We start from the raw sequence: 144,179 nt of genomic DNA, 5'->3' as shown, positions 1-144,179 counted from the left end.
CCTGCCATCCACTTATATTTCTAAGAGGTATGTTCTTGGAAGTGCCCATTACATTGCAAAATGTTTTTAACCTGCTAGGGTTCACTAACCATACCTTTTCATGTTCTGTCTCCTAGAAGATCTTGACAAAAATTCCATACATTTAATTATTAAACAAGAAATCCAGGACAAAATTTTCTTAGTAGTTTTATTACTCTCCAAGTAGTCACAAAAAAAGTCGGTCAACAAAAGCAAAGTGTAGTCTTCCAGCCCTTCAATAACCAGCAAGAGCCTATTTTTGTCCAAAATGTTATTGCTTGCAAAATTACAAGTTTATCTTCAACCAAATATCAAATTTATTTATGGGGTTTTGTTGTTGTTGTTGCTGTTGTCATTTTGCTTTGGGGGTTTTTTGCAACCAAAGTTTTTCAGACATCTTTTGTTCTTTGCTAAATGAGCAAAAAACACAAGCTAAAACAATTCCAGTATGACTTTATGACTTTGTCCTCCCCATTTCAGTGACCTCTTTAGAGGACATTCTGATTTCCATTTTCCATGTGCCTGTTAGCTTGACAGCCTGCAGATATACATATACAATTGTAGATACACATATATGATATATTTCCCCTCTATTTTAAAGACATGGTTTCATTTTCCACTCCTTTTATTGACAGACTTGTCATTGATTCCAGTGTTCATAAAAGCAATGATGACAGATAGATGTCTGTAACTGAACAACCCACAGTGCAGTTCACTTGTTCTAGCAGGTATTTCTTTTTTGCTTTTTCCTTCTGACTTTGTCTCCTTTTCTCTGGACCAAGTGTATTTAGGGATTTATGGATTATTTTCACTGAACAATGTAAAAGATACAGAATTTTTCTGGGCAGCAAAATTTCCTACTGTTTTTTTCTTCCTTAATGCAGAGGTTCATATTTCTTTGATAAAATTTTAAAAGTTCGATTCTAACTGATCTCAAATTGTGTTTATTTAGTATTCTGTTTTGCAAGAAAGAATAAGACTTCTAACTAGCTCTCTCATCAGCCTATGTAACACACTAGTTGTTCCACAAGAAACAGTTCTTTATTTTCTGTGGATCATTTCATGATGCTCTCAAAAATATTTACTTTCAGCTTTTAAAATGGGTTCTATGAAAAACAAACTTGCAAAAGCTACCAGTGAGAGAAAGCTGGTTGTGGGAAAAGGAAGAGCAATCACAACATTAGAGGTGGGGAGATTCTTTATGGCAAAACTAGAGCTCTCTGAAACAAAATGCAAGTTGGCAGCTTGTGAGGTAGTTAGCAGAACTGAGGTTTTAAGCAGAACTTGGAGAGAAGTTCAGGTGCTTTTCCAGGGATTTGAGTCAAATATGTCATCTGGAGTGGTCTCACCTGTCAGCACAGACAGTTCAGGGAAATACCAAGACCTGTCTCTGTCCCTGTTTTTCAAAGTAGAGCAAACTGAGTTTAACACATAAAACTTGCAGTTCCCTCCACTCCTCTGCCCCTTTCCTTTCCCCTGTTTTATTTGTCTAGCAGTTGCCAGCAGGGATCAGACACTAGGAACAGTTCAGTCAGCACCTTTTTCTGGGGCACAAGCACCAGACCAGAATTTACTGGCTTTATTCACTGCAGGGATGATCACTACATCCAAGAAAGAGCCGCTCCTGCAGGGTCGTGATGCTTTGCCACCAGTCCGCTCAGCCAGCTCTGACTGCAGGTTTTGAGCTTTGTTTCATGCCCCTCGGGCTGAGAAAAGCCTTCGCCTTCTGGAACGCTAACCATCCTTGTGGGATTGAATGCCTCTGTTTCATCAGACAATAAATTAGAGAGCTGGCATTGGGCTGGAAGTGACCGTTCCACCTAGCTCGGGGTGGGGATAAAGAGACGTGGTTGGGCTCTGATTTAAAAGCCCGGCCAAGAGTCATATTTATCAAGTGGATCTCTATCCATCTTCTGGGTGGAAAACAGTAGCTGAAGCACTTCCCACTTTACACAGCCGGGGGGGTTGGGAAGGGGCTTAGTGAGGACGGAGGCGTGGGGGCTGCTTTGTGGGGCAGCCTGCAGTGACACGGCAACCCAGACATATGGTGTCATTACTCAGCCGACACAAATTTGACACTTGGTGAATTTATTATATTTTGGTTTGCTCCTGGTGCCTGAAAGGCTTTGCAACTGTCTCTTCATAGGGCCTGTCACAGATGTTGATGTATTTTCCTCCTCCACAGCCAGGTTTTACTGTGGAAACTGATACAACTTCACGATAGAATTTCTGGATGAATTATTCACGCATTGCATGCTTTCTGCACATAGGGGGTTGGAAGAAATCCATCCTATTCAATAAATGGCCTCTTTAATCCTCTTTAACAGAGAATTTTCCCTGACTTTAAACCATTTCTATTATCACCTTTGTGATCCTAATGTTTTGGATAACGTATTTATAGTTAATAGCTTTGTTAAATTTTTCACTATATTTCACCTTAACATGCAATTAAATTCTCCAGACACAGTGATGAAACTGATACATTGAAGAGACAATAAACCATATGGCCCAGATTCTCATCATCTTAACTTTTGGTAGCTCTTTTTTTCTTTTTTTGTTTTTAATCCGACGGATCATTCCATGTCCAGTGATTTATAGGCTAATTCCTGAAATATCTCAATATTTGTTGTTGTAGACAGAATCGGCTGCTGCTAATGCTGGTACCATCTGTGGAGATGATTTTTTAATTGAAAAGAATTTTCAGTCTTGAGAATAGAGAGTTGGATGAACTCATCACTGCCCCCTGAGAGATGATTAATGAAATGAAAACATATCGTACCACTTTAATACCTGGAGAAGTAATAAGGATGCATCAAGTGACAATATAGACCATGGTGCGTGGGGGTAAATTGCTTTAACATAACAGGCAAAGTCCATCCAGGAATTAAAAACTGCATTTGCTGTTTTAAAAACTATTGAGGTATTAATGCTTTGTACCAAAACTACTGATTACATTTTCTTCCTGACTTCTAACTCCAGAAGCAGAGTTCAGATTCACATTCTCTTGCTCTTGACCCCACATGCTATAATTCATAGTCCCAAAATAATCCTGTTTAGTTTAGTATTAAATAGCTACTTGCCTATAGCAAAGTCTTGAAATCAAATGGCTGTATGGATATTAATCTTATCCCAAACTGGTGATATTACTTTTGAAAGATGGAACCAAGAAAAACTATGTAAATTGATATTCACTATCTAAAATATAAGAGTTCTAGTTTTGTCTTAGTATAAAGCTTACACTCCCTTGACAAGAGTTGGTAATTTAAAGCCTACTACATTTTTCCTCAGATTACTGTGCTTTGTATATTGTTAATACAGCCTGCATTGCTGACTTGCCAGTTGTTAAATTGGAATTTATATTCATATTTTGGAAAATTGCCTTTCTCCACAAAGTTCCATAAATTAAGATCTCAGCCCTGAACTCTCATGGCAGTATTCAAATATGGAAAATATTGAAACTACCTGGCCTCCACCCCAATGTTTTGTAGAAGGATGACTAATAAGCATTTAAGGTATTATAAATATGAATTTCCCAGAGTGTTTCAATTTACATAATAACTTTAAATGAAATGCAGAAACTACATTATTTTTTATGGCTTTAGTAAAAAAATAATACATTTTCTTTCTTTTTCCCCAAACAATTGCATATTATTCATAAGAGTCCTGTATTTAAATAGAAAAATTGGCAAAATCCTGTCATTGCTACATCATGGTTCCATGAAATAAGAAGCAGTACAGCAAAATATCTTTTGGTAATTTGAAAAATATTTTTTTCAATAGCTTGTAGCTTTCTTTTCAGTTTACAAAGAGCAGGAGATTTTCTTCTAAAAATGGATTAACCTGAGCTGGACAGACACCATCATTGTTTCCTAATCTGAACCCTAAGCTCTAGTTTCTCCTGGTCTAATCAAGTTAGTAAAGGAAAACAAATTGCAACATTCCAGAAAATATATGCTGGTTTAAATGATAAATATCTCACTGGTAAATCAGACAATGGAGCAAATATGGAATTTGAGTACTTATTTAACTTTGCTTTTTTAACATTAATACACATAATACAATTCACTGAACTACCAATTATTTGGGTGTAATTTGGGTGCATTTCTGCAGCTAGGAAATCAGAATGTGGGGCATTAAGTTCACGCTCTCCCAAACAGGTAGTGACCTTATTACACTGCGTCTGTAAATGGGACAAGTATACATTCTGAGTGTTGCTTTTCTGCTCTTTTAGTCCTTGAATGCATTCATCAGCTACAGGAAGCTCATAAGTTGAGGAAAGAAAGGAGCCATCTAATATTTTGATGTAAGAGACAGCAGTAGAAGACCTTACTCAGATGGGTTACAATCATAAAGTTGTAGGACACAGTTATACCTTGGACAAAAATAAATTTAAAAACCTCCATGCTTATAATATTTCATTTTAGTGTTGTGAAGAATTGCATAGGTATACCTTTCCTTTACTCCCTTTGGTTGATGCCTCTTACACTTGCCACTTGCCATGCACACACTACTCTGGTGGGAAAAAAAAATAACAACAAAAAAGAAAACTAATAGTAACCAGCCAGTTGCTCCATTATGTTTGCTCTTGGCCCAAAAAGAGTTCACAACTACTAAGCCAAAAAAAGTTATACAAGTTTGGGAGTGTTTGATTTATTTTTCCCTCCCCCAAAGGCACTGGCCCAGTTGACACTGCAATAGTAAAGACAAGATGTGCCACTGGATTTGTAATACCTTGCTATGATTCTAAGTCCCAAAGTTAGTATTTTCTGCAGTGGTCAATGGTCCCTTTTCACTTGGTGCCGATTCCTTTGCAGCTATGTGTCACTGTGCTGGCACAAGCACGTTTGAAAGTTAGCTCTGCTGAGTTTCTGCTGCTCAGGAAATGCTGTCGAGGTGCAAAGGCTGTGAGCAATTTCAGTACAGGGCTGGTGGAACAACAGCCAGGAGCTGCTGTTAAAAAGACAGCTCCACTGATCTACTGACATACATCTTTGCTTTATCTGACAAAAAAAGCTCTCCATCTCCTTTTTCCAGGCTTGTCTGCATATGTGCTGCGGGTACAAAGAGCAATGAACCAGAGGGCCAGTGCCAGACCCTATGCCTTGCAAGTCTCTTCAAGCCTTCTAACCTTTCCCCTCCTTGAAGTCCCTACTGAAAACTCATCTCTCACTCAGGCACGTATTAAGTTACAGGCAGCTAATAGCCAGGCAGGCTGGGAGCAATCTAGGAACGAGGTGCATCCAGGCTGTTTAGCTGGAAGATCACAACAGCAATACTGAGCATCAGTTACCCCTTCAATGCACACCCCAAACACGTGTGAAGGCTTTTAAGGCTCTGAGCTGAGCCTCTGTCATGCAGTCATGCCTCCAGATAAGAGCAAGACCAGCCCTCAGGAGCTGCAGTATTTGTGATACTAGTGTAAGATCCCATTCCCTCCCACTGGGGCTTTTCCTGCTCCAGTTTGCCCTACAACCCTGTTGCTACAAACTGAACCCAAGAATGACACTTCCCTGTAGCTTCTACGACAGTGCTGCCAAACCTCTCAAAAAGCCCTGTACCAACACAGAATAACAATCAGGTGAACATCTAATAAAGGAGAGCTAATTGCAAGCTCCGAACAACGGAATTTTCTCTTTTATTTTCCCATTTGCATGATTCATAGCACTTAATCTTTTTCAGTGTTTTGATGAATTACCTGCAGTCCACAGCCTTTGGAAGTGAAAGTAGTTCAGCTTCCAATGCCATCACTGTGGTAATACATAAAGACTCAAACAAGGAAGAAAGGAATAGTGGGAGCGAGACAGAGAGATAATCCTTTTGTCCACCATAAATGTTGAAAGATAATTTATATTATCTACAACAATGTTTTGTTAGATATGAAGTTTTGCTAGTAATAAATATTTCAGTCTTCCATGAAGACCACCTTTAAAAGCCTGTGGGCTTAATGGTCTGCAATCTGATTCTACCACAATTTTTTGGGCTTCTAATGGCAACTATTGCAACTACTGCAGTAAATATAATTTGGTGAACCTAAAAAAAGAAATGCAGGTGACAGGTCTTAAAAACCTCATATAGATTGCCAAGCATTCTGCTGGAAAGCATGGCTCTAAATTTATTTCATTTCCCTGTTCTCTAAAGGAGTGCAGCAAGGGGAAAAGAGGGAAGAAACTGGAAATTATTCTGGGGAATTACTCTATTTTACTGAGTTGTTGTTATGTGCTTTACTTTAACAAGCCAGCTTGAAACTTATAGGTGGCCCAAAAATGGATGATGTGATACAATGGGAAACTGTTCAAATTCAACACAGCTGAAGAATAGCCTGTTATTTGGCAGGTATTTTGGCACTTACAAATACTTTTCCCCCTGCCTTTTTCTTATGCAATATTTAATCTCATTGTAACCTTTTTCCCACTTCATTCTGCTTGTCATTGCCACCTTGCCAATTGTGTTTTTGCAGAATGTATTTTAAGTAGCATTTTTATATTTGGAACTTTGAAAGTAATTTTTTTTTAATGTGTATGAGAGTAAGCAGACTTTAAAATGTTCCAATCACCTTGGAGAATTTACATTATTTTTATGGCTAGTATATATGTGCAAGAGCAAATGGACAGAATAACAAATATATCAGGTAATAAATATCACCACGTTTGCTATTCAGAGTAGTAGATAATATAAATTTGTTAACTTTTTTTAAAATATGATAATATTAAATAATTTGGAAGGCAAACTTTAAAGTGCATTCATTTTAAAGAGAAAGGAAGAAAAGAGAAAACTTGCAGGAAGGGTAATCACTAACATTTCCTTCATAGCAAGAGCAGTCTCAAATATTGAAAATAAACTGACCTGGTTCTGTTAGTATTTAGTGTGTACTTTGTGTTCCCCATTATCCAACGACAGATGTGTGGTACAATAAGCTTCAGCTATATGAGCAGAAAATTTGAACCTAAAATATTGTCAGGAACTTACTTCTCACACCTCATTTATTCTTGTAGCTTCTTTCAACCTTTGGTGTTTGGGGTGAGGTTTTTTGCTTGCATTATGGGTTTTTTCTAGGTTTTTGGTTTTGTTTTGTTTTTTTTCTTTTGGCAAAATGGGGGCAATTAAAAGAAATTAAGTATTTCACCATCTCTATTTTGAAATTCATGCTTCTGTCATCTTCAGTCTATTGTTTCTACATTGGTGCCTAGCCATTCACGTGTTCTGCTTTCATTGGTTTCTTTCTGACTAAAACCAGAATGAAATTAAAGAAATTTGGGGGACCTTTAAACCTTTAAAGGCTCTCTAAACAGCTCTTTGGATGTCTTACTAACTTCTGACCCCAGAGGAAATAAGCTGAAATAAACAGGATTATTAACATAGGTTTTGATGTTTTTTCCTAAATCCATACTACCAAAGACCTCTTTGTTGGCCCACTACTCTACTGTTGGTCTATAGCTCTGTGGAATGGAAATGGTAGGATTTGTGGAGAAAAGAGCTGTTCAATTTCACTAGTTATGGTTTTTATGCGTAGCCAGTGAATTCTGCCTCGCCTACTCACAGCATTTTTAAATGGCTTAACTCAGAGGTTTCTAGACTTTTGAGCTACATGAAAGTCAAACTCTCTTTTCTGGTGTTTGGATATCAGCACACTGAGTTAATGGCTGTTGGGGCAGTCTCTTATTTTCCATACTCAATCTTGTGATCAGCAGTGAATAAGCCAAGGAGTGACGCTTTTCACAAATCTGCTGGAGAGGCAGATATTGCCCTGGGTGTTAGCAGAGTCTGAGGTGATTCAGGAAGCAGCTAGAGGTCTCTGAAAAGCTTTGGCAGAGTTTTTAATGAGATTTCTTTGGGAATTCAGCAGTTTCCATGAAGGCCAGGTCTGTTTAAAAATAACAGCTATTTACCTTAAGGGTTCTCACAACATGAGCCAGGTTTTTGGGTCTCTGACTTTGAGCATGCTTACATACAGCAACATTTTTGCTTTTAAATGGAAAAATATACAAGCACAGAGTAAAGCATGTCTATTTTTGATTGCATGATGCACTTCAAAGTGCAAGTCCAGGATGTATTTTAGGAAGAGGAGTCTGTTCTGTAGCAACCACAGTGCCCAGTGAGATCTTTCCAGTAGCATTGGAGAGACAACAGTGGGTATGACAGAACATAAAGAAAGGGGGAAATTTTACTTGTTTTATGTAGGAAATTACAACTTTTGATTCTCAGAGCAGCCTTATGTTTTCTTCTCTGAAGAAAGTAATTTTATCTGTTATATAGTTTGTGTGATGCTTCATTTTCAGTCAATCCTTTAATCTCACAGATGGGAAAACTTGTGGAAAATTCTGCTTCTAAAACACAGGAACTTTGCTTTATGTATAAAATACTGTAAAAGAAGTTTAGCAAAAAGCTTTTGTGCATGAATACTACTGTATACCCTAGAAGCGGGCAGAAAGTCAAACCCGTAGATCTGAGCACTCTCAAATTTAGAAAGTTTGGCTCTGAGCAGAGATTTTTCTTGTGCTCAGAACATGTTTACCTAAGCATGATCAGCATGAAAATTATTTTATCCCAATAAAAGTTGGTAAAAGGAGACTCCATGCAAAACAAGTAACCACAGTGTGAAGTTGGAAATAAATTAAATACAACTTTTTGAGTTGTGAGGAGTTATCTTCTCCATCCCAGCACCTGTAACAGTTAAAATTTAGATCTTCCATACATGAAAAAATCACACCAGTTGAGCTGAAGTTATTATCATTAAAAGATATTTTTAGCTTTAGCTCTCAAGGTGCAACACTCACAAATTGTTGTCCAACTGTGTCCCAGTCTGTGCTAGTCCCACCATATGAGGGATAAACACATTAGAAGTTTGGGTAGGTCAGTGATGAATAATATCTGTATTATTAGAAGGGAAGCATGGTAAAAATTGCTACGCTTATCTTCAGTATTGTCATCTCCAGCTGTGCTATAGACAGCTCCTGGAGAAGGATGTTTGGTCATTCCATCAATTCTTTTGGTCAACTTTGTGGTGTTGGCTTTGCAGTTAAAGTTATTTTCTAATCTAAATGATTCAGTTATTCTATCAGCAGAAGAAGCTACACCGATACATTTATTTTTGCTCAATACAAACTAACTTTGTATATCTTGGTCACACAAAAGAACAAGGTCAGTGACAGTGCAGCCTTTTGTAGATTATTTTAAAAGTAGTTCAATGATTAGGTTGTCTGTGCACTTTGAAATTTTGCTGGCCATTTGATTAGGGATATGGTCTGCTCTGGTGATGTGTTCCTCAGGTAGAGCTGTAGCTCTATACTTGCATTTATCTCAGTGTCTGCACTCAAACGCACTAGTATGGATATTAGCAAGACATTCCTAACAGAGCCAAAACCTAAGACACTGAACGCAGCACCTTAAGCCATCATTCTCTCTTTTGTCCCAGCCCTGGCCCCACATGCACTGGTGCAGAGGGAAGGTTGCTGGGGAAGCTGTGCACCTGTGTCCTCTGCTTGCTGTTCAGTGAAATCATTGCTTTGCAGAAAAAATGTGTGCATGTGCTCAGCCAATTGCCCAGCGGTGTCTGTGGCTGTACCTGGCCAAGTCAGAAAGAATCTGCTGAGAAGCATGAATCCATGTGAATCTTTATTTCCATATTTATTTGACCACTGTCCTAATCCTACTGGGAGATCAAATTTGCTGCAAACTGTCTTTATGCTACATTCAAACTATGTAAATTGATGTTTAGACTGACAAGCAAAGGGGAGACTGATGGACACACCATGGACAGCCAGATGGGACAGACTTGGGAGTGTCAGGCAGATACAACATTCCTGTTTTGTGGCTGCTGCTGTCCACAGAGTGGTGAAATAAACCATCTGCAGTGCTCCACCAGGATCTTTCCATACTGCAGGTACAGAGTAAGAGCTCCATTTACAAATGCTGACTTAACACATCATAAAAATACACCTCTAAGATGCACATTGCCCTTCAGTCTCCAGACCAAGGGGAGCTGAGGAGGAGGCTTGCAACTGGTCAAGTACTGAATGTTTCCCAGCTAAAACCCACTTTGAAATATATAATTTCAAATATATCATTTTAAAACATTAAAAAATAAGCAGTGTATTTCTAACTGTACCATAAAAAAGAAAATTGTTCAAGTAGGTCCAAAGATAGAGTGAGACTTTTTACAGGGGCAGGTAGCGATAAGACGAGGGTCAATGGCTTCAAACTGAAAGAGAATAGGTCTAGAGGAGGTATGAGGAAGTATTTCTTTGTTGTGAGGTTGATGAAGCACCCAAACAGATTGTTGAGAGAAGCTGTTGATTTCCCATCCCTGGAAGTGTTCAAGGCCATGCTGGATGGGGCTTAGAGAAACCAGGTCTAGTGAGAGTTGTCCCTGCTTATGGCAGAGGGGTTAGAACTTGATCTTTAAGGTCCTGACCAAAATCATTTGATGATGATGATGATTCTGTAAAGAAATGGCCAAGGAAAGAAATGCAATAAGCAACCAGAGGAAATGGTATCAAATCATTCCTTGAGCAGTGTCTCATTACTTAGTTGAGATACAAAAACCCATCACCAATAAATGACTTTTTTCTTTGCAGTATTTTGAGGACCTGTAATTGAAAGTACCTATTTTGCAGAAAATCAAAAATGGGTAATACAAGATTTTGACATTTATTTCAATATGTAACAAAACTGGAATGAGCTCCCTTATATTATAAAAGAATAGAAACCACTCTGGGTACTCAAAAAAACACTTAGTCACAGTTTTCAACTAAATGAATAGTTCTCACTATTTAAACTATCCTTACTTAAAGTAAGGATACTCTAAATGCATAAACAATCAATTATTAATGAGTGAAAACTGATAATCAGATTAATCAAATTCTTCCTCATTCAAAATCAGTTAAGCTAGTGTTTTAATTTGCCATTCAGTTACCAATTTTTTTTTCTTGTCCTATGTCCATTTTTACAGTGTCCTGTTCCTATATCAGGTGGTTATTTGAAACACACAACTTCTATTTAAAAGACACTGTGTCTTGTAAACCTTTCTGGTTTTGAAGATTCTCTCAGAGATTTACTCAAAGCATATCTCTGAGAAAACAAGAGTAAATAGACGAAAGAATCATCACTTATTTATTTATAAAACTCTTGGGATTTTGCATCATACATATTCAACTTTTGCCATGTAATCAATTAGAGTCTGAAGGAAGCCAGGATTTTCCAGCACTTTGGAGTTAATAACTTTCTTACAAATACTTCTAAAACAGAAATAGCCAGTCTAAAATAGCAACAACTAACCTAGTCTTGTTTGGGTAATTGTAACATTTTGCAGTGGATCTTGGAGAATCCTGTGCTGGGTTCAGAGGACTTCAAGTTACCAGAGAAATATACTGCCCAAAGACCTTATATGCTCCTAGGAGTTAAAGCTGGTGATAGAAGGTGGGCTCAGGTTCAGATATAATATATGTAGAGTCAAGCCAGGAGGGCAAGTGAGACCAGGCAGAGTGCTAATTACATGCTGTTTTTTGGATTTGGTATGATAGATACATAGCTGGAGGGGAGTTCTGTTTCCAAATGACATTTCTGTGTTGTTAACATATTACATGTGCTGAAAGAAGGCTGCCCAAGACTCTTGACACAGGGAGGAAGCAAAAGAAAAAGATGACATACACATGATGCTCTACAAGAGCAATGCAGCAGACACGATACCAATGAGATATATTTGAGATATACAGCAAACAGCAAATCAGACTTCTGAAAATATAGAGAGAATTTTTGATATCATGACAGTAGGTGAATGCAAAAGCCTCTTTAACTTATTAAGTGTAACAGTTCTTCAATGTGAACATGGAAAGAGAAATGTGAATTTTCTTTTGACCTTCTGTGAATAAGAAAACAATTAGAATAACGTACCCTCCAACTCAGCTGACAAGAATATAGGCATCCTTGGACATTGCAGTGAAGACTAAAGAAACTGTGTGTAGTTGGGTATTTGCTCCTGCAAGGTGGTGAGGGAGCAACTGCTGCAAAGGGCCAGGCAGATGCTCCCAGCTGAATTGATTTTAGCAATGGTTTCCATCAGCTGACATGAGCGCTGACCCCGTGCTGTGTGTTTGCTTATGGCTGCTCCAGCTGCTGGATGCAAGGGTAACTGCAGAACTGGAAACAAAATTCAAGGCCCAAGTCAGCACTGCCACTGAAAACTGCACTTTGAGAGGGCTTTGGTAATACCTTTTGTATTTATTAGACATACTAGCTTGGGCTCAGTACCATGACTCATCTCTAACAACATTATGCTTCTCCAGTAAAATACACCTCAGTACTTGGGGTTTGGTGGTCTAAAGCAAGAAAGAAGATGTGAGATGACTCTGAAATATACCACAACACACTAAAAGTCACTGCATTGTGTATAGATCCATTGATAGGTCATTCTTTCAAAAGTCACAGTGGAAATACAAGTCTTCTAATAAACAAATCACAGTGAATGCTCATATCATCCCTTGAACACAGCATACAATATTAAACAGATATATAGTACTAGACACTCCTGTTTCTCCATGGGGCAACTTCTATATGTTCTTAAATGTTAGGAGAACATGAATTTTAATGGCTGCTTTATTTAATAATCTATGTCACATGTGAATTGTGCAAAGAACCACCTAAGTCACAGTCCTGTTCCCTCTGCTAATGGAAGTGATTAGTGCTCTAGTGACATAAAAGAACTTTTGTCCATTTCCTTCAACAGAGCATTTGGCCTCAAATCCACTTTTCATCTACTGTTATCAGTTAGCACAAAATTATGAGTTAGCTCTTACAAATAATGGCATGTAACACTTGTCCTCTCTTCTCTCTTCTCTCCTTTCTTCTTTTTCCTGACTTTATCCTTCTCTCTTTTGTGCCTTTATTCCTTTCCTTTCCTTTCCTTTCCTTTCCTTTCCTTTCCTTTCCTTTCCTTTCCTTTCCTTTCCTTTCCTTTCCTTTCCTTTCCTTTCCTTTCCTTTCCTTTCCTTTCCTTTCCTTTCCTTTCCTTTCCTTTCCTTTCCTTTCCTTTCCTTTCCTTTCCTTTCCTTTCCTTTCCTTTCCTTTCCTTTCCTTTCCTTTCCTTTCCTTTCCTTTCCTTTCCTTTCCTTTCCTTTCCTTTCCTTTCCTTTCCTTTCCTTTCCTTTCCTTTCCTTTCCTTTCCTTTCCTTTCCTTTCCTTTCCTTTCCTTTCCTTTCCTGTCCTGTCCTGTCCTGTCCTGTCCTGTCCTGTCCTGTCCTGTCCTGTCCTGTCCTGTCCTGTCTTCTTCTTGGTACAGATTTTCTACATATATCACAGCAAGAAAACACCAATAATAAATCTTTCTTTTCTTTTGAAAAGCTGCTCATGTTATTATGGTATGTATTATTGCTAGGGGAAACAGTCGCTATAGATAATTTAAAGCTTTAATGATTGAAATATACAACTTGCATAGTATCTCTTTAAGGAATACTGTTCAAGACCTATGTTTATGAGTAATTGGATCTGGTTGCAGTTCACAAATCTCTGATATCAGACCTCAATTAAAATGCCATTTGTTTAGTGAAGTGTTGAAGTCCATGACTGAGTGAACAAGATGGTCCCAAGTTTATTTCCAGTCCAGCTGTGGTACATCAGTTGGTCAGCTCCATAAGGAACAATTTCCCATTGCATGGGTATCAACACCTCTAGGAAGTTTCACACAGACATATGTATGTAATGCTAAAAATAATCTTTAGCTAGGTTTCTTTTAAATTTCTCAGATTGGTATTGTCTGCTAGCAGAGTAGAAGTACCTGAGATAACAGAAAAATTTCTTATGCTCTCTGACAAGTGATTTTTGCATCGACTGTTACAGGAATGAAGCAAATATAACTGTATTTCTTGCATCTGAGCAGCACCCAAAGACAGAATTTGTAATCTTCTCCAAATACCATGCTATTTCTACACTACAGCTTGTACACATTTTTGCAGTAAAAAGGTTTGCTGTACGTGTAAGCTCCTCTGTCTGCCTTGTTAAAGTAAAAAGTCTCCTAATAAAAACACAAAGATCTGTATATTTAATATAGTAAACAGATGGTAGTCTCCCATGGCAAAGCATTTTTATTCAGCAGTTTTCAAATATGACTTTTACAGAAAGTTCCTGTCTACAAAGGTTTGGGTTTGGGTTTGGGGGATGTACATTTGTAGATTAAATAGTTACCCAAAAAGCTTTACAAGCCATTGGTTCCCATTAGAAACTTAATGCTTACTCATTTTCATGGGTTGTTGCCACTTTAGCATAACAATGGAATATGTGTTAACATCTTCTTTTATTTTAAATTCTCTTTTTTTAAATGCATTTTAAGATGCACTTTCAGATTCCTGAGCTGTGAAGTGTTTTTTTCCTACTTTTCAACATTATGTGCAAATGAGCATCTACTTCCTTCTTTTCCTCTACCCAGACTACAAAAAAACTACTTACAATCATGTGTGTCTGTTCAATGTACTCCATGAAACTGGCAGCATGATTTCTCCACTCAGAAAAGAGAGGAATTATTTTCTACTCCTGTAGTTCAATTGCCATTCTATGTGTTTTGGGTTCTGTGTGTAATCCAGATGTAACAAAATCAAAGAATTAACAACAGTAATGAGGACCTACTGCCTCTGGCTCAGTATGCTGCAATGCTCAGCAGGCTGCAACGTTTCCCCATTATTAGGTCTTTTCCACTAAATATCTTAAGCAACAACTTTGGCTTTTCGTGTACTAGATATGCAACTCTGCAGTCTCACTTCTTAATTCCTGTGCTAGCAGAGCTATTCCAGGGATGTCTACACTTCGGGTCAACAGCCATGCAGCTCTGTACTTCAGGGACCTGCCAGAACCTGAGACCTGCTCCTGCGAAATGAGCAATTCTCCCGGAAAAAGGAGGTTGGGAAATTTCACACATCATCTGAAATTAATACCACAACTCATTCTTATGAATAGTCCTCAAATTAGAAAGTAGATTGCATAATTTCTGAATTGTGAAAAGAACTGCTGAGTTCTGCCATTAGGCTCGGGTGAGAAAGGCTGCTTACACACTCCTTGATGAAAACTAGATGGAAAGACTTGAAAAATGGATCAGCTTTTTTGAGTAACAGCTGTTGATTTCTCTGCTAGCCTCTTGCCTCCATCTTCAAATGTGTTGTTCAAAACACCCTGAACCAAAGGCAGGACTAGTGAAAGGCTGTTCATGTGGGTAAACAAACAGTGTCTGGAGGAAGTGAATACCATTTATTGAAACTTCTCTAGACCATTTTTCTAGCAGCTAACTGAGAATTCCTTCTTCAGTTTTGTTCTCCAGGACTGGAGGATACAGGCAATTATTGAAATTGCCTGACAAATAAAAAGTATGAAAAATAGGTCTGGAGGCATTTTTCAAAAAGTCAAGCTGACCAACCAAGCCCTGCTTAAAAACCAAAATGATTGAGTGATTACTTTTTCTCTATTTTCATAAAGTAAAAAAAAAAAAAAAAATTCTAACTAAGAGTGACCAACTTCAGAACCATTACCACTGCAGTTCTATTTGGGTAACTTGGGAACATCCTATATTTTCATTCCTCTCCTTTCTGTTTAAATAATAATGACGCTAGTCATGGTACACAGTCACTGTTTTAATCAAGAACTGTGCATTTTAAATATTTGTGTTCATTGTAGCCAAGAAGTCTGCAGAGTCAATGTTTTGACCAATTAAGCTTTAATCAGGACAGAATGTTTCAATGTTAAAATATACAAATTGCATCTGATCCACTGGCATATGCTACCTTTCTTGTTATAGCACTGTCCTTCTTCTTAATCTGAATGGCTCAGCTATGGGCTTTCATTTCTAAGTAATGACATGAGCCTCCCATTGCCAACAGAGCTGTTTCAAGAGCAGAGTGAATGCTGCCTTTATAGTTCATCAGCTGTGTACTAGCACATGTAGCAGGCAGTATCGTGCTTCTTTATTCATTTACTTGCCATCTCTCCTCTTTACTCTGTATTTGAAATTTTCTGTCACTTATGTTCTGTAATGGAAGACACATGAGTATTGTTTTGGTACTCCAGAGAGAAGCTGGGTTGTCATAGCCCGAGGCACATTGAAAGGACGCAGGAATTATTGGATGTTCTATTTGTCACAGACTGAAAGGCATAATTCTTCAAAACCATCCACCCACTTCATCCTCAGAAACCTAAATTCACTGTACCTCTCCTGCCCCTTTACTTATGAAAGGGGTTTTCAGGAAAGGTCAGAGGTAATTGATTAAGGCTAGCAGAGAATCCCAATGAAGACCAGCCATCTCAGACACCATTTGTTTCTCAAAACGATGAATCCTTGCTAATCGCCCCACTTGTGCAAATTTCAAGCCCTGTACCAAAGCCATAACCAGAGTCATGAACTCCATGTTCACCTTGCCCGCTGCAGCAGTTGTAGAGCCACTGGCCCTCATTTCAGTTCTGTTTCTTGGCATTTCTGCTACCCAGTTTTCTGCTACTGTGTATTTCAGCTTACTTTCTCCTCTGCTTTCATAACATTCGTATTCCTCAGTCAGATCCTATTTTATCCTTTTAGATCAAGTTGATAATTTCCCTTGACTTAGAGAAATTCTGCTTATCTCTCCTGTATTTGTGAGTATTCTAAGTTTGGTAGTGTCCTGAAATGTCCTTTAAAATGACCCTTGCTTTTCTTTTTTTGTCAATACAATACTGTACTACCCCTGATCCTCAGATCATTCTGTTAGAGAACTTCCCTTTATGTGATGTTTTGCATTTAGGGTATTCCTAATGTACAGTATAATATAAACAATCTTAAATCTACTTGATAGATTTCCTTTTTAAGCTAATTTGAGTTAATTTTGAGCTATATTATCCAACTGAAAAAAAGGTCCCTTTTAAAACAGCAGAACTCTTCACATGAGCAAGCACTTAATGAAAGTAAGTAAAATTTCCACAGTCTATCAGTCAGAGGTGGCTGGATGTTGGTTTTTTTGGTTTTTTTTTTTTTCTCTTTTGCATTTCATTCATTGAATAAATAATATATATATTGTTGCCAAAAATTCTAACTAACTTACTTCTTTGATTTTAAAAATTTAAATTGAGGTTCTATTTTTTCCTACTTTTTCCTACCCTTCTGGCATCCATCCACAACTACAGAGAAAGTTCCAAAGTGGAAAAAGGATTACTTATCTGACCCTTAAGCTTCACAATTGTTTGAATAAGCTTTTTATGGGAGAAATCAAAATTTTTCTTGGGATTCACCTTTGATTTCTGTGTAGGCAGGTTAGAAGTCTCTGTTCTCCTGTATTACCCTGCTCTGAATAGATAACAGAGTCATGTATTGTTACTTTTAAGAAGGGAGAAAAGTAATTTGTTACTTTCACTGAAAAATTGAGACACAGTTCATAAGCCTAAAATGAAAGTATAGAACACCCTGCTATAAATCATATTTTGTGCATTTAAAGCTATGTGATGAAATGGACCAGAGGGAAACACAGAACAAAGCTTTGATCACTTTGATCAAGCACAGACCACCTATTGGGCTCCTGGGTGCCACTGTGCATCATGCACATTTTCAAATTTTTGTCATAATAGCTACCAGTCATTGTAGCTGAGCTGAAATAGTGGATGGTGATTAAACATGTGATTGAATCCAGACGTTTTAATCATACCCCTTCTATCTATTTTTGCAAAGCAGGCAGCCTGCTTTCCCAGCAGTCCTCATGAATAGCCCAGGGATGATAATTTGCATGCTAACTGAATTCATGTACCACACTGATTGTATGGAACATCTGTTGTTGATTGTTTTGGTCCTCTGCTTTTCAAACTAATATATGAAAATGCAGAAAGTAAAAAGCAAATTATCATGCCAAGGGCAGAGAGCAATTTGTTCCTTCTATTTCGTTGGAACTTTATGCTGTAGCTATTGATAAATATCACTACACTCCTGCTGTCCCCCTGGACTTGCACTAAAATAATGTGCTTTAAGTTGCTGCAATTTTCCAGATGCTTTTTTTTCCTTCTCAACCTAATTTTGGCATAACTTTGGCATAACCACATTTGATGTAGTTAGAGAAAACCCTTCCCCCATTGTGTTTCCCAGGCCACATACTCACCACTATGGATCTAGAACTGACATTTCTGTTCTTCTCTAGACAGATGTAAAGGAAGAAGGCTCCCCAGAAGCTTTACTTGTCCCCGAAGTCTCACTTTGCTCAAAAAGGAAACTATTAATCTTGTCAGGAATGAGACTTTTCTATCTTCATGGAAGAAAATTGAGACACTTCATAATATTGTCTGAGGAAGCTGCTCCAGCATGGAGAAGATTGCTGCCAGGATAGTTTAAAATGAGAGTCTCAATACAGAGAAATAAATCTTTACTTCTAGATCCATGATACAAGAGGTTTCAAAATAGTAAAGTAAATGGTATGTGAGTGGGAAAACTACCAAGGAGCTACACAGCTTCAATGGTAAATTTATTTTCACCCTGTATGCACTTATGCTACTGTTTGGAGGGAGGCTATTAAAATTGCCAGCAAGGTTAGCTACTTTTTCCCAGTATTTTTGCCTAATATTTAAGATGTAGGGTGCTTTTTTCACCACAGGAAGAAGAGACAGTATGTCTGTGCATGATGCAGTTTAGTATGTGAGCTATCTGAATGTTTAAGTTTTCAGTCTGCACAGAAAGAAGATAAATGGCTTGAAATAACCATTGAGAAAATATTCCATTAATCCATCAGCAGCTGTTGATTCAGAGCGCAACTGGCTACAAAGACTAGCTGCATATTCAAGATTGCTATAGGAACAGCTATGGATTACATCACTCCAACTCTCTTAAAGTCTGGCTGCACTGGATCTCACCTTCTGTACTCTGTGTGTGTGAATATTGCATTTGCCTTTGCAAATTTCCTACATGCAGGTTGATCCTGAGAAATACATCTGTGTCTAATTCCCCTGGTGATTCATTCTCATGATTATTGTATGGCATCTTGGCTTTCATTTTTCTCTTTCTGCTCATTTGTCCTTCAGAAAGGTTTGTTGTGAAAGAGAAATTGTTATTGTAGCATATATGAAGGTGCAGGGTCTTTGTGGGAAAGCAGGGTCGGGCGTCTGCAGGATCTTTCACGCTAAATCTCCAGGCATCAGCGCACACAAAGAAGAGAAAAAAACAAACAGGAAAAAGATCTAGTAAAAAAGTGCAGCTGGGCTGAAGGCAATTCAAGCAACAGTGACCTGCATGCACTACCTCGGTCATGCCTTCACTTGCCAAAATGAGTTGATAGGCATCTTAACACTAATGAGAAATTCGGACAAAAAACTCTACTGCTCCGGAGATTGTTATACTTGATATACTTCACTAACTTTGGCATGGACTGAAAATTAATTTTCCATGGACTTTAGTGTTAACTAAAATGGTTACAAGAGTGAATATGAAGACAGAGTAAGAAAAAACATTTAAGTGCCATTTCTAATTAATTGAAATTTGTGTATTGCTATCCTGACAATTCTTTTTAGTATTGAACTGAAGGAAAAAATATATTTTAAATTATTTTTTTCTTTCAAGTCTTTTTTTTCCTCTGATCCAAATTATTAATTAAAAATTGAGAGTTTCATTTTTCTCATCTTAAAAAAAATACCCTATAGTTTCAGTTAATTCCATTGTTCAGATCTGTTTAAAGATGTCAGCATGACTTCCAGGTTTCTTGCAGACTTTCAGGAAAAGTAGGACTGGGTCTAAACTACTCATGTGAACAATACTGGAGGAAAAAAGATTTCTGACAAAATCTTCAGGCCTCCTTTTCATCACAAAAAAGGGAATAAAATCAACCTCTGTCTACACTCACATTTAATTAACTTTTATTCTAAAACTGATAAAATGAGTGCATATAAATGATAGGGAAATGAAGATGATAAAGTTTATGCTCAGGAAGGAAAAATATATTCATTAAAATTCAAATAACAGATGCAGTCTCTTAGCACTCAATATAAAATTCAAAATATGGCAGGAGGCAAGAGAGAACTGCCAAGAAAACTGCTTCCTCATATTCTCTCTTTTCTTGGACTTTTTTCTCTTGATAGAGAAGAACAGCCAGACTTATGGGTTGGCAAACGTTAATCTTTTCAGTTTTTCATTCTTCTCCTGAACTAACTCTAAAATAATATGCACAGTGGTAGATCCCACAATCTTCAGCTTTTGTTGGGATTGTCCCACAAATCAAGGCCTCTGCTTTCCAGGCAGTACCACAAGATGTAGGACTTCTGCAACTTAAATGTCTACTCTCTATAATCAGAACTGACTGGTGGTTGTTTGCCATGGTTAGCACCAGCTTGTTCATACTGTAGAGACAGAGCCACAGCAAGAGCTGGAATCCCTGTTAATTTTCCATTAAGTTAGTTTGACAAATCAAATACATTATACTGTAAATATGCAAACAAAAGAACTTGATTCATGTGCTCCTGTGGTTGTTGGATAACTTAGTAAGGATAGCAAAAATATCTGCACTTCTATAGTCACAAACTGTGCCTGCAGGGCCAAAACCTTTTTGTCTTCAGCCTGGATCAAAAAAATGCCCCTCAGCAACACCCCATCTTTTTATTCTGCTGGTGGTGTGGAATGTCAGTGGTGGAATGTCAGTGTCAGACACTGATGATGGGTGTGTTTGTTGACCAGTGGTGCTTCAGAGCTCCAAAGAGGATTTTGCACCCAGAAAACAAACTTGACAGGACAGGTGAGCTGACTATACAAAGCTCAGAAATTCCCACTTTAACCCAGATATGTAAGACTCCCCTTTTTCAAATCATTTCTGTTCCAGAATCACCATTGATGATACTCAAGATGAGTGGTTCCAGTGCTTGAGAAAAATATTTGCCCATATTTCTGCTTTGTCTATTCATTAAAAAAAAAAAAAAAAAAAAAAAAGTAAAAAATCTACTGGGTATTACTGGGAGGTTTAAGCTACCTAACACTGAGCTTCTAAATGTAAGATTAGCTGCCCATAGAGTGAATGGAGAGAAGACACTGGAAACATTTCCCCAGTGAAAGACTTAGCCAAACAGGATACTAATTTAGATTTACCAGTTAAATTCTTCCATTTAGGCAAAGGCAAAATAATCCTGGACATAAATAAGGATTGCCATTCTGTCTACACGGGCTACATGTGAGCTCCTTTTTCTTGTGGGGGGTTTCCTACCAGTATGTAAGACTTTGGACAACCCAATCATCCATGTAAAGGTGATGTGAAAGATGGTGAGAAGGGATGATTTCTGTTGGGAATCTAGCATATCTAGAATGCTAGAAATGGAGTGCTCTTGCAGAATTTTCTAGTTATGCAGATGACAGCAGCTACAGTGTTAGTCACATCTGATCAAATGTTCCTAGCAAAGATGAGGTACAAAATTCAATGATAGATTTTATCAGCTGTTTTGATCATTGATCGGGAAACTTCAAGAGTCAGTATGCCTGAATTCACCAAACCAGTCTGATTTGTGTTTGATTATAATGTGCTGAAGCCCATGGGGTTATGTGGGTTAACCCTGCGGTGCAATTCAACCCCAGCTGTCTCTTGGGTTCAGGGAGAGAACTGAAAGGATAAAAGTTCAAAAACTTGTGGGTTCCAATAAAGACAGTTAAATTGGCAAAGCAAAACCTGTGTGTGCAAACAAAGCAAAACAAGGAATTTGTTATTTCCCATCAGCAAACAAGCATTTAGTAATTTCAAAGAAAGCAGGGCTCCATCATTTTGTTTACTTGGGAAGATCATAACTGAGTTTTCCCCTCTTCCTCATCTTTTCCCATCTTTTATTGCTGAGCACAACCTCATATGGTGTGGGATATGCCTGTGGTCAGTGGGATCAGCTGTGTCCCAGCTGTGTCCCCTCCCGACTTCCTGCACACCCCCAGCATACTCAACAGCAGGGCTGTGTGAGGACCAGGAAAGGTTCTGATTCTGTAGAAGAATGATTTTTTTAGCAATTGCTGAAACATATCTGCATAATCAATTTTACATAATCAAAATTTACTGTATCCTAGCCAAGACCAGTACATGGTGTGATGGTCAGCACAGACTGGCTGAGCATCTCTGGAGCCTCTTGTAGCCACCCCCACAAAATTTCTATTTGAGATTTGTCCTTCTGCCAAGACACCTTCCACTATAGACTCACCTTAATTCCTGCAGTTTTCTACTGCAGACTCTGAGCTTTTATGTTGGATATGAACCATTAGATATTATTAGCACTAAACTACCTGCTGGACATTTCTGCTGAAGATAAACATGTGGATCATGGCCTTTTCTATGTGGATCAAGAACTTCAGCTGATACAGAATAGGTCCTGAATACACTGAAGGCAGATATGGCCTAATGTCAAGTTATATGACTATTAGACTCTTCAAGTATTTCTCACTTCTTACACCTTTTTAGACTGACTTGGTACTGTGATAGTATAGCCCATGTATAGCTGAGCATGTGCACAGCAAACTCCTGTTCTCACACTGTATCCTGTTTTGTGGCTATTTGCTTCCCACCTACTCTCCAAGGGAGCATGGAATACCCCAAGACAAAAAACATTTCTCTGGAGACCATGCAGTGTTTATAGAAACAATTCTAGATCTTAAGAAGAGGAAGTAATTAAAGTTTGGATGCTTTGATAGCAGAACTGCTATGTCAAGATTTTCAGACACCATCACTACAGCTGAAAAGGGAAAAAGCTATGGAAACCATACACTAACTGATTATCTCAATCAATACCCTCAACCATTCACTCTTCTCTCATGTGTGTTGTCAATGAGTGATCCCCTCTCAGTTATGTGGTAACTGCATTTTTGATCTATGTTTTCTTTTTAGCCATGATTCTTCCTATTTTTTATCTTGTTTGTGAGCAAGCAATGGACTAGTCTAGTCTTGTGATAATTAATGACTGAACCCTGAACTGAAATGGTTTGCATGTGCTGTGTTGCGTCAGGACCTTTTTAACATGTCAATCTTCACTCTGCTCTCACTTCTTAAATGGCAATAAATAGTATTCAAAAAATAGAAAAAAGTAGAAGAGAAAATTACCAGAGAAAATAATCCTTATTGCCAAAAAGAGGGACTATTTTATAATCTCCTGCTCTGACACAGAGATTCCCTCTTTTCAAAAACAAGCAAAACATATTAGTGAAACTTTCTTTCCATCTCAGTGATGTTGAGTAGCTAAAGTTCTAGCTGTTTTTCAAAATCCATACTGTAGGAAGAGACTCCTTAATGAATAATGGAGGCCAGGTAACATTATTTAAAATACTTGTAATCTGGTGTTTTCCAAGGAAGAATGCAGTTTTATACAAACCAGTGAAACAGCCACTGCTTAGATATACAGTAATATGTCTTGGTCTAGGACTTGAGTTTTGGTGGTGCTGTGAGACTAAGCACACAACAGCATGGCTTGTACACTAAGCAGAAGGAAGACACATTAATTACTGAACATTTTGTAAGGGGCGTGCTTAAAAGCAGCTCCAGTGTAGCTCATCATCTGGTGCAAGGCTTAGATTTTAGGACATCTGTGCTTTGCTTTCTCTTGTAAGTCCTTTTCCACAGAAGCAGCACGTAACACTCCATGTGAACAAAGAAAAGTCAGCTGATTAACATCTGTTGGTTTGATTAAAGTCATATAGACTGAAAAATTTCAGGTTCCAGTAAGACAAGCTTGCTCTTGTAACAAAGCCAGGCATTGTGTAACAAGCTGCCTTTACTATACCTGCTCATATGATTTAGAATCATGTTTCACACCTGAAAAGGGGAAGCCAGGCTGCCTGAACTGGTTGTGTAAATTCCCTTTTCTGTTCAACCACTAAAAGATATTAGTAAGCATGCCAGCTACTGTCCTTACTACGCAATACTGCAATAGAAGTTTTAGACTTGGGTTTATTTTGGGCAAGTTAGGTTTAGGCAATGTGTACACTGGGATTTCCTTGTTGGTGTTCAAGCTGCTCATAATGTGATCTAATTGTGCTGGTAAGTACATGACAAATGACTGCAGTTACCTTAGAACAAATTTTGTATCAAAGTAGATATTAAAATGCAGATGTTGGAGAATGCAGAGTTCTATTTATAGATATCCTCTGCACACTTCAAACAGATTCCCATGTTGTCAGGAAGGGATTTAGAAATTTAAAGGAGCAAAATAATGTTCTTGTCAGCAAGACTCTTGTGTGTGATAGATGCTTTTTCTCCTGACACCAAACCTACACCTACCAGTTAGGTTAAATTTTGTCACTGGTGATCTTGTAACACCACAGCTCAGGTTTAGAACAAAGAGAGCTTCAGACATGGTCAAGTGTTTTAGCTGAGAAGTATAAGATGTCTAAACTCATGGCACATGAGTGGAAGGACCACAGCTTACTCCATGAACTATTTCTGTCACCAGAAGAAACATTTTACTGGAAGGTTATTAGTAATCTGTGAGTGAAAATTTAGGCTGGCTGATGCATGTGCCTCAGAAGTCACCATACCTTGTGTAGGTGTCTACAGGATGCAGTGAGCAAAATAAGCTATCCATGGTGCTCTGTTAGCACACTGCCAAAATTATCTGCATGTGGGACATACTAGGAGAACAAAATAGCCACATCAATTTTGAATCAGCATTAGATCATGTCTGCCTTCAGTTCAGTGTAAGGATATATGCTATATCATCTTCAGTGTTTCAGTACAGCCCCAGTGCTACAGCCACATTTCAAACATCTGCACATACTCAGCCTCTGCTGTGCACTACATGGCTATTAAAGTAAACAGCACCATCTTAATGCTCTGGTGGGAGTGCAGGTGTTGGGAACAATTGCCCAATGAGAAACAGTCTCTTCCAGTTGCAATACAGAGAAGCAAACATCACTGGTAAATAAGAAATTCAAGACCTACCATCTTCTATCCAATTGATCAAGAAATGTAAAGGCTGAAATGAATATGCTAAATCCCTGACACAAATTCAGAGATTTTACTGGTCCTTCTCTTTGCACTAAAACAGTCAAACATATACAAGCAAGATACGTCTTGCTGAGCAAAGCACAGTGTCAACAATGCAATGGTTGACTGTTTTTTTAACTAAAAAAAATATTTATAAGATTAGTAATTTTTTTTCAAAAGAGTACAGGAGGGAACTGGGCTGACACCTGACCAAAGTGAGTGACAGGATGCCATTTTCACTGTGAAGATACAAACTTATTTTAGCTGCATCCCCTAGCTGAAAATAACCCTCTTAAAATTTGCTGAATGTGCTAGCACAGAATGTCATGTGGCTTGTAGCCAGGAGGACTCTGCAGGTAAGCATCATAGTACAAACTAACAAATATGGTTCCAACTTAATTTTCTGATGCATCTTAAGGATACTTAAAGTCCTGTGCCTTTCCTTTAATAACTCTCAGTGTACTTAAGGTGAAATTGTCACTGCAGCTCCATTTACTGAAGTCACTGGGTGATGGTGGCAAGAAATAACATCAGCTGATTAATGTGCTTCTCAGACAACTTGAAATCTTTCAAAAAATTCACCACTCCCTGTGAAGCACATTATCATCACCAGGCTAATTATACTCAAAGCTGATATTCTAAAGGAGTTCAGGGATTTCCTTTTATATAAGAAAGTGAGATGATTAAATGCCCTTGCAGTGTCTATTTCTTTCAACAAGTAGATTTTTGCAGAACTGTTACAGTCTGAAATGTCCCAGATGGTGCTTTCCAGTTGCACTGGAGCATGTATTTTCTGGTAATTGCACAGCTTACCTAATTCCCTTGATCCTGAAGTCTATTCTCTTGTAACAAACTTTTTTAAAGGGAAGCATCTGTTTTATGCAAAACCACACCATTTTGAAGGGATTGGGATGTGGAGTACATAAGAAGCATGATTTTGAAGACTTGGAGTGACTGTAGGGACCCATCTGGAAATTATAAATAAAATGTAAAACATGAAAAAATTGCAAGTAAATGGTAAAACTTCAAAAATTGAAAGTAAAAGGTAAGTCTGATAGACACTGAAAGCCAAGATTAGCCTAGGACATACAAAAATGATTTGTAAACCAGGCCTCTGTGTACTGTGGCCTTTTGTCTCCCTCAAGTTACACATAACTTTGTCTACAAATCTTTGTTGATTTTTATCCTTTTTATCACAGTAAATTTCAATGTGCCATAGCAATTTATTTAATATTTCACTAAGGATTCTGCCTAGTGCACCAATATGAACAATTACTGCATATGGTTAAATGCTTAATCAGCTATATGGAGTGAAAATAAGACTTAAAGGTACACCTGTGATAACACATTGATAAAAGCAATCACTAATAGCAGAAGCATTTTGTTCAGTACCTGAACACAAAATATTTGGAAAAGGGAGAAAGTTAGGCCCTGTGAGTAAATTTAAAAGACCTTTTTTCCAGAAAATATTGCAGGAGCTACTGAGGATTATGCAGGGGAAAAGGAGTTTGCAGTTCCCTGGGAATGGGGCAGCAGCTCTGAGGAATTATCCTAAGCAATGAACTTCACAGATAACTTCATAAAAAAAATTCCTTTCCTGTAAGAACAGCCTGGTGCACTGACAAAACCCTCAGTGATTCCTGATCTCTTTCAAGAGTGCATGGTAGTTTTTAAAGCTTTTAAAGCTCTGGGATTTTTTTTGTACTAGAGGCTTTGGATTTGTTGTTGAGCATGATGGGACTGTGTGTGGGAGAGAAGGGATTTATGCCAGAGACATTTAGACAGCAGGGTGAGTGTGAGCCAGATATGTCTGCAATGAACAGCTATTTCTGGCTGCTCAGGACAAGGACACCTGGGCTTCAGCATGAACAAAAAACAGAAATTAATAAAGTTGAAGGGATGAAAACCCTCTAAAATATTGCAAACGAACTGATATATCCTATTTGTACTCTACAGTGACTCATAAATAACACAAGATCACACTGGTAGCTGACATTAGAACAAGCTATAAGTTAATGAACTGACATTTCAATTTTTAGTTTTGAAAAAAAAATTGAGTGGCAAATAGCCACGGCAACATTTTGTCCATACGTTTTATTACATTCCTCTGAGTAAGGTAGAGGGGACGCATAAAGTCTTATTTAAAAATATATATGCATTGTCTAGCAATAAATTATTTAATTAATACTTTGATTTCAATACTGATGTATTGATACTCACCAAGTACTGGTGAGTATTTTCACTGTTAGTGAAATGACTAACTTCAGTGGAAAAGACGGCACCACCACTAAAGCAAAATGTCACATGCTTATCTTTATCTAGTTGATGCTCTAATTATTTTTTTTTTAATTAAAAAAGAGCTATCAAGCAAACTACAATAGGAAATCAAAGCCTAGTTTTCCTGCAACCACACAAATGCCATATTGTGCATTTCCCTTAGCAGAACCAAACTGGACAAGGCTGCTTTTGTCCATCCGTCAAGATACTCTGTGACAACAGACTTGCAGATCAGTTTAAGAATCAGGTCACAGTTCTGTGTTTCTTTTGTGTCATTTACCCTGTGTTCTCCACCATCACAAATGAGGTATTAAGGAGTTACATGGTCTTCATCACATAACCCATAACACAGAAAAGTTTCTCCCAAAACTGCCCTGAGGACCCCAAGCCAAATGTTGGATCCAGGACACAACAAATACCTTCCTTCATCCTCAAAAAGACTCAGGTTCATTGTACAAGAAGCCCATATGTGTGAGCACAGAGAAACAGCAAGCCAGTGCCACACTGGAATTGTGTGATTTCTGCAATTCCTATCAGTCCATGATGGGCACTTTTGACCTGACATACTTTGTGTGGCCCATGACTTTGTCCACCTGCCTGGTAGCCCAGAGCACAGTGTCACCACATCTACACAGTAGCCACATTTCCAGTGTCTGCAGAAATTGTAAGTGGACATCTCAGTCCATCCCTCTGTAACTCCATAGAAATAAAGATGAAGCTGGCAACAAGCTGACCTACGGTTGGACTCTGTGCATGAGGCTGATTATAGAGAATGATGTTCTCATGTCTTAAAAGTGTGCCAAAACCTGCAACAAGGTGGGCAGCCTTCGGCACATAATTGACTGGTGTGTGGATAAATAACAGTCCTAGCTTCTGGATTTCACATGTTAGGGAAGATCTGGCTGCTTTCACAGTACACAGACATGCATCCAAATTCCCTTACCACCGCTGAGGGAGGCCCTTTTTCTGATTTCATCTGGTTTTGAATACCTCAAGTGCAAAGACATTGTTCCTTGTGTAAACATCCATTAGCTCTAATGCGTGCCTGGACCTGCCCCAGCTTCCTGAATCACCAGCTCAGAAAGCATGAAAAAGGAAAACATGACAAATGCCACTGCAAAGTGAACTGAGTCCATCACCAAAACTGTGTAACACAGAAATAGAGGGGTCTCAAAATAGTGTCTTTACTCTAAGGTGGGTTCAATTTTACGTCTAGGCCATCCCCAGCAAGACTTTCATAGGTATAGCTAATCTTTTCCTATCTCCCTGATGAATCTTTACTAATTAACTTAATGTCTTCTGTGGATTTTACTTTATAAAGTTCTTTTGCTGTTGCCAATTTGGACTAATTGGTCTGCACCTTTTTTGAAAGGAGGTATGACAATAGGGAAGTGTTGATCCAGATAAAGCCTAATAAACACAAATAATTCTAGCCAGAATGTTTTTGACTAAAATTCAGAATCATGTTAAAGCTCTTAGGCTCTACTTTTTTCACTTGTTTATTGATACCTTATTTGTTTAACTTGTTTGTTGCTACTTCAACCAATTGTCCTGTACATTGAAAAGGTCTTTTTTTTCTTTCCTTTGATTTCTGACTTCTCAACAGTTCAAAGGTATTTTAAATGCTGATCCTTTTTTCTAGCCTACAAGTAACCCTTTCACAGACTTTTGCTATTTGCATATTTTGTACACATGTTCTCCTGCCTCTAATCAGCCAAGTCAATACTGAAAATGTTGAGTGATACTGGCTGAAGTCATCCTTCCAGGATCCTACTTACATGCATAACTGAAAATTGGAAATAACTACTGTTTGAGTACAGGTTTCCAAGCAATTCTGCATCTACTGATCTTGACCTAACTCTGACCTAGGAAAGTCAAAACACTCTTTTCCCATTCTTTATGGATACAGCACATGGAGCATGCATTTTAAAAAAACTTTCCTAGAGGCAAAATATGTCACTATTATTGTTTCCTGCCGATCCATCACACTACTTATTCAGAAAGTAAGAAAATTAGATTTGGAACTAGCTTTGGCTCAAGCTGCTTTTGGCAATCCATTCTGACTGTTTCTCATCATGATATTACTTATTATATTTTTATTAATGTTTCTCATTCCTTTATTGCTTACAATTTTGTTTTGTGTAAGAGAGTGTTTCTGTATCTTCCTGGAGCCATAAGGTTAAGCTTGACTGATTCATAATTCTTCAGAATGTTACACATAAAGACCCCATTTAGTCCAGTGGAATCTTTCTGCTGAACAACACGGATAGGCACAGCCAGTGAAATTATTCCTGTGATTTTTGTTATGTTAGTGAGTTAGGTAAAAGCAGTCCAATATACAATGGCAATCCATGCTGATGTTCAAACAGGCATACACTTCAGGACACAGAAGAAAATAGGGATTTCTACCCCAAGATTGATAACCTCTCTCATATTTGGAGTTCTCAATTCCATATTCTAGGTGTAGCAGATTTTCTCACACCCTTTACCTGCAAAAGGTAAACTTGCCCAGCTATGTAAAATATCCTTTTACTTTCCCATCTATAATCATGCTTTTCTCTTTGAAATTTTTATTGTAGTTGCACATGCACAGAGTTGTGGACAGCTTCTGCACATCTGTCCCCACGATACATCATACTTCTTAAGTGATTTATACAAAGCATCTACAGACTAATAAGGAAAACAAGACTAACATCTGAAACTATAATCCCACATCTTCAAATATCCTAGAATTTAACATCACCCATCTCCTCTCTCCCTCTGTTTTTCCAAATATATCTGTGGAAACAGTCTTGAAGGAACTGTATGACAATATCTAGATTATGAGGAACCACCTGGAAAAAAGAATCTTTCCAATTATGTATTTCATTTTGTGCTTTGTCTCTCAAGGCAACAATTTTCAGAAAGAATTTTATGGCAGATTAGAAGGCACAGTTCTATGGATTCCTCATTCATACCAGCACTAAATTTGGCATCTTTATCACCAGAAAAGCTGTGTATACCCCAACACATCATGAATTAAAGGAGAAATGAGGAAGAAGCTCAATGTCCAGGATACTTTAGAAAGAAGAAAAGCAGAAACATGAAGACATGGTTACATAAGAGTCCCAAGCTAATAAACCAAAAATAAGCCAGCAGCCAGAATTTTTTTTTCAACCAGATATAAAATGCATAAGGAAATCTATTTTCTTCAGTGAACTGCACATCTGAATTGGACTGCAGACTTGCCAACTGGACAAACTTTCCACAGAACTTATTTAGAGAGGGGCAAGATCCTGAGTCTTGGATTTTCCTCTGTGTGTGCTGTTTCTTCTATGGCAATTCTCCTGAAATAATTAGGAGCTGCAGCAGAAAGTGTGAATGATACTTGTACAGAAGCCATGTGTCATCCATTTTAAACTTAGCTGACAAGAGTCCTGAGAGGCAGGAGAGAAATTTAAAATCATTAAAATAGTTTCTAGAACCATGAGCTCATATTTACAATATTAGGAAAGGGGATTTTTCTCCTTGAAAGCAGGCTGAATTTCTTAATATAAAAAGATTCATTACTACCTAGACTGAGAAAATTGCTGAAGGGAACATAAGGATACAACCAAGAGAAATCCCAGGGACCAGGGGCACACTGAAAAGGTAAGTGCTGTGAGTGAGAGACACTAGGAGGTTCTGTAAGGAAATATGGTGCTAAATCAAATGGGAACAGAATATTTGGATCATAACAAGGAAGGATGTGAAGAGAAGCAGCAGAGACTAAAGGAAAATTGATAGGTTATGAGAGTTGTGTATCTCATCTCAGAGGCCCAGGGTACAAAAATGAAGTCTTCTATTGAATGGGAAGAGCACATTTTTATATATGCACCAAAGTCTGAATTTTTCAGACTCAGAAACACAAAATCAATAATTAATAAGACCATGTAGGAAAGCTCAAAGTCAGAAAAACATCTGAATGTTTTTAATAATTTTCATATATTGGCTTGGGAATAACATCCTTGTTTTTTTTTTAACAATTGACATTAAAAACTATAGTGCATTGTAAAACAGAGATAACTAATGCTGTAAAGTGTTTTCAACAACCTGACTCAAGTAGAGGTCATGTTAAAAATGTAAACTTTTAATCAAGAGATCAATCTGTAGGGATATGGAGAATTAACTATGTTTTTTTCTTGATTACTACATTCTGGCAAAGGCCCTTCAGCAGAAGGAATGTAAATGAACAGGACAAGTAGATTAATTACAGTGTATGACTTCCAGACACATTATTATTTAATCTTTGCACTTTTCAGTTGGCTTTCATCATCAGTCAACAAAAAAATTTCTTCATCATCATCTGTTTGCTATTTACAAATCTAACTCAGTTATCATCTCAGACTGCAGAATTCCAGGTCTCTCTGTACTCCTTACTTTTCTGCCAACAATCTTTATGGAACATAGGAAAAAACTGGAAATCCTTCCTGGTGAGCAGGGCATGGCTGTAATATTTTCTCTTTCTACACACAACTGAACCCCACACTATGCCTACTGAGTCTTGCATGATGACATCGTCAGGGATGATGGCTCTTCTTATGCTGAGTTTCAGCATGTTATTCATTGCTCTGATGGCTCCAGATTGCCTGTGTAAGAGAGGCATTGTATCCATAGGGAAGCCACTGAAAATGGATTAGAAAAATATATTTTCAAATTTACTATTTATCCTAAGGAGAAAAAAGTATTTGTGCCTAGAATGGATTTGCAGTCTTCCACTGGACAGAGACTGCAAGACACATTTTGTTGTCCCAGACAGCACCAAAGAAGAGTAAGGCAGGCATCAGCTTTCCTTTTCCCTCTCTCCTCTACATGGAATTCTTTAGAAATGTTGCTTCAATGTCATTTCAGCACCTGTGATGAGACCATCTCTTCCATGGAGAGTAGGAAAAGTATGTTGAGCACAAGCAGGAACTACAAGACAATGTACTTCATTGAAATAGCTAAAATTCCTTGAAACAATAGATGTACAGACTTTTTGATTTCCTTGTGTATCACATTCAAGCACTGAAGTTCATGAGTGTAGAACAAGACAATGTAGATCTATACTGTTAATTTAGTCCCTAATTTATTTGTTTGAATGCCATATGCTTCTATCCTGTGTTTTCTAATGAGCTTACCTTAACAGGAGCAAACCATGTTGATTTCTATACAGCAGATTTTTGCCTTTAATCGTTGGAAGAAGTTATTACAGAGATCTGATACACCATGGGAAATTTTGTTCCTGACTTATCATACTGTCATGGGGTGGCTTTACCTTTAAGGTGGTTTTGGGAGCTAAGGAAGTTGAAGCTGCTGGTGGCTGATGGGAGTCTTTTCTCCTGACCAATTATCAGTCATTTCTAAGAACTGACAGCAGTTTTGACCATTGAAAAGTGAAATTAACCTGTGAACACCTCCTTAAGATGTAAAGTCAGAGGACTCTTGTCCTCTTTGGTTTCTGGTTTCTGACAAGGTGACAAGGTAACAAGGCTCTGTCTTGGCCTCCTCCCTCCACCCTCTCCAGGCCGGACAAGGCTGCAGAGGGCAGGGGGTGGGGAGAAGCAGAGCCGGCCAGCTTGGCTTAGTTTGTAGTTTCTGCTGCTGGACTGAAACCTGACACCATGAACTCTTGCAGTTTTTCTAAGGCTTTAATTCTTTTACTACCTGGATAAAACGTACAGATTACTCCTTTTTCCCAGAGAAACGGAGAGAAAGACAATCAACATGAAGAAGACATCATAAAACCACCAAAACCAGTGAGGAAAAGAGTTAAGTTTTAAATGGGGAAGAGAGAATAAGGAGATGCTTTATAAGCTGAAATACCTTTCTGTTAAGGCTATGGAGATGGACAATAGTAGTTTAAAAAGACTCCTTTAATTCATGACAGAGTACATTGGCAGGAATAGTGTTCAAAGTGTGGATTTTGAGCAAAAGAAAGAGTAATTGTGATACAGTGAGGTGCTGGAACAGAGTTGAGCAAAGATTTGAGGCCTTGAGGGCAGTGAGAAAACTGTTTTCCAGAGGAGCTCACAGAGACAGATGAAGAAGACTTTTGCCTTTGAATAACTCATCCTTAAAATGACATCCCTATACTCATGGCCCATACACACCTCAGAGTGATGTGAAATGGGAGGAGTGAACTCTGATGACAAGATATAGAAAACTATAACAGAAATAGTTTTCTTGTGAGAAACTCCATAGATTAGCAGAAGGAGACTTCTGTTTCTCTACAAAGACTGATGAAAAGACTGTAGCAGGAATTTTTGGGACTGTTTTAACCACCAAAGTTCTAAGGTTTTTCTGTCTCTATGTTGTCAAGTGTACAAAAGAATGGTCAAGTAGGGGGATAAAAGAGTATTCTGGAAGTTTATTCTGGTGTTTTTTTTATTCTTCTAGTTTTGTTAATAAACTTCTTTATTCCTTTTAAGTTTTAAGCCTGTTTTGCTCTTGTTCTAATCCATATCTCACAGCAAGAAATAAGTAATTTTTTAGTTACTGCTTTAAAACCATGACACATGCAAATAAAAGTGTTCTCAAGAATGCAATATTTTCTTCAGTGACTCCATATCATCTATTTTAGCTATTTTTAAATTACCTGTATAAAACAGAAAATAGGTAATTTCTCATTTATATTTTTCTATGCAAGAGCACAACATATCAAGAGAAATTAATTATTATTCACTGCATAAGCTGCAAATGAATGGAAAGTAAACTAAAAAAATAACTTAATCATCTCAGCCTAACATGGTTCTTTTTGGTGAACAGGACAATGAAGAAAAAAGACTTCAACTTTACTTATACTTCTTCTAAAGCCCCTCAAAAACTTCTGAGGAAATGCTTAGTGCTTAAGTCCTACTGCTGTCATATTCAGCATCTCACAGGATATACTTAATATGTCAAAAAACTGGACTCAAAATACTAAAAATGGAACTAAATATGAAATTTTGTTGACTATGTAACACTTTTTTTTGAGAGATACAGAGAAAGCCGTAAGAGGAAATTGTGGGATATTTTCCTTCTCAGTTCAACCACCTCTATGACTGAGTACCCCAGGGAGCATTTTTAGCTCACCATATGCAGATTTCTGTATATATTCAGCTAAAGTATCTGTTTCTATGAAGTGACTAGGAGGGGGTTTTTCCCTGAATTGTTCAGTCCTTCCATGTGTGACTCTCAGCACACTCATGCAGTTTGGAAATGCACTCTGCTGTAAATAGCAAATGAATATTCTTTGTGCTTTTCTTACAAGCTGAACCTGGGGAGAAAAGAATGAAAAACACAAAGTTCAGTGAAACTGAAATAGGGAGGGGGAAAAAAAAAGCCCAACGGCTTTATCCAAGAGTAATGTAAAAAAAGAGAGTAGAGAGTTTTGTGAGCTTGCTGTTGAAAAGTCTGTCAAGAGCAGATGAAGCTAAGTAGGTCAAGTACAGGTCAGAAACTGTTCAGCTTGCACTGCTTTTAAGTTTTATAGAAGGCAGCTCTCATTTGTCAGAAAGTCAATGGGACAAAAATATCCTCTGTAAGTAGCTTAGGATCAGTCAGTCTTCTTTCAGTATACAGATAGTCTCACAAACAAAAGCAAAGACAAAATTCTCTGCTATTGTGAAAGAGGATGGTGTAAGTAAAACAGAGGTATGGAATGAAAATGTCCTGTTATATGATCTGGAAAACCAGTCATTTTTGTCTTGTACCTAATACACCCATGCAATGAAAAGTTCCTGAGTTCAGTTAAAAACCTCAGGTGCAAGCGAGCCAGTTCCTTCAGGTCACTTCAGCCAAGACACACAAGCAATGCCCCACTCTCCTCTCTGAAACGCAGACTGTCTCGCCTGTGAACCAGAGAAACTCCAGTTTCTCTCAAAAGTCTTCTGTCTGAGCTTGTAGACCAAGCTGGGGAAGTTAACTAACACTTTGACATCAGTAAACTTTGAAGACTCTAAAACAAGACTTAAAATTATTTTTTGCCTCTCACTTGATCCCTATGAAAAAACATTTCTGTTAATCTCTTGGAAGGAATCCTTCATATGAGAGACAATGAAAAACCAAAGCCCAAAGGGAAAGTATGAACAAAAATAATAGGATTTAAAATTTTAGACAAAATGGGTTCAGTCATTTTGTGTAAGCACCACATACAACCAGCACTTTTTATGGATTCAGAGATGAATGTGGGTTTTTAACACCAATAGCATATACAGGCATATGCTCAAGTACTATTCTAAGGCAATTGGCTTCTCTTGTACAGGCTCATGTAGATATAAATTGGGGCACATGCAACTGATAATTAAGTGTCTTTAGTAACTCTGGAGAGATTGACTGCCCAGAAGCTTCCTGAGGCTTTGAATGTGATATCTGGGATTTGCGGAAGCTGTGAGCTGGGGAACTGTGGTTGAAATCCTTCTGGTTGAAATCTCTCTCAACTCTTCTTCTACTACATGTGCCTTGCACCTTAGTGATTTTAGACTTTTAACATGATTCATTAGTACCCTTGTCCTTTTTTCCTGCCCCTTTTAATTTAGAATGTATGAAGAAGCATGCACATGCTCTCACACAAGGAAGTCACAGGACATGTTCAGGTTCCCAGGCCCTGCGTGGGGTGAGTTGCTTTGCTTTCTGTAGCACGTGCAACAGAAGTGTCACCCAGAGAGGCACTGAGGAATACATCAGTGCGATGTGCAGAATGGAGATATTAAGGAACATTTTGTGTAGGAGAAGCCATGTCCTGCCAAAAAAAGTTTGGCCAGCCTGCTGGCTATTGTGGCAATGGAAAGGCAGCTGCAGGTCCACTGGAATCTATGGAATTACAACTGCATTGTTAATTTTAATGAGATTACTCTCAGAATGAAAGTTGCAGAGCTTTGGTGACCTTTACTGAGAGCACTGCTTAAGTTAGTATGTCTACAGCATGCCAACAAAGCTTAAATATGGGTGCTGCACTGTCAGACATACCAACCTTAAGTCCTTTGAGTATTTACAGAGCACTTACTTTATAAACACAGTGTTCTTACAGGCACTTGAGGCTGTGAAGTGTCAACAAATATTTATACTGCTGTGGAAAGAGGTTCTTCACACAAGTGTAAGGGGAAGCTTTGGAGTGCAAAGTAAATTAAAAACCAACTGTGTGTGTGTTGTGTTGCTTCTGTGCTCTACACTCTCTTTGCTTTGGCTCCAATCCAGACTGAAATCCCAACACTCTCCACAAAGGTGGGAAAAAGCTGTCTATAGGACTTAGTCTCTTACCTCCCAGACTAGAGCTGCATATAAAATGGTAACGAAGTCATATAAATAAACAACTCTGCTCTTTGGAGCAAAGAATTATGAAGAATGGCTCCTTGCCACCTGGGTGGAAATCCCATTAGCTGCAACAATTCATGGGATATGGTGAAAATGGTAATTTCACACAGTGCTTGTTTTTGATCCATAATTGTCTACCAAAACACAGGACAAAGGAGGGTTGCACTTAGCGTGCAAAACAAAGAAAGGGAAGCATGATCCAAAAACACTCAAACACTGAATAGCTCATCTCCCAGGAAATGAGCTAAAACTAAAACAAAACAATAAAGCAAACCAGCATCCTCACCTCAAGAAAATTAGAATCAAAATCAAAAAAAGTGGAGGCTGGTGGTTTCAAACACTGTCATGGTGCTCTGTAGACTGGACAACATGCAAAGAATGGACAGAACACACTGGCTAAACATGCTCTCTGTGCTGCAATCCCCATGAAAGGGTGAACCCTGACAATGTCATGTCGTGATCTTTTGAGAGCTGTGTTTTTCCCTGCAGTGCACAGCCCACTAAGACAAATAAAACAACAGAAATATAATCCCCATGAGTCTCTGAGGCAATATAGGCAAATAAATAAGTCTTGTTTTTCAGAAATTCCATTTTTCAACCCCAAGAAATAAAAATTTCTGCAGAAAGGAGAGGTTTTTTTAATGAAAAATCACATTTCATCCACAATGCAACTTTTTGTTGACAGAGTTAATATGAAAAATCCCTTTAGCTGATGAATTTCAGGCCCATTTTCTTGAGAGGCCAGATCCAGTCTTGGTATAAATCATCACAGTCCCATTGACCTCATCACTGCATTTACAGCAGCTCTGGCCTCACACTGATTATAACTGAAAAGACACAAACATTAGTTTTAATTGTCTGTGATATAAGAGAAATCTCTGCTGCTGAAGCACAGCTTTTTAGCATACTTCATTTCATAGGAGTTAAAAAAAGAGTGAAAGGACTAAAATGCCAACTTAAGATGAGTATTTCTTAATTTTATCAACAAATTTCTGAAATCTCAGTGTTACTTCTTCAGGTGCATTCAAGGGAGGAGAAAATGAAAGAGCAAATTAAAAGGAAATACTAAAACCACCTCAGAAAGTGCAGCCTGGGGCTGTAATTCTGCTTTCAAGAAGAGACATTAAAAAGAAACCTCAGAAAAGCCTTGAAATAGCAGGTAAAAGAGTATAAAACTCATTCATGCTGTGTTTGATGTGGTGTCCTGATGTGGATCTTGGAATCGGTTTTATCAGCTGCAATTGAATTGAGATGAAGGAGATGGTCCACACGCCCTCCCCATCTCAGGCTGGAGACATCAGCACAGGGCAGCCCACAGTCAGTGGCTGACCTGCTATCGACAGGGGAGAAGCTTGGTTGAGAGCCTCTGGCTTGTGCAATTTTGCAGCTCTCTTAGAGTGCCCGTAAACATATGTATCTTTGGAAAACCATCATGTGTTTTCAACTTCCTGAAGAATTCTTGTAAAATATAACTGAACCACATTACCCTTTGTCCTGTGCTTTTATTCCACTAATGGACAAATTGGGAGGAGGCTGAGAACAAATGTGCTATTAATTACCCAGATGGCTTTTTAATAGAACCTTGGATGATTGCGCAGCCACTAAACATTGTCCAGAAATTTCTTAATAACGCTGGCGAACGAAGCATTCCTTGGGAGAGAATAAAGATGCCATTGACCGGGAGGCTAAGTTATGTCAGGTTAGTTTAGGAGATAGCAGACAAAGGGTGTGTATTGTATGGAAGGAATGACAGGCTGTATCCTAGCTGTCCGGCTCCTCCAGCAATGACAGATTTTCTAATTCACTGCAGATTCTCATAAAAGTGGGTGGTCAGTTCTGGTGAACCAAACAGTGGACCTATTGATAGTGGGTGGGAGAGATGTAATTTTGAATTAACCTGGGTTGATTTAATACAGCAGAGAGTCTTAGTATCAGCATAAAATTAGGATTAATACATTAAATGTTAGGTCAGAATGTTAAATCCCATTGTTGAAAGACCTACATGCAGTCAGCCAAGGCTCAATACGAAGATTTCAGTCAATCAGGGCTACAGGCTGGAGCATGCCACGCTTCTATGACAGGAACGATGCATGTAGAAATCAGAAAACAAAGACACTTTCCTGTTCTCTGCAAACAGTAACTTTAAAAATTCATATTTTTAATATATCTATGTCCATATTCTTTTTCCCTTCACCTGACATCATAATGGATAAGAAAATAACTGGCTCAGGCTTGTCCCAACATTCAGGGAATGATCTCATATAAAAAAAGAGCAGTTCATTGTGTTGTCTGTCCACTTCTGCATTCACTTTCACAGAAGATCTTTGATACACCAAAATCTGTACAGAAAATTATTCTATCCAGTATCATTATAGTTCCTCAGGCAATAGGATTTAAACAGGAGGATGAGAAGGGATCTAGCTTGGAGTTTTTCCTGCCAGTAACATATTAAACAATCAAACAAACAAACAGCACTAAACAAACAAAACCAACTACAAAACCCCAACATAAAAGCTGGGTAAATTATGATAACTGCAATGAAGAGCATGTACCATTAAACAAACCAGAGTTGGTACTGGCAAAAAAAAATACAATAAGTGAATTATCTGGAATTGAGAATAAAACCAGTAAGATCACACATAAGAAAAGCACTATGTAAAAACAGATAATCTGAGCATTTAGTAATGGTTGCTTTTTTTGTTTCAAAAATTAGGATTAGTGGGAACTCCATCCATGGGTATTTTGCAGACATGATAAGAAGTTAGATAAATTTATTTTAACAGCACTCCCACTCTTTCAGACCAGCTGACAATCCCTAAATTTCAGAGACCACCAAGGGAAGGTTAGAGACCAACAAATGCAGATCCAGCATGCTGAAGTCATTCCACTGTTGCAAAAGATTTTATTCTCTGAGTTAGTCAAGGTCCTGCAATTTCTTTCCCACCTGAACATCTGACAGCTTGGGCTGCCTCTGCCTTGACTACACTATCCTCTGCTTAGCCTTATTAATTCTGCTGTCTCCTGTGCTTATGTTTATGGGCAATGATTGCATCATTTCATTCTAAGGAAAAAAATTTCTTATTCACATAATTTCATTGTGGCAAACTGGCAGTGAAAAAGGTTACTAATCTAGAGAGGGACAATGGCAGGGTTTTATAAGGCCATTCTATGTACAAATCATTAGTGGTTAAAATAATTGGTCCATAGCTAGGGTCAAAATTGTGGTTTAATTTTCACATATTTTAGCCTTTATAAATGCTTTTCCCAGTATTTAAATTTATTTGTCATTAAGTCTTTTTGCCTCATTGAGGTATTTACACTTTCAGCACCATACAATTCATACAACCCACTTGTCAGGCAGGTTTAATAGTGTAAGTTAAGGTGTCACTTGTAAAAATAGATTTGTGGGTTTTTTCTTTCTTCCTTCCTCCTTTTTGTTTTTTTATCATGTAGTGAGCCCATCTAGTATAGCCTTCACAGGTCAGAAGAAAATCCTCTACATTTTGTGACCATAGCAGAAAAGCTATTATTTCTTTTGCATTTAAGAAGCTCATGTATCCCCACATGCTTGCTGTATTTTCAAAGGTTTGTAACCTTCTCTCTCAGATTTTAGCCGTGCCACTGCAGAGCAACTGTCTGAAACAAACAAAAAAAAACAAAAACAAAAACAAAAACAAACAAAAAAAACACCTAGCCCATTGAAACTACAGACAGTTTTACTTCCAATGGTCCTTGTTTCTCTAGAGTACATCATGTGCAGGGTATGCTTTTACTTAAGGAAGGTTCATTGAATAAAAATATTTAATGCACTTTTCTTTGTTATGCTTTTGCTCATCCTAGCTCTTATGCTATTACAAAAATATTGCAACACACCTTTACTTTCCATTAAGTTGCAGGCTTTTTGCATCTGTTCCACTCACCACAAAAACTGATTTGATGTCAAAATACACTGTGCTATCCTTGTCCAATAGGAACAGCATTATCCTGTACATCTGCAATAGGCTGTGTTACACTCATCTCTAGGCATGGAATAGCACCTTCTCCAAAGGAGACACTTCTTAGAACTGTTCGATGAAGAATCACAGACTTAATGAGAAATGGGTCTCTAAGGAATGTGCTTATGCAGGTTCCCAGGTGAGTTCTCAAAGTCAGTAAATCTCCATTTGGTTTTTGGGAAAATGACATAGTTCAGCAATTTTACACAGATTAGACATCTAAGTTAGAATGACTGTAATACTGAGGAGCTGGGCAGGGAAATCAAGTGCATCATGGCTAATTCCAGTCAAATTCCATATTTTTAGGCAAGCTGTAGGATCACCCTTTAAGTTTTGGAAATAGATCCAATGTATTATGAGCTGACCCACCAGTGGGGATTTCACAGGAGTTTATAGTTCCAGTAAAGCCAGATGCCAAAGCTGTGCCTGTCAAATATTTTACCTGACAGTCACAGAGGTGATCCCATGGGCATCTGCACTGCCCTACCTGAGATGATGTGTCTAGGCCAGAACTGTGGCAGAGTCTCCACTCTGCTGGATTTTATAGGTTTAACTCTGATTCCTCACAATATTTTACCATCAGTATTTCCATTTAATTGCAGTGTACCATTGGGATAAATGGAGAACGATCAGTCCACACTGCACTGTCAGTGCACTTATTAGAGAAACAGGAAGCTCTTTGGTTTCCAACCTCTCTAAAGACTGCAACAATCTATCAAATAGTGAATGCTTCCTTCAGTATCTATAGCATTAGAGACTATTTAAGATTTAGGCACTTTTACAGATTTTTTTGCCTTTAGTCTCTTAGTGAGCATCAAATAAACCCTATGAAAATTTCCTCCATGAGAAAAAAAGAAAATATAGGCAAGAAAACAAGAATTGATAAGTATTAAATAGTTTCCAGATACATATATATATTGTTCAGTCCTTAAGTGTTAGCTTTGAGTATAGCTAGCTCTCAAAAAGGGTACTAGCACAGAAATGGCAACTTAAGTGCAATCAAGGAAAATACCTGCAGAGTGTGAGTTTGTCTTGCAAAGACAACATTGCTACTAATATACAAAACAAAATGTGGTATGAATGAGGTCAAGACAGAAGTTGCCTTAGCTCTAAATATCCTGGCAGTATAACAAGCTAAGCTTGCTGTCTGCCAAGAAATACCTGGCCAATACAGTGTAATATCCTTTCTTGTTTTCTTTTGGACATATTTTTGTAATTGCTTGTCCTCAGGTACAAAGATGCTTACAGGAAGTCATTAATCTTTCATGAGACTATTCTACCATTTCTTAATTCAGAACAATAAAAGCTTGGAAAGGCATGCATTCTCATGTCACTGTCTACTTCAAGGGAAAGGAAGTTTTAATGGAAGATAAATCTGATCAAATGATAGCAAGAGATAATGAAATAACTGTGTTAAAAAGAGTAGTGTAACAGAGCAAAAGAAAAAGCTCTTGAACTTCACTCTTTTTTCTTGTGATACAAGACCAGATGGGCTTCACAAAATATTACAACTGAAAAAGATGTGATTAGCCCAGGATTTCTCATTCTCCTCTTCCCCACTCCACCTCCCCCATCTCACCTCAACCCTCCCCCTGCTTTCCTCCACATACAGAAGATAAAAACACTTCTTGTATGCTATCTGAAGCAGGTGTGGTTGAGCTAAATGTGGAGATGTCCAGCTGGAGGGACCCATCAGCCAGCTGCCCAGTGCAGACTGCTTAGATAAATACCACCTGTTTCTAAAGAGCAGGGAGACAGAGGGGAAGAAAGGCAAAACAAACCTAATGTGCACAGAGTTGAAACCTGCTGATCCTCTGGTTATTGTGTAGGTGCTTTTTGTAGCTGGTTAGCTCCCAAACCCAACATGGGACTCACAGAAATGAGCATATGCAATGTGCTTAATTAGAATCTATGATGAGACGGTTTCAGACAATCAGGGGAAATAATTTAACTGACGCTCTTAGCACATGTGCAGAATGACGAATACCATCCAGAAGGAACAGAAGAGGATCCACAAAATGCAGTGTTTCACAGGTGCTTTCTAAATCAAGACCATGTTGAAGGAAAACTTAGCTAATAATATTAAAATCATGAGAGCACTGAGATTATTTATATTCCTCTTGTGCTAAAAATGTAGATTCTGCTTCACTGTGCACCAGTAATAAAGTACAAAAAGTGGCCATCCCTAAAAATAACAGCCTGCTTTTCTAAATCAGTCTGTACAAAATGTCCTGTTCTTTTATTTAGAGCATCTTACAGATGCAGTAATCTCTTGAACATTATTTGATCTGAAAACAATTATTAAGCAGTGATTACAGCACATCTGTACTGCTTATGGCCATATATGATTCATTTGACTAAGATAGACTGTTTCCTAACACTGTGAGACATTTCTCTTTCTGCTCAAATAGCCCTGAGGCAAACAATTTTTTTTTTTTTTTCTTAGCAGCACTGAAGCCCTGTGAATGTTCACAATCACAAGATTGTGCTCACAAAGCTAGTTTGAATAGGACTGGAGAGGAATAATTACCCTTTTGAAATGTCTTTGTCCCCTTTGTTACCAATATTGTAGATGAAATTAGCCCTGAGTTAGGAGAGCAGCATGGTTCTGTGCTTAGCTTTAACCTGAGCCTGAAAACGTGAACCCCCTTCCACGCCTGCTGCTCTGCATGGCCTGCGTGACCTTCAGTAATTCATTTGCTCTTTTTCTGCCTCAGTTCCCCACGTATGAAATAGATATCCAGCCATAGCAAAGGGAACTTCATTCATATAGCCTGGATCTCATCTTAGAAAACTGACAGAAAATAAATGAGAACAAAGTCCAAGGGTTTGGAGGTTCAAAAGGAAAGTATAGATTTTGCAGGACCATGGTTTCAACTGCACTTCCTCAACTATTTGTAACACCGAGGTTTCATAAAAGTGGTTGACGTTTTAATATATATATTGCTTAGATAGTGAGCATATATGAACAAAAGGTTTTGTTCAACAGCTATATATCTAGGGTGTAATTTACTTAAAGTGAATGTCTTTATATCTTATTTAGTAAATTTTGCAACAGCAAATTTTTTGAAAATTTATCTTTTTACACTCTTTCAAGTATTGCTTTCTGTAGAACATTAAAATCCATCTCCAGCTTTGCCTGTGTACGATGCAAATGTTCTGCATCTGTGAAGATGATTTTGGGCACATTTCTGGGACATGCCCCCTATAGATTTCTGTGCTCAGTCAGCATTAGAAAATCATTGAATGAGAGATGCCAGAGAATAGTGAACAGTTTTTGTAAAGGGATGTCATGCATCAAAAAAAACTATTCCATCATTTCAAATGAGTGCCCTAACATTTGCATAAGCAAGAGTGAGTAATAGAAGCAGAAATTAGTACTAAAAACTCATTTTCACGGCAAAGAAGGTAACCAGGGATGTTCCCAGGGCTCTGTTCAAAGACAGGTGTCACTCAGTGTCACTCAAACAGGGGAGACGAGGTCTGCTCACCATCATGCAGCTGCGCAAACAGTTTGCCCACATCTTTCCCCTTCTCAAACAGGATATTATAGAATGGAAAAAAATCAGAGAAGAGCAACAAAGATACTCAGAGGGAGAGCAGAGTGCCCAGGCAGGAATCAGTAAGGACTTTTCTGCCTGGGAAAGACATCTGAGGCAGACTGTGATCAAGGTCTGCAAAACAAAGAGTGGCACAGATACAGATCAACTGCTCCTTGTCTCTTGCTAACCTCAGTCTAAAAGGCAACAAATTAAATTAGTAGGTGGCAGGTTTTAAGCAGACAAAAGGTGTATATAGGTGTACACACACAACAAATAGGTAAACTTTGGAAGTTTCTCCTACCACATGTAGTGAAAGGTAAGAGATTGCTTAGGATTTAAGAGAAGCCTTTGGACCCCAGGGTCTCTTGAACAAATCTCACAAAATATTTCTAATAGTTCTTGGTTTTCATTTCCCTTTTTGCTAGGTTTTATGTAATTGCATTAAATTATGCTTTAGCTATTAGCTGTTGTCCTGAGCCTTGCTAGGTTGCCTTTTCTTCTACCTCAAAAACTGAGTTAATGGGGGTGATTTTGATTCTGCTAATTATTATTAATAATAATTTTTATAATAGGGAATGACACGTAATTTCTGAATACAAAAGACCTGTAAATTATTTCTGCATTGCAAATACCTTGACCTGCTAAACTGACCACGTCAACTTTTTTTGAAAAATTGGTTTTTCCCCTGTCATTGTAAGAAAATATCCTGTAGGACACATTTGTAACAGACACTATCAGTGTTTTCATTTTTCTGTGATGAGAGTCATCCATTTCCCATTATTCTCTATGTGTGTGTGTGTGTGTGTGTGTATACAGGCAGTCAAAATACAGCTTTTACTCTCCTAACACCCTTTAAAGTCATTGACTTAACCACTAATTTTGTCCGTATGAAAGCTGGTGACCAAGATGCTAATCTAATTCTTAACATCCAAATAAATAATGCACTTGGATAGTGCATTTTCCTTTCTGTTTTACCTGTGGCATGGCATAAATGGAATTCTTTACACACTAATAGTGGCTTCATCTTTCTGAATTGTAAAAAAAAATATTTCCTAGAACTATGGCCCAATAGTCTGAGGCCTTCTTGCATGTCACTTTATCTATGTAATCTGACCATGTACTTCAGTTAATGTCTGTCCCATTTCTGTGACCCACTTACTTTACTAATGTTTGTAAAATAATGACTTTAGGTAACAATCAGCAGTAGTTGCATATAAATGACTTAAAAAAAAAAGAAAGAAAGAAAAGAAAACCCTATAGAAGCTTACTATTGGCTTATTTTTTTCCTAAGGGCCAAGGGCTAGATGTTGTGATACCATACATGCAGAAGGAATTGGTTTGTATTTGAGAGATCTTTAAATGACAGCCTTTGTATTGCCCTTTAAAATACAGGTTTTGTTTCAATACACACTCATAAAAATTCATTAAAAAGTTATTTTACTAGGAAACACAGAAATGTAAAGTATCTACTATATTACTATGCTGCTTTCTAATTACTGTTATTCTGACGTTTTTGTTGTTCTCATTCACTTTTTCATGTGGTATCCTTGGTTCCTCTTAATCATGTGTGCCCCAAACAAAACTGAACTTGATTCACTTTCTTGATCATGTCCACTCTCGTCCAGTTGTTTCCTGTCTCTCAGTCAACTCTGGGTCTGCCCAGTATCTTATAAGTTAAACAGAAACAAAAACAACGGCACAATAATGTGATTTTTTTAATTACTCTTGTTGCTGCTGTTATTTATTTTTGTTGTTTTTGTTGTTACTATCAATATTGATATATTCAAATTCATTTTCTTAAGTTCATCTGTTATATTAATTTTACACATGCCAGAGAATCTTATGAAGTACTTGTTCGCTCAGATGTAGCAGCTGTAGCACCACAACGTGGTGTGTACCAACTTCTGCATTTGAAATGTACATATGGCATCAGAATTAAACCTTTCCAGTTCAGAGACAGCTTATGACACAAGTAAAATGGGGTTTTTTTGTTCATTAACGTACCACTCCTCCATACAAGAAAGATATGGACTTAGTGGAGAAAGTCCAACACAAGGCCACAAAAATTATGAAGGAGCTGGAGCATCTCTGTAAACCCACAAGGGCACCCGTGAAAAATAGTTTGGTTTTCAGTTTAAGGTCCTGTCATTTAAATGCATTCCATTCCTGTGGGATCTACCAAATTAAGACAAAACACCACAAAAGAATGTGTGTTAATCACAGTAAGCTAAATGTGTTGATAAAGCAAAATTTGAAATACCCTAAGTTTGGAATATTTTTTAAATTTTTTTTCAGGTAAATCACTTCCTAAAGTGAAGCAGTAGTTAACTATAAATATGTAGAAGTCTGTGACAGGTAGCAACATCATGTAATGGAAAAAATGTAAATTATTAGATCTTATTATCTTATTCACTGTGAAGGTTTTTGTGCTTGGTTTATGTCTTTTCATTGTTGACTTCATGTAAAAGCTGTGTTGCTAACTGGCATGTACAGCCCCTACATGACACACAGCTGGGCTGTTTGTTCTGAATTTTCTTTGTAAATTTAGCCTGCTTTCATAGAAAACCATTTCTGAATTGACATTGGCTTTCTCTGAAGATATTTTCCTGGTTTCTGAATTGTTGCAACTATAATTGAGACCCCCCCCCCAAACCCAGCCCCCTACCAGAAGCAGATTTTTGATAAGAACTTCTGGACAAATGAGCCATAATTCCTGACTGATGATTCTGCGCTATAATCACTGAAGAAATCTGTGCATGCGTCCAGCTGTCTGATCCTAGAATCTTGCTCCCACCTGATATGGAAATTGTGCCTGTATTACAAGAGGGAGCAGATGGCAGCATGGCCAGATATACCTGGTAGTTTAAATTTCACTAGTTTGAGTAACCTGGAAGCCAAGTCCAAGAAAATTGTGCTGCTCTGAGATCTATGGGCTCCCCTTAAGGATCTGAACTACTGTATCTTTATTTCTGTTGGTGCTGGATTGGTTTGATCAAAAGTGGTTGATCAGAAAGTCTGCTGTGCTGCCTATCTGACCACAAAGTGCTCAGAGTTTCTTTGAAAATATCATGATAAGCAGAAAAGGTAACCCTACTTCATGGGAGGCCTAGATCAGGCTTGTTTCTGGATTTAAGTAGTCAGGTCTGATTGTACAGCTTGCAGTCAGTACCTGATTTCTGCAAAGAAGAAGCAATAAGTTCTTGTTTAAGCCAATATGTCCTTTTAAAATCACCGTAGCAATTGAAATCTTTCACCAGGGAGAAAACAGGCAACAAATTGTCCCATTCTTTTTCCTGGTAAAGTGAGTTGCCTGATCTTTAGCAGAGATGTTGCTGGAGTATATCACGGTGTGGAAAGGTGAAATGTGTCTAGCACAAGGCAGGGTAATCCATTCCAGACTCATGTGTAATGCAGGGGAAACAGGTGCAAACAATTGAGCTCGCTGTCAGTAAGCCACGGTGATCGCTTTTGATATCTTAATCGTTAGTTGATCCATGTGCAACGTTGGCAACATCACTGTCATAGCTGACTGCCTTCTGCACATCTGTAAACCTTTTCTGGGTGCTTCTTGATGTGTGTGTGAGTCCATGAAGTCCTGACATCATGAGGAACTAAATTGGGCATGATTGCTGTCATTTCCGTTTTCCTGCTAGAAAACCAGAGAGTTGACAAATGTCAATAACTGCTAATAGCTCACTACTGTTTGTCAGATGCCACACAGGACAGGTGTGAAGAGAAAGCAGTGTGTTTCTCTGAGCACCACTCAGCAACCAAGTCATCTGTGAGACTGCTATCTAATTGCTTTTGCAGATAAAGAAGTTGCTGTTTCTTCACTTCATGACCCCCTGGTAAACATTTGGCATTCAACATGTTCCCACTGTGTCTACTGACCCCCAGCAAACCGTGCTGCAGATTTCCTTACAGGTAATAACAATAGTTTGAAAATAAGTTTAGCCCATAGAATGGCTTTAGGTGTAATGCTATCAGCCAGCAAATTATCCACTTCCTCTCTATTTTCCTGCAGAAAACATTAACACAATTATATATACCTAATTTATGATCTTCCCACAAAACATGACACCGAAACTACTGACACAGGCTGCTGTGGTGGGTGCTCCTGTTTCTACCTCCATGGGGTTATGCTAGCTTGAAGACAGAAGGTTTTTACAGAGTTCAATAAGATCTGTGTATTCTGCTTATTTTAAACTTCAATCTAATTTTGGAACAATAAAATGGGGTTTATATCTCTACACGGGGGTTTTTAATCTCTTGTTTGTGATCACAGAAGGTTTTCACATGAAAATTGTGTTGCCTCAGAAGGAAGGCTCATTCATGCAAACTATAGGCAATGCTGTATATGTTTCATTAATTTCATCAAGAATTGTTTTGGATCCCTGTTTTACATTATGAGAGTGAATATTTTGCCTGGCTATGATGTACATTTCAGTCACCATTGAATCAATTAGTTCTTAAATTATTTCGAAGCATTTCTTGAGAATAATGACATTTCATGTCTGACACGCAACTTTTATTTCATACTATTATATGACTGCAATATGTTTAGCCAACCTTCTCCTACATTCCCTGCATATTTCTCCTAATACATTTACTAACTTCCCCAAGAAACCAGACTAAAGTTACCTGAAGCATTTGATTTGCCCTGCTGTTTGATCCTATATGACTCACTGATTTATCTGAGGTAGGTAATTCCAGGCACCTATCTTCTAAACACCGCAGTGAAGGCTTCCATGAAGATTTGGTATTTTTGTAAAATATCCAGAGAGTTTCTGTATCCTGGACAATATTGCAGAATGATGGGGAATGTGGTTGGTACATTATATCAGACTCAAAAAAAAATTCCTTCTCTATCTATTCACCAACGAAAGAAGCAGATGGGCAGATAAAATCTACAAAAGTCGTCCCCTCAAAAGTAATCAGAAAATAGAGAGAAATTGTTAAGTCCAATTCCTTGTTAAAACTAGAAAAATTCTGATAATGCTGAAGATGAGAAACCCTCATGTGAGTATTAATGTGTATGTTAGTGCCTTACCTTCTCTGTCCATGTAATACCATAGCAAAGTATGACAAAAATTCCTATGGCCCTACATAACCTCTCTATTGCATTCTCCAAACTGTTACATCAGTTTTGGGGAGGAGCAGCCAGACTTTATGGAAGAATATCCAACACAGTACTGGTGTTCTCGCAGAGTTTGAAATCAGAGCTGGATGTGACTATAAGCCATTGTTTAGTCTGCCCTCTTTATCCTGCTCTAAGGAGGATCATCTAAACAAGGCTTGAACCATGTTTACTAGATTGTCCTGAAACCTTCCCATTAGGAAAATGTTTCCCATTTCTTTTCCTTCTAGAGACTGATTAGAAAGAGATTTACCCTATGTCAGCACACAGATTCAAATAGATAGTAAGTTATAGCCCCTCATTATCTCTATCTCTTCCCACTTTATAAAACCAGATGGGAAAACCTTTAGTATTGGTAACCCTTAGAATTTTAGGTTACAAGAGGTGGGTATTTTAGTTTCCATATATGTTATAAGGCACTTATTTTTATACATATGTATATGTAGACATAATATATATATTAATTTAATATATGGGTGTTTACAGGTATGTACAGTCAAATTAATTTATGTGTGATCAGAAGTAGCATACAACACCTTTCTAAAGTCACTCTCCCTGTAAATACCTACAGCTAGTGCTTCTACTTCCTCCATCTTACCTTAAATAGCTAACTTATTAGGACTGAGGATGTATGCAATGTTTATGATTGCTAAGTGACTAGCTTCTTTCATATGCCAAAAACAAGCAAGTCATATCTCTTGATACAAGAGATAAGGAATTACAGCACCTTCTTTCATCCAACTTTCACTATCAACCAAATGTGGGAATGTTATAGGAGAGCACAGCTGCACCCTCACTAATACACACAATGATCAGATGATCTCAAAAATTAATTAAATTTTACTACTTTCCTCCACAAATATGCTCTCCCATTTCTAGTTTTTCCTGCTTTCTATTCAGCAATTTTTCAGAGGTCCTCTGTCTTGACTAGAAATCTGCAAAGTGACCTCTGTGGTCCCAGGAAGCTCACAGCTTACAGTTTGAATGAAAGGCTTTAACTTGGTTTTGTTTGACAAGTTTTCAAAGGCACAAAGCTTGACACACTCTCTCTTTTTATAACTTATATGTTTTTATGTACTGCTATTTTTTCCCAGTGGAAGGATTTAACTCCTAGTGGTAACCCTTTGGAGCACCTGGCTCAGAAGAGTAAAATAAAGGGAAGCTTGATTTATAGAGGATGCCAGTGATTTTCATCTCGCTGTGAAACTTGGCTCTGTCCACCTGATGCCTTTTAAAGCACAACCATGTGTGAAAAATAATGAATCTTTATAACTTCCCTTACTTTTTAAAACAAAAAGGTAATGTATTTCTTTCAAAAGCTGATTGCTTTTCTTTGTCTTATATTTCCTTTTAAAATATATAGCTGTATGCAGTATGGATCATTTAGGACGGATGTTGATAGGTAATCCAGTAGTACATCCTTCGTGGTTCTATAATATCATAATTAAATACTAAAGCATTAGGAAAACATATCTGGACAGCATGATTGACCTTTGAAAGAAAAGCCTTGTAAGACCAGAAAGAACTTATGTAATTATATGCAAAATTATGACCGTGTAGTCAAGCCCAGCTGTTTGCAGTGACATAATGCCATGTGTGTATTCCACCTCTCTGGTCACATCCGTCCTCTCCGAACCGCGCTGCAGTTTGCACCTAATCACATCTGTGCTTTAGATTACCCACAGCCCTCCAGCTTGCATCTGCCAGTAGCCCACAGGCTCTCCCCAGATTCAGGAGGAGCCACAAGGCAGCAGAGCTGAGGGAGCCCAGCACAATAGGGGGTTTCTCCCCCTAGACACCTAGATAATGGATATTAATGGGTTTCTCCCAAGCATGCAGCCAGGGGAGTGTTCCTGGAGCCTGCGCTCTCTGCCTGCCATTCTCTCCTGCTCCTGGGCCAGGGCAGGAGAGAATTTGCATTCTGCTGACAAGCAGGTGCAAAGTTATGTTTGCTCATATTTTGGCTGGGAATGTGTGGCAGAGCATATGAAGAGAGCCAGCATAATGCGTGTGACCATCAAGAGCCTGGTATAGAGAGAGCCAGCACAGGTTGTGCTGCACTACTCTGCTGCTGTGGACAGGCTGGGAGCACTGCAGGCTTAAGGATCCACAGTCAGATCTTCAAATCTGACAAATAAGTTTTTGGTTTAGCAGCCAGTTTTATCAGATAAACCAAATAATTCAAACTTACAGAGTAACGTATTTTGGCACTTTCAGCTAAATGTATCAGTAATGAGACATAATGTCTATATTAGAGGTTAAGATGAAAAGATATAAATGATAGATTAGATGTCTTCAACATAGATTAAAATGCTTAGTCTGAAAAAGAGGTAATCAATGCAGTAAAATGGCAATCTGCAAAATCTTGTGTGATATGACGTTGAAAGGAAAGCAGATGTTTGCTGTTGCACACAATAGTAAAATTCTGTGGCATCAATTAAAAATATCTGGAATTATACTCAAAATAAATAAAAGAAAGATAGTACTATCCCTAGAAAATCGCTAGAACATAATGGATGCTGAGAGGTTACACAGGATTAAGAACTGACTGTACAACACTGGGGAAAAGGTTCCATTGAGGGGTATCAGAAAACCAGATAGTTTGTCTGGGTAAGACCCTGAGCTGCAAACAGGCACTGAACCATCTATTTGCCCTATTCTCTTACATCTCTGTAAGCATTTACCATTTGATGCTGCTGAAAACAGAATAGTGGACTAAATTAGCCTCTGATCTCTTTGATACCTATATATTGATATATATTGTTAATTGCACTGCAGGGAAAATGGGGGGCACCAAGCAGTTTAGCAGTTAAGTGGCATTTCCACCATTCTACAGTGATATCTGGCATGTACTCAGAAAAACAAGACTTTTCAACATAGCCACATGTGGAGAAATTAATTTCCAATTCTCTTTCAGTCAAATCAAATCCTTTGGCTAACTTCTTGATCACAGCCTCAGCATTTGGCGTATTTATATAAAAAACTTCCTCTCTGCTTTATCAGCTTGCTCAACCAGGATCACCACAACTCTCGAGAAACTCCTGTGTAGACAGAAAATGCCAAATACTTCAAAATTAAGGAAGCTCCACCATTGAACTATTAGAAAGGGTACTCTTGAAATTTATTTGCAGGCCAGGTTACCACAGCAAGCTAGGCTTCTGTAAACACATGAATAATAAGAAATTATCCAAAACCTGCAAAAAGGTTGTCCTTGACTGCTATAGCCAGACTAGCCTTTACATCTGTAACTCACATTGAGGAGACTCTGGAAAGAATTAATTGTTCTGGAAGAAGCTGGATAAATCATGTTTTAAATTATTTTTGTGGGAAGGGAGCCCTTTAGTCTATTAACAAATGGCTTGCAAACTGACCCTGTATTCTATTTATGTATTAACTGAATAGTTTAATGCATTTCAGCTTTTTGTGAGTTGTTCCAAAACAGTCTGTCAATGGTTACATGAGTCATAGGTCATTGTCTCTGAGAGCCGATTGGGTAACTGTAGGTTCTAATAAGAAGACAAAATATGAAAAATAGCACCCAGAGAATAAAGCACTCAAAAAGGTCTGTGCCAAAAGATTAATCAATTATGGTGAGCTGCTTTAGTTTTGGGAGAGTTATAGCCTTTTATGCCATCTGAGCACTCAAAACACATGGGTGGCATGACCTGCAAATAGCAGTTAACTGTATTCACCACTTCAGCTTGGACTGTTTCATACTCTACAGACACATCTATTTTATGTTATTTGGGTCAACACATAAAGCATGTTTCTTACAAACCAAAATTTTCATTTACTCTAAACTGTTAAAGGCAGATAGTAAATGCATGGCCTTGATCGCAGTTGATCTAAGCTGTCTCTTCTTGCTTCTCATTCAGTGAAGAGCAGCTGCACAAGCAGACTAAGAAACACAGAAGTCCTGTTGCAGAACTGCACTCCTGCATCCGCTGCCATGCCTCGGGTTTCCCTCTGACGAGCCCCAGAGGTACTCACACACCACACAACAGGTGGCTCGGCTCAGGAATCGCCCTCCCAGGGCCTGCTTTATGAAATCAGTGCAAACCAAACTACTCCTTTTCATCCCAGCAGGGACAAAATAGCTCTTCAGGAGCCTCATCTCCTTTGCATTACCACACTGAGCTTGTTGTTGCCATACTTTCCCCATCCTTGCCAGCTTTGGTTCTTCCTGCCTTTGATACAAAATATGGTTTTGCAATTTTAAAAGAGATTGATCCTTGGAGCAGTCGCCGGCAGTGAATTCCCTAACCCGTCTGCAAGTCCTGCCAAAAGCTGCCCTCAGGACCACAGCCTCCCCAAACACACACACTTACCACAGCTTGCCCCCAGCACTCCCATGAGCCATGTGCCCACCTTGGATGTTTGCAGGCCATGGTAGCCAAGCCATTCTTCCTGTCAGCCTCTTTGACCCTGTTCCTTCAGCATCCTCCCTTAACTGCTTTCTGTCCTTGTACCAGAGCTGTTGTGAGCCTTTTCCTCTTGTACATAATGAGGATGTTTTTCCAACAGGTCTTTCTCACCCTGCAGAGGGCTGCAGTCACTCAGTAGTTATTCAGGTTGACAGCTATGATGGGGACATCTAGGTTACACAAAGGCATCTATCTAATCACAAAAGTCAAATGAGATGAAATCCTTCTGAGTCTCTAAACTCTGAAGTAAAACTGTGTTTCCATAAGGCCTAAGCAAGCACAGAGGATATATAGCCTCAGGGCCCAGGGCTTTGTTCAGCATGACCAAAGCAATCCTTCATAAATCATTATCTTAAAAGCAGCAGTGATGGGTTTTAAATCCTCGTTCAAATGCTAAGCATTCAGTTCCTTGGCTTAAATATTTGGTTCTTTGGCTTCTAAGCCATTAAAAACCTCTCTTTTAATGTTTCCTTCACAATTTTTGAGGACCTATAAATTTGTTGGGGTTCAGTTTAAATTTAAAGTAACTGGATTCTCATGAAACTCTCCCTGGGACTTTTAAGGAAAACACCAAACATCGCAACAGCAATCAGTCTTGAGAAGCAGTTGCTCTGCCTTTCAGAGGCATTTACCTTTCACATAAATCATGGCATTTGAACTGATTCCTTGACTCACTATTAGTGATTCCAGAACAAAAACCAGAAATATAGTTGAAATTTAGGCCAAATCCACCACAGACTGAAGGAAATGGTTGTGAGATCACTTGCACCACAGTGAGGATCCCTGGGGCAGGCGGTGGGAAGGATGCTTGTAAGTGCAGTTAGAAACCATGTCAGTTATACTGACTGTCAAATTTATCACTTTATTTATAACCATAACTAGACTAAATAGAGTTTTTTATCTTTTAACTTGATTTTTAGTACTTGTGTTGTCAAGGAGTTGAATTTGAAGACAGGGAAAGAAAATTGTCAGCACTTTCTGAAATAAGACTATTCTTGTAAAAAAGCACAAGTAAACAACTTCATTGACTGTTCAGATGAATGTTGACCATTCATCTTGCACAAAATCATAGAATAATAGAATGATTTGGGTTGGAAGGGACCTTAATGATCATCTAGTTCCAAACTCGCTGCCATGGGCAGTGACACCTTTCATTAGAACAGGCTGCCCAGAATCCATACCACCTGACCTTGAAGGGATCTGGCATCAATGAATTCTCTGGGCATCTTCTTCCAGTGCCTCACCACTATCCCAGTAAAGATTTTTTTTCCTAATTTCTAATCTAAACGTACTCTCTTTTAGTCTGAATCCATTCCCCTTCAACCTGCTCTTGTAAAATGTCCTTCTCCATGTTTTCTTGCAAGCTCCCTTTAGGTACTAGAAGGCCATAATTAGGTCACACCTAAGCTATTTTTTCCAGGTTGAAAAATCCAATTCTATCAGCCTTTCCTCATGGGAGAGGTGACCCATCCTTGCAATAAGTTTGGTAGCCTTCCTTTGGACTCCAACAGGTCAATGTCTTCATGCACTGGGAACCCCAGAACAGAACACTGCAAGATGCTGGGCTCTTGCCTGATTCTTGCCAGTGGTACATAAAACCCCTGGGACTAACCTCACCTTTTGGTGCGGAAAAGAAAACAAACACTGAGGAAGCCTCTCCTCCAATCTCTTCCCATTCCATTTCACACTGAAAGACTCAATTTCCATTACATTATCTGGGATGTGTGTGAGACAGATAATGCTGTGTGGTTTTTTGTGTTCATTCCTTTCAGAATATTGTGAGTCTATGAAACACTGCAGCAAAGTGATTTTAACTTTTAAAGTGTCTGTTATTTATAGCCATTAAGTCACCCAGTGTCTGAATGAAAGAGCAGACCACCTAGCCCCTCAAACAGTCGATATTTAATTAGACAGCAGTTGTCCACATCCATCAGATTGAGGGACAATTTGGATCTCCATTTGCCCTGAAAGCATCTGATAGGTACAAGAGCTGAAAGCAGGGGCTGACCTGACATCCTGCTCTTCAGATCAAGAGTTACCAACAGGTCAAAAAGACAAAACTTCAGAGGAAATTATTTTAAGGAATCTGTAGCTGCTCATTGGAGCAGTTTGTGAGTGGTTTTGCACTGGCACAGAAAGATAAGGAGGCTACAGAAAGCCCCAGTGCAGATGCAGTACTCAGGTGAGTAGACATAGTAGGCACGCCTAAGGATAATATCAGAGGGAAGTTATACTACTCAGATGATTCCTAGATCAAATATATCACAGATCCGTGCTCCTTGGGATGAATGGGATACAGACCAGAAGAGCTGAGGGTAATGCTTAAAGCCAGAATGGCTTTACAAGGATTTGCAATCACATTGCTGTCTACTTCACCCTTGCTCTATATTTAAGTCGAAGAAATATGTGGCTAAATTTAGTGATCTTTGTAGAAATGCTTGGAAATTTCCATATTTTCTCCTTAAATCTATTTTCCTATTGTACCTTCATACTCACTTTTATTTAGATTTTTGTTTTATTTTTTGAGTCAACAGATCATATCCCTGGAGGAAGATTGCATAATTGTGAAATCATAGAGACCAGAGAAACAATCCCATAAGTACTCTCCAGGGCATAACCAGCATGGAAATGGAAAAAAATGTTCTCCCAAGGCTGGTGCCTCCCAGACAGTTACAGTCTTTAATGTTCTGTCAGCTTCTGTCTTGTACATAAACCATAAGACACATGGTCTCTTTGCATCATTATTTTGCAGCTGCTTTTATTGCTCCATCATTGACACTAGAACTCGAAAAGCAGGTTGGAAATAAAAACATTCACAGTTGCTGGAAACATGATGGTTGACCTGCCTATCTGAGGTTCATAATTTTTCTTTATTCTGTAACTGGTCTTCAACCTGTTCAAAATTGTAAAGGAGTAAAAACTTCCCTGCTATGATGCAAGGAGAGCAGCAAGAACTTGAACAATGCCAAGGAGTTGGGTAATATTTTGTTTTCATAGGGATTTCACCTTTTTGTAGTGTAGTCCAAACACAGGAAAAAAGGGGAGGGGAACACCTGCTTAGAAAGATGATTATACCTCACCTAGGTTTCTTTCTCCCCCTCAAGACATTCTATTTAAGATTTTCCATGTACGTAACAGAAATGAGTGGAATGACTCTGTTGAGACTTCTTTGTCCTAAGCCAGTTGGCAGTGAACATGCAAGGGCCAGTGAGAAGGCTCGGGTGATGTAGGTCAAGTCTGGTCAGGTGAGCCATTAGAAATAAGCCTACAGGTAAGGAGAGTCTCTCCAGGCCCAAACACTGCTGAGACCTTGCCAGCCTTCTTCAATGTAGCATCTTTCTGCCATGCCTTGGGCTGGGGAGGGACATGAGGGCTGGTCAGTGCAGCAGGTGGCAGCCACCTCAACAGGGGGTACATTGTGAGAACTACCCTGGCTGCTGTGTAAAAATCCCTGAGATATAAACTCCTTACTCCCAGCAGCAAAGCACCTTCCCCCCTCCAAAAAAAGAAAAAAAAAAGAAAAAAAAAAAAAAAGCTGTTTGCATAATTTTTGACAAGCTAGTTCTTTTGTTATCTCTATAAAGCATGATTTATTTTTTTTACTCTAGCTTTGGACTGTAATTGCACTTTTCGTTCATGTTTCTCTATGCTTCTAATGGCTTTTGGCCATGTACTCCACAGCTGAAGTTGTAATGGTGACTTATAAGTACTTTTACTAACAGAGAATAATTTGGCTTTTCATGCCAGAAGCCAGTCTGCCCCTGAGGTACCTTTGCTAAGGTAAAACCCCTGCTCCCTTCCCACCCTGGGCTGATTGATTTCAAAACCTTCCCCAACACAAGGAGGGGGAGTTCTTTGATACATCACATCTATTTGCCACAGCGATCTGCCTTGTGACAAAGTAAACACAGAAGATGTCAAAATGTCCTGCTTTCTCTGGTTAACATTATTCACAGTAGATACAGTGTTTATGTGAGGGGGTGAAAAAACTTTAAAGCAAAAGGTAAAGTAAAATCAAGGAAGGTTGGAAGGTTATTTAGATATATATCAGTTTAAGGCTTTTGATATAACATCATGGTGTCAGCTTGGGTTAAACCCTTAAGATTGAGACTGAATATAAGTGGGATAGTTCATCATGGAGAATGGGGTTTCCAGAGATCTGTAAGGTTAATCTAAATTATCCTGGAGATTAGCCCTGAGACAGTGAATGGTTCCACAAACATCACCACTGCTGTCCCAGGAAGCCATGTGATACCTTCAAACCTCAGTTAACATTTGCAAGGAGACTAATCCTGAGCTCACTAGTGAGGAGAGGACATAATTTTATAGGTGAGGCTGTCACTCTCTCTCGGGGTGAGTTATGGGGCTGGGCTGGCAGTGGAACAGGAGCATACAAGTTACAGGTCAAGCTCTTCAAAGGCTGTCAGATCAAGCAAATCTACTCTGCAAATTTAAAGCTCTTCATTCTGAAGTGTCGAGCAATTTATTCTGTTTTAGGAGAGAAAAAAGCTGTGACCCTGTTTCTTGTATTTCTAGGTACTATCTTTGACTTATTATAGTCGTGATTCAACCGCTTTGCAAGAGGTATGTAGCATCAGTAACATGGAAAAGTTCCCAGAAAGCTTTTGAGTACTTACTCTGCATGTTAAAGAGAAAGATGCTAAGCTACCTGCTCTTTCGACACCAGAAAGTGCAGATTGCTATCTGCAGAGATTTGCTACACAGATTTAATTCCAGGAGGATTTCTTAATTTTGCATGCAGCTGCTGAACACGGGTACCCAAAAAATGACAGTATCATGACAATAAGTGACATCTGTGTATGTCATTGTCCCCCCCTGCCATGTGCTTACAGTCCACCTGATACATATAGTTTTCTTAGTACAATATAAACACTGAGTTTTCACTTTTCATCCCTAACTTACTTTATAATTTACATAAGGAAAACCTTCATAGACTTCAGATTCCAGTTGTGCAGATATTTGCTTCAGTGTAATTTTAAATGAACACAGTGGATTCCCTTTGTTAAAAGTAGATTTAAATGGAGCTGTGGACACAAATAGGCTTGTAATAAGTTAGGAAAACTTGGAGTACGTAGGAAGTGAGATGACATGAGCAACATGAAATCATACAATGACGACAGTTAGATTTTAATTAAACATTCAGATAATATCAGACTACCAGGTACTTTCAAAATCATGTTTCATTGATTATGAGCATGATCATGGTAAGAAAAATAACAGAGTAAGAATTCAAACAAAAATAATGTATAGTTATGAAAGGATTATGAAAATATGGACCAGTGCAGATGCTCTGATTATTTTTACTTAATTCTACTTTTATGTACAATTAGTTACAATTAATTAAAACTAATTATGATTAATTGCAATCAATTGTAATTTTGTTAAATGTACTTTTAAGTGGTGGAAGAGGAGTAAACAATGCATTAAAATTCAGGTAATTTTAAATTAAAAAACTGTTCTGAAGCCAGTGGGAGTTTGTTTCAAATGCCTAGAACTGCAGAAAACTAGAGGCACATGTAATAGTCTTCTGTTTCATTTAACTTTCTTATTCAAAATGGAAATTATGTGGGAATCAAGGAGTAGGGGAGTCTGTTTCTGACTGAAGTATCTATGGGAATGTGCTATCTTAACACTGGCCCATCTAAAATATTTTTTTCCTATAAGAATATTTCACACTACTGGTATTTCGAGTTTAGGAAAGAAGGGAGGTGACAGCCACAACCATTCAGGCAGGCTTACATTTGCACCTCTTTGTCCTTGTTACCAGCCAAGTCTAATTGTCAGCTGAAGCATCCGAAGACTTCATTTCTTGTTTCTGTTGAGAACCGAAATTGTCAAATACCACAAAAGAGACAGTGGTCACATTTTCATCTGAGTTTTGCAGATTCAACAAATGTGGACAAGTTGGACAATCTTCAAGTAAACACACAAACAGTTCAAAGCACAGAGGTAGATCCAAACCAAATTGAGAGCCTGGATCTTAAAGCTCCCATGTTTCATTAATACTTGGGTCCAGATCCAAAAATCTCAGTGGGCTCCATTGTTTACAAAGGGATGAACCAAACCCACCCCCAAATCAGCTTTCTTCTTCCTCCTCAAGCTGTGAAGGTGTTTGACTCTGAAACCAAGCACTGAGCATCATTTCTCATGTTGCTCTCCAGTTGGGTGGTTGTTAACAGCTGAAGGTAAACGCAGATCCTTTGAGGCTCAGCCAATGAAAAACCAAAGGTTTGAATAAATACTGTTGACTTAGCCATGATCTCATGAGACAGCAGATCTGTGTCTGCTCCAAAGGCCAAAATATTTCCAATGGCAATACAAGCTCCTTTATTTTTATGAGTGAATAGAGGGGCAGTAGTGGCAGCAATAGGTTCCGCATTTATAGGCTTCATTTTTTTAGAAGTAATCAGTAATTTGGGGTTCTCAGTATGAAACACCATAGGCTTGATTTTTCGGAAAAAGCTGAATATTTTAGTTCTGAAAATTGAAATTTCTTAGAATTGTCAGTCTTTTTTTTGTCCTTTAAAGTGTCAAGTGACAATTTCCAGAAATATGAAAATGTTGTTGCTGTAGACATGATTTCTGTAAAAAATAGACAGTCTTCTGCTTTCTCACTTCTGTGTAGTGAGCATTTTTGTAAGAGATGTCTACACATTTCTTGAAAAACTTTTTGTTGAACAGTATTGTTAGATTTAGTCTGATGGGTGAGCAACTGCAACAACTGCCAAAAGTATAAAATATATTAGTAAAAAATTATCTGCTTCATAGGATCGCAGATTTTTTCAGGTCAGAAGGGACCTTAAAGACCACCTCGTTCAAACCCTCTGCCGTGGGCAGGGATATCTTCCGGTAGACCAGGTTTCCTGGAGTCAAGCTGGTCTTGAACACTGCAAGGGATGGGGCGTCCCTGGCTTCTCTGGACAGCTCGTTCCCGCGCCTCCCCACGCTGCGGGTGCAGGATTTTCCCGGTGCCCCGTTTTATCCCGGCCGGATTCCCCGGGCCCGGCGCGGGAAGGCGGCGGTTCCGCGGGGGGACAGCGCCACCTGCCGGCCGCGCTGCCCGGCCTCTGAGGGGGCGCGCTCGGGGCCCGCGGGGACGCGGCGGCACCGCGGGGAGTCCCTGTCCTTCCTCGGGGACACGGCGGCACCTTGGAGAGCCCTCAGAGTCCCTGTCCTTCCCCGGGGACACGGCGGCACCGCGGGGAGCCCTCAGAGTCCCTGTCCTTCCCCGGGGACACGGCGGCACCGCGGGGAGCCCTCAGAGTCCCTGTCCTTCCCTGGGGACACGGCGGCACCGCGGGGAGCCCTCAGAGTCCCTGTCCTTCCCCGGGGACACGGCGGCACCTTGGGGAGCCCTCAGAGTCCCTGTCCTTCCCCGGGGACACGGCGGCACCGCGGGGAGCCCTCAGAGTCCCTGTCCTTCCCCGGGGACACGGCGGCCCCGCGGGGAGCCCTCAGAGTCCCTGTCCTTCCCCGGGGACACGGCGGCACGTTGGGGAGCCCTCAGAGTCCCTGTCCTTCCCTGGGGACACGGCGGCACCGCGGGGAGCCCTCAGAGTCCCTGTCCTTCTCTGGGGACACGGCGGCACCTTGGGGAGCCCTCAGAGTCCCTGTCCTTCCCTGGGGACACGGCGGCACCGCGGGGAGCCCTCAGAGTCCCTGTCCTTCCCCGGGGACACGGCGGCACCTTGGGGAGCCCTCAGAGTCCCCGTCCTTCCCCGGGGACACGGCGGCACCTTGGAGAGCCCTCAGAGTCCCTGTCCTTCCCCGGGAACACGGCGGCACCGCGGGGAGCCCTCAGAGTCCCTGTCCTTCCCTGGGGACACGGCGGCACCTTGGGGAGCCCTCAGAGTCCCCGTCCTTCCCCGGGGACACGGCGGCACCGCGGGGAGGCCGCAGCGGGACTCCGCACATCCCCTGGTCGCGGAGTCGGTGTAAACATGGCCAGGGCAGCCTCCGGCCTCCGAGAGCAAACGTGTCAGAACGAATCGGCTGGACCAGAAGTCAAGATCCTGCTGGTTTAGGAACTGAGGGCCCCGCTGATCACCAGGGTTTAATTTACAGATTGTAACCACAAAATGAGGTCAATACCTGGGTTTATAGGCTTTTATCAATTATATGCTGTGCGTAAAGTACTGAGGAGATGTCTTTAACTTCAGTGTTGGTCAATATACAGTTTTCATCTTTGTTATTTTATGCTCCCCCTGTTTCAGTGCTGTAAGCAGTCAGACTGTCCTTTCTTACCAGTACTCCAAGAGGCCAGACAGTACTTTCAGAAATAGAGAATAACCAAAAAAACAAGTTATTATTACCAAAAAGAGAAAAGAAAATATGAAATTTCCCCTATTTCTTCTAACATTATTAACTCCAGCAAAAAGAATGCTGTGAGAAATGCTCTCTAGTGCTTGAACTGGTGTTCAACTAACTTGGATGTCAGCATATAATAATCATAAACATTTGGGGTTGAAAGGGATCATAGAGCTCATCTAGCTCCAAACCCCACGCAATGGGCAGGAATACATTCCACTAACAAGTCGCCCAGGGCCCCATCCAACCTGGTCTTGAACACTTTCAGGGATGGGACATCCACAGCTTCTCTGGGCAGCCTGTTCCAGTGCCTCACCACCCTCACAGTAAATAATTTTTTTCTAACATCTAATCTAAAGATGCCCTCTTCCAGTTTCAATGCCATTCACCATTTGTCCTGTCCCTACATGCTCTTGTAAATAGTCTATCTCAGAAATAAAGACACTTAGTGTAGACAATACTTACTGATATTTAGAGCTAATGATAACTGTGTACTGATCAGAAAGCAATATTGGGCCTCAAAGACATATTTATCCACAGTGGAGCCCTGCTGTTGTCTGTATCCATGTCACTCCTTTGGCAGCAGTGAGCTATGGCTTTCTTCAGAAGGTGCTCATTCCAAGTGTGGGAACAAACCGAATGCAGGGACTGACTCAGTCCTTGGTGTTACATGTGAGGATATTCTAGATCTCAGTTAAACACTTAACAAAGGATCAGATATTTTTTTGACAGTTAACCATTGCAACCTTCTCTAGGAATGCGTGCCTGAAATAAAGTCCTTCAGAAGAAAAAGATAAGTGAATCTACATAAGAATTTTTTAATTATTTTTACCCTTTTCTTTTTTTTCTCCATATTCTTAGCCATAATTATCTGTGCTGGTTATAAATACATATATATGTCCACCTACCCATGGACTAACCCAATCAGGAAATATTTTTGTGGATTCCTCACAGCACCAGAAATGTAAAGTATCATACCTGAAATAAATTCTATGCAAAAAGCTTGGTTAAAAAGTTAGTTAGGGCATTAAATGTAAACTGGATTTGACTTAAAATCTAAAATTGTTTTGTGTTTTCTCTGGTCTTTCCATTAATAGCTGGTTTCATGAACTCTCCAGAGGAAAACCAGTCACTGAGGTCTTCTCTGCTAACAGCCACAGAGAGATGAGGAAAACGGCTAACATGCTCATTTGTATTCATCACTTGAGAGGATGCAATATAGCATTCATCTTTTTTGGTACTTCATATGTTGATGATATTGCACTGTCTATATTAAATAAGTCAGGCACAGTTTAAAGAGAGGTGAATATTTTCATTGTTTGACTGGTTGATAGGATTGTCAAGTGCACCAGGGCACTGGCAGGTGACCAGACTTTTCTTTTGTTCCATTGCTGAAGAATAGCTTTGGGACACTGATCACAGAGAATTTCAGTGATAAAATGGTATTCGTTGTATTTTTCGGGTAAGAGAGATTTTCCAGAAGTCCTTCTCCTTTCTTCCTTGCCGCACTTCATCTCTTCCCAGTAAATTTCCCTGCTCTCTTGGACTCCTTCCAGCTGATTTAAACCACCACCATCATAACAGCCTTTTTCTGTGTGGCAGCAGAAGCTGTGACAGCAGATCCAGTGTCTGGGATATAATTGTTCCTATTTGGCATGTTCCTCTTATCTCCTCCTTGCTGTCTCTGCTGGACAACCTCAGATGCTGGTGTAAGGCTAAAACCTGAATTGTCCTCAATCTATTCATTCCCAGTTTCTATCCCCAGCCTAAATCATCCTGCTGGGGAATAGCAATGCTGTGGCAATGACCACAACCACTCCCTCCACAGTTCTGCACAAAGCACCTTCCAAGCCACTGTCATAAATCTGAGGGCACGCCAGAGGGATTGCCATTTGCTGCATGGGGAAGGTCAGGAAGATGCATAACATTTTGAAAGGCAGAATCCTAGGAAGGAATTTGAAAGAAAAGAATGTGGGCAAGGGATCAGGAATTGCTATTTGAGATATTTTACAACTTGAAAACAAAGAAGCTTAGATAATAGCCAGTGACAAGCTGAATGCCCTTTCTAAATGACAAGGATAGTGTAAGTCCCTGCTACTAATACCATCCTTTCAACTCTGTTCTCCCCCATCCACGTATGCACATATACCTACCTCATATAAAATAATATACCTACAGATAAAATCTTACCTGATTTCAACTATGGCCCCTGTTATGAAGAATCTTTCACAAAAATGCTGAAGACCTGGTGCTCTGTATTTTTGAAAGAGTACAAGCTCCAATGCCCTATGTTACAAGAGCAAGTCACTTTGGCCTGGAGTAACGTTATGAACTTGATAGCCCATCCAGAAATGAGACCGCAGTGAAATGAGGTGATGCTTTGTTTATGTGAAAGAATATTTGTACTAGAAACCAAATTTTTATATGTATATAATCAGTCTTAATAGATCATTATCAAACTAAAGTAAACCTCTTAAATGCTCAATTTGTGCGTGTGTAAATGAACCTCTGCAGAAAGGCCTCAGGACAGAATGAAGTTTATGAGATTGTAAATGAGCTCTATTTATAAAACTGTTTGGAAATGAAATGAAGGGTTGTTTATCTCTTGCTGTACACAAACCATCATCCCTAGCAAGCATCCTGGGACACCATACATTTGGGATTTTTTGGGATAAAAACATGCAATTCCTGTGTTTCAATACAAAGAGACCCTTTCCTAGCAAATAGTCTGATTTTGAAATGTTCTGGAATTCAACAGAATAACTGGTTGGAAGATCATCAAGATCATCAAGTCCAACCCATGCCCTAACACCACAACTAGACTATGGCACCAAGTGCCACATCCAGTCTTTTTTTTTAAACATATCACAGAATATGCTGAAAGTGAAAAAAAACAGTGGATCAAGTTCAGTTTGTGTCAGGAGGTAAAATGTTGGTGAAAAAATCCATATTGTGTTTCAACAGGCCTGATTTGTGCCCCTTTTTTTTTAGGATATAATGTTTCACGTAGATCGGAAATTACTGGGGCTATTTTACTGTGTCCTTAAGATTTCCGGCCTCGATTCCACTGTAGTTACCCTGCATTAAAATATTATTGTATTTATTACTCCTTGTCCTTGTGCATACTTGTGCATGTATGGAATTGCTTTATAGAGAATTTGTCATAAATTAACTCTCTGAAGATCAAAGATTCGCTTTAGAATCATAATAGGTGTGTGCAGTGGTCACTGTTACCTTTGGGGTTTTTGTACAGAGTGATTCATACTATACTCAAAAGAAAGTAATTGTACTGGACCCTTATTTGTGGTCTTGAGGAGCAGTGTGCCAACTTCCAGGCACTCCTCTCCTTTATGTGACCTATTTTTTCAAGCCTAGGAAATTGCTTTTTACCTTACTTCATATTCATAAGCTGAGCCTCTCTACAGTGCCTCTATTACAGCAGGATCTGTTGATGAAAACTATCAAAATAAGCCATTTTGGTGATTCGTTTTTAGAGTTTGCACCTGTTGAACTGTTGGCAAAAATTCAGTTACGATTCAAAATAGAAAAATGTATGGCACAGGTGTAGGTTGTTGGGGTTGGAAGAAAGAATACTGATCTTTAAATTCCAGAAATCTTACTCCAGGCTAGAGGAAGTATTCTTTAGCCTCTTATTTAATTTTCAGAGATCTGTTTTCATTAGAGTCATGGTCTATGGAAAGATCTTCAAAATACAAGTATGCATCTATCCATATTAAAACACATGTATGTACATGCAACTATGAAGAGCTTGAATCAGAGGTTACAATGGTTGAAAATACCTATTTTTCTTTGTCCTCAATGAGCAGAGCACAGCTTATGGAGGGGAAATATTGATTTATCTGTATTTACTACAAGGGAATCAACCAAAAATGTTCAACCAGTTTTTAATTCAGGAATTTTATTCAAAGAAATACAGGTTTAACAGCAAGTGTTTAGCAAAAGTCATTGTAGAGGGCTGTCCCACAGCCAGAGTTTAAAGCTTCGTTTGTTAACACTGCCAGTGCTCAGTATTTCCCCTTCTGCCCCAACCAAAGTGTCAGGACTTTTCACCTGGGATTTCTCCCACAGGTGCTCAATAGCTGCCTGGATCCACTTTATGGCAAGATCTTGCAGGCAGTAGCAATGTCCTGATAGTTTCTTGTGCATATGGTCTAAAGTGTTTCCTCTGTACAAAAACGCAAGACAAACTGAACACGAGGCAAGAGACTTGTTGCAGAGGACAAATTCAGATTTCCATATATCCTAAAAGTGCTAATTTTTTTCACTTTGGAGAATAAAATTAAAGCCCTTCATTACAAGCTGAATTCATTTTTCTTTTAAAAAATTAAAAGCTTTTCAGCTGGGTTGGTAAATTAGATCTCATGTCTGAAAAATGCATATTCTGGCTTAGGAAAGTAGGGGTTTTTCCTTTCAATAGCTGGCAGGTTCTGACACGCTAACAGCTTGAGCTAATATTTAATTAAGTAAATAGAACATTAGTGTTGGAGCAAAAGAGGCTGGTCAAGCATTCCTGACTCGAGACAACCTCTTAGACACTCTGACCAGAAATTAAATACTTCTAAATGTGGGTAAATGCAATATGAGATGGTACACATGCAATATTATTTATTGTTCTATTTGAAGTTTGGATAAAAATTGTAAAACGTGTTTGTACATATGCATGCATGTACTTAAAATAAACAGTTAATGAAATCACAATACAAATGCTGCAGCTGATCTCCATATATATATATATATACACGATGGGACAAGCCAAAGCACAGTCCTCAGGTTTTCCAGACCTGGATCAAGATCCAAATGTGTGGCTCGTGCTCACCCCAACTTCTTTTCAAGGAACTCATTCATCAGTGGTGTGGACATTTCCCTGGACTTTATTTTAGCTGCCAGAGATTTTTTGGCATTTTGTAATAAGACTAATTGCCATTCATGTGAGCCCCAAGGAATGAAGACACTTCTCTGCTTTAAAATTAGTAGCTGTGCCTGCCAAAGTGATGTGCAGAAATATTCTGGAGGGCAGATAGAAAGCTCAGTGAGAGTTTCCAAGGCCACACAACGGAGTGCTGACTTTTTCAACTTAGCAAATACTGTTTTCCAAAATGCTTGTCTTCTTTTTATTCCTATGAAGTGCTGCAGTAAAAATAATCAGAGTGAGCAATTCTTGGGCTTAACCACTTGATTTCCTAGGACTCTGATGAGCTTTCATCCCTCTCTTAACTGAACAGCATGTTTTTTCTTCATCGTTTTGAATATTGGCTCCTCGGCTAATAAAATTTTACAAGTGATTTTTGAAAACAAACAATACTATATTATCCCTTTTTTCCAACTCATGAAATAAATATTCCATCAAAGAGACTTTTATGTTTCACAGTGGCAGTTCTCAAATGACCAGCATGGTATCATGTTCAAAACAGGGCACGGTCCATTTTTACAGTAGATTTACTCAATCACAGTTACTAATCGGATTAGTACTGCTTTTATGTCTGACAAATTTTTAAAAGTTGGGGGTCATTAAAGCCCTTGCACATATAGAGAGCCTGTGGTTCTGGGCTGTGTTTTTCCAGTTAACCATTTCTGCTTTGACAAAAATCAAACCCTTTTATTTTTTAATACATATAGAAGCTAAGTTGCTCTTTTAGACTGCAATGCCACTGAGCATTTAGACCCATTGCTCAACTTAGCAAAGCACATGCCCATGTATGGAGTTAAGAAAGAACATCAGTTTGAAGGTAGGAGAGGCTGAGTGCTAGGGAGGGACTCATCCAGGCTGCCACCCAAAAGAAAAGCTTTTCCTTGTGCTTTGCTCTTTCAACTCAACCATACGCAAGAACGAATCCTGCGATCTGAATCGCAGCTTTTGATACTACTTCTTCACAGTTCCTGTCAAAAACTTTAATAAAAAATATTATGGTTAGAATTTGCTGTCATGAGCTTGAAAGTGAATTCTCTAAGTTAAGAAGAAACTACGGGTACCACCCAAGGGCTAACTTGGCCACTAAAAGACTAGGTTTTGCTCAAGAGGCTGAACTCCAATGATGTCAGAGGGCTATTTCAGTTCTTGCAGAGGAATAATACAAGCCTTGTTTGGGTGCTAGGTGTGCATCTCCCACTCACTCCAGCTGGTCCTACGAATTGCCTAGGAAAACAACTACAAAACTTTTAATCATAACACTATAGGAAAGTCTAATATCCTCTATAAGACAGTTGGCATAAAGCTCAAATAGGATTAGACCTGTGTCAAAAAAGGAAGCACACAAAGCAGACAAAAACATGTAGAAAATGAAGCCTGAACGTTCATTTTTTCTGGAAATTCCTCCCTGGAGCTTGAGATGGGAGCATAGAGCATGCAATACCCTTTCCAATAGTTAGTGCAGCATTAAAATAGTTGGAGTAGTTCTGACTGGCTCATTGCTGTACAGGAAGAAATGGAATGCAAAATTGATCAAAAGTATATTATATATTCCAGGTGTCATAGAGCACTAACAGCAATGAACAGTGCCTTCTTTACTTGGATGAAAAAAAATCAAAATTTCAGTTTTAAAAGACTACCAAAAGACTACCACAGGAGCTGTATGCAATTTAATATATGCAAATACTTCCACTGCTGCCTCCTCCAAAGGCATGCAAACAAGCACCTTTCATGCAGTTATTGGAATAGCTTAGTAAGCCTCCAGGGTATAAACAAAGATTAGATTTCTTAATGGAATTTTTTTTCTTAAATAAAATAAGTTATTTAATTTTTTTAACATTAATCAATTACGACAGAATGATTCCAGTAGAAACAGATGCACTAGAATAGAAAATAACTAAAACAAAAAATTGAATGAAATATAGTCTATGTTTACACATGTTCTCTATAAATATTAACATCATGAGAAAGTGAATGGGTTACCATCAGCCAAGTCAGGAAATGATCAAATTAAGTTTATACACCATAGCTTAGACTCTGTCCCCTGGGTACATGCATTGCTGTGAGATCTTTGATATGGTATCATATGTCATTTTCCAAACCATGAAGTGCAGTAGCATGCTTTTTTTTTTAAATAAATATATAATTCTCATATCAAATACATATACAATGTAGCCTTGCTGCCTATATGTCAACTCTTCTTTGTAAGGAAAAACAAAATAAAAACCTAAAAGCTGAGGTCTCCTTTGCAAGATTGCGAAGCTCTGTTGATCTGTAGAATAACAATAGCATATAAATATAAATCTAGTTTGCTATTTATTAACTGAGCTATTAGGTATTCTGTGGAAGAAATTATTAATGTAATTATGTGTCCCTCTTATGGTCATGATTCATGTCTTCTCAGTGGAAAGCAGGAGAAGAATTTTTCATTTGTTCTATCCCAAATTGTTAATTCCTCAAGAGTTCAGAGCAGAACACCATATTATACCTACAGAAATTGTACAACTATTATTAATTCCTCAGCACCTCACAAATTAGTACAAATAAATGATGCAGAGCAACACACTGACAGAGTTATTCCTTCAAAGAAGAAATAATATCTATTAACATCAGGCTGCTACCATGAAGACACTGCAAAATACTATATAAATTTTGTATAATATATGTCATAAGGTCATATCATTAGGCTTTTCAGCAAAATTAATGCTCAATGACATTTTGCAGTTTATAAGCAAAAGTAATGATTGAATTAACAGATAACTCCGATTAGAAAAAAATACTAACTTCTGGCAGTGACACGACAGGTCTTCCAAAGGCTACTATTGAACAAGTAGTCAAACAAATGAACCAGACCTCCTGGATAAGTAAGTTTGTTTCAAAGGAAAATTCACAAAATATGAAATTGATCTTTATTGTGTTTTGTTGGTACAAGTTCTTTCACATTTTAAATCCCCTTTAAGGCCCCATGTGAGAAAACCAGCGCCACTGCACACTGTGATTAAAAGGCAACCTGACATGAATAAATAATAATAACTCCTTAAACCAGGGTATGTTGAGGAATACTGATTGTAATCCTAAAGACTCGGGAACTTTTATTTAGGGGCACAAGGAGCAGGTTTCAGACAGAAAGTCACCAGAATTTAACTGTCTACTCTGAGCCAAGGTCATCTTAAACTTACAGAGTAATCAATGGAGTCAATACAGTCAATGAAGCCAGGAGAGAATTTCACCTAATCCTAAGAGAGATGAACAAGAGGCATTCACTCTCCCAAAGACAGATGTTGAGTCAGATAGGATACTTGGGACAGAACCAAAAGAGGCTGGGCCCAAGACCTACCGAAAATCCTTGCCCTTCAAGAGCAGCAAATGGTGTCCAGGTGAAATATCCTGGAGCAACAAAAATGTCAGTAGATGTACATGATTAGGCAAGGGAATCCCATCTGTACTGGACAGTGAGTTGAAGAGCTCCCTATGGAGTTATAAATTTGTGGACTAGACAGCTAGTGGACATATGTATTCACTGGTAAGTTTAGGTAGACACCTAAATCCCATGCATTGTGTCATTTCCAAAGTTCCTAGCCAAAAGATGGATGTCCACATACTTCATGCCTTAGTAAACTCACTGAGAACAGATAAGAATTTAATCTTAGGAAAAATTATTAGCCAAACAGAACAATGAGGAACCTCAGAGAAGAAAAACACTGAAAGCATTAACTTTAAGCGTTTCATGTGTTTAAACTCTTGGCACGTTCCTAGTCACACTGACCCAGTTTATTTATTCTTCTCAAGCAAAAGTAAACAAACAGAAATCCCTGGGTCTATGACAAAAAGACACTAACAGTATTCATCAGAAATATGTGGGGTGAAAGTATTGGCAGTAAAAATTTACTATGAAAATGGTCAAGCAATTTGGGCATAAAGAATTACCTTGGGAAGGACTTCATTTCTGATTCATCTGTTAGATTGTCTTTAACTCAGAGCAGCAAGCCCTAGAGTAGCACAACACTTTTCCATCGGCACGTCAGGAGGAAAGGCATATTTCATGCACACATCACTGACCCAGACCTCTGGCCAGAAGGAAGTGATATTGATGCACTCTGGAGCAGGTTTATCTGACACTTAATCAGAAAGGCATTAGCCTGACACAAGGGTCAAAGTAAGGAGTATAAAATGCACTCATATAGGAGGGATGTCCGTGATTTCCAGAAAAGGCTTGGAAAAAGAGAGTCTGTGGCATTTCCTCTAATTATTTTTATTACCATGTTGGACTTCAAAACAACAGCTCAGGAAAAGAAAGAGTGAGGTAAAGTCTTGACCCAACTGAAAACAATTGGAATTTTATTACTGACCTCAGCAAGACAAAACTTGACCTTTTTTTAAGTTTAAAAGAGTGCCTACTTGTTTTGAGCATATAAATATTATAAGATGGGCAAGGATTAGTCAGTGAGACTAAGAAAGCTCCCTCTGACTTCCTGTACAAAGCAGAAGTTGTCAGACTAAACACATTGGCTTAGCTCACTTCTGCTGGATGTTTTCCTAAATTTCTGTCAGGGGCCTGGCTGCACAAACTGGCTTCCATTGCCCTGAGCAGCTTCACCTGGGGTACACACACATACCTTCTGCCCATGGCCTCAGGAGCCCATTGAAGTTTGGCTGGGTTTTTCTGAATAGGTACCAGGTCTGTGTGTTAGGAATCTTTCTTTCCAACTCTATGTGTAGCACCTGCATGGACATCAGACCTGGACAATAACCTAGGTTTTGCTCCTGACCGCAGCTGGCTGGACTTTGGCCCTAAATCATCATTTTATTTTGTCAGAGACTATCAGTTGAAACCCAGAAGCAGGACCCTGCTCATGGCTTGTTTTCTAAGGAGAGCAAGAGTATTCATAATTTTTCATCTGCTGCTCTCTTTAATTTCTGTCTCCCTAGTAAGATACCAAGAAAGTTAGATTCAGTGATTGGAACTGAAACATTCAAATCTCGGTGTTTCCCATTTGGTTAAAGTTCTGTCATTTTTACATTTTTAGGTGGTTACTCATCTGTCTTTAATGTAGCTAATGGATGTACACTTAATGGATACTTATTAAAATGTAGATCTCTGAATATGCAGTTTCCTGTCACACTGCAATACTGACAGCATTCCAAAGATTCTGAAGAGCTGCCTGAATGGCAGATTCCAGGGGTTCATAATCAGTGTCATAGCATCTAGCTGGAGGCCTGTCACTAGCAGTGTGCCCCAAAGTTTAGTACTGGACCCACTACTGTTTCACTTATTCATCGATGACTTGGATGAAAGGGCAGATGCCTCCTCAGCAAGTTACATGACCATACAAAGCTGGGAGGAGTGGCTGATACCCCAGAGTGCTGTGCAGCCCTTCAGAGGGACCTCAGCCAGGAGGAGAGATGGGCAGAGGGGAACCATCTGAAATTCAACAAAGGCAAATGCAGTGCCCTGCACTCAGGGAATAACAACCCCCTCCACCAGCACAGGCTGATCTGCTGGGAAGCAGCTCTGCAGAGAAGGACCTGGGGGTCCTGGTAAAAAACATGCTGGTGTGCTGGTGGACAACAAGCTATCCAAGAGCCAGAAGTGAGTGTGTCTTTGTGGCCAACAGAATCCTGCTCTATGTTAGGAAAAGCATTCCCAGCAGATCAAGGGAGGAGATTCTGCTCCTCCACTCAGCCCTGGTGAGGCTGCATGTGCAGTGCTGTGTCCAGTTCTGGGCTTCCCAGTACTATGGGGAAGCTCTTGAAGCTGGTCCAGTGAAGGGCTGCAAAGATGATTAAGGGACTGGAGCATCTCTCTTATGAGGAAAGGCTGCAAGGAATGGGCCTGTTCAGTCTCAAGAAGAGAAGACTGAGAGGGGACTTCATCAATGTTCATAGGTGTCTGAAGGGAGGGTGTCAAGAGGCTGGATCCAGGCTCTCCTTGGTGGTGCCAAGCAATAAGACAAGAGGTAATGGGAAGAAATTGATGCACAGGAAGTTCTCTGGAACAGATTGTCCAGAGGTTGTGGAGTCTCACTCACTGGAGATATTTAAGAAACATCTATTTAAGAAATATCTAGACACGATCCTGTACCTTGTATTCTAGGATAACCCTGCTTGAGCAGGGAGGGAGGTTGGATCGGACTGTGGTCCCTTCCAACCCTATGCATTCTGTGATTCTGTAATGACAAATTTCAGTAGCCTTATTATGTGGAAAATTCACTACCAGTGCTAGAGCTTCGCCTCCAGGTCCTGTTCCTGCATACCCAGTACTTGAAATGGACTGGAGGACTGGACTTTCAGACTTGTGGTGAAGAACTGGAACAAGCTGGTGATAAAAATGTGCCTACATTTAATAGCTCTCAAATAATTTATATTCTCAGGGTTTTTGTTTGTTTGTTCCTCATCCCCATCCCCACAGCGGCTGAGTAAACTCATATAATCTCTTAACATCTGCTATATCTATGGCAAGAACTTTCACAGCATATGTGATTTTCCTTTTGTTTTAGAAGTGGCACGTCTCTTTTATTTGATGCTCCCTTCTTATATCACTACAGGTAAGTAAATAGGAAATTATTATTATTATCTTCTCTAATTTTGTAAACCTGTAATATATCACCTTTTCCCTCTAGTCAAAAGAATTTTGATACTTTTTCTTTTCTGTGAAAGTTGTGAAATAGCTTTGATCGTCCTTGTCTGTCTATAGAATCTTTTGCAATCATTCCTTTTCTGAGATGGGGAAATAAGAACTGTATTCAGTATTTGAGGTCAACACATTGTGAAATTGTAGAACAGCACAGTACTGCTGCAAAAACAAACCCTCCATGAAAGTGTTGAGAAAAAAAAATTATCTCAGTTTGGGGTTCAACCACAGCTTTTCTAGCTCAAAGAGAGGTCAGGCCTACTTAAATTATTATCCCATTCAATCAAACATCTGTTCAACCTTTGATCTGTTAGACCAAGTCTTGGGTAATAGGGGATTGAAAGATTTCTCTAATAATACAGAGACTGCTGAATAATCTTAGGATAATTATAATTCTTCAGGTAAATCCAAACCCTCGACCCATGTTTATGTAGCTAACCCTCACTGCTTAGCTGCAGATGTGTTTAAGCCCATGGGTTAAATACCCCACTAGAACTTCTCTGGTAGTTTGCAAGATCTACTGAAGTTCTTGTCTAGGGGAACTAAAACAATTTAACTACAGAATCAAAACAAGAAAGCTAATAATTCCTTATCCTGCACTGTAACTGACATAAGTGACACTGATGTCACTTTTTCTACATGGCAACTTTTCTTTGAAAATTTAATGTTCAGGTTTTTGCTACCTGACCTTTTTTGGGCAGACACCACTTAAATGAACAGCCTGACTTGATAGGACAGGGTGGGTTTAAAACATGCCATTACCTGTGTTGTAAATTTTTGTGGATAAAAGGAGAAATTCTACTTCTGGCACTGTTAACCTCCCATCTTTGTAAGCCAAGAGAAAAAGAAAGCCCTAACAGTTAGAGGGGGAGTAGAGAAAGAATGGAGTCATACAAAAAGTTGCTAAAAAAAATCTAGTATCTGAAATTATTTTTGTCCCTCTGTTACATTCCTTTCTTTATTAAACACTTAGAGAATTAAATCTCAGAAATGGAGAGTGCTTTCTTCACAAATCTAACTTCTGACATTATTACCATGCAAGGAAATCACCATACTAATGCCCTGGTGCCTATTTGAAAAACTGCAGTCTTTTTTAGCAATTCTGCTAAGAATGTGTCTCTAATGTAAACTATTTTCAGATGAAAATAATGCCTAGATAAAGACAATCAACTGCACAATTAATGCTAGAACTGCTGGTTAATAGTTTATGCATGAGGGAGATTAGTTGGCAGGCAACAGACCAAGGATGCCAAGGAAGGATTAGGAGAATAAAAAGCAGCCCCCACACTTTGGATTGCTTATACAATACTGCCCCTCCCAGCACAGCAACAACCATCTGTTTTCTTTACCTATATATATGAATATTTTGCGTTTCTTTGTACTATTTTTGTTGGCATCATGTTTGCTCTGTTTGTTAAGCTGCAAGACATCATTGCCAGAGGTGCTCTTTTTGCAGTCAACTACACTGCCTAGAGTAAGCAAGGTAAAACACTTAGGACAAAATAGATGCAGATTGTACAGATATATATAAACCAGGCTATAGGAACACAGAGTTCAGTTAAAAAAGAGAGGTCAGTGGCTCTGGAGTCCTGGACTTACTGACCAAAAGCAGACCATGCACATGGATCAGTGAAACATTGTGGGATTACTTCAGCTAAAGCCCAGAGGCCTTTATTCACTCTTAGACAGCACCACATGCACAGTAAAAACCTCTCTGGGCCCAAGGTGCCACTAAGCAGCTTGCTGGAGTACACTAATGCCTCCCTTCAGATGGGTTTACAGGTGGTTCCCAGGTCCCTGCCCTTGCAGCATGGTCAGCCTGCAGCTCCTGTGGACACCTGCAAACATGGAAGGTGTGAGTGTTAAACCTCACTCTGTGGGAAGTTTGGGGAATAGCAGTGTCAGGAAAGGTTGTGTGATAGAGCAGCAACATGTAGGCTGAGATTTCTCAGAAACCATTTAAATGACGAAGACTACACCAGGCTTTTCTATTAACACTTAGGTCTTGAAAGTCTTGTAAAAGCTACAGCTCTTTCTGGCAATTGAGTTCCTTTTATGTGTCCGAATTTTACCCAGAAATGCTAAGTACTATGGTCTGCTCATGTGTCACAGTGCTACTTCCAGATCTCGGACATTTTCTTGGTGTGTTTGTTTCTTCAAATTCTCGCAGCCCAAAAATTCCAAGCCAGGAACATTGCTGAATGCTGTAACTGTAGCATGACTGCATTTAGGGAAGGAGTGAGAAGGACAAGGTACAAGCAAGCCTTCTTTGAAATTATTTCTTAATGGCTTTGGATGTTTTGACTTCTCAGGCTGTGCTCTGACTGCCAGAGGATTAAGCAATATAAATTGCACTTGCTGAAAACTTCTGGAGCTCAGTAGGCAATAGGAGAATCCAGTCTTCTAAAATTTATTAGACAGCCTTTTTTTTCTTTTTTTTTAACATGGTGCCATACTGAATGGATCAATTTATTACCCTGGGCAACACTCATCAATTTTCTGAAATTATCTACAGCAAACTGTATCAATAATTACAGAGCCTCTCCAATCTACTGAGAAAGCCCTTTTTTAATACAAAAATTCAGCTGAAGGTCTTAAATCATGTAGAATTCTTGGCTTGGTGCATGGCTGGCTGACACATACATAAGATACCACCAACACAATATTGCTGGGACTTTTCTAAGCAGCAGATTTATCATTGTTTTGACAGTCACCCATTTGAAAATTTTATTGACATACCGAAGCTGGAAGACCTAGTATTTTAGCAGGATTCAGTTGCTTTCTTCCCAAGTGGTTGAGCTGAGTACTTTTCTCAAAGCGCACAAGTACATGGCTATGTAAGTAGCCATTAACCAGCAAATGAGGGGCCACCCACCTCGCCTAAGTAGTTAGGTGACTGCTGAGCCTCAGAGGTCCAGCCCACTTTGGTGGGGGAAAAACAATTATTGCCCATGATCAGGCCTGCAAATTATTAGCTTCTATTCTCCCATGAACAATCCCTCATTATCAAGAAAAACACAAACAAACAAAAAAATCAAAACAAAAAAACTTGTGGGTTTGTGTTTTGTTTTTCTTTCTGATTGAGGAAGGCCACACCCAGCTTCTTTAATTATACTTCTAAATACATACATGTAAACATTATTTTTTTGGCTGGGAGAACATGAATGAGAAAAAGCTTTTTTGGGTTACATTTCTCTCTTCAAAGAAAGGAATAAATTAGTTACTGATAGCTACAATTGTTGTCCACATCTGATTATAATTATAGATGTCAAATCACTATATATAATTTTATATTCATTTCTTCTACATAATAGCCATTCTTCTTTGAAACCACTGTGCTTATTTCTTTTATAAAAATCTTCTATTTAACACATCACAGTAGAAATGGATATTCAAACTGAAATATAACTTTGCTTATATTATACTTTTTTTAAATGCTGTTGATTATGATAACTGATTGCCAAAGCACACTCTTATTAACTTATGCAAGTTCTGGTAGTGTCTTTTAAGAAGTTGTTTGTAAGGAATTAGGCCATATTGTGTGTCCTAGCCTGTTTTCCTTGTGTTTATGTAACTGTGTCGTTCAGCTCTGCAGACTATGAGTTAAGACCATGTAGTCAAAATCATGGTAGAGAACCCAGGGAGTACTCACCAGGAGTAAATTGCTTCCTCTTTTCTTCTCAAGTGAGAAAATAGGGTCTTATCAGGAATTTGCACCAATACCTGAAAACATCTAACACATAACACTAATCCAAAAGGTCATAACCAACCAGCTTGGGAACCAAGTTAACAAAGTTTTACCTAACTAAACTTCATCCTGTCAACATTCTTTCTGTAGTCAGTGGGAAAGGGCGCCTATAAAGGAACATTTACCATATCCTAAACAGGTGTCAGGGCAGACAGAATGGCAGTACCTTGAGTGTGACTTTTTCTCCATTGATTTTAGAGAACCCTATAAACCTAACATACAAATTGAATTGTCAGAAGTTTGAAGTAAATACCAACCTACAAGTAAGGGTATCAATACCACTCAGATAACACTGCCACATACTAGTGAATGTGGCAAAGCAGCACAGAACTATATGAGGTACTGTTTTCTGCTTTGGAGCAGTGACAAAAGTCAGGTGACTTAAGATTTATTCTCTAAAATCTAAGTTTTGCAATATCCAAAGTCCAGAAAAATACAGCCCAAAACAAATGGAAGAGACCTGTAGAATGGAATCTTTCTGCGTCATTGTACATTTTCCTTTCTTCAGAGTCCAGATTACAAAAATGCTCTCTTCTCACTCTGCTTTTTCATCCAATTAAAACAGTATGACAAAGACCTTGTGGCTTACAAAATGGTCAACAGCACGCAGTCTCCATCATAGCAGTGCTATGTATATCCACACAGCATTAATTTAACCAGAAAAATGCATTTCTTCTCTCAGTTAAATAATTCAATGTTCACTAATGATGCACGTCTTGATGTAAGATGCAGTTTTCAGAAAATCTCAAATATAAGCACAGAAGAATTATAAAAAGATAATGGTATTCTTCTGAAGTGCCTCAAAATTTTATGTGAACATACAGACAAATTTGGTTGAATAAATACTTGCCATTGAAGAAGAGAAGATGTTTTTTATTCCTGAAAATAAGTCTCTGAAGGAAACCAGGCCTTAAAGAAGGCAGGAGCTGAACTTTGATCCTACAGTGGAAACCAAATGCCCAAAGAGCAAAGAACAATTAAGACAATGCTTCTGCACAGAAATATTTGTACTACAATGCACTGAACATGAGTCATTAAGTCATGACATCATTAAAAAAAAAAGTTAAAACTTTATTTACGATACAAAAATAGGATTATAGCCTGTGGACACCAGAAATAATCCAGTGGATACTTTCAGTAGTAGCTAACTCTAGCTGCATAATAATTTTGACCCTGAACTTCAAGAAGGACATGGTGAAAGGGAAGAGAAAGCAACAGGAAGGACTGTCAGTTAGAAGAAAACGTGAATAAGTGGTTTCCTGTGTTTGGCATTTACAGAAGTCTGAGAACATGATAATGGTCTTCAAATATGTAAAATTCTGCTTCACATAACAGGGAATCAGTCTGCTCTGCAAGAGGACAACAAGAGGCTGAGACTGCAGGAGAGAGTTTAAAAGAGGCTGACTGAATAGACAAGCGTACAGCTGGGGGAGATTGACTGGAACATTGTATTTTTCAGAGCCAGTTAGAAAATTTGTGCCAGGAATGGCACAAGCATAGTGATCCTGCTGTAGGACAAACTACAAAATTATATTTGAGGTCTCTTTTTGCTCTACTACAGCATAACACGCTTCAAATTAAATTAAATGTGCGGAGTATATTACGTGCAAAAAATACCAGCTCCCTCTTCCTCTATCCGCTGTGTCTCTTCCTCTCTGTATCTTTCTGCAAGTGACCTGCAAACATGTAGCTTTGTCATTTACTTCCTCATAGTAGCCAGGAAGTATCCAGTACCATTTAGCCCTTTATTTTCAGCAGTTTACCTATTACCTACAGACCAAAATAGTTAACTGTGTCTTTTCTAGAATCCCATTAAAAGTACCTGTGCTAACTTGTCAGTGCTGAGCAGACAAAGCATTACAGAACCTTACCACTAACTTTCTGTTGCATTCCAGTTGCAACAGAGATATTCTTCTAAGCATTATCAACTTCTTCACCTTGACAAAATAGTGATGATAATGGTAATGATATTGACATCTGTATCAAGATTAGCAAAATCACATCAGAGTTTCAGAGGCATGAACATGCACTTGGAAATCTTCCTATTCTTTCTCATCCTACTCTGTTATTTACGTCTGTGTTCACTGTAAGAAATAAAAATGTTTTTTAGCATTAAAAATATGGAAACCAGAATACAGTCAGAGGAAGGCTAGTGCAGGTTGTATTTTCAATGGGTGCTACAGGCTGCATGAATCTTGAAGCAACATTCCCTAATACACCAAGGTCTACATTTTACTAAGCTAATAAACATAAGACTTACATAGTGGGAACCTTCAGGGACTTGTATTTGTTATATGTTAGCCAACTGGAGGTAAAAGAATATTTTTTGTCGAAGGTGGACTCTGAGGGGTTACCTGCACTCCATTCAAATATCAATTGTACAGCCCATCTACTTTTCTATTCTTCTACTAAAATTCTGTAAAATTAAAGTGCTAAGGAAATAAAGGAGAGCGCAAAGAGGTAGAAGAGGAAAATTCTTCAGCTGGAATGAATGACAAGTACATGTATTATCTCAAATTCAGACGAGATACATTATTTAACCTCTCAAAGCCTACTCCTTTTTTGGTTTTTTTGGAAGAATGTACATATGGTGAAACCTGTGGGTAGAATGTAGGTAGGCCTAAAGAACTTTGAGCTGTGAACATGCTTCTAGACTGTATAATAAAAATAAGAAATGTTAGTTTTGAAACAGTCTTTGAGATATAAGAATCAATGGTAAGAAAAAAAAAGTTGGTACTTTCATGTGTAAATATACAAAGCTTAATGTTTGGGCTTGAGACAGTTTATGAGAAATACAGGACCAGTACCAAGCAAGAGGTGGAACTCAGCTCTTCAAAGGGTTAAAGTGAACTTTAGTCTTCCACCGATCACCCTCTGGTACTGTATCTTCATAAATTTCTCCCGTTTATGGAGTGTTTTTGATGGCAGGCAATTCTTTGTTGAAAGTTAAGTGCTCTTTTATATGAATAAATAAAGAAGGCTTTGGTTTGAATGAATACATTATTTTGACAAATGTTTATTGGAAACCCAATTATGGCTTCATAAATCAGTGCTATCTGTGGCACATCAGGTGAGCTCACCCATGTCATCAAATGGCACATTGAATATTAGTAGGATAATTAAAACAATTCTGTTGGATATTGTTCTTCTTACCTAGGTCTGACAGTAGTCAAAACAGGAAGAAATTGTTTATTAATTTTATTTAACTTATTAAAATACTTTTTGTAAGATGTAATGGGCATACTTAACACAAAAAAAAAATTAAAAAAAACCATTTGTTTTCAATTTGCTGTTAGATTAAAATGACAAGGTCAAGCGCAATGCATCACTGAGTGGCAGCTGAATTTTACGGGTACTTGGGAAGCAGAAAGGATATATATGAAGTCTATTGTTTGAACTTTATACCCAGGTGAAGTGGAGCTTTGTTTTGTCTGAAGTGGTCACTGGTGATATGAAATGTGTCTGGAGTCAATTCATATCCTTCCTTATCCTCCCTCCTGCACTGATTCTGAGTTAGAACGACCAGATAAATGAGAAGCCATTTCCACAACTGTGAAAATAAAGGAAATCAAGTGAAAATCTTGAACTCAAAGTCAAGAAAAAGGGGAGGAGTTTAATGTTGGTTGTTTTTTTTTTCTCATAATATTCCCCTGTAGATAAAAATTTACTGGGAGCAAGCCACCAGGAATTCCCATCTCCTGAGGCCCCCTGACTGATGACAGCAAAATGGAGACATATTGGTGGAAGGACACTGAGGATCTTTAAGATTTGTGAAAAAAATCCAAATTATTTCCCAAAGGACCATTTCCAGGCTTAGGATATGGCTAAAGTCCTATCCACTAGGACTTAGAAGCATAAAATAAGGATTGAAACTGATGTAATTTGGTTTGGAGTGCATTTGAATTAGAGTGATATAAATAGCCACCTAGATGTGTTTCTTACCAACTCAACTTCAGTGTAATAGTCTTCTTAGGGGCACAGAAGAGGGAATGAGGAGACATAAGGACAACAACAGAAGGCAGCACAATGTTCAGCTTTTCTCCCCTGAGAGAAAATGAGTGTTAGGAATTGGGCAGGGAGATGGAAATTAAAGACTTCTTTTTGGAATTTGTCAGTTCATTGAAAGGAGAAAAAAAATCACCAAGACAAATTATTTTGTTACACCAGAAACTAATTTTCCTCAGGAGCAACACAGGCTCCAGATTTCTGGCAGTAGGCAGAGAAGTTGGAGGCCCCAGAGTTGAATTGCCCACACTAGGACTTCTTAGGATCTCATATTTCCCCAGAGATCTGCTTCTCAGATAATGTATAAAGTTTGAGGTCATCTTCTAAAAAATAGCTAGACAATGTTTTGTCATTTTCTGCAAGATAGAGATAATATCCTCCATTTGCCTCCATCCCTTACCCTAGTCCCTTCCCAGGCTTTTAGATTGACAAACAGGGAAGCCTTATAGGGATTGTCTTCACTATTTAGGTTTCTATTTTTTTCCATAGCAAAATAAGAGTACATTTAGCCTAAAAGCAGGTATGCACTTTGCTGCCAAGGACACCATCACCAGTAATAAATATTCTGCAGTAAAGAAGACACAACTTAGGACAATCATGGAGCATGAAAGCCTTGGACTTTTTCTTCTTACCTGAGATGTTCCAGGGCTAACAAATCTGGATATCTCTCTTTCAGAGCAAAAGAAGTGAAGGTACTGGGTTTTATACCAATTTTAGTAAAACTATTGCTTTGTGTCATGGGTTGTGCTTTTCTGTCTTAACTTCTGGACCACACTTTGTTACCCCTAAGCAGGAATGAGGGATTTTAGAGGTAAACTCTTCCTCACTACACCAAGTTCTTATGTGTAGCCTCAGAAAGGCAGACTGTTCAGTCCAAACTATGCACATAGAAATTAATTTCCTTGAGTAGGATCAAGGAAATGTATGTGGTTGGCTTGGTAAAGAGAACTGTGGAGACAGAAGAGGAAAGAAACATACTTAGAAACTTCCCCCAAGCTCAGGTAAGGCTGTAAGAGTAACAAGAAAAAAGAAGTCTGCAGTCCATTAAGTTGGCACAAAAGACATAAGACATAGCTCTTAAGCACCCTAATTATCAACCAAAGCATCAGCCCCTCCCCCAGAGTTTCACAGAAATTTGTTTTCAATAAATAATATTAACAGATTTGGTTCCTGGCAAAGTTTATCAGTTTTTCTTATCTCTAGCCTCTTTTCTCAAACCTAGTTTCTTACCTTTACCTGTGGCAAATCTAACTGCAAATGTGACTTAATGGAAGGAGGAAGGAAGAGAGAGAAAGAGCCCCAAGTTTTCATAATACAGATTTAAAACACAGCAGCTCTGAAATACTCCCCCTTAGATTTGATTTCCGAAAAAACTATGGCTATCAATCTTATTTCATTGTTGTTGATTTAGCATTTGACCACAAAACTGAAATGTTTTCTAACTTCACTCTGCCTTCTACCAAAAATTCTTGATGGACAAGTTAGTTCTATCTTTTGCCAGCCCCCATGAGTGCAAGTTATCAGAACAGTTGCTCCTCTTTTCTCCAGTGATAAAGACACAAGACATTGCATCACTGCCTGCCCTGCATAGCCTCATATTTCAGTGGAAATCAGCATTTAAAGTGTTACATCTTAGAACCCAAAGGAGAAGAAAGCATCATGGAAGATAGCTCTTCATTTGTATGCAAGACTCCTGTTGCCATCCATAAATCACTCGGTTGCTATTATAAGCCAGAACAAGCTGGCATCACCCCTAAATACAGAAGACTGTGTTAAAGATTAACAGAACAAAAACAACAAAGAAGTAATTAAAACACCTAGATGTCCAAAATGCTTGAAAATATCTCCCCAAATTTCCTTGTGGCAAGACAGTGATTAAGCCATAAATCAAAGGTATTCTTCTTCAGTGGATGTTCAAGGAGAAGGCAGTACAATGTGTTAACATGAAAGACTTCAGCTCTTACAGTGATGGGGAGAAGCAGAAAACTGATAACTGCCCTCAGTTATTTTAAATGCACTCTTCTTTCCTTCCAACAAGGAAAGACAAAAGCAAAAACAAAACAAACAAACAAAAAAACCCACACACAAACAAAAAACCCACCTTGTTTTTAACAGAAAATAAATTAATAGAATGTGGGTTTAATGTTAGATTTAATTTAATTTACTATAAGCTTTTCCTACGTTACATTTGCATTGTTAAAAAGTTAAAACAGTGATTTATGTTGGATGAATAGATTAAATTGTTTCTTTGTCAAAAGTAACTTTCACCAGCACATATATGTTCATGTTACAGAGTCTTTGTATTGTGGAAAACAAATAGTTTTTCAAAGCCATCAACTCTGGTCCACTATGTACTCCACAGTGATGACACACAAGTAACGATGGGAAACACATTGTCCAGCAAGAATTTGCTTTTAAGGCTACAAAAATAACCAAATCAAAACAAAACAACAACAGAAAAAAACATGCCTGCAATGTTCATTGCATTAAGAAATTCTGAAATCTACTAGTTTTAACTCTATCTTTTTGCCCCGCCACTCCGTCAACTTCATCTGAACATGCCTGAGGTCTCCAATAAGTAGTGGGATGAAGATGGCTGTAATAAACAATAAGAAAAAGGATACCTAACACCAGGCTCAAAATAGTTAAGATGCTTACAATTGTGAAACATACTTCTTTGATAATGGAAGGTTTCCAGAACTTATATACAAACAAAATACCTAGAGTCACTACAGTGTGAGCAGCATAATAAATAGAAATGCAAACTTTTGTTCTTCTCCCCTTTATGTTAAAAAATGAAAAAATCAGAATGATTCCAACTACAGTTCTGTACAGATATTCCATCTTCTTAGACTTGCAAAATGTTGTATGCTGTTTCAAAGTCCAAGTGAAGCCACAGATCCAAAGAAATATCAGCAGAATTACAGAAATTCTGACACTTAGTAGAGTGATCAATGAAATACTGAGTATCCAAGAAGTGATGGTAAGCAACTTATAGAGGAGATACATGAACTTGGAAAGCACATGAAATTCATCTTTGTCAGGCAGAGATTTTCGTAGAGATATCTGATAATCAACCATTGATAAGGAGATACCACAAAAAGACATCATAATGGCAGCATCTAAACAAAACACAAGGAAAAATGTTAAATCAGAGAAAAAGATATGTATTTTACACTATGATTTCTGAATGAAGTTTTAGAAAATGCCATGCTTTCCTAACACTTCCTTTATCCCAGTTTTATATTACTCTCTGTTCCAAAGCAAGTCACCCTAATTTTAAGGCTCACTTTAATTACTTAAATCTAGGCATCTGGTGCTGTTTGGTGTGCTTATGTAATCCTGCCCAGCCCCTAGTCCTTAATGGCCTTGCCTAAGTTGCATGTCATATTTGCCATCTCCATACACAGGTGACTTAGAAATTCCCAAAGTTTTGCAAATAGAACATAAAAATTTAAGCTTAAAACCAATACATATGAGTCAGCTGTGTCTAAAATGTAGAAATCTATGAGTAAGACTTGATCCTTCACATGGTCATATCCAAGATGAGATTTGCCTGATCCTTTTCCATGAGTAAATTTTGACTCTCTGGGCTTTGAAAGGACACTAGACATCAAAAACCCATTTGGTTAGATAAATTCCAACCCTGAATAAGTCAATCTCCTGCCAATAATTCTGCTAGTTTTAGAGCTGGAAATGGTACAGCTGCTGTCTTGCTTCCGTGAGCTGAACCAATATCTCTTCACCATGTTGCATTCTACAATAGTGACATATCCTTAGATTTAGTTTTGTCTCTGTCCCTCACCTATAGCATGGGTAATGGTAGTGACAGCTCATGGGGCTGCTTTAATTATCTTACTGATTTTCACATGTCTAGCTAGCAGTTTTAAAAGAATCTGTAAGCAAAACCACACATATCAAACTGATCAGCAAATTATATACTAAGTGCATTTAAGAGCTTATTTTCAAGTGACCCATCATTATGTTTCTATTAGATATTATGCCTTTTTATATTTATGATGTATAGTATTTATATATGACTTTTCATTTTTATAATGAAATCTTCCCTCTCATTGATTTAGCAGAATGGACCATCTACTAGACAGAATTTCTAATTAAATGCAGAGTAATCATGCAGTAGACTGTATGTTTTCCAAGGCATGTTTAAAATGTTATCCGGTTATCATTATTTATATTTTTATCTAAGATACTCAATTTCCAACAGAAGGAAAAAAACAGACTTACATTGATAGAAATGAGTTTTGCCATGTTCCATGAGGATGTAAATCTGAATAAAAAGTTGTGGTGTGGTCTCAAGAAAAGTCTTGAACACCCTGAGCATGTTAATATCAGTCACTGCATCAATAGCTTGTTTTTGAATGAAGCTGGAAGAGTCTGCTTCAGATGCACTTCTGCTACTTGTTTGTTTAAATGAAACTTGACAGCCATATTTCAGAGCAAACCAATACCTGTTTTAAAAAGGACACTTGATTAGACAGCATTTTTAGAAGACCAACTCAATAAAATGATACGGCATTACAACTTTTTCCATCTTCTACTCAAGAAAAATTTTATCTGTTATCTGTCTGATATGAGAGATATCATAGAATAATTTAAGCTCAGCAATACCATGCAATAAGAAAACTAATAAAATGGAATGAGACTTGTCTTAATCAAGATTACAAGCTTTATTTTGTTAGGTTCCTATTTCTTTAAATTACTGAATTTCTGAAAATTCACTTAGCATCTCTCCTTAGTCTCTCTGAGACATTCATTCACTTTCCTTGTATCCTTTTCAGAGTATTAATGAATATCCAGCTGTGAACATCCATATCTAAGTAGAATATAGATCCATAGGCCCCAAGTATAATACCCGATGAATTGCAAACATAAAACAGACTTTTAAAAAAAACTTACTACAATCTAAATAATCAGAAGACTTATATTTCAGAAAATGGTTTTCAAGACACCTGGATTCCTGGGTTGAAAGATTCTGTTAACAGTCTCAGTGGTTTTACATGAAGGAACCATTTGCCTTGGCAAAAGAGCCCACCTGAATGACTTTTAGATAGTTTTGGTTTATTTTTAATTAAGCCTAAATTGACACTTTTTTTTAAAGAGCAGTAAATGCAAAGATGCATGGAATTAGTCAGGTTACAAGTGATGTACATTCTGTGTTGTAAAGAACCTATTCTGTTTGGGATATCCCTAATGCTTTGCTTGGAGATAAACTGAACTCTTATTCTCATTTTCAAGAGCTTTGCTTCAGGCTTGGAAGTGTGAGAGGGGAAAGAACACTTAAGTTTTAATCAAAATATCTTGATAATTAATGGATGAAATAGCTGAAGTATATGGTAATCTTTATATCTGAGTTTGGGAAAACAGGGTGGTGGCTATAACTTGATGTGGGACCAGAACTCCAGATGCTGGAAATTATAGTATTTCTGCTGCCTCTAATGGACTCACATACAGAACCACACAGTCCTGCTGAGTGACCTGGCTCATTGCATTACTGCTTTGAAAGTTAAGAAAGGGAGGAAATATTTTTTCTGTAACTGCAGAAGTGGGTTTCACAGCTAAAGACTTCTTTCCAGTGAACTGTTCAGCAGCAAACAAAAGCTCTTTTGGAATAAGAAACCAAAGCAGAAGGAAGTATCCTCCTTAGTATGCATGTAAATGCTGCCTTGAAGCAAATCAATGCTTGCTCTCTTCTGCTGGAAACTTGACTTCAAGTGGTCATTAACACTGACCGGGCAGACTGTAGACTGTCTTTACCTCTGCAGCACTGCAATAGACTGTCATTGCAAGGTGTGAGCCTTGCAAGGCCTCAGAATTGAGGCTTGCCAGGCCTGCTCTGTTTGAAATTTTCTTGACCTGTGACTTTGTATTGCTTGGTTTAGCTTGGGGTTTCTGCAGAAAAATTGGTGATTTCTTCCAATTGACCAGGTGGATGATTTGTTTTACCTTTTTTTTTAAATTTTTGTGCCATAGTCATAGTTTTTTATAGGTAACAGTAAGAGGCAGATATGCATCAAATGAGATATTTATTGCATACATGATGATGTAGGATAGAGAAATCTAGTCTTGCGCTGATAGCAGAAGTCCTGAGACATGGAGAGATAGGATACAGTGTAGAAAAGCACATGCATTGGTTGATAAGAGATGGCTTGAAAAAGGGATAGGAATGAAAAAATGTGTGTAACAACTTCAACTGTATTAGTAGTAGTAGCAGTAGTAGCAGTAGTAGCAGTAGTAGTAATGAAGATTTTTATGCATAGAAGTATTCTTTCTTTTTCTGTAATAAATAGATCTAGACTAATAATGATTCTTGGAATCAACCGTTAACATTTCACTTATACTAAGTTCTTGGTTTTATGGGTATATAAATCCATATGTTTGTCCATAAACAAGATTTTGATCATAGCAGCCTTCAGACTTCACTTCCAAGCCTATTTCTGTCTCTTTAGTTCCCAGATGTTTTGAGCTTCTAACATTCTTCTTCAATGAACCCATTTTGACTATAACCAGCAGGCAAGAACAGCATAAGTAGTCACTTTTAAAGAAAACTCATTATTATTCAGCCAATTTTTAAAACCTTGCAAAGAGGTTATCAAAAGAAAAACTGATTTAGTAAATAAAGTATGACAGTTGCATCATTAATTTGGATCTATTTTCTTCAGAGATTAAGCAGAACACCACAGGCCAACACTTGGTTATCTTAGACAGTTGTACAAGACTGATGATAACACAGGCTGAGAAAGGCAAGGTCCTATGCCTTAACTTGCCTGAGATAGATAGAACGAACAGAGATAACTTCAAGATTCATGCTAAAGTGCAGCTTTCTAATTCCCTGGCCATCCACAGGATCACACACACCACGGACCTGATGAAACCTGCGCTGTTGCATTTACCATATGGAGAGAACAGAGGGCAGCAGATCATTAGACAGCCAGATCTCACAGGCTCATCCCGTCCCAATGGAACACTGGAGCACAGTACTCTTCCCCTTGCTAAGGGAGCTGGGAAGAATCCCTGGCTCCTTTAGAGGTTAAAAGTTTAACACCTTAACCACCTTTAAAGACCAAACCCTTTGACCACAGGGAAGGCAGTGTAGGAGTCTCTTCCACAGCTACAAGCAAGACAGCCAGGATTGTCAGTTCCTGGGTTAAGGGCATGCTAGAGGATTCATGACTTATTCCCTGGTATGTTGAGGCATGCTGATCATGCAAGTGAGAATTGCAACATGGAAGCAACAACAGAAGTATATGTGGAGGAACTTTGTTACTGCTCAAGAGCCTCAGGGGATGAGCCTTTGCTTTTTTCCTTGAAGAGATCCACAGACTGCATCCCTGCCACTCAGTACACGAGCTGGCTCTAGATCCATTATTTACTCACAAAGGAAACTCATTTTTATTTTTCTGGTTTTGTGTATGTATCTTATTGTTCCTTGAATAATCACTCATAAGCAAAGAACTGAACTGTTTGGCAAGGCATCTAACACTCTATTTCTATTTATAAAAAAATTAGTACTCCAGAACATCTGGTTCTTACATCTGAGTTGTAAAAATCTGGAAAGTTTGCGATGTTTTCAAGAAAAAAACATTTGGGTAGACTTATCTGTTAGTTGTCCATGGACTCAATTACCAAGAGCCCGTGTTTGTCCAAGAAGCAAGAAGCGGAAACAGTTACACAAATTTCAAGCTGCAGATCTCACAGCCAAGATGGCAGGTGATATGCAAGGCAAGACATGTCCTAAAAGGAATACTTCAGCTGGAAGCACACCTGAAATCACTCATCAGTTTTCAAAGTGCAATCCTTCTGAACAATGTATATTAGGTTTATATTGTTATAAGATGGTATGCTATGTATTTGTCACTAGTTGTAGCAGTTTTGGTTAGTCCACCTCTGACTTTGAACACTTTATATAATACATTATTTTTTTTCTAATGAAGTCCAAATACTTCTACTGCTCTTTGATTATGTATGAAGCAGAGTGGTGTCCTCTGATCTCCACATGCTTATGTGACTTACTGTAAGTTTACTGTGACAAATTTTCAAATTTTAAGAGTATTTTGTACTTAAATTCTCATTCTAGTCTGTCCCTTTGACATGTAGTAGGAGAGGCTCATAGCCAACTTTTAGACCAAGTGCTGAACTATAGTGCTAGCCTAGGGCAAAATTCAGTCCATACTAAAAGATAAGTCAGGTTTAAATTTTCTCCTTTAGCATGCCCACAGCTCAGTTAAATCCTGTACCTGCTTTGAAACGATTGTAGCTATACTCCTGTAGTCTATTTTCCTATAATATATCTATTGCTATAGAAGTTCTAAACCTCAATATTCATAAACTGTAAAAAGTCTTTTAAGAAGGTATTAAAATTGTAATAAAAATACATTAATTAAAAGTATTGGATTAGTTATGTATTTTAGGTAGAGGTACATCCTAAATGGAATGTGAAATGGTTATGTCAATAATACAGACAAATTTACCATTTACTTTTTCTTCCTATAAATTCATTAAAGAGAATATGTTTTTCATCATTTCAAAGTAGCAAGCTACATGGAAGCCAACAGAGTAAAAAACCTACAATTTCTTTACAGCTAGAATTGTCATATGTGGATGGTAAAGAATTACCAATGTTTTTAAATATCATTCACTTTGACAGGAGAAAAAAAAAGAAGGGTTTCTGCCTTTGTTGCTTTGTGGAGAACACAGATCACAGGGCTCCTACTTATTATAAACACTCATGGAAACACAGCTCCACTGTCTCCTTGTTCTTGAGTTGTTCCTACACATTCATCATAATTTCACAAGTGATGAAGTTTGATCCTGTAAAATTAGGAAGGTTTTGTCTCTGGCTGGGGATTCACAGGGCTGACAGGGTTTCGTTGCTTCACAGCCTTCACATGTGACAAGCAAGCTGCCTTGCCAATGTTTCCATATCACATGGTTCCCCTCCAATTTCCACTGAGTTTGCAACACAATCCCAGCTTTATACTACACATCCCATCTCATCAAATTACACTGATAAATATTTGGGTGCCATTTAGAAATTCATATAGGCAGGGTGTGAGTGGTCAGGCAATAATGATTGTCCTGTCTAAATTCTGGTATGTAGTCACAGCTTTCAGCACTGTAAAAATTCTTATCAAAGGAAAGTTACTCTCTGCTGCATGTTAAATTTCACCTTCTAAGCATCAAAATACTTGAATCAAACCCATGAAACTGATGCAACTAAGTGAATACTTGGGTCAGTAAATTTACATTAAGAAAATATGATCCAACACATAGAATCACGGAATCATTTAGCTTGGAAAAGATCTTTAATATCATTGAGAACAACCACTGCTCTAGCACTATCAAGTCCACCACTAAACCATGTCCCTAAGTGCCACATCGCCATATCTTTTAAATATCTCCAGAGATGGAGACTCAAACCACTTCCGTGGGCACCTGTTCCAATGCTTGTCAACCCTTACAGTGAAGAAAATTTTCCTAATATCTAATCCAAACTTTCCCAATATAAGTTGCGGCCATTTCCTCTCATCCTGTCACTTGCTACTTGAGAGAAGAGACTGACCCCCACCTGATGACAACCTTTCTTTTCTAGAGAGCAGTAAGATTTTGACACAGGGTGTAGGGTAACAACTTCAGTGAGCTCTCCAAGCCAGATGACCCAACATCTTTGTTATTGTTCAGTTCCACTTGCAGAGCCTGCAAGGGCAGGTGTGAAGGTGGGGTAGTCACAAGGGAGACACACTTGCTCCACTTGGCAGGAACTTGTTGCCCCCTAGCCTCAAGTCACTGTGCTCAGCCACGTGAAGGGTGGATAGGGAATCATCCACATACAGCATCCTGCCTGCCTGTGGGGCTGTCTCAAGAAAGACAATTTGTGATTCCAGCAGTCTGTGTGTGTCTCTCTCTCTATCCCTGATATTCCTCAACCTACTCACCTCCTCCCAGAGCTCTGTCACTAAGCAGAGGAGTTCCTTTTCCAGAATGCATCTCCCACAGGTGTGCTCACTGCTGCCAGCTGGTACTGCTTCAGAACAGGGCCCACCCTGCACCCCATTACCTCTGTTTGCTCTGAATTTTTCTCACTGCCTTTTAGAAATATGTAATGAAATAACCCCAGGTCCAGCAAAGCACTCATATCTGATGCCTCACTGATCTAGGCCAAATATGCAAAAAAATCTTTTTCATCTGCTTCTATTCAGAGTTGCAGGGCATTCTGAGCTACCTTTAAGCATTAAGAGGCAAACAGCAGCTGTCAGTATACAGCGGCTGCTGCCTATGTGACCTTCTATTCTGACAGCAAAGGTTATGCACTGCGAATGTTTGGCCTCCCACAGGTGTGTCCTTGGCTGATGAAGCACACTGCTACACATCAGACAGCTCCAAAATTCATATGGTGGCCTAAGGAAATGTCCCATTTTCCCACATTCCTTGACTGTGTTATTGTCTTAATGTAGTCTGTTGTGTCAAGACTATTCTCAATTCTATAAACATCTATGACCATTTAGATGGGTCAGGCTGAATATAATTTTAGTCAGCTTAGTTAATATGTACATTTTTAACTAAATTTTGTCTCCTTGTACAGCATACTCTTTCACATGAAATATAATTGCAGGTATTCACTCTTTCCAATAAAAGAAATGGGAGGGAGGGAGGGAGGGAGGGAGGGAGGGAGGGAGGAAGGAAGGAAGGAAGGAAGGAAGGAAGGAAGGAAGGAAGGAAGGAAGGAAGGAAGGAAGGAAGGAAGGAAGGAAGGAAGGAAGGAAGGAAGGAAGGAAGGAAGGAAGGAAGGAAGGAAGGAAGGAAGGAAGGAAGGAAGGAAGGAAGGAAGGAAGGAAGGAAGGAAGGAAGGAAGGAAGGAAGGAAGGAAGGAAGGAAGGAAGGAAGGAAGGAAGGAAGGAAGGAAGGAAGGAAGGAAGGAAGGAAGGAAGGAAGGAAGGAAGGAAGGAAGGAAGGAAGGAAGGAAGGAAGGAAGGAAGGAAGGAAGGAAGGAAGGAAGGAAGGGAGGAGGAGGGAGGGAGGGAGGGAGGGAGGGAGGGAGGGAGGGAGGGAGGGAGGGAGGGAGGGAGGGAGGGAGGGAGGGAGGGAGGGAGGGAGGGAGGGAGGGAGGGAGGAAGGGAGGAAGGGAGGAAGGGAGGAAGGGAGGAAGGGAGGAAGGGAGGAAGGGAGGAAGGGAGGAAGGGAGGAAGGAAGGAAGGAAGGAAGGAAGGAAGGAAGGAAGGAAGGAAGGAAGGAAGGAAGGAAGGAAGGAAGGAAGGAAGGAAGGAAGGAAGGAAGGAAGGAAGGAAGGAAGGAAGGAAGGAAGGAAGGAAGGAAGGAAGGAAGGAAGGAAGGAAGGAAGGAAGGAAGGAAGGAAGGAAGGAAGGAAGGAAGGAAGGAAGGAAGGAAGGAAGGAAGGAAGGAAGGAAGGAAGGAAGGGAGGGAGGGAGGGAGGAAGGGAGGGAGGGAGGGAGGGAGGAAGGAAGGGAGGGAGGGAGGGAGGGAGGAAGGGAGGGAGGGAGGGAGGAAGGAAGGGAGGGAGGAAGGAAGGAAGGGAGGAAGGGAGGGAGGGAGGAAGGGAGGGAGGGAGGAAGGGAGGGAGGGAGGGAGGGAGGGAGGGAGGGAGGGAGGGAGGGAGGGAGGGAGGGAGGGAGGGAGGAAGGAAGGGAGGAAGGAAGGGAGGGAGGAAATTTGAAAAGGTTTATTCACATCTTATAATTTCAAGCATCCAGAATTCACTGACCAAATCTTATTTAGTGATTAGGCCCTCATTTTCCTCTTTGAATGAAGACTATGGGTTTCTGCCCCAAGTGGCCTTCTGGAGAATTTCCCCTTAACAAGTGTGACCTGACCTGACAGAATCTATTTTTATCCATTTACTGCACAGATAAACCTGAGAGACTCATTGCCTAAATTAACTGCATAAATCAGATGACTAAGAGGGAGAACAGGAGGAAGTTGTACCTTGACACACCTAAGGAAAATACATATAATAAAAGTATATAACAGTTAACCACAAAGATACAAGCACAGATGCCAACTTGCTGTTACAAGCTTATACTTTACAGTATGCATTACCACACTGCTGAATTCTGAGGAGTGGCTGAAAGAACTTTGTAACTTATACATAACTTCTTGGAAATTTTCCAAGTACAAGTAGAAGCACTGGAGAAAATATCGTTAGTACAATAAAGAACAAGCGACCAAGTTGACAACACTGTCAAAGTAAAGGACAAAATGATGTGTACTAAATAATAAGCCACTTAGAAAATATGGAGCTAATTCTGTGAAAGAAGATTCCAAATTATAGAAATTCATGGTAAGAGATATTCATTGGAAAGGGTATGAGTTCAGGTAAATCCAAGAGTTTTGTGGATTGTTTTAGAGTTAAGGTAATCCACTAAGTAAACAAAGTTTCCTATCACCATTAAGTCAGTCCCTGTGGAAAGACTGCTGCAAGTATCCTTACTAACTATTCAGCTATTAATTTATTTTCTGAATCTTGGTGGGTTTCCTACATATGGATAGACACTCAGGTTCAAACATTACTTCCTCAGCTGTCTCAGATGCTTAGTGTACATAACATTACTTTGAAAACTCCTATTTATCAGTTATGACAGTAGGACATTACAAAGCAATAATTTTCATTATCTATGCCTCATCAAATGGCTAATTAATCAAAAAGAGTAGGGTTGTGAATGATAAAAATCATTACTTACAGGTATATGGAAGAAGAACTACATGTCCATCAAAATCTGACAAAATATATTACTGACATAACCAGACAAAAAATCATTTGTTTTCATAGAGTACTAATTGTTAAGGCCAGAATTGGTTCTGTCCCTGAAGCCATACTAAGCACTTCTTAATAACTGTCCTAAAGTACCATGATTTCTAATCATTAAATGTTTAATGTTTAAATATTAAATGTTTAAATGTGCTTACCTTATAAAAATCCCACAATGAAAGAGATGAACTAGAAAAACCAATTTCAGCTTCCCAGTGTCAGTACCTTCCCAGTCGTTTTTAAACCACTCATAGCTAAATATCTGAGTTATAATTGATGAAAGGCCTCTAAAACAGAGTATCAATATACTCCAAGAATATTGTCCTTGACAGAAATATCTACTAGCTACCCAGAAGTCCATGACAATATCAACTACATAAACTATCATTCCACCAACTAAAAAAAAGAAATTCTGCTTAGTAAATTTCATGTGTGAAACTGCCGCTGTTGTCATTCTCTCCTCACTTAATGTGTAGGAATCTAAATGCTTTCCTACAATGGAGTCTTTTTCCTGAGAATACCACCTGCTCATATTGCTTCATACAAAGGAAAATTGGGTTATCCATTTTTATTATGGCAAAGAGACTTGCATTTTTCATTGCTTCAATTTAAATATTAAATTAACTTTTAATACACATCTGTTATAGAAAAGATAAATGTAAATTTTCTTTTTAATTGTTGGGGTTGTTCTTCATTACTGATTCCTAAAAAGAAGAAGGAAAAAAGGAAGATTAGCAGTAACAATATCTTCATCATTTAAAATATCCTACAGCAATTCTCATGACCATTTGAACAGGCAAGTACAAAATGCAGAATGTGCTGAGATACCAGTGAACAATCAGCCCAAGAGAGCTGCATTTCTGAGCTTGCTGAGGTCACCCTCTCTCTCAAACAGTGACTCTCCACTCAGGCAGCTGTTGAGATAATTCCTAAGAGCTGCAAAACACTAAGAAACAAGCAAGTTTTTAAAAGCAGCTTATGGAAAAAAGATTGATTCCTTCCCAGAACTTTCATCATTTCTGAACTCTTCTTTACTGTGCACAGCATAAAATGTTGAGAAAACTTGTCCTGACCACACACCATGGTATCAGAATAAACATCATTTGGCAGTTTCCAGCTGTGTTATTGCATTTGTGTGAATACATCCAGTGTTTTTATCATTCTTGTTTGGTTTTCCACATGCAGTAGTAAAGTGCTAAATAGTATTGCAGCTCTCCTATTAAAGAGGCTTGTAAGGAGCCAGACCTAGACCAGTCCATACGTCTTTGAGAAATGTTTTCTAAGCTATGTGTAGCTACACATGGATGATTTAACCACATAGCTCACTGCAAATATAATTAATTTGTAGCTATGACTATATTTTTCATTGCCCAACACTGTAAGGATTCTTGTCACCTCTTGGGTAGTCCTTACATGTCTTTCCTCTATAGATTTGTGGTATTTGGCAGGTGAAGCAGAAATGCTATAAGGCAGTACATTTTTTTTCTCATTCACCTCTGCAAAGCTGTAAAGTTGAAATTACAAAGTCCCTTTACTTCATTTACATACCTCAGGAAAAAGCTGCTGGCAGCAAATGCAAAGGATGGGATGCAGGACATGCCAAGGCTGGGCTGGTGCCAGTGCCAAACAGCTGCAGACAATACATGGGGAACAGCTGCACCAGGGAACTTGGAGCAGGGAAAGGGCATGTGGAGGCAGGTCCCTTTGGATTTTGTGAATTCAGGCACACTGCCACAGAGGAATGAAATGAGAGAATTGGTTAATAACCCATAAACAAAGGTAATGACTGTTCTTTATTTGGGTTGACTGGGTTCATCTTCACTGTGACCTAGGTACAAACCCAAAAAAGAGAACTTAAGTTCTTAATTTCCTAATGAAGACAAGTGGGAACATAACAGCCTGAAAAGATGCTGAGTGTATGGATTATTTTTTGGATCTAGGCCTAAGCTATTTCTAGCCTCTCATTCTATCTCCTACTTAGGTTTCACGTCCTGGCCCAGAAGAGGTTAGAAAGAGCAAGTGATCTTGAAGCTGGGATAGTTGGAATCCTTTTGCTGTTCCTTCCTATTCTCTCCAATAAAATACCACAAATCTCTTGCAAATCACGCAATTTATATCAAATTCACAGTTAGATTCTGGGAAGGGGACTTCAGTACAAAGTCCAGCATAAACTGAACTCTGTGTTTACAAACACAGAAAGATAAGTTAACCATGAGCCAGCAATGTCTCAGTGTGGCCAAGAAGGCAAATGGCATTGTGGTGTGCTCTATGAACGGCATGGCCAGCAGGTCAAGGGCGGTTATTCTCCCCCTCTACTCTGCCCTGGTGAGGCTGCATCTGTGGTACCGTGTCCAGTTCTGAGATCCCCAGTTCAATAAAGACAAGGAACAACTGAAGAGGGTCTGGCAGAGGGTTACAAAGATGTTTGGGAGACTGGAACACCTCTTTCAGGAGGACAAGCCGAGGGAGCTGATTCTGTTCAAGCTGGAGAAGAGACTACTGAGAGGGGATCTTGTCAATGAACACAAATATCTTAAGGCCAGATGTCAAGAACATGGGGCTAGACTCTTTTCAGTGATGCCCAGCAATGAAACAAACTGAAACACAGGGAGTTCTATCTGTACGTGAGAAAAACTTTACTTTGAGGGTGGCAGAGCACTGGAACAGGCTACCCAGTGGTTGTGGAGTCTCCTTCTCTGGAGATAGTCAAAACCTGCCTGGATACAATCCTGTGCAACCTGTTACAGGTGAACCTGCTTCAGCAGGGGGGTTGGATTAGACAATCTTCAGAGGTCCTTTCCAATCCCAATTGGTTTGTGCCTCTGAATTTTTTATGTCTGAAAATTTGTGTATGAACCAACTTAACGGTTTATTACTAGGGTCCATTCAAGAAAATCCAAAGGAAACATATTTACTCTATATAACAACATGTCATTCTGCAACTTGAATACCACCTTTGTCAAGCTTTATCTACGATTTTTAAAACAGATTAAAAACAAAAACAAACATTAAACAAAACAAGCAAGTTCGCTATTTTACTGTTACAGGAAGCACAACAGTAACTGCTTAGTCAATACCTGGATTCAAATAGAAAGTTCTTTGGAAGACAATTTATGGCCAAATTAGGCAAGTTCCCAAGGTTCACATTTAATGACTAATACTGTACCAGACATTCAAGTAAGGCAAGGAGTAGCCTCTAATCTTGCACCTGAAATGAGTAAAAAAGGTAACAGGATTCCTCCCGCTTTACAGCCTCCCTATCCTTTTCTTACGTAAGTACTTCGCAAAGAGGAATATGAGAAAGGAAGTTTTACAGGCAGACTCCTCTGAAATAAGAGCATGAAGAGTAGCTGTGAGCCAGAGGATTTCTACTCCTGCCAAGCCTACTGCACAAACTACTGTCATGTCAGCAGTCTGCAGACCTGTCTGGACATCTTGGTGCTATTTGAAACCATCAGGTTAGCTGAGATAAATGAAGAGCCACACATTGTCAAGCATGTCAGCTTGCTCACCATCTCACAATTATTTTGAATAAGGATTCCAGGCCTGAAAGAGCCTTGGAACAGCTCTTGGAACAAGGTTTATACTTTGCTCATGTCAACCTAAAAAAATTCTTCTCAAGACTCACAAATCTGTAATGACAAATGTCCATTGTCTTAATTCCAAATCCAATCACCAACACCTGCTCACAGGTGCACATGAAATCACTGTTAAAGATCCCAGTCTTTAATAGCCCTTCATTTTATGCATGATAGCACTCCAAAGAGCACCATGGTCTCACTACCAGGTGGGGTTCAATTAAGTGCCACAGGAGAGGGTGTCTTATGTCAATCAGAATTAAATTTTCCCCAATCTTATTAAACACATGAGATCTAACATGACAGGAGAAGGAAGAGTAAACTGTCAGTCAACAAAAATTTAAGCCCCCTCTAAAAACTAACATACCAAATAATTTTGTAATACAGAATCATTTTGTGATAAAGCTGAAACAATAAAATTGGATTAGCAAGCCTTCAGCTCTCACTCCATGTTTAAAATTCTATTTTAAAATGCAGTTACCTTAATACTGGCCATGGATAGAGCTTTTTTCACTTCAAAAACTGAAGAATTCCATACTTATGGGTTTCCCATCCATGCCTTTACAAGACTTGCAATCCAAGGAAATTAAAGGGCTTACTGATATAACACAAAGTAAGCTCCAATCATATAGAAGCCACATGACATGGTTAATGATTTGCTGTCTGTAAGGAACTGTCCTCTTTATGATTGTACTATAAAAATTGTATTCTAAAAATTTGGTGTAAAAGTCCCTGTTAATAATAAATACTAAATTTAACAGATTATGAATTTTTCTTCAATAAAATCATTTAACAACTTACTTCATCAAAGTAAAAAAAGAACCATTTTGCCACTGTATGTTTCTGTATCTGTGTATTCGTTTTCAAATTTAGACTTTAGTTCATTAGTCCTGTTGAGCAAAAGCCAATATATGTTTCTGTAAACACGAGTGTATGTGTGTGTGATTATATGCATATGTTTGCTTATATATTCATTCATTCATTTATTTGTATACCAATATATACATATACACACATATATATATATACACATATATACATATATATATATGTATACATACACATATATATACACATATATATCCCAAAGATTTATGCAAAAATAACAATCTTTTTGGCTATAATTAAAAACTGTAGTACAAGGCACTTTAAAAAAAATCCTTTCTGTGCAATGATGCATGAAGAGACTGCATGGCCAAGGACAGGTGATTAAAACTCTTTTCCTCTGGTAAAACTACAGGTGTTTGCAAGAGCCTGATCCAGCTGAGCTGTTGGTACTCAACATGAAATTTTTATGCATGTTTAAAAGAGCTGCAGGGTACAAGGCGAAGGTGTGATTCCACCTCTGTGACTGTGCTACACAGGATAATACTCATCCTCAGCCTGTAGATTTCTAGTTCTTAGGACAGGAGGTAAAATCCTCAGTGTTTTCATAATGAACATGATATCAACCCTTGTCTTTTTTTGTGTGCCTTCCTGCTTCTCTCTTACACTTTAGAAACATCCTAGTCCTAAGCAGTCCTTGCAGTGCTTGAAAGACCATTAAGTCAGCCAAGTTACAAACTGACTGCTATGACCTTTGTTATAATAAAAAAAAAAAAAAATTACAAAAACTCTATAGCACAGAGGGAGGGGCAAAGTTTGTGTACCTGATTCTTGGAGTGTAAATCAAGCAACCCACAAGATACATTACTGGCTAGATGATTTATTTGTTTTCTTGTTAGACTTGGCATCAAAGCAAGCACAATTCTAAATTGTAACAAATCTCCTATGGTATTCAGTACACATCCTTTTATTTGCTTCCAAATGGGGTAGGAAGGACCCTTCAAGTATTTATAGGCATTGATGAGCCTTCTCTTCTCCAGACTGGATAGTAACAGCTCTTTCAGCCTTTCCTTATTAGAGAAATGTCCCAGGCCCTTCATCATTCCCCATAACCATCTCCCACAAACCTGCTAATCTGACTATTTTACATTTTCTACACAATGTTGCCCCTCCATGCAGGAATCTTGCAGTCCATGGCTTTTCTCTCTGCAAAATCTGCTTCACTTCTTTTTGTTTTAAGATCTTTTTACCTATTTCTATATCAGATAAAAAGAATAAGAAATATAATTAAACAGAAAGAAAAATTCTGCTAGTAAAAAATCCTCTCAACAAGATATTCATGTGCCAATGGCTATGAAGATTAGTCTCTGAAGACATTTTCTATCTGCTATTCAATTGATTCTGACTAATTAATTACTGCAGAATTACATGTTTGTTCTTAGTTCTATTGGGCTATTGCACAGCCACTGTGGAGAGGCATTTATCCTCAAAATTTATGCTTAAAATGTGAGAAAAAGCCAAGTGCCAGTACTCAAAGATTTCTTGAGTGTTAAAGATTTGAACCTTGTGGGATTTTCAGAAATACCAGTCTGTGTCTTGTGTACCACAATCTAATTTTAGGTTTCTTTATTTATTTTTTAATAAACTCAGCTGGTTTTGTTTTTTTTACTGGTAGCCTACCTTCTTCAGAACATTTTTCCCCTCAAAAATTTAACAATGCAAAACAATCAGAAAACCAAAAGAACTTCTAGTATACATTCATCTTTTCTTGTACCACATCAGAGCATAATAGCAGGACTTTCACTACATGCCTATTAACCTTTGTATTATAAGAGAAACAACAGATTTTTCAAACAGATGGGCTTGTGCAGGAAATTAAGACGATCAAAGAACCTGTACTTCGTTCTCCAAAGACACCATTGCTGCCACCTACAGATGAAACAAATTCACAGCTCCTGCCTAACATCAGAAAATGCTTTACTACAGGTCAGCAAGAGCAGGAACAAGTATTCCCCGGAGAACAAGTCTACAGCTCCCCCAAAAAAAATCTTAATTTGGGGAAAAATAAGTCTTGTGATGTTAAAAATAATGCCACCTTAGTGAGTTCCCAATGACATATAAAATTATATAATTTTGGAAACCCTCTCTAAACATTCAGAATTTTCTTGAAAATAGAAAACCACTTAAGTTCACAACTTGCCTTGGCTTAGGTAGTAGTTTCTTCTAATGACTAAACTAAAATCTACCTGAAGACTGAAAATGGGTTGAATGTACCAATAGCTATGCAAATATGCTACAAAATAAGCATAAGAGGGTACCTCAGGATTAGGTAAATTCAGGTCTAGTCACAGTTTTTTACAAAAGAGCATACAGGCAAATCATATGGGGAGAGACTAGAGTATTGTGTATGGGGTTTTCTTGATTATTTCAGCAGCATATCTGCACACATAAAAGCTTGTTTCCTTTGACCTGAAACATCCCTTCTGATGTCTGTTGTTCATGCTTTAATGAGCATGAAAATAAAAAAATTAATGTAACAGTTTTATATCTCAAATAAGTAAATGTGTATCTCAAATAAGTAAAGATTTGTCAGATAAATCAAAGAAATTGGCTTGAAGGCCTAAATATGGGGATTATCAGCATCAGTGGTACAGTTTTTTGCTGTGGCTTTGTATAGGTATGATCACCTTATAACAGGTACCATATGAGATTTTATATAAGTATAAACAATCAGATAGTATTTGAAATTCTAATATTAGTAAAGTTACCCGCAGGAATATTACCTGCTTTTATTTCAGGTTAAATTGTGTTTATTCTTCATTTATATGTAGTTTAAGGAGAGAACAAGTCTGCCCTATTGTCTTTAACAATGTCACTTGAAAGGCAATTAATCAGGGGTTTCAGAAGAGACGCTGCCAGCCAAACAGGTAAATTTCACCACCTTTCAGGATCTACAATAAACGCTGCTTGCAAATACTTCATTTCTACTTGGATGACGGTGACATAATTTTACAAAATCACGGAATGGCTGAGCTGACCACTGCAGTTCATGTTTGAAGCCCCCAGCTCAAGTAGGACCACCTAGAGCCAGTTGCCCAGGACCGTGTCCAGATGAGTTTTGGGCATCACCAAGGATGCAAACTCCACAACCTCCCTGGGGCCCCATGCCAACTCTTGGTCACCCAGACAGTGAACGAGTGTTTCCTGATGCTCAGAGTGAACATCCCGTGTTGCAGTTTGTGTCATGTCTGTGGTCCTGGCACTGGGCACCACGGCAGGACCCGAGGCAATTGCGCCGTGACAGAACCTGGCTCTGTCCACTGCACACCCTCTCTTCAGGTTTTCACACACGTTGAGATTTTCCTGAGCCTGCTCTTCTCCAGGCTGGACAGTCCCAGCTCTCTCAGCTTTTCCCCACAAAAGACATGCTCCAGTCTCATCATCACCTTAGTGGCCCTTTGCAGGGCACTCTTCAGTAGCTCTCCAATTTTATTAAAAATGCTGAATCCTAGATAGCTCCTATGTGCTGTGCGGGAGCATACGCAGCTCCTGCATACGCTGTAGGTGGGCGTGTTCCTGGCATACAGAGGAGGTGCAGCTGTCTCTTACAACAAACTTAACTGGAAGAAGCCGGCAGAGCACGGACGTGCCTCTCACTGGGCAGCGGCGAGGCACCGACGCGGCACGGAGACCTGACCTCCTTCACCAAGAGGAGCTTTATCCGGCTGCATCACCGCGGTGCTCAAGGACAGGAGCCGGGTTTTACCGCACACCCGCGGCCGGCCCGGCCCACCGTGGGGCGGAAGGCACCGCCTCACGGGCGGGCAGAAGGCACCGCCTCACGGGCGGGTAGGGGGGCACCGCCTCACGGGCGGGTAGGGGGGCGGAGCGCGGGCCACAGAGCCTTCCGCTCTCCCGGCCTGTGGCGTCGTGAGGAAAGCGGAGCCGCGAGTTCGGGAATTCGCCGCAGAGATGGTGTCGCTGCTGCCGCGCATCGAGCAGCTCTCGTCGCGGGTGGTGCGGGTGCTGGGCTGCAACCCGGGGCCCATGACCCTGCAGGGCACCAACACCTACCTGGTGGGCACCGGGCACAGGTACCGACACTGCTCGGAGAACGGGGCAGGGCACGGTGGACGAGGCTCCGCTGCCCCGGCCCCGCTTGGGGACCGTGCGCTGCCTCCGGCTCGAAAGGCCGCTACCGGCCCCTTCCCAGAACCCTCAGTCAGCGTTAAAAAGGGCAGAGAAACCGTGCAGCGTTGCTTTGAGGAGCTGGTACGCGGAGGCGGCTTGGGCGGGTGGATGTGGAGTCTTGTCAGGGCGACCCTTGGCCAAGGCCAGGAATTCAGTGAGGGGAGCGGGCGTGTGCCTCAGGCCGCGCAGCTCCCCCGCGGTACTGAACCGTGGCTTCTGCCACTTGTCGCGGAGTTGTAAATGCGTGGCCTACATTTGTTACTTATCCCACTTTTGAAATCGTGAAGGCCCGGAGGTGGAATACCAGGAGGCAAAAGGTGACGTCTGGATATGGAGACATCCATTATTGCTAAATTTCCATTTGTTGACTTATTAGTATTACTTGGCTGTCATATGAGCACTCTTTATTCTCTGGTATGTGTCTCTCCCTCCCTTTTTTGTGGCCTGTGTGTAGAAGAGTCCTTATTGACACCGGGGAGCCAGCTATTCCTGAATATATCAGCTGTTTAAAGCAGGCACTGTCAGAGTTCAACATCGCGATTCAAGAAATTTTAGTGACACACTGGCATCGTGATCATACTGGTGGAATACCGGATATCTGCAAAAACATCCCAAATGGTAGGCCAGAGATTTCGGATATTGCTGAAAATGTTAGATACATGGCAAGGAAAACATTAACCGAGTGCTTCTGTGCAAATCAACTGGATTGTTCTGTAATTGCTGTATAAACTACATGCAATTTCATGATTCTGCTGCAGTGTGTAGATTGAGAGCAATGAATAATCTGAATGTAATAGTTGTAGTACTACAGGTTTGCTTCAATACCTGTGCATACTTTCATAGTGAATTTTTCTTATGTGTGAATACTGAAAACCTAGTTTACTATCAGCAAGGTATTAAGAGATGTGAGAAAAACTTGATGCTGCTTCTGTTTTACTTAGATAGCAGTGATAAATTTATTGTTATTTCCACTTTTGTAAAAACAAATAGCTTGAATTTTGAAAAAAAAATGGGCATAACTTTAGGATTCCTTCCAGGAGCCCATTAGTAGCTGTTGCCAAATTCATAGGTCTCAGAGCACAAAGGGAAAGCAGTAGAGCAGTCTGCAAGTAAAGTCTGATCTAAAAATGTGTATTCTGTGTTAATAAACAGTAAGAGACATTTCTGTGTTAGTATCTGAGAAGAGAATAAGCAGTATGGATAATGTGGTAATTCTTGGCACTGTTGGACTTTGTCATGAGCTTTGTCACAGGCTTAATGTTGTAAAGGTGCCAGGCGCTTATTTGCAAGGAAGCCTGGGCACTCCTGAAAACAGTTGGTGTCTTGGAGACGTGGATGGGTATATTGGTGCCTTGGTGAGGATTTTGGGCTTGCCAGACTATCAGTGTGGTTGTAAGGACTAGCAAGGGATACATATGTCTTTCTGGGTTGCTATCTATAGCTGTTCCAGCCAAGGTGTTTGCACTGTGCATTCTGTATTCAGAATGATAAAAGCTGAGAGAAGTTACAGGTCAAAAAGTCTTCGTCCAACTTTAGGCAAATGTTGAGTAATGCTTCTGTGAATCATAAAGCAAAATGTGAGCACAGAAATCTTAGTGGCATTATAAAAACTTGGGGGAATTGGCTCATGAGCCAAGAAGGGACATGTGTAAAATATAATCATTACTGATCTTTATTTATTTTTTTCTAACTTCAAATTTGTTGCTGGTACAGAGTGCTGTATTCAGAATCAGTGGCTTTCACTGTTCAGTGGTTTTGGCTCTGGAATAAGCTTGTTCTCCAAATACCAAGTTACTTTACAGAATTTGTTGTTATTACTTTTGTATTCATATCGTGTGAGAATTAATAGTACTTATTCAAAAAGTAACCTGCCTGTGGAATTACATTAGTGATAAATTCAAAACATTGTTTTCTTTGCTTTCCTTAAATATTAGACTCGGATTATCGCGTATGTAAGCTCCCTCGTGTCCCTCACCGTGAAGAAACAATAGAAGGAGGACATAAATATTTTTATCTTAAGGATGGAGATGTGGTACAGACAGAGGGAGCCACACTCAGGTAACCATGAATTTCTACAAGTTCTGTTTTCTTCAGAATTCTGACATGTACATGTATCCTAACTTCCAATGACTGCCAGTCCATACATCCAATCTTTTCAGCACTTATGCATGTAGATTTCTTATCATGATCCAGCAGGATATTTTAATTGACATTGACATTGTTTTTATGCATGGGAATTATCAGAAATTAGCCTTTGGATTTAGTCTTTGGACTCAGCAGAGAAATTAACAATATTTCCCTAGAAAAACACTTTCTCCAGGAAAATGGAATAATATTTTACACGTTTTCTCATCACTCTTACATAATTAGTTGCTATTAAAATTGTGGTAGTGTGGCTGGATTATTTACCATGCCTTTCTTTTTACTTTAAAAATATATCCCTAGGAGAGTCTAAAACTTTTAATACTTAAAATGTTAAATTTTACAAGAACCTATGAGGTTCTTGTAGGGTGCCAGTTTTGGAGAACTTCCTTCCATGGCACATACTGCCTATAATGTTAATCTGAATGAGTGTAAAACAGAAGCTACTGTGCCTCACTAAAGCACACACAGAATAAAAAGATCTTACCATTCTGTTCTCAGACTCCTTTCATTAACAAGGCAATATTCCTATACGGATGAAGTTTGCTTGTTTTTGTCAGTTTAGATGGGAACTACATCCCACTTGTAGAATATGTCACTTGGTTGATTGGAAGGAAAAAACATGTAAGAGGAAAAGGGATGTATTTTGTCCAAAAGCATTTTATTAGTGTAAAAATGTAAGTTAAAAGAGTATTATATTGCATACTGAAGACCTTTCACTACCCTAAGTGGCCTATGTTTGGAAAAAAATTTGGAGATAGAAAATAATTTTTTTAATTTCTATCCAAATCAGTCAAGGATTAGCACATTTTGAAGTTTGGGGCTGTGGAGGACCAGGCATAGGCATATTTTGTCTCAGACATTCTGACTAGCAGCAGGGAAGTTGGGATTGGCAGGGAGAGTCCCCTGGAGGTGGGACAGCACGATCCTGAGCCAACTTCCTTTTCTGCTTTCAGATTCATATTTTCATCAGTCCCCCACCTCAGGTCTGTGTGTGGAGGGCTCAAACAGACCGGCTGTGCTGTTGTTGGAGTTGGGAGCTTGTTGAAGAGTGAAAAATGTAGGGCTTGTTGCCAACACCTGTGAGAAGTTTGTTGTGATGACTGGGAGCTTGTTGAGGTGTGTCCTCAAAGTGAAGGGCTTCTTAGCCAACACTTCTGAGACCAAATAGTGGGCTAATTTATACCAGAAAGCATGGGAGTTCCCAGACACATAGTCTCATGTCCTGATGAAGAGAATTTATAGCAAACATCACAGCCCATGCAGGTGGGTTGTGACAGGGGTAATGCAGCCAAACTTTTTATGGTTGATTAAAAGCAAGTATTCTCACCCAAGTTAATTTGGTAACCGCTTTAAGGATACTCTTAGACTCGCCACTGGTTCCAAAATATCAGTATCTGCATGTTAAATTTTAGTTAGCAACCTTCAGGTTTCCAAGGTGTGCCGCAGTGAGGGGTCAAGACACGCTAGCAGCACCTTTCCACACACTGTTTGGCATTCTCTTTCTGCTATTTTGCCATGTTAATGGTTTGGCTTCCTGGTAAAATTTCATCAAGAACTGAAGGATACCATTTCCCAAAGGTGAGCCTACAGCCCATCAACTTGATTTTGATGTTGCCTCCATAGGGTGATGGCTTGCCTGCTTTCTGCTGAGCTTGGTATTCAGTAGCAGCTGGAAGTCTTGCATCAGATGATGCTGCACTTGTGGTCTCCCAGCCCTGCATCAGCATGGCTGGGAGCTGTTTAGCCTTGCCCTGTGCACCACACTTGGCACCAGCTCTGTCAGTTCCTGATCACTGCTTTGATGCATCTGCCATTAACAAGAAGATTCTAATTTGTATCAGCAGGGATTGGAGTTGTGTTACTTTCAGTCTACATCAGCCTCAGCATAAGGCCCTTCTGCTTTTCAGAAATCATCATGAAAGGACACCCCAGTTCAGCTCCTTGGCAGCTCAGGTTACCATATACTATATACATACCCACTGTCCCTTTGCTGCATGCTAACACAGCCCTCGTCCAAGATGTGGGTCCTTCATCCTTATCATGCAGGTGTTTCATGACCTGCACATAGAACAACTGAAAGACCTTTGTATGGCTCTTTATATTTGACAGTTGTGCTCCACTGTGCTATGGGGCTTTCAGGGAAAAGTAAATTTTTGGAGACTGAACTTTAGCTGGGTCAGGTTCAGGAGTTTGTAGTTAATTTCTAAAAGAATAGATATTATCCTTACCCTCCTTCCGAAGTACAACATTTTTGTGAATAACTTCACGTGTTTCAATCTGGAAATAACGTGTCAATTTTATTTTTTAAGGCTTCAGAATGAGGCCTTCTATAACAGAAATTCTATGTGGCTAGCCAGCTCCTTTAATGCACTCATATTATGGGTGTGTTATGTAAGTGAAAGCATGTTAGAGATGATTGGTGTTCTCTACATGGTATAAGAAAATGGATTTGGATTAGGCAAAGTGATACCTGTTTACATCAATTTCCAGCCTTTTTTGGTCAGGTTTTTTCTGTTATGGTTCTTGTTATGGGCTGCTTTGCAAGTGTGGTATTTTAACATAATTTGTTCTGGCTGCAAAAATGAAGTATATATGCTATATGAAAAACATTGGCTTTTTTTGTTCTTCAGAGTTTTATATACACCAGGACACACTGATGATCATATGATTTTACATCTAGAAGAGGAAAATGCTGTATTTTCTGGTGACTGTATTTTAGGGGAAGGAACAACAGTAATAGAAGACCTGTCTGATTACATGAAAACTTTGAAAAAGTTGTTAGAAATGAAACCAGATTTGATTTATCCAGGTAAGTGGTTTTGGTTTTAATTGCTCTTTTACTGTGTAATTTTTAAATATCTCCTCTAAGAATTTGATAACTATTATTACAATCAAACATAATTCCTGATGTAATAATTCAAGTTAATAAGCAGTATGCTAAGCTGACTTTGTCATGGTGGTTTACAAAGCTTAAAATTTTCAGTGATAGGTATCTTTCCTTTCTGAAATTTCTCCATTTGAGGGTGGGTCTTGTCTTTCTGTGCCCAAAGACTCCAGGGGCCAAAATTTTTCACTATTGGAATTGTACAGCATATTTAATTTTCTTATATTACTTTATCCCTGTGCTTGAATGTTATCCTGGAAGAAAAAATAATAGTTGTTCTTTTGTTCCTTTTCATCCCCACATACACTGAACATGAATAACCTAGTAATGTTTTTTGAGAGACCTGTATGTCCTTTGAAGTACAAATTAATCACATATTCATCTTGGAAAGCTGCAGAACTGTACAGTGGTTGTCTTAGTTAATGACTTAGGTTAATTTTGAACAAGAGCCAAGAGGCCAAAATGTTCAAGAAGTAAGTTGCCTATTCATTCAGTCTATGGCTTTCCTTTCTTTTCCTCCCTCTCCTCCAAACCTTGAGAATGCATTTACTTTTCATATATCCCACATGTCTGTTTGACAAGACTACATTTTAAGAATTCATTATGTAACTAAGGTTTAAGCTCCTCATTTGCTTTTTCAGAGCTACATCTCAGGATTTTTTCAGACTTTTTCTGTTTTATCTTCAACTTGTCATTCCAAGCTACTGTATCTATGTCCTCAGTTGTGCCTGTTCCATTAGCCATCTATGTTTAGCCTACTCTCTTGTGTTCGCTCTTAAAATAGCCTTCTTTTGAAGTATGTGTCCTTTAAGATCAAGGCATAAAAACACTGTTTAAGAAGAACATTCTCACATATTCCATAGATGTGGAGTTTGATGTAGACAGAATAGTGACTTGGTCATATTTATTGACCTAACTACTGTTAAAACTAACAATATTTTAGCCTCCAGAATTTCAGTCAAATTTTTTACTTTCTTTCTTAATACCTGCAAAATGCAGTCTGTTCCTCTAACTGAATTTCTGCCTCCCAAAACCCCATATATGCCAAATTCTGTTTGGTTTATCAATTTTATCTGTTGTATTTTACTCTGTTCTTAACAGTTATATATCTAGATTATACATTCACCAAGGATAAACATCTGTGCTCTTTATTTGTGTTTGCTACTGTTTTAACAGTGTTCATACTGGACTTGCAATTAGGAAGTCAGTCTGACATTGTGCATTTTCAGTGATGATAGCTAAGTACTGAGCTGGAACTAACTTTTTTCATCCATGCACCACAAAATGTATCTGCAGTTGTGCAGAAGGTGCTATTGCCCAATCAGAACAATTGTTGGTACTTTGGGGTATAACTGCAGCAGAAGTAGTTTGCTTTACCACTATGTTCTATACAAGCCAAGCAGTCTGTGTTGAAATATTAGGTCTTCATAATTCTTGACCTGTTTCTCTTTCCCCCACCCATGCTTTAGCACTCATGTGGTAGCTTCAGAATTGCATGAATTTTTGTAACAAACTGAGTGCTGGCTACATGAGAGTAGGTGAATTTTGTTAATCCTTCCCCTTCTATGTGTTGTTTTTTTATTTTTTAATTTAATGTGGGACTGACTTGGGTGCAACACTCATGATATCTAATTGCAGATAATATTTTATGAGAATCCTTGGGACAAGAAAAGGGCGTTTTAGTCAGCAGAGGGCTCCCCATCCTGTAATAATAAACAGTGTTCCTTGGTAATACAGAAAAAAATGGTACTGGAATTAGGACTCTGTGGAAGATTTCATGAGCCAATTCTTCACTTCTGTCCTTTGTACTGTAATTTAGAGAATCTCACACTTCAGAATGTGTTGTGAGGAAATAATGTCTGTCTGATATTAAAGCTGAATTAATTGAAAGATGGTCATATTGTGAGAGTGCTTTTCATATGCTCAGAAACATTTTACATTTATTCAGCTATTAATCCATTTATTCATTAATAAATAATTGTCTTGCTGTCCCTGAAAAATGATGGATGGGAAAGTTTCACATCTGGATTTAGTTCCAAACTTTCTGAGATCATTTAATGTACATATATGCATACACAGCAGCTACAGATTAGATGATGTAATGGATATGAAGTCTCTTTAGCTTTGCAAAATGTGGGTTCCATTTCAGGTTCTGACATTGGTCTTGGACTACCAAGTCAATTAAATCACTTGGAAGAGTAGGGCCAGGATTTAAGAATGCATTGTGATTCCATGTGCAACCCTTAATTTTGATCACTTCAGTGAGATTTCTGTCATTAGAGAATGCAGGAGAATGGACATCTAACATTACAGTCTCTGCTTTGTATATCTTACTATATTTTTTCTAAACTTTCAGTTTTGGATATATAAATGGTAACAGAGATAATGTTATACTTGTAATTTATTTTGTAAGGAGAAATAGCTTCATATTAAATATGTTTGAAATCATTAAATATGAATTCATATGCCAGTATAGCTTTATATTTACACATTATAGATCTTGTATTTATAGTACTTATTTAAACAAGGTAAGTTTCAATGTATATGTAGTAATTTCAAATGTGCTGAAGTGAGTATGTAAGTTGAGATATGTATAAATATTTTGACTTATAGAAAGATAGATTCCTTTGACACTTTAGTTCAAAACATGAAAAATCAGTTGCTCTTTTTCTATAGGCTGCCTGTCCTCAGGGAAAATAAGCCTAAGAACTAAAAGCCCATTTAATCAGTAAACCCAAAAGTACAAAGAATACAGTGATTTTTTTGAATAGTCAGAGTACCTCAAAAGACACTGATTTTCATGATACCAAATAACTTCTAAAGAAAGCAATGTTTTTTTAAAGTAGTTTCTTTTCAACTAATTTTATAAATTAGTTAGAGTTTACTCAGAGGGCAGAGCTGGAAGTTGCTGTTGCTATTTCAGTTGGATTGTACAGGTAAAGTAGGAAATCTTGCTATAAAAAGCATGTGATGAATATTTGTGCAAGTCAGTTTCTCTATAGGTAACACAATAATTTTAATTTCTATGCATGTAGCTCTCATGGCTGAGCAGTATTTTCTCTGTCATTTTCATGTACCCTGAGACAGTATTTGATTTTTTTATAAAGGTTAGTGCTTTATCAATTAAGCCCTTTCATAATGATTCAAAGACCTATCAGTAAGCTGAACATTTCTGATCTCCCACAGTCAGTCCAGGAAAAACATGTGGTTTGGTTATTAGCCAGACATAAAATGATCCACCTATAACTTTCCGTGTGCCTTCCATTTTTCCTGCCCAGACATATTCCGACTGCCTTGCTTATTTGTCTTCTATTGATTTTTATTTTATAAAAACACTCACAACAGTTTTTAAAGTCATAAAATGCAGTGTTTGAATCAGTTTTGAAGATCTGTTTGGGAAAATTACCTGTCACAATTAAAGATCTCACCTTGGTGTTTGTCCCAACAGGACAGTAGTACCCGAGTCCTTTGCATCAGGCATTAATGTACAAATGCCAGTATCAGTTTAAATTATTAGTATCAACTTTATTTGGGGAGAGGAAGACAGGCAAACAAAGATAATACAATAATCTGAATCTGATCTTTTAAATCTGTTCAGCAGTGAGCTCCTTTCCTTTTTCCTAATTGCCTAAAGTAGTCTTCCCTTGCTTTTCTTATTCCATTTGAAGTGTTCCCTTTTCCCCATTCAGACTTTCAATATCCTAATTCTTCCTTTCCATCTTAATGCCTTGCAGATGCAGACTGTAATACAGATATTCAGACCTTTTTCTCATGACTTTTAAATCTACTAGAGTTTACATAAGAATGTTTCAATTATTCAGTAGTGTACTTAATTACAAATGTAAGTAATAGTGCTCTGGTACATGTGTTTTGATTTTTAGGTCATGGCCCAGTAGTACGTGATGCAAATACTAGAATCCAAAACTACATTTCTCACCGACTTGCGCGTGAACAGCAAATTCTAAATGTTTTCCAGAAAAATACTGGGAAATCATACACATCCTCGGAGCTTGTGAATATAGTATACAAGGTAATTGTTGATTAAAAGTTTTTAGGTCAAACTAAAGAAAATTGAGGTTAGGTTCATAAAACTTGTATGTAACAGTGTTGGTCTTTGAGTGAAAATCATGGTGGCTGTTTAAAAGGCATAAAATATATTTCTGCCTGTTCAGGGTTCACTTATGACTGTGTCTTTAAATTGTCTTGTTTAAGGACTTTATTGGAGTGAGGCCCACACGATTCTTACAAACTTATTTAACTATTCAGGTCTTAGGCACAGTTTCATAAGACTGAGCAAAAATAAAGTTGTAGTGCTTGATTCAAATTGAAAATTGACTGTTAGTTGTGGATTTCCCAAAGTGTATTTGGAGTCTCCTGGAGAATGGTTGAAAACTTTAAGTTCAAAAAACTTGAATCAAAAACTTTATTTATCAGTCTGCAGGAGGTTACAGGTGAACTGCAGTTCCACAGAGAATGCTATTGCAGCTCAGATGTTGGCTAGCTTATCTGTATCATTAGACTTGTGTAACAGTACTTTGTTGGTACTTCGTTATCCTTCATGTAACCTCTGCAATTTTTCCTTGTGGTGTGGGGTTGCCATCCTAAAGAGCAGAGATAAGAGATACAGTATTTCTGTTTTCAAGGAAGGTGTCAAAGTGGCCAATGGCTGTGGTTTGTGAACAGGTCTGTAGCAGCTTCACAGCTCCTTTTTCATGGTTCTGCTGATATCCAGTTTCCAAAAGAGTGACTATGTCACAGTGAACATCTTGCAGTGCTGATGTACCATTACCCATATCCATTCAGCTTCTGCAGTTCTCCTGCCTAACCAACTAGGTTTCAAGTATAGACCCATTCTCATGTTTCTGTAATCACAAACCACTTGTCCTGTTTATATAAGTATTTCTTCAGTACTATTACAGCTTATATTACTAAAAAAGTACATGCTTTCAAAATATTCTCAAGGCTCACAATTCATTTAACTAATTTTCTAGTGAATTTTCCTGCCACACATATTGTTTGAAGAACTTTTTAATTTTCAAAAACGAAAAAAGTGCTCTACCTTTAGGATCCTAGAGCTAGAGAGGGGGATTTTGAGCAATTATCATACAATCATAGAATTGTTTGGGTTGGAAGGGACTTTAAAGCAATTTCTGTTCTCCCTGCCATGGGCAGAGACACCTTCCACAACACCAGGTTGCTCAAAGCCCCCCATCCACCTTGTCCTTGAACCCTTGTAGAGATGGGGCATCCACAGCTTTTCTGAGCAACAGATGCTTTTTATATAATGAGCATTGAAGAGTTGTAAGAGATATTTTGTCCTCCTGAAGAAGTAACATTTTTAATTGTTTACTCATTTACAGATGCTAATTGTTACAGGATATTTAACTATGCAAGTGTTGTCATGGAATAGAAGTGATAGATATCTGTGGAGAAATGTATCATAAGTTACCACCTCTGGATGTGTTCAAAAAAAAGACTGGATGTGGTACTCAGTGCCGTGGTCTAGTTGTGGTGTTAGGGCATGGGTTGGACTTGATGATATTGAAAGTCTCTTCCAACCTAGTCATTCTGTTGAAATATTCTGTTGAAATAAGTTTATCTTGAAAAATACTCAGCTACACTGACAATCCAGGATAGACCAAGCTCAGAAGAGGAGTCTTAGTGCTGGCCAAAGTTTCATCATACAAATGGATAATGCAAAAAACAGAGCAAAGTAAACAAAAATGTGTTGTTAGGCTACTCATTTAACTGGTGTAAAACTGATTTACTCATCTTAGTTTCCTGATGTTACATAACTAACTAAATGTTCCCATACCGATTCAGAAGAGGAAGATCTGTGGTAATAAGCCATGGGTTCCATATGCTGAAAAAATAATTGAAAGATATTTAAACAAATACAAAATGCATATGTTTTGTTCCCATTAGGAAATCCCTGAAAATTTACTCCCAGCAGCAGAACATAACCTCCTAGTCCACTTGAAGAAGCTGGAAAAAGATGGAAAAGTGTGTAAGTTGTGGATGGAGGGTAGAAGGAGGGTTATTTTCATTTTAATGTTCTATGCACTATTTCTCATGTTATGTTATTTCAGTGTGTTATTTTCTAGGGGAAAAAAATGTGATTTTTTTGCAGTTGCTGTCCATCGGACAAATTGAAGTAGAGTAATATACAGAATGATGGTGTATTTGCAAACTTTTAGGAAACATTTTACTAAGTAGTTGAGTGCTTAGAGCTCTCATATATACCTTTATATTTTTATTTAAAACATACTATAGAATACATTCCTAATGCTAGCTTTTATACCGTCCTGTATTTTCTGAAATTCATACCTTAATATGCATATAAATAGCATGTTACAGGTTTACATTTAAGTTTCTGCCCATGCAGAAAAAAATATGCAATATTTTGCATAGTTTTGTGTGTATGTGTTGTAGAGACGATTAAATGTGAATTTTTACAATTTCTGATTAGTACAGTACCTAAGTAGGGCCTCTGTATTTAGTTTACTGTTTTTACATTGCACCTTTACTCTTAGTGAACAAGATGAAGTATTCTACTTCTGTAATGGCATGTGCATATGGAAACGTTACTCAGCCAAGGCTTAGGAAAATATTTCTTCCTGTACAATACATAACTGCACTCAGGACTGTCTATTTATAAGTAAATAATTACATGAATTTACAGCTGTTAAAGATTTTCAGCATTTACCAACCTGAATAACATCATGAAATTAGTGTATTTTTTTCTATTTCTTAAACCTTCTGTTTATCTTACTGATAGAATGGCTACTGGGTACTAACTGAGCAATTGAAACTGAATTTTTGTAATAACAACCTGCTTCTTATTCAAAGAAAATAGACTAGAGTCACATGAATGCAGTCATTACTGAAGTTCAGAAAATGTTCTCTTTGGGCTTGCTTTGTGCAGAATGCCATAGAAACTTTACCAACGTGGTACTTACTGCACCAGCTTTTAAATATTGTCTCAGTTCTTGCTTATTAACATACATCAGTGATCTGTACATATCTCCAGTTTTGTGCCACCAGATTCATCAAGGGCGTGAGGTGCTGTTGATTGTTTATCCCTTCTTTTCACACTCTAAGTAGTTCAAGCAACAGCATTTTCTATTGAGATCAGGTAGTGGATAAATTAACTTTCTCTTTAAAGGTAGTCTTCACTATAAGAGTGTCTGCATCTTGAATGCCCAGGAAATAATTTGGTTGAGAGAGCTACTGACTTAAGGGTCTGTTTTTTCAAAACCACCCTTTTCATGTCTACTGAACAAAAATAACTCAGTTTTTCTCAGAAATCACAGTTTTGAAAAGAGAGGAGATACAGTCATGTATCTGTTCAAAGTATCAACTATTTGAAATTATTAGAAAGATTAAATAACTAGAGGAGATTAGGAGATTTTTTATGATAGTCATAATAATTGTTGGGACTCTCCTACTCCAGGAGAGTAGTTGGCCCTTGATTCAGATGTGTGTCTTGTTTTTCTGGAAGCATAAGATGTTCCCTTTGAAGTTTGTTTTGGTTTTTAAACTTGAATTTGTGCTCACAGAGAAGGTGAGAAGCTATCTAATTGGAGCACTAGGGGCTGCTGAATTTTAAGTATAAGCTTAGGCCCAGACCTATGGTAAATGCTTAACATCACATGACCTTCACCCATTTTCCAGTTCGGATTAAGGGCATCTGTTAATTTGATTAGGGATTCTTTTGATTTGAGCATGTAGCATATACAAATGCTTGTGTACTCACGGCACTTACTCATTTGATTTTATTATCCAATTGATGTTTTTCCACCTACTCGGAGACTTTGCAGCATCTCAAGTTTTGTTCTCATTATGGAAGACTTGAGCTGTAGACATAACACTGTCTTGCGTAATTTTCTCAAAAGGTTTTTCCAAAGGAACATCTTGTCAGTATCAATAATGAATGTGTCAGGCGTATTACAACCTTATGAGCGAGTTGCTCATTGCAACTGATGGCCATATGCTGCCTGCTACAGTCATTAATTAACCACTTAATACTAGGGATTGTGGGTTTTCTTGGTAGGTAACTTTTATAACTGCAATTGGGAGTGACACTGCCTCTTACAAATGTGCTCCTCTTACTTAAAACAAAAATAAGGTCTTGTAAGCAGGAGTGTGGCACAATGCACATGTGTAAGCTTTATCCCATGGTTGGATATAAATAATTTGGTCATTATTTCACATCATAGCTGATGAAGACATGAAAATAATTTGGCTATTCTTAATTTAGCAGCACAGATTTTTTTTCCATCTAAAGGTTGTAAATTTCAGAAAATGCAAGAAGTGCTTTGCTACCTCAGATTTCTTAACATCTATAAAGTTTAATATATCAAACTTTAAATAACTAGAGGACTATTAAAACCTTTATATTCATCATTTTATACTGCTAGGTTATATTGTGAAACAGTTAATGTTTATCACCTTCAATTAAAACTGAACACTGGCATGAAGGAAAATATTTCGTTAGTTTTAATAAAAAATGTCATGTGTAGACATATATATGCATGTACAGGTTACATTTGGGATAATCTGATGTTTGTAAATAAAATTAAGTATTGGTTTGTGACTAATTTGGTTTCTTTTTCTTAACAGTACGTGATGAAACTCCCAGATTCAAATGGAAAAACAATTTATAAGTTAGGCAAGATTGCTCAGGAATGTATTTTATCTGCATGGTTGCTGTATAACAATGAGCTGGGACTGTATGTAAAATTAAAACTAATTTTTACTTTATTTTGGTTTTAGTGGTAACAATTTTAAAGCAATGTTACAGTAAGTTGACTAATATTTTTCACATTCTACTTTGTTGGAATTTTAAATTACCCTGGTGGGTACTGAGATAATAAAATTGAATGAGTGTGAAGAATTGAATCTTACCTTTATTATGAAACGCTATCATTGGTGGCAAAAGACAAATAGCACGGTCTTATAAACTTATAAACATTATAATATCTTAAAGCACTATTATAAACTTAGTCACGTAAAAGAAATCTCTAGCAAAATAAAACAACCAGAAAATATGTTAATCTAAACCTGGTTTCACCTGCTTGTGCTTCTGAAAAAGTAATTTTCTAGTAAGTTATCTGTACATTCCAAAAAACCAAGTTATTTTTGCTAACAGGTGTAAATACTGGGGTTTATGTTCCTTTTCTAATTCAGCTGGTTGCTCAGTGCAATAGGTTTTAATTTCAGTAATTAAATTACTTAATTAAAGTAATTTCAGGGTTTTGGGTTTTTTGATGAAAACACCACTTCTATGGAATTCATTCATAGGATTCATTAATCTTAACTAACGAGTGTCAAAAAATTGCAGAGTTGGAGCAGACTCTTAAATTCTTTATAAGATTCTGCAAGAAAGTGTTTAAAAAGATGTAAAAATTGAGATGCGTATTACACACCATATAAAGTTAACCTTGTCTGTGACATGATGACTAGCATTCTTCAATCCACTTAAAGTAGAAATAGTTTAACTAAGAGGTTGTATTTGGTTGTAAGATACTGTACAGTGTATTAAAGTACGTTTGGAGATGAATTTAACTTGAAAGTTCAGTTCTCTGTGAACCTTACATTTGCAAAATAGTATATAAATATTTGCATTACTTTGTGTATTCAAAGTGTGTGACATTTGATGATATATACATTTCTTATATTACTACTTAGCCTTAAAAAACAAAAGCAGATCTGAGATGTTTGAAAATATCAAGGACAAATATACGTCCTTGCAAATCTTTCACCATTCAATCCTGGACCCTCATTTGGAAACATGCATATATGTTTTGGCATTTAAGGCATGTCTTAATAATTGACATTATTTTATGAAGCTGATGGCATTTGTTTTGATCAGCTGAGACAAGTCCAAAACAGAAATACTCACAGGAACAGCAACCCAAAACAAATTCATATTCTGAAGTAGTAGGCAGACCCCTGAAGAAGGGAAATAATTACTTTCTGCTAAAATGATACTTCTTGCAAACTTCATTGTTCTGAAATTTGGCCCCATGATGGACACATGCTCACTTTTAATGTTTTCTGAAGTGCCATCTTGAGGTCTTTCTCAGGTCTCCTGGGTTTTCTTCCTATTGTATTTTCTATTTACTTACATTTTTCCAGGTACTTTTTATCCCTTCCTCCCACAAACTTTTTTTTCTTCAATTCCTTTTGGAATAATTACTCAGTTTTTGAATGGACTTATTTCCATTAATAATTAGTTTTCCTATAGCTGTTACATGAATTTATAGCTACCTTTTCCTTGTTAGGCATAAAAATATAATTATCACTGTTTTTTTGAGAAATATGAAAAGATAGTTTATATACTCTGAATGGTGTCATTCTGCTTCAAGGAAACAGAAGTATCAGTAAAATTACAGGGTTTTTTTTCTGAGGTCTAAGAACTTAAGACAGTAGGAAACTGGTGTGAGGATGTGGTGTCTCATTACCTTTCTGAGCTAAAGAAGTCTAATCTCACTTAACAATTTTCTTCTGTTTTACTATAAATTTCGAAATACATGGAAATGGCTTTAGAATGCACTTAAAGAATTGTTGGAACCTGCATGCAGTGAAGAAAACAAGAGGATACAAATAGAAAACTCCATGCTGTGCTGCAGTAAATGCCTGACATCTTCAAAAAAAAAAAAAAAAAAAGGAAAAAGGCTGTTTAACCAGACATGTCATTAATGACTGTGTGTGGTATCTTTGGAATATTAAGAGCAGAAATTGCACTGTTACTAAGATGTATTTATAATAAAGGATACTTGGCAATGGCATCTTGAAAAAGTCTCAGAGCTCCTTTTTGATTATGACAAATAGAATGTTTATTTTAAAAAGGTGACAATGTAAGATATGCCATATGTGTATAAAAAGGGGATTAGCCTGTTCACATCCCTCTGGTGAACATGTTCACCTGCGCAGAGTGCATTAAAAGTTACAAATACAAAGAAGGGAGGGGGCTATTTCTGTCTTAACAGGTTAGAAGGGCTATTGCCAGTTGCTGGGGTAACATTCTAAACAGCTGGGGACAGAAGGAAGCACAAACCATGTTTCCAGCCTTCCTGCTAGCTAATTTCAAGATCCCGTCCTAAGAGGCAACATCATTTATTACATTTAAGATCAAGACATTTGATGGTAGGTATCATCTCTTTGAAGTTTTCCATTCTGTTCCTTGCTGATTAGTTTGTGTTTGTTCTAAAGTACTGTTCTTGGTTCTATCTCTAAGCTTGTCTGATGACATGTAAATTCAGGAAAGGTTCCCAGATAGAAAGCTATTTGTGTCTTGTTACTGCAGGGGTCATAACATGTTTCCTGCAGAATTCTCCACAATCTTGCCACCTGAAACTCAGCCTTTGGCTTGGTTGGCAAGGTTTTGAGACACACAAACACACATTGATGGTACCTTCTGTGGTAAGATGCCAGAAACTCCTCTGACTCAGACTGTAGGGAACTTCCTTCCTAAATAATGTGATCATTTTGAAGCCTGGTGTTGGAAAATATGGATGTCTGGAATGAAATCTGGCAAACATAGACCAGCCACCCATGGCAAACAGCAGACTGAGGGCTGACCATCTGACTTTGCCTTAAGCGCCACACGAAACTTCATGTGGCCTGATAAAAGGAAGGTGTGGAAACTTCAGGTGAGGCAAGAGGTTGCCTTGTTCTCCATTTCAGTGTAGCAGTTTACAGTGTATCATCAGGACGAGCACACAGCCAAGCTGAAACCAAGGGCCTGTATGACAGGCTATCTAGCCAGGCACACGAGGCACTTGCTGATTAAAGCTTGAGGAAAGCCTGTCTTGTCCCAGTTAAGTCCTGTTTGTTATGTTCTGCAGAGATGAGATGACCTGATTTCTCTTAAGTCTGATGTGGGAAATAGATGCAACCTTATATTGCAGAAAGGAGTCCAGTTTTCAAATTTCACAGGTACAGTATGTTCTATCCATGATTATACGGTATACAATCAGGGATATACTTTCACACTGTTATTGTTGAAATAACGTCCTGCTTACCTTACATTTACACAATACTGGTACAGTCAGGGGCTTAAGGCATTTCTAGAATACAAAACATCTTGGGACTAAAATATGAATGCTCCTTCTGTTTAAACTTTAAAAAAAATATCCAGCAGTGAGGGGAATTTTTTCTGTAGCTTTTTCTATATTTTTAAGTGTCCTAGATCATCTCCAGACACCAAATATAGCTGTCTCATTATAAATTCATAGAAAACCTGTGAGCCTCTACACAGCCGATGAAGGTGTTCCATAGCTGAAAAACCTGCTCTTACGCTGATCAGTCTGTTCCATGAGTCGCTGCTCCATACAGCTGGAGGAAATTAACCTCTTTAAAACAGCTCACACAATGAATTTGGTGCACACTCTCAATTCTGGCAAAGCAAAGCAATAACAAATAGCTACACCTTAATTTCTTGCCCTGTGAATATGAATATTCATAAGCTGACGGCAGCAAAAGCCATTCTGATAACACTAAATTTCAGCTGTAAACTAGTCAGTTTCTTTATATTTAATTTCCATATATCCACTTCCTAACAGAAGCTTTAATAAATAAAGATGGCATGAATTTTGCGAGGGTTGAAGGACCTGAATTCAGCCTGGATCAGCAGCGCATCAGCGTTGACTTCTCAGATCTCTTCGTTCATCATTTTAACCTGACAAGAGCCTTCTGCTACTGGGTTGGTTTTTTTAATCCACATCTAGCTTCTCTGTCTCTTCGCTCTGCACTTCCCGGTTAGTTTTCTTCCCGTGTGCTTTCTTGGAATAGGATGTCTTATTACCGTTCTTTCTGGCTACACGGTACCGTGTGAGCGGAGTGGCGGCGGCCGGCGCGGGGACACCTGCACCTTGCGGCTGCCACTCGGTCTCACCCACAACGAGCTCAGCCAGCGCGGCCTCCGCGCGCTTTCCGGGAGCCCAGCTGGCTGGGACCCAGGGGTCTGGTGGCAATCAGGCTTAGCTACAACCCCCGGTGGAGGGGAGAGATATCAATGGTGAATCTAGACAGCGGGGGATGCCGGGGAGCACTGGAGTCCGGGCCGGCTCCTCCGCACGACCCGAACCAGGGTCAGCCCGCCCTGTTAGGTCGCGATCCCGGAGCAGACCCACGGTCATTTGCTGTAGCCGCTGCATCGGCAGGAGAGTGAAGCTGGGCCGGTGCCCAGCGCGGTCTTCGGGTACCGCCAGCGAATATCCGACCGGCGTTGCCAGGACAGGGCGCCCCTGCCCGGGTGCCACGGCTCGGCTCGGCTCGGCTGGGCTGTGCTGACCAGCTGACGAGAACCGCCGCGGGCTGCGCTGACAAGCCCCGGGCACGCCGCGGCCCGGGTTGGTGGGTTTGAACTGGCGGGCGCTGCCCTCGCCGCCCCGGCGGGCGGAGCGCGGGCGGAGGCGCCGCCGGCCGGCAGGGGCGCTGCCGCAGCGGGGCGGGGAAGCGCGGCGGCGGCGCTGCCATTCCCGGCTGCGCGGCCGCCTCCTCCCCTCCGCCTCTTCCTGGCCGCGGCCAGAGGAGCTGTGCTGGCAGCGGGGAGGCGGCGGCGGCGGCGCCCAGCTCCCGGCCCGCCATGGCGATCCGCAAGAAGAGCAACAAGAACCCGCCGGTGCTGAGCCATGAGTTCATCGTGCAGAACCATGCGGACATCGTGTCCTGCATGGCCATGATCTTCCTGCTGGGGCTCATGTTCGAGGTGAGGCGGCGCCGACGCCCCCGCCGGGGGTCCTCCGCTTCCTCCCATTCTGATGGCTCTCGGTGCTGGAGGGGAGGGAGGGCGCGGGAGTGCCGTGGCGGCAGGGAGGCCGTGCGGGCTGCGGCGGAGCCCTGCGGCTGCCCCCGGTCGGCGCCGCCGCCTCCCGGCGCACCTGCCCGCCGGCCCACGCCCGACCCGCTGGACGCGGGGACGGGAGCCGACCCCCGCCCCGCCGCACGGCCCGAGAACCACCGCGGGCGCCCTCCCCGCCGCGCATCCCCGCTTCCCCGGGGGGAACGCCCTTCTCCCCGGTTCGGCTTGGACAGGCGCTACCGCGGGGACCCGGGTGTCGCTTCCCCGCCGCCGCGGGCGGGAGGCCGTGCGGGGCCGGGAGCGGGGCGGCGCGCTGCCCGCCGCGGCGGCGGCAGTTCCTGCGGGCGGCGGGGTTACGTGGCAGCCGGGGAGGGAGGGAGGAGTGCTCGGCACGGCGGGGAGGGGGCGGGGGGCGAGGCCCGGCCGCCACAGCCGATCCCCCGCTCTTTGTGTGCGCGGCCCCGCCGGGCCCCGCCGGCACTACGGCTCCCGGCGGGCGGCGCGGCGGGAAGGGAAGGCAGCGGTGACGTGTCCTTACGGCCGCCGCTCGGGTACCCCCTGCCCGCGGCCCCGCAGCGCCCGCCGAGCATCCCGGGGCTCCCGGCGGCTGCGCTGGGCACCCGCGCCGCTTCCTCCCGCCTCCGAGATGCGCCGAGGTTTGGCAGCGGCGGAGGGGAGCTCTCCCTCCGGCCTGAGGGCCGGCCCTGCTGCAGGCCCTCCGCCCCCTGGGCCCCCATGTTGAATGCGGGTGCTTTAAAACGTGCCTTTTTGGCGCTGGAAAGGTAACTTACCTCTGTGACTGCCAAAATGTTATCAGTGATCTAAGATCACTGGTCATCAAATTAAGACACTGTTGACCAAATGTTTCTGGTATTTTAGGCATTTGTTCAGACGTTTATTTTAGACATTTGTTAAGGGTTGTGGACCTTTTTGTTATAGCGACGGTTTTCAGGATGATTTGGTCCAGCTGATGGTACAGCTCAGCACTAAAGGCCAATGGAGTTAGGAAATAGATACATAGATAGAAAGTGAAAACAGGGCAGACCCGCTACTCTGTTGTGTTTGGGTTTGCTATCAAAAATCACCAAGACAACTGTTATATATGGTGATTTTCTGGGGAATGAAGTTAAAGAGGTAAACCTAAACTGTTACTTTTTGTACCTACATCAGGATTACTGTATTAACAGTATTTCTGGTAGGGTTAGTGGTTTTGGGGGATTGAATGTGAAGAATTCTTCTGTTTCCAGTTTTTCTTAACCCACTGTGTTTTCTAACCCTGTGTAAAAAGGCCATGTGTCATTGTTGGTACAGATATGGTATGTTGCAATGTTTTAAATGCTTTGATCTAGGTACTTGATGTCACTTGCTGCGGTTAATGTTGGTATGGTAAGGTGTTTACACTGCCTGACTTGTACAATTCCAGTGTTGAGAGTAGCTGACAGAGCCTTCAAAGGGCAGTTCAGAATTGAGTGCTGTTTTGAATTGTCCTCTGAGGGCTCCCTTGATGAATAGGGAGCCCGAGGCAACTTCGCTACTTTGAGCAAACTAGTTGGATTCCCTGAAGTTATATAGTCTGGACAGCCTGCCACGTACTCAGGGTTTCATAGAAAATCTAGGGCTTGTTGACAAAACACTGGTTTTAAAGATCTCACTTCCTGTGAATAATTAATACTAGCATTAACCTAGTCATTATCTTCAGATGCTCAGCATATCCTTCCAGGGCTCCTAAAGGAGCTTGGGTTTTTTGTCAACCCTAGTAATTGCCACATAGATGCTGGGTTTTTACAGAAATGAGAAACCATCTGATCATGATATGGTAAAGCACAGTTATTTTTCCCTCTCATTTAGGGCATGTTGCTTCATGTTGGGATTCAACAAAGATGTGTTATAGTAAAAAAATATTTTCTGCTTATTTACAAATAAGAAATTGTACTCCATCTTACATATTGGGGGTTTTAGAATATCCCCACCCCACCCCCTAAAGAAAGCCATTATGACAGCATCTTCTCTTCAATTTGTTTTTATTCATTCTGGTTTTTCTTACAGCTCATTATAAAGGGGTAGTACCACTACTGGTAAATTTAATTTCATTTATTTTATGCTTCTTGACAAAGGATCCCCAGGGTCAAAGGAATGCTAATTGTGCTGAGTTGGTATCCCACTGGCCTGAAATTGTTTTCTGTTGTTTATGCCTTTTTTCCTTCACTGTCCACATTTTTCAGATCACCCACAGATTTATGAATATGATAACTGACTTCCAAATTTTGTCAAGCGAGAAAAGTACTTTTAAATAAAGTTTATTCTCTGCCACTGCTGAATGCATCATGGTCTAGGGACTCAGTGATATTGTACATTCTGTTAATATAATAATACAGTATGCACTAAAGACCAAATTGTAGCACGTGTTTTTATTTTAGTGTTGTAGGATTGGTTGTTTGTAAGTAACATTTTCAAGGATCTTTAGTTTGGCTGGTTGAGTATTCTGTAACAAACCTATAGAGACCACACCACATGTGCTGCCCTTGGAAAGTCAGGTGCAGTGCTGAGATAATGGGAGTTGGTCAGTTTTTTGGGAGGAGGCAAACGTGGTGGGTAAGGGTGCCAAAACCACGGGCGAATGTTTTCAGTTTAATGTAGTTTATTTCCATGAGAATTTGCAGCACATTTGCTTTTTTCTCTTTCAGATTACAGCAAAAGCAGCCGTCATTTTTGTTACACTTCAGTATAATGTTACCATTCCTGCCACAGGTATGTATCTTGCAGGAGTTAGGAGACAGTGTATCACAGACAGTATTAGTGTGCCAGACTTGGCAGGAAAGGAACTTGTCAATTTTAATAGATAATGAGCAGCTTTCAAGGATTTCACTTCATTTTTTATTAAAACACTGTTGACTAATTAAGTTAAAGACAATGTTTCTGTTCTACTGGATTCGTCATTAGTGCCAAAGCACCATCTAACTGGTAGATAAGTTCACATGAGTTCTTACTCTGGCATTGCAGGTGATAATCTTTAATAGTCCACGTGTGGTGATAGTTTAACATATTTTTATTGTCTACTTTCAGTGCATTTGGGTAAGATTCCTAAGTGCACTTAAGTTTTTAGTTTTATAGCATCTTTCCAGAGTCAAATTGAGTTTGTGGTGTGATGGAAAAGATAACTATAAACAGTCTAGTGTGGCAGTTTAATTTGATTTTTATTTATTTGTCCAGCTGACTACAAGCTATTTATTTCTGAAAGGTTTCACTCTGAGAAATAAACTTATGAACCATTAAGCTGTATTGGTGCCTAACAGTTAATTCTGTTTGTCTTTCAGAAGAACAATCTGCAGAAACAATCTCTCTCTATTACTATGGCATCAAAGACTTGGCTACAATTTTCTTTTACATGCTTGTAGCAATAATCATACATGCTATAATTCAAGAGTATGTACTGGATGTAAGTACAAAATATTAATTCCTTTCATCAAGATAATTGTCCGGTTTTAATTAGACTTTAAGGCTATTAACTTGAAAGTATACTTCTGTATTAAAATTTTTAATTGTAAAAACATACATTAAAACTTTCAGATACTCTGATGCAATTACCTAATAAATGTGAAGTACTGCAGCATATAAATAACAGTGGACTTTCATTTCAGAAAATTAACAGGAAAATGCACTTTTCAAAAACAAAGCATAGCAAGTTCAATGAGTCTGGGCAGCTTAGTGCATTCTACCTTTTCTCCTGTGTTTGGGGAACGAGTATTCTTGTCTCTGTAAGTATGCTTTCTCTTCTATTTGTATTGTGAGATTTCAGAAAACTCACTTATGTTGATGATAAATACAGTTTTGGCTTATTTTTCTGATTGTAGCCAGTTTTAATTTTAAAGTGGGGACAAGTTTAAGGATTCTGTGTGAGTTGTAGTCATAACTGAGTATTAATTCAGTCATATTACTGTTGCTCAGTCTTGAGTTGATTTACTGTCAAACTGAATAAGAGAAAATTATTTAACTTTATTATGGTGTTTCATTCTCTGTAGGTTTTTTAGTGTTGGTTTATTAACAAAATAAATGTTTAGAAAACATCATACATAGCATTCTGGAGCCTAGGGAATGGATACATGGCAGATTGCTGTAACCTCAGACTTTTAGGTGACTTATTCTTTGCTAGTGGCTGGATGTGTATGAGCTTAGCTCATAGAAAGGGAAAACTACCTTTTTCTTTTTTTATTTTAACATTATAACTCCTGGAAAACCTTTCCTTCTCTTAGTTAAGTTCGAAGTTTGACAGCAGTTTACAAGTGAAGATTTGTGGCTGTAGTAATCCTGGAATTATTTCCATCTCATAAGGACATTCTGTCTTGAATAATCACTTGAATTGTTTGGTTGCTTTTTATTTTCATAAGCCAGTGCAACTGTCTTTTGTTTTGGGAATTTGTTTTCTGGGTTGGTTTGGTTTTGTTTATTTGTGATTTCTCGGGAATTTTAATGAAAGAAAATTTATAGATCTGCAGCTTTTACTTGTGTATGTAAATGTATTTTTGTGTATACACATGTGCGTGTACATAAATGCATGCATGTATGTCCAGTGATTATTTCTGATGAGAAAGTAACATCTTAGAGCATTTATTGGGGCTTTTTGTTTGTTCTTTTCTTTTTTTAGGAGAACTATATATCAGATCCAACCTCTCTGTGGAGGGACTATCCGCACACTCTGATTCCGTAAGGCCTCCTCCTTACAGGGTTGCTGGGGGAGAGGAGGGAGTGTTTTAAGCCTAGGGTGTGTCATGAACAATCTGTGTAGAATATGTAGTTGTAAAACTATATTAGTCACTAACGTATTTTTGGTCATATTTATGTGGGTTTGATTCTTTGACAACTTGTAGCATACGAAGTTCTTTTTATGTAGGCTATTACTTAAAGAATTGCATTTTTGCAAGTTTTGTCTTACTGATTTTTTATTAAAAATATTTGTTTAGACTTTGCTGGCATGAAGGATCTGTATTTTTTCTTTCTTTAAGAGAGAATGATAAAATAAGTTCACTAGAAGTTTCTGAAATGTTTGAAATGTTTTAAGTTCATTCATAATAATATTCTTCAATTCTTGCTGTATTGTACAGGTTTCAAATGAAGTTTTTCTACATCTTACAGTTGGCATACTGGTTTCATGCTTTTCCAGAGCTGTACTTTCAGAAAACTAAAAAAGTAAGTTCAAAACATAAATGGGAGGAACTCCATAGCAAGGCAGCTTTTTTTCTTTTCAGTTAAACCCTAATTGCAGTAAAATTGCTAAATATCTGTTGTGTAAATAAAAATTACTGGTGTTTGTCATCCACTGAAAGAATTTTCCCTTTCAGCAAAGTGATCGTGAGATTTTCTTTTCAACTATTTTGTTTGTTTGTTTGTTTCTCAGAATTGATGGTTTGAAGAGGTTCAGTGAAATTGCAGTTGCTTCATGATTCATGATACAGGTGTAGAATATAAACTGTGAATAATTCTATACATCAAAGGAGTATGACAATCTGGGATTTGATCTAAATAGCATTTAAATGGGTGGATGAAAATGGGACATGAGCTGGCAATGTACCTTTGCACCCCAAAAAACCGGGTGTCACCTGGGCTGCATTACCAGGGACCAGCTGGTAGAGGGAGGAGATTCTGCCCCCTCTACTCTGCTCTGGTGAGACTGCTCCTGGAATGCTGCATTCAGCTCTGGGGTCCCCAGCACAAGCAAGGTATGGATCTGTTTGAGAGGGTCCAGAGGAGGGCCATGAAGGTGAACAGAGGGCTAGAGCACCCCTACTATGAAGGCAGGCTGAGGGAGTTGAGGTTGTTCAACCTGGAGAAGAGAAGGCTCCAGGGAGACTTTGTGATCTCTCACTGTTTGACAGGGGCTTTATAAGAAAGATGGAGAGAGACTTTTTATTGGAGTCTGTAGTGACAAGGAACAATGATTTTGAAAGAGGGTAGGTGTAGAGTAGATGTGAAGAAATTCTTTATAATGAAGATGGTGAGATACTGGAAAACAATGCCCAGAGAAGTTGTGAATTTGCTTTCATTTGAAGTGCTCAAGGTCAGGATGGATGGGGCTTTGAGCAAACTGGTCAAGCAATAAATGTCCCTGCCCATGGTGTAGAGGCTGGACTAGGTGATCTGCAAAGGTATCTTTGAGCCCAGACCATTCTGTGGCTGTTGCTCTGTAACTAGGCTGCATATCTGCTGCCAGTTCTGCTTTATTCAAGAAAATGAAACATAGGTGTTACATAACCACAGATCTTTGTACAGGAGCCTAGGAGAGGCTTAGTAAAACAGTAAAGAGATGCACTGTTTTTATGCTGCTCAGATGCAATATGAATACTGTTTTGCAGATGTGCGGCAGCTGATGTTCCCCGATTGTGCCAGTAAATATTTTCAAATATTGAAAAATTTGACTTCAAATTTTTTTTAAATTTCAAATTTGACTTGACAGCCAAGTGTGGAGATTCTTCTTAAAATAACTTCAAGATGTCACAAGTGCCCTAAGTGCTGTATGTTGAATAGTAGTGTTTTACTTGGTCACTGCTTGAAATTGTGCCCTCTGACTTTTGCATTAAGAGTAATAGTACATTTGTTTTAGGAAGCTCATAGTTGATATTTCTGTAACCACTGCTTAACCTCTTCCATCTTGGCTTCCTTGCATTATTCCTTCTCTTGAACAAACTGGCTAATAACTAATTTTTTGTTTTCTTTCAGGTAATTTAGAGTAGGTGTTTCTTCACCTATTTTCTTGCTCTTTGTGTATTATGAGCATGACGTTTGCTATTCTCATAATTGTTTGATTCTGTGGGTTTGTTGGATTTGATACTGAGTATTGAATAACATAGTATAGATCTTGAAAGATTAAAATTTTAGGCCTTTTTTAATTACATGTGTACAAAATAAAGCTAAAGATCCTTCCTTGAAGGTTAGAGACTCTTTCCAAAAAGGAGGAGTTTCTTAAGCACAACCAAATGTATTCTACTGCCACTCCAAAAGAGATTTTTATTGTCATCTGGCATACTTCAGTGGTTCTTCTGTTCACAGATGACACAATCTGCTTTCCATGTGCTGTGTGTCTTCCTCTTTATTATTTCATCTCCATGAAGTGTTCAGTTTAATAGGGCTGGCTAAAGCCTGGCTTAAAGTGGGACCATGTGTTTTAGCATGACTGGTTAATAACAATAATCTCTGTATTTGCCAGAAACAGTGTGCCAGAATTTTGGATGGCCTTGAATTCTTAAAATTGATGTCAACACTTGGAAAACCTTTCATTTTGATTTGTACACTGTTATTTTATTCTGTGGCAATCTGACAACTTGATGGGCAGTGAACATGTGGAACTGTAGGATCTGATGATACAGTAATACATACAAAATAAGTATTGTAATAGCTTGTATAAATTCACAGTGGTCATAACAAATAAAAGTGGATCCTTTTAAAAAACATCTTTCCATGTTTGATGCCATTTCTCACAGTAGCATATGTAAGATACTGAATATTACTGGTCGTTGAGCAATAAGTTATGTGTGGAATTAGATGATCCAGTCTGAGTGATTCAGTGCCAGACCAGGCCACATTAAGGTAGCTGATACACCAAGAAGAATTTCCAAGACTAGGGAATAGTTTGTAATAGCAGATAACATAGTACAATCCTGTATAACATTGTATATAACACATGGTCACTTTTTTCTTCCAAATAGGAGGATATCTTTCGCCAGATTGTCTACATTGGACTTTACCTCTTTCATATTGCTGGAGCCTATCTCCTGAAGTAAGTCAGTTGTAAACTTTTGCTGACTCCATTCTCTGCCTTAAATATCTAACAAAATGTCTGAATGTTTGTTTTATTTGTTTTGATAGTCTGACCCATCTTGGACTTGTTCTTCTGGTATTGCATTACTTCGTTGAATTTCTTTTCCACATATCCCGTCTTTTCTACTTCAGTGATGAAAAATACCAGAAAGGGTAAATAGTCTTTATCTTTAAAATTTGTGTACTTTGTCTTAGAGCTTTTTGCATTTAACTAACCAGAAACCAAAATTACAAGGGAGTTCAAACAGTATTTCTTAAGTGACCACAGTTCTTCAGACTAGTGTTAGTACTTCTATTTCTAAATCATCAGTATACTTTTTATCTTGTTTTATCCTATTTAAGTAAATATTAGTAGCAGTACTAAATGAAATAAAATCTCTCAATGTATATTAATGTGGGTTTTTTTGTAAATTTTGTAGAGAAAGGAACAGGATAGATTGCTAATACAGCCAGCTCTGTAGGAACTAAAACTGTGCTTTTATTCTAATAGTACTGGAAAGCACTTTCTATTAGTTGAAATCAGTTTTCATAACATAATACAAGATGGATTTAAGATAGGTGCAAAATCATGTATTTAGGTAAGTGCTTACGTTTCAAACAAATTTGCATGGTGAAGGGTAATCATTTGTGTTGTTAGTACATGTGTTTTGAATGGAAAACTTACTTAGTGTTTTTGGTGTTTTTATTTCTAGATTTTCACTGTGGGCAGTTCTTTTTGTTTTGGGAAGGCTTCTCACCTTGATTCTCTCAGTCCTCACTTTTGGCTTTGGACTGGCAAGAGCAGAAGATCAGCAGCTGAATTTCAGTACTGGGAACTTTAATATCCTGGCTGTTAGGTATAGTAAACCTGGAACAGTTCTTAATCATGTGCTGCAAACCCATGTTAAATACACAATGTAAATGATCAGGTACTAATGCCAGTAATCCTGAATGAGTGTTTTCATGCAAACAATGGAACCAACAGGAATAGCTTATGTAAGAAACTTTTAAGGCACTTTGAAATGAATTGACTGAATTTAGTCTACAACTGAGAAATCTGTAAGTGGTTACTCTTCTTTTCTTTGATAACAAAAAACCCAAGCAACAAAAAAAAAAAGAAAAAAAATGAGAAGAGTTAAAAGGAATATCCAATTACAGACACTACTTTTAAATGTTTTAAAGTTAGTTTAAAAAAGTTTAGTATATTGAATTCTAGATATGATTGCTGCGAGTTTGTCTTAGAGGTCAAAACATTGTGTCCAGAGCAGCTTTGGTCTTGGTTAAAGATTACTGCTTCTTTCTCTGCCTTTATTATAGCTCCTATTGCTGCTGTGTGATCCAACTGCCTGGCCTTCTTATGAATGCAAAAAAGAATTTATTGAAACACTGACAGTGTCAGCATTACATTGCAAAATCGATACTCTGGGCTGCAAGACACTCTTGAACCATTTTCAGCTGTTACTACCTGGTACCCTGATAGTAATTCTGAGAAAGACAGTGGGAAAGAAACCTAGTGCTTGCCAATTTTGATGGGCAAAAATTTCACTGTCACTCTATCCAGTGTTGATCATCTGTGCTTAAGCTCAGTGTCACCCTATGCAAGCAAACTCCTGTTTTAGAAAATGGATGTTTTCCACATCCTCCCACTCCACAGGAGGAGTGGGTAGAAGTTGCCAAAAAACCTGAGGTGTTCTACCTTCCTTTTCTGTTTGATTAATGAGGCAAACTTATTGATAAAACTTTTCCTATTATTTGTTTCTAGAATCAGTGTGCTGGCCTCCATCTGCATGACTCAAGCATTTATGATGTGGAAGTTCATTAATTTCCAGCTTCGGAGGTGGAGAGAGCATTCTTCTTCTCAGCCTCAGTCAGTGAAAAAGAAGTTTGTATCAGCTAAAGGAAAGACCTCCAGAAAAGAAAGAGGTTTGTAGTTTCAGTTTTCCTATCGCCTTGACTTCTCAAAAAAGCATTTTGTGTTTAACTTGTGAGATGACTCAGCTACAGAAGCAGTATTGATGAATATTACCGTGGGAAAAATAGATTTTTAAGAAAAGCTGCTATATGTTGGGTTTTCTAGCTGCCCAAATTAAGGAATTACTGGGTTTTTTTAGTTAATGCAGTATGATATTTTTATTTTCTTTAATTTAATTGCTTGAACAAAGAATGTCATGCTTATGTTTTGTTCCCTTACATAAAGGGAACAGATTCAATTTTGGATCTGTTCTCTTACACATTTATTTGTAAAATTTTCTTGCAGTGGATTTCAAGCTTATTTTTCATTGCCACGAAATTCTGAAGGTTTAGAGCAAAGAGATGGTTTGATGATCCACCCAGTAAAAAGTTTTGTGTTGGACTGTTTTCACAAAAAACAGAAATTGATTCCTTTTCCTTAAGGAAAGGTAATACACCTTACTACTCTAAACCCGTGTTGAAGCATTTGGAAATGAACTGAGGAGTCCAGGTTTCGCTTTTTAATTATGTAACCTTTCTATGGAAAGGTTATGAAAGATGAACAGAATACTCTTTCCTCCAAGAAAAAATTTTGTGCTCTTTAAAAGAAAAAAATTTAATCCCAGTACCTCATTATGGCTGTCACACCAACAGTTCAACTTTGGTGTATTTAGTTGCTAGCTTGAATAATTTCTGCACCCTTTTGAAATGGCAGAAGTTGTTTCAAAGGCTTTCTTCAGCATTATCCTTTGCTCCCAATCGTGTTACCAACCTGATCCACCTTTTTACATGTTGAAAATAGTGTGTGTCAAGACCATTTGCACTGAGAACTGAAATTTGTGATGGGAGATCAATAATTTGGTTATTTCTCCCAAGTTTCTGTTTTTATTAGAATTGTGTGTTATAGAGTACTGGACTACCTTTACAATGGTTTATAATTACCACAACTTGGCTTTTGTGTAGTGTCGGGGTTTGGTTTTTTTTTTCCTCTGCAAATTCAGTTGGAATTTTTTTTTTTATAATTGCATGAAGGTAGTTTCCTATGTAAGTGTCCTGTTTAATCAGAGTTTCATGTTCATGGCCTTCTCACTATGGGTTTTTTAATTTAAGTCTTTTATGTCAAATGATTTTAAAATATGTGCCTTGGTGGTGATTTAATTAGGGAGTCAGAAATGTAATAGCTTCTAAAATCTCTTAATCTATTTCATTCATGTAGTTTAGTGAATCTGCTGGGTTTCACCCAGCTTCAATGGAGACTTGCAAGTGGTAAACAAATAGTGGAAAAGTCAGGCAATTGGAGTTGTGGTTTAATTCACAAAACAATTGAACTATGCCTGTCTTGAACACTGAAGAATTTTATTCCTTATTTTAAATGGAAATAAAAGAACTCAGTTCATTCAAATTCTTCTGTTTTGAATACTCACGTTGTCTATTCAGAGCCCTTGCATAGGGTGCAGCAAAACAGTGTTTTTGAAAAAAGGAATATATGCAATTGAACTCTTCAGAACACCTTTCTTTTTTTTGTGGTTGAATGTTTTTTTGGGAACCAGGGCACAATAAAATGTCTTACTTTTAGTCTATGCCAAAAGCAAGAAATGACAGTAGAAAAATCCTGCTGGTGATGTAGGTGGGGTATCCAGCCACATTCTGATTGATGTTCTTTGCTTTACCTAAACTGTTTAAGAAAATATGATTTCAGTTAGCTGGCTTGGGTCTAATTAATTGTTTGTAAGTTTCTTTATTTAAAAATAATTCAAACATTTTCAGAAATATCCAAAGACCACCTTATGCAGGCTTGAAATGGTGGTTTCATTTACAGCCAGATATGTGGTCAAACAGACTTTGACTCTTCAGGCCTGTGTTTGATCTTGTGCTCATGGTTACTTTTTTTTTTTGTTGCTTGTTTGCATAAATGGGAGCATTTGGGTGTCGTGGCAGAAAGCAGGAGGCCAACAGCTGTTTTTGTAGCCTGGCCACACTCTAGTGACCTTCAGCACATCTGCAGATAGAGAAAATAAATTTAACCAGTCCTTTGTAAAAATATATAAATATATATATTTAAAATACTTTTTTAAAAGCATCCAGAAGTCCAGCAGCTGTTGCTTGAAGTCAGAATGATATAAATCAGAGCAGAAGTGCTAGGCTGCAAGCATTGTAGTTGGCTATGCACTGTGCTCTTTAAATCTGTTTTATAATTATAGTTACTGTCAGGTAACATCTGTTTCCTTGGTTGTGGTGAAACTGAATAAAGGGGATACTTTTAATTCCCTATGGTATCACTCTGCTCCACTTTACTAGTTGTATGCACTATAAATCCACAGATTGTGTGTGCATTGTTGGTTTGGGAGGAATTTTTGCTAGGAAAAAGTAAAAAAAAAAAACAAAATCATTTTGATACTTGAACAGATTAAAATTCTTGAGGTCTTCTACCCCTGAAGTGGGATAGAACTAGAGAGCTGCAGCTGGTAACATGTTCTTGCTTTCTGTTCTTAGGCAGGTGCTGCACGTATTCATTGAAAATCTGAACTAGTGTTTTACTTCTGTCTGTCTTAGCCATGTAAATATCCTCATCATAACATAAATGAATTCTGTATGTTAAAGTATATACTTTAAAAATTATATCTGTGTACAAAGGATTTCCTCTGTGGTTTAATGCCTGAATCTTGTTATGTATAGGCAAGCAAAGGAGCGTAATTTTAGCAAGAATTATGAGGTAGGTGGGATAAATAATTAAGACCTGTAGCAGAGAATTATGTTTATGTCGTGTCTCCAAAATTTCACAGAACTGTCTCATCTCATCTTCAAGTTGTACATCATTTTTTCCCAGAATATCTCCTAAAATATCATAACTGGTCTTGATTTTCAGTCTAGATGTATATAATGCACACATTTCAGTGTCTGGCTACATCAGGAAACTGGAATTTTTTGTAGTAAAATTTAAATATTGCATGTTGTAAAAACTTCATTTTACTGTTGAACTCTGAAGGATAATTAAGAGGTTTAACAAAGAAGGTAAAAGAAAGGTAAGTCAGAAAAGAAGCTAATGGCTGTTTGTGTAGGACCCACAAAACTGTAATAATATATAAAGCATCTCACTGTATTTGAAAAGCGTTTTCTTCTTTTTTTCTAGAAAATGGAATAAATGGAACAGTGACTTCAAACGGAGCAGACTCGCCTCGCAGCAGGAAGGATAAATCCTCGTAAAACTGGGTTTTATTAAGTTAATTGACTAATGTCCCCAAAGAATCTGCTTTTTACATGGATGGCCCTTCAGCACTAGAGTTATTATGGATTAAAGAAAATACAATTCATGTTTTTTGATTATTGCTGTTGTTTTGAGAAACTTTTTTTAAAAAACCATTTTGACTAAGGAAAAAGGTTTATCTCTCTTCAAATACTTGGGGGGGGGGGGATTCAACACTTTTTAAAAAACATTGACGCTTTTTTAAATATTTACTGTGATGAAATAACTTAATGAGGATCACTGTTGCAGTGTATTATTTCCTTCCAGTTTTTGTAATCTTGGTGATACTGTTCTACCAACTTCACTTTTTCCAAGTTCCTCAAGAAGTATTGCAAAATTGAAGTAAAAACATAGTATGCATTTTCAGGTACTCTGGGTTTTCAGTTAATTACCTTGACTCAAATTTGCATTTCAATTTGAGATTCCAAGACCACACCAATAGACTTCTTTATTTGGTAGTTACTAGCTGCACAATGTCTGCTCTAAGAATTGCCCCATATAATTAAAACAAAACTGAACTAATTGGAAATGTTGCAGAGTCTTATTGTTTGTTGGTTAGAAATCTCTTACAAGGAGCACAACACCTTTTTGAGATATAGTTTTTAGCACCTGAAAATTAGAAGGGAGGTTTCTATGGTCGTAGAAGCAGTTGATTTGATTAGCACTGTCCACTTCTGTCTGTGCTTTTGAAGTGTACGTATCTTGGAGAATTAGTGTGCGTTGGACCTTCTTTGAAAACCTGTCTGTCTGATTTTATGGGTGGAGGTTGTTACAATGTGTTGTGTTTGTTTTGGGAGGCAATTAATGCTCTGTGAAGAGGGGATTAGATAAATGGATCAAGTGATGAGAAACATTCCTTTATTCTAACTGCTTTGCTTTGTTTCACCTCTGTTAGGAAATAGTTTGATTTCTCCTATATATATTTTTATGAAAAAATATTTAAAAGCTACAGCTTCTTAAAACTGACTTATTGTGACCTCTGCTACAACTGGAAAAATCTAAATTAAAGAATTTTTCCGTTAGCTTTCATAATTGTATTCAATGTGAAACTTTGTCCAGTTAGTTTTCCAGTTTAATATGCAGATGATGTTTCCTCTGTACACTTTTGTAATGGGTATAATTCAACCTGTTTCACTTGAGAATGAGTGAGACGGTTATTGCAGTCTTAAGAAGAAGTTGCTGAATTAGTCTATCAAGTTAACCCAAGTATTGAACTGCTTATTGATTAAGGAGTAATTATGAGCAATCAAGCTGATAAATAAAATAATTTTAATTAAAAACTGTTACTATAATTGAGTTTATACCAAACAAAATTATAAATCTGCATTCTGTATTTTCTAGAGTTCAATTTTGCTTACTATTCAGAATAAAGGTTTCTAGTACAAAATCCTCACTACAAGTAACTATCCATTCTTCAGTTGTTAAGTGCTATTTAGATTTATCACAGTATCATTTATTACGTGTTTCATCTGGTTACAGTCACAGTTCCCAAGTATTTGGTTCACAGCTCCTGAAGTGGACTTGGCAGACTTACACTTGCTTAGCTTGAGAACTCTGTGCCCGCTGATATGCCCAGTCTGCTTCAGTAGAAGTAGGTATGCCATGTCTCAATTGGAAGGGGTAGAGCTGCGAATCTGTCCAGTCTGACCACGAAACTGGAAAACTGGAACTCGGAAATTTTGAGAAAATCATGTACATTATATACTTCTTGTTCAAAATCATGTTTTGTGTCTGATGTTTCTAGAAAAACCTTCACAGATTCTGTGTGCCTTGCTCTCAACTTGTACCTTAAACCAAAGAGGGTAAATTTTAAGTGTCTAGTTTGGTGCTTGGACTCTAAATCAGTTTGCTTGTGATATCTGGTTGTACTGGGGCTGAAAGACTCATAAAGGGTGGAGAAACAAATTATGAAGTAAGCATTTAAGGTACCTCTTGAGATCTTCAAGACTTATAGGAGTCTGAGGGTTGTAATAGCCTGTTTCCCTAAGGCAAACTATTTATTGTAAACCTCATTCTTTGGCACAGTAGTCTTGAAGTATAGACTTCAGGTTAATTTCCAAAAACTTCAGAAGAATATATTCTTGACTGTTAATACTGACATTGCTTTTTGTCTCCTTTTGGCCTTATGGACAGACATTCTTGTCCTTTGGACATTTACAAAAGCACTTTTGTTTCCACAATGGCTTAATATTCATCATTGCCTTATAGGAGTTGTTGGCATATGCAAAGTAATGGAAAGTAACAACAATTGTTCTAGAATTTGGTTGAAGTATTGGAAGCCAGTATTTTCTGTCTCTTCTCTCATAACTAAAAATACATATTTATCATGTTTGATGAGGCAAGACCAGTAATTTTTAATTATCTGCCTTGGGATGGAAACACTTATAAACTTAGAGGATATTGAGACTTCTATTTCTATTTTGTTATTATTTGTTTTAGTGTAAGAGTATTGTTTGGCTGGATAGCTTCTTCTGAATTGCTTGAAATTGATTTTCAAATGTTATTGCATTTTTGGCTCTTTGCTTGTAATCTGGGATTCAGTAAGATGGAAGAAGATTAGTTGCCTAATCATGTTTTCTTAATTATGGCATCAAGAAAATTAGAAATGGAAATGACTGAGGAGTTCATTATATCCTATGCCAAATAAAATAGGCAGTAGTTAATTTATCCTCGTCAATTAGCAGGTCCCACAAAGAGAAAGCTTTGTCCATTTAGATGGATTTGGATTGAATAATTACACAGACAGTGGATAGGGTTTGTTTGGTTGGGTTTTTTTTCTCTTAAACTTTTCTCTTTGCCCCATCTTGTCAAAACTCTTGACAAGAAAAAAAAAAAAATTTAATAGCAGATGATTTCAAGCCTTTTTTGACCCTCAAATATATGTTTATGTGCCAGAATATTCTCTCAAAACCGGTACTTTTCTTTTAAAGTGATTATATTTAATTTCAAAGTACAACCAAGGAATGCAGAGCAGCTGAAATTAATTTTCAGAGTTTTAGTTTTCATCTGGACGCTTTCTCCTTGACTGGTTAAAAAGACTGATTTCTCCTGTTTGAATTATTCATGAATGTGAAAACACTCTGGAAATACTGTTTTTCTGGTGATCCCATGCCCAGACTTAGGAATGGTGAAGGAATTTGCTGAGCAGAGAAAATGCATAGGCTATTTCTTCTAACTTTAGTTTATGCTGAAGGTAAATTATGTATGTTGGGATATAATGCATTTAGAAAATCAGCAGTTATTTGTAAGCGTTTGGTATTTTTTTCTAAATACTCTTCCTTTGAAAATTTTAGTCATGTTTATGAGTACCCAGAATCAAAATAAGCAGTCTGGGGCTTGGTCCTCTGGTATAGGTAATTGGATTTCTGTAAAAAGGGTCAATACACATCTGCAGTCCTTTGTTCTTCGAAGATTTCTGACTGACTGCATCTGAGTTGATTCTGTTGGGGGCAAAACTTGATAGGAAAAGAAAGGCAGGATTTCCATAGCCATGCTAGCCTGACAGTAATGTGGGTTGCTGCCAGAATTGTGGCTCTGTCCCTTGCCTTAGCTAGCAAGCCTTTCTGTTTGCATGCTGAGCTAGACCAGGGAGCTGGTGCGCCTGAAAACAAGCATATTTGGGGTTTTTTTCATTGGGTTAGTTGCCTAATAGTAACCCCAGAGTTTTACAAGTAATTATGTATAAGAAGAAGAATTATGTGCAAGAAGAAAAGTTGCAGGGTCTAAGGCAGCTGTCCCCTTCTTTCCACAAACAGCATGTTGCTTAAAAATTACACTAGATTACAGTGTGGGAGATCTTTAAAGGCTTCCAGTCACCAGTCCCAGGAGTGACCTGGTCTCTCTGGTAGTTCCTACATGCCAAATCCATTAAGTATTAATGGATTTTTTCAGATCTTGTGAGGGAAGGGGAAATACTCATTGTGGTTTACTGTACTGAGATACCTTTTATCTGTCATCAGGGTTTCCAAGCAGTGCAAGAGGATACTGGCAGTATAGAAATAGGGATTCTGAAAATGTAGATTGTCCTGGATCAAGCAAACAATACTTTCCTTAACAGCCAGGAAGCAATGGGTTTTTTGCTTTTTTGGTGTGAGATTTTATTTTTTTTCTCCACATCAACCCTTTGTGTACTGGAAGAGGTCTTCCAGAGAGCTTTGCAAGAATTGTAAATTAACACTGCATGCGTGTCTTGGTACATGGAAGGGAGGATTGTTCGGTTTCTCTTATTTTATTTTCCTGTTTTCAGGAAGTTCACCAGCTGATTCCTAGGTCATACTTGGGTTTGGTTCCATTTGTGACTCAGCCCTTTGGGCCTGTGTTATAAATGTTGGAGATTGGCAGTTTCAATAGGCTCTCTTTGCATTGGCAATCATTGCTGTCCTAATTGTTCTTGCTGGAAAATGTCGGTATTGAAGGGACTTGAACACAAAATAGAGACAGTGGTGATGTTTATAACATTTACAGGCTGGTGGGAGCCTGCATACAGAGATGGTGTGTGGAGGGGGGGCCTGTGGTTTAATGCCTGAATCTTGTTATGCAAATATTTAGGTTATTTCTGGTGCAGGGTACAAAAATGTCCTACAAAATGAGGGCTTGGGGAATATTTAGAAAATCCTTTAAAAAGAAAGACTTCAAAGGACTGACGTCAGTTATCATCTGTTCATCATATTTGAATTTCTTACGTTGTGAGCTGTGGATTATCTTTTGAGCACTGGATTAGCCCATGCTTGTCGGTTTGTTGGTGGGGTTGTTTTATATACTGTAAGTTGTTGTGGTGGATGTCTGGTGAGTATCCCCTCTTCACACTGCTCCCTGAACTACTCAGTTTTGGATCTGATAACCCTAGATCTGTACACAATAAGGAATTTTGTGTGCTCTTCAGAACTAAAATAGTATCAGTGCTGAAGTGTTTCTGGATCAGACGTGCAAAAGAAATAAGCACATCAATATGTTGAGTGTCAGCAGAACCTGCTCAATGGGAACTGAAACTCTTTAGGATGAATAATTTGCAATACAGCTTGGATATAGCTCACACCCACATAGCAAGTGCTGCGGGTGAAATGGGACTGCTGTTGGCGTCTGCAACTGTCCATTCCCTTTGGTGAGCAATGGGTGAGGAGTGCTGGGCTGCAGCAGCAGTAGGCTGTCTGCTTTCTGCCTCTTAGAGAAGTTCTTTTGATGTTGCCAATTCAAAAGGCAACAACTCTTATTTCTGTTTTAAAAAAAAAAGCATACGGCCTAGTTTTGAATCCAATACACTTGCTCTTGATCTCTTTCTATGTGTCCTGTCACTTTTATTTTAGGTTTCTGCAGATACTTTAGTTTTATCCAGCTCAAGGATGGCAAGCCTGTGATGTGAGTGCCAGAAATGACAGCTCCTTTTACTTCTTTTTGTGTTTGAAACTTTTTGCAGAATCAGAGCAGTTAAAGTGTAGCTTTATAATTCAATAGCATTTCAGTATTCATTCTTTGTCCGTATTTATTGTGGTTAACATTATAGGTCAGGCATTGTCGTTCAGCACAACATAGTTGTTATTTCTTCATGCCAGACATGAGAGTGTTAGGCAATTTGATATACTGGATTTAAAAAAAAATAAGTTAGTCAGTCTGGTTTAACAGAAGTTGATATTCCTGGATGGTTTTGCTTTGCATATTGCAGTTTACTCTCACTGCCTTTCTCATTTAGGACACTGGGCACCTAAGATCTCTGAATCTCTAGACTGTAGTTTTGCTATATACCACTTGAAAAATTATGGTCTAGAGCTTTGTGTCTCCTTATATTTGTTTTTAAATGTTGAAGACTATCTTGCACTGTAATCAACAGATAAATATTCAGCACATGGTGACAAGAATACCATAACAGGGTAGGAATTTCAACTCTAGAGCTCCAGACTAGAAACCAAGCCAAAACTTAACTCATGTTCTCACGCAGGTGATTCCTCCTCTTTGTTTCTTGGTTAATCATTATCTTTGTTTCATTTATGTAGATTGTAAGTTCTCGTGGCAAGAGTTGTCCTTCGTGCGTGTGTGTGCGTGCGCGTGTGTGTACCCAGGACAATGAGGTCTGGAGCCCCGGTCTGTGGAAGCTGTAATAAGCAATCACCTTGTTATTGTTTTCCTGGATATCATAATAAAGAGTATTGAATTAAAACTGTGCTTGAATAGTCTGTTACAAAAATGGAAACATGTAGATTGCTTCTGGCCTTGCTTACAATCCAGCAGCGTAAGGGAGATACTGCTCAAAGGCAAATACAGTGTTTGTTTGGGGCCATTCACTTGAACCAGTGAACACCAGAGACAGGAAATCTGCTTAGGCTGAAGAGAAATGGCTTGTAACTTGGGCTGGAGCTGGAACTTGCACAAAATTATTGGGAGTTCAGGTCTGGTTTTCAAACATTCTGTCAGCCTGAGAAACTATATTGGCCCTCCCTCTTGGGAAGGAGGGGCTTGTTTGCTGTAATGTTTGTGCAGCATTTTGTGTCCTTTGAGTCGCACTTTCCAGTTTGAGAGTAACCATGAACTTGGAGAACACAGAGTCCTTTGCTGGGCAGTGTCTGGCGCAGCCTGGGAACTTGTTATTCCGGTGTCCCCACTCCCTTCAGTTGAACAACTTTTAAAGCCTTTGTAGACTTCAGCTTCCCTGATACAGAAGAGCAAAATTTCATCCAATCTGAAATTGATTGATGGGTTCAGAGCTGATCTGATCACCACAATGCTTTGTTGGTGATTTGACGGTGTGGTGGGATCTGAGAACTGTCCCCAACTTGGGGAAAGTTAGACTGCTTTTAGAAAACTTTTACTGTGAATATTACTTTCCATTAGGTTTGATTTGATACATTGTAGAGGGGGTTTCTACAGCTCCCATGAGCTCTACATTCACTTCACATCAAATTGTTGCTTTTGAAGAACTGTTGAACTACTTAAATGTTTCGTTCTTAAAGACCTGCATTTGTAAGTTTTAAATCCTCAAACTAATTGAAAAACAATGTTAAGTGAAGATTAATCGTTCATGAAGACACATCTTACTCTTGACTTCATTGTTGGACATCACAGCTTAAGAGCTTAAGCTGTGGCTTAAAAAGAAATTGTGTTAGAAAATCAATGGAAAACATAATTTCAAGAACAAGAGCTACCTTGCCACTGTTTATACCTGTCAGGTGACAGGAAATCTACTGTAGGTGGTGAGGACAGGTAGATCTTGATGGGTACATGGCATCTAAGAAGATTGTAACAACTCCTACTTCACCTTTCCTCTACTGCTCCTCTCGATATCATCATCTCACTCTGATGCCAGGTTTGGAGTGATCCAGCAAGTAGGGATGGGAAGCGGAGCAGATGGGCTCTTGGGAGTCAAATCATGTGATGAGTTTGGGATGCGGACAAAACAGCCACTAGAGGCCACCAAAGGCTGTGACAGCTGCGTTTGACTCCGGGTCACTGGTAGCCAGCAAGAATTTCTCCAAAGGCCCGCTTTTTTTCTGCACTTTCAGCGAAAATCACTTGTTGTCTTTTAAGAAGCATTTCTGCTGTAACTCAGAAAACAGTGCATTGGATTAAATTAGACCAATCTGTTTGTAGTTTTGACATGGTACTCAAACCTGTGTTATATTGTGCAGGGCTTGGAAGGTGTCCTAATTTGGCAAGAATCCACTTCCTCACTACTGGCTGAGGGAACAGAATGTAAGCATCCAGTATCAAAGCTTTTATCTTAGCCTAAAAGTGCAACACCTTAGATGAAAAGCAGCACTGAGAGTGCAAAGTAAGCCTCAGATTGCATCTTCTGTCTGAGATGAATTTTGTAGGCAAGTACACTGTGCTGTGGCAAATGCTGCTTTCTTTGCTGAATCCTTGGGGTGGAAGAAAATACAGAAAACTGTCTATTTCCTCCAGTTTTTTAGTGCTTTTAAAATGAAGTTATTTGTTAAAAAGGCTTATTAATTATTTTTTTTCCCGCACTGAAATTTCAGGTTTTTTCTGCCAGTGGGAGACACTTGTTTGGTAGGAGCCTTGCTCTTGGACATCTCACATCTCCCTTTAGGCAGTGCAGGAGCTGTATGAAAACTTAGCCTGCAGTGGTTAAAGCAACTTGTCAGAAAATACAAGTTAAAAGTTGCAGCCTACAGAATTTTTTTTTACCATAATAAGGAAGTGCTTTTTTCTTTAATACATTCCTTCTTTTATATGGGAAAAAAAATGGTTTTGTGTGACACTGGAAAACAGTGTAGTCCACTAATTTTTGTAGTTGTCTTTGGGGTAATTTTACCATAGTCTGCCCAGAAAAAAAACATTGTGCATTGGCTCTAGTTTCTTCTAGGTCCTGATAGGATTGCTTTTGCTGCCAGAAAGCAGTGCAGGGAAATCTATCTCTGGAAAAATAATAAGAAATATGGCTCTCCTTCAGGAATTTCCTGGGACTTTGGTGGAGTCTGGGTAAAATTTTCCTGAACATCTGGATTTGGGTAGCCTTGTTAAGAAATGGAAAAGTATCTGAATCATGCTATGAACTGTGAATGTGCTTTGTGTTGTAATTCATTAAACTGATGGCGATGGGTTGAGTGGCTGACTGGCCCAATCATTGGCTTGGCGTTGCCACCCCCTCTGAGACAGACGGTGTGTGAAACATCAATTTGTGTGGCTCCACATCTATGGAAATGCAGTTGAAAACAGGTCCAAAGACTTGCAATGCTTACACTGAGAAGGTACAATATCAAGCATTCTGCTCTTGCTCTGGCTATCGCTTTGGAGATGAATGGCTGCACTGAGAGCTGCAGGAATGCAGCAGGAGCCAGGAGCTGAGATTGCACTGGAAGCAGTTGACTCCCTCAGGACTTGAATACATACCCCCTTTTCCCCCCACCAAGCCTGCTCTGCTTCAAGAGCTTCAGAGATTTGAAATGGAAACCCTTTAATTTATAGTGATAAACGCAGCTTCGCAGCATAGGGAACATCAGGAGCCTCTGAGTAGAGAATAGAGTATGCCCCACCCTGGAGAGAATGATGTAAATAATTCTAATTCTTGGCACTGATATTTAAATTCTGTTCATTGCATGCCACAAAAAAAAAAAAAAAAAAAAAAAATTCAGACATTGTAAACTGTCTGTGTTGTCAAGAAAACTCTCAGAAGCTTTCTGGAGGAAAATTTTTAGAAGGTAGAGGAAATGGTGTAGTTCCTAGAGGCAACATGAATGTGCCATAGTTCTCTTGGCACTCTGCTTCTGCTCTCTCGCTTTCCTCTCTTCTGCTTCTCTGCCCTACAAGTCAGTGAAGTCATGAGAATAAGCTGCAGTGAAGGCCAGAGAAACTATGATTAACCCTGGAGGTTCCTCTTACAGGGAAGCCCAGCAGACCTCTTGTCTCCACAGCTGTAAGGCTTCACTGCAAAGAGCTGCTTTCCTGGACAAACACAGAAGGCCATGTGCTGCAGTGTCTGGCACTCATGGCCCTTTAGGGAAGGGATGCAAAACTGTGAGAAGTGTCCTCATGTTTCATCCCCCCTGGTTTCTGGTAGTTATCACTTTACAGGCTTCTGAAGCATCTGGTACATCAAAACTGTAGGGGTTTTTTTCTTATAATTCTTTTATAGCCACCAATAGAAGTATTCTACATGCGTTTGTGTAATCCCTCTTGAACCCATTTAAATACTTGGCATCCGCAATACTCAATAAGTTATACAATTTAACTATGCCTTGTTTGGAAAAAATATTTCCTGTGGCTTGTGCTTTAAACCTGATGATTTCCTTGTGTGAGTCTCAAGTAGT

General features: G+C 38.8%; 3 protein-coding genes across 5 annotated transcripts; 2 read left to right on the top strand and 1 right to left on the bottom strand.

Moving 5' to 3' along the window:
- Positions 1 to 83,401: 83,401 nt before the first annotated feature.
- Positions 83,402 to 102,206, bottom strand: XKR9 (XK related 9). 3 transcript variants are annotated; one of them, XM_058832204.1, is made up of 4 exons: positions 101,193 to 102,206; positions 95,555 to 95,734; positions 85,471 to 85,694; positions 83,402 to 84,347 (listed from the first exon to the last, which is right to left on the bottom strand). In XM_058832204.1, the coding sequence occupies exons 2-4, from the start codon at positions 95,692 to 95,694 to the stop codon at positions 83,704 to 83,706; spliced, it is 1,008 nt and encodes a 335-aa protein (XP_058688187.1). In that variant the 5' UTR covers positions 95,695 to 95,734; positions 101,193 to 102,206; the 3' UTR covers positions 83,402 to 83,703. The 3 variants fall into 3 exon arrangements, 2 of the variants coding, with proteins under 2 accessions (XP_058688187.1, XP_058688186.1); XM_058832203.1 differs by lacking the exons at positions 95,555 to 95,734; positions 101,193 to 102,206 and adding an exon at positions 94,165 to 94,436; XR_009276897.1 differs by lacking the exons at positions 83,402 to 84,347; positions 85,471 to 85,694; positions 101,193 to 102,206 and adding exons at positions 94,567 to 94,710; positions 98,066 to 98,140.
- A 65-nt stretch (positions 102,207 to 102,271) lies between these two features.
- LACTB2 (lactamase beta 2) lies at positions 102,272 to 118,426 on the top strand. Its single transcript, XM_058832205.1, has 7 exons — positions 102,272 to 102,503; positions 103,055 to 103,218; positions 104,535 to 104,658; positions 107,376 to 107,554; positions 111,511 to 111,659; positions 113,555 to 113,636; positions 116,252 to 118,426. The coding sequence occupies exons 1-7, from the start codon at positions 102,382 to 102,384 to the stop codon at positions 116,293 to 116,295; spliced, it is 864 nt and encodes a 287-aa protein (XP_058688188.1). The 5' UTR covers positions 102,272 to 102,381; the 3' UTR covers positions 116,296 to 118,426.
- Positions 118,427 to 121,048: 2,622 nt separating this feature from the next.
- Positions 121,049 to 140,018, top strand: TRAM1 (translocation associated membrane protein 1). The gene is made up of 11 exons (XM_058831202.1): positions 121,049 to 121,346; positions 124,124 to 124,187; positions 124,754 to 124,875; positions 125,078 to 125,194; positions 126,082 to 126,140; positions 126,539 to 126,623; positions 129,137 to 129,207; positions 129,297 to 129,401; positions 129,941 to 130,084; positions 130,990 to 131,150; positions 134,308 to 140,018. The coding sequence occupies exons 1-11, from the start codon at positions 121,224 to 121,226 to the stop codon at positions 134,379 to 134,381; spliced, it is 1,125 nt and encodes a 374-aa protein (XP_058687185.1). The 5' UTR covers positions 121,049 to 121,223; the 3' UTR covers positions 134,382 to 140,018.
- Positions 140,019 to 144,179: the final 4,161 nt, after the last annotated feature.

Source organism: Poecile atricapillus, chromosome 2 (assembly GCF_030490865.1).
Source record: "Poecile atricapillus isolate bPoeAtr1 chromosome 2, bPoeAtr1.hap1, whole genome shotgun sequence".
Classification (NCBI taxonomy): domain Eukaryota; kingdom Metazoa; phylum Chordata; class Aves; order Passeriformes; family Paridae; genus Poecile; species Poecile atricapillus.
This window is presented reverse-complemented; position numbering and strand designations above follow the sequence as displayed.

Bases quoted from the DNA above. Each gene is read 5' to 3' on its own strand.
- XKR9 (XM_058832203.1), bottom strand. From the start codon at position 94,436: ATGAAATTTACTAAGCAGAATTTCTTTTTTTTAGTTGGTGGAATGATA. The intron at 85,695-94,164 runs GTAAGCACATTT...TTTTTAAAACAG, and splicing joins CATTGTGGGATTTTTATAAG to GTATTGGTTTGCTCTGAAAT. The intron at 84,348-85,470 runs GTAAGTCTGTTT...TGTTTTGTTTAG, and splicing joins CAAAACTCATTTCTATCAAT to ATGCTGCCATTATGATGTCT.
- LACTB2 (XM_058832205.1), top strand. From the start codon at position 102,382: ATGGTGTCGCTGCTGCCGCGCATCGAGCAGCTCTCGTCGCGGGTGGTG. The intron at 111,660-113,554 runs GTAATTGTTGAT...TGTTCCCATTAG, and splicing joins TTGTGAATATAGTATACAAG to GAAATCCCTGAAAATTTACT. The intron at 113,637-116,251 runs GTAAGTTGTGGA...TTTTCTTAACAG, and splicing joins GGAAAAAGATGGAAAAGTGT to TACGTGATGAAACTCCCAGA.
- TRAM1 (XM_058831202.1), top strand. From the start codon at position 121,224: ATGGCGATCCGCAAGAAGAGCAACAAGAACCCGCCGGTGCTGAGCCAT. The intron at 121,347-124,123 runs GTGAGGCGGCGC...TTTCTCTTTCAG, and splicing joins TGCTGGGGCTCATGTTCGAG to ATTACAGCAAAAGCAGCCGT. The intron at 129,208-129,296 runs GTAAGTCAGTTG...TTGTTTTGATAG, and splicing joins GCTGGAGCCTATCTCCTGAA to TCTGACCCATCTTGGACTTG.